At 39.6% G+C, this 144,179-nt stretch overlaps 1 protein-coding gene, 1 non-coding gene and 3 pseudogenes across 3 annotated transcripts; all 5 read left to right on the top strand.

The window, feature by feature from the left end:
• The first annotated feature begins 37,573 nt into the window (after positions 1–37,573).
• On the top strand, positions 37,574–38,883 carry LOC134361145 (nucleophosmin-like; annotated as a pseudogene).
• A 30,014-nt stretch (positions 38,884–68,897) lies between these two features.
• Positions 68,898–107,345, top strand: RESF1 (retroelement silencing factor 1). Of its 2 annotated transcripts, none has more exons than XM_063075179.1 (4): positions 68,898–68,950; positions 97,262–102,365; positions 103,879–103,962; positions 106,760–107,345. In XM_063075179.1, exons 2-4 carry the CDS (start codon positions 97,319–97,321, stop codon positions 106,918–106,920), a joined length of 5,292 nt encoding a protein of 1,763 aa, XP_062931249.1. In that variant the 5' UTR covers positions 68,898–68,950; positions 97,262–97,318; the 3' UTR covers positions 106,921–107,345. The 2 variants fall into 2 exon arrangements, with proteins under 2 accessions (XP_062931249.1, XP_062931250.1); XM_063075180.1 differs by lacking the exon at positions 68,898–68,950 and adding an exon at positions 70,182–70,272.
• Positions 107,346–108,019: 674 nt separating this feature from the next.
• LOC134361156 (large ribosomal subunit protein uL6-like) lies at positions 108,020–108,589 on the top strand (annotated as a pseudogene).
• Positions 108,590–111,563: 2,974 nt separating this feature from the next.
• Positions 111,564–112,403, top strand: LOC134391740 (S-formylglutathione hydrolase-like; annotated as a pseudogene).
• A 10,354-nt stretch (positions 112,404–122,757) lies between these two features.
• On the top strand, positions 122,758–122,832 carry TRNAI-AAU (transfer RNA isoleucine (anticodon AAU)). The gene has a single exon. It is a non-coding gene; the product is annotated as a tRNA-Ile (tRNA).
• Positions 122,833–144,179: the final 21,347 nt, after the last annotated feature.

Here is a 144,179-nt window from a genome sequence, read left to right as displayed (position 1 = left end):
CAAAAAAAATAAAGCTGGATGCATAACACTACCTGACTTTACACTATACTACAAAGCTATAATAACCAAAACAGTATGGTACTGGCATAAAAACAGACACACTGATCAATGGAATAGAATAGAGAATCCAGAAATCAACCCATACACTTACTGCCATCTGATCTTTGACAAAGGCACCAAGCCTATTCACTGGGGAAGGGACTGCCTCTTCAGCAAATGGTGCTGGGATAACTGGATATCCATATGCAGGAGAATGAAACTAGACCCATACCTCTCACCATATACTAAAATCAACTCAAAATGGATTAAGGATTTAAATATACACCCTGAAACAATAAAACTTCTTAAAGAAAACATAGGAGAAACACTTCAGGTAATAGGACTGGACACAGACTTCATGAATATGACCCCAAAAGCACGGGCAACCAAACGAAAAATAAACAAATGGGATTATATCAAACTAAAAAGCTTCTGCACAGCAAAAGAAACTATTAACAGAGTTAATAGACAACCAACAGAGTGGGAGAAAATATTTGCAAAATATACATCTGACAAAGGATTAATATCCAGAATATATAAGGAACTCAAAGAACTTTACAAGAAGAAAACAAGCAACCCAATTAAAAAATGGGCAAAAGAGCTAAGTAGGCATTTCTCTAAGGAAGATATACAAATGGCCAACAGACATATGAAAAAATGCTCAACATCACTCAGCATCCGGGAAATGCAAATCAAAACCACATTGAGATAACATCTAACTCCAGTTAGGATGGCTAAAATCCAAAAGACTCTGAACGAGAAATGCTGGCGAGGTTGCAGAGAAAAAGGAACTCTCATACATTGTTGGTGGGACTGCAAAATGGTGCAGCCTCTATGGAAAATGGTATGGAGGTTCCTCAAACAATTGCAGATAGATCTGCCATATGACCCAGCTATTCCAGTGCTGGGAATATACCCAGAGGAATGGAAATCATCAAGTCGAAGGTATAGCTGTTCCCCAATGTTCACTGCAGCACTCTTTACAATAGCCAAGAGTTGGAACCAGCCCAAATGTCCATCATCAGATGAGTGGATACGGAAAATGTGGTACATCTACAAAATGGAATACTACTCTGCTATAAAAACGAATGAAATACTGCCATTTGCAACAACATGGATGGACCTTGAGAGAATTATATTAAGAGAAACGAGTCAGGCACAGAAAGAGAAATACCACATGTTCTCACTTATTGGTGGGAGCTAAAAATTAATATATAAATTCACACACACACACACAAAAAAATAAAACGGGGGGGGAGAAGATATAACAACCACAATTACTTGAAGTTGATACGACAAGCAAACAGAGGGGACATTTGTGGGGGGGAGGGGAGAGGGAGGAGGGAGGGAGGTTTTGTTGATGGGCAACAATAATCAGCCACAATGTATATCGACAAAATAAAAATTTTTTAAAAATTAACTCAAAATTTATCAAATAGAAACAGAACAAAATGTATTAAACACCTAAATGTAAGAGCTAAAATTATAAAAATCTTAGAAAAAAAGGGGGTAAATTTTATGGCCTCAGATTTGGCAACAAATTCTTAGATTACATACCAAACATATGAGTAACAAAAGAAAACATAGATACATTGGGCTTCATTAAAATTAGGAACTTTTAGGCTGAGCCCGTGGAGCACTCGGGAGGGTGCGGCGCAGGGAGCGCGGTGACGCTCCCGCCGCGGGTTCAGATCCTATATGGGAATGGCCAGTGCACTCACTGGCTGAGTATCAGTCACGAAGAAGACAAAAAAAGAAAAAAAAAAATTAGGAACTTTTGTGCATCAAAGGACACTGTGAAGTAAGTGAAAAGACAACCCACAGAATGGGAGAAAACTTTCCAAATCACATATCTGATAAAAGACTTCTATCTAGAATATAAAGAACTCTTAGAACTCAATAAAAAAAAGATAACCCATTAAAAATGGGCAAAGGATCTGAATAAATATTTCTCCAAAGAAGATATAAAAAAAGACTAATAAGTACATGAAAATATGATGAATATCCTCAGTCATCAAAAAATCAAAACAACAATGAGATACCATTTCACATTCCATAGGATGCCCAAAATAAAAAAGACAGACAATAACATGTGTTGGCTAGGATGTGGATGAATTGGAGCACTCATACACACACACACACACACACACACACACACACACACACACACACACACACATCACTGCACATTTGATTATTAGTGAGAATGCAATATGACTATTGAGAGCAGAAGTCATTGGGTGTGGGCACAGGAGTCTACTTGTTGAAAGTGTTCAACTTGTTATGAGTGTCAGCCAGTATGTCTTACTAAAAGAACAGAGAACAGGGGCTGGCCCGTGGCTCACTCGGGAGAGTGCGGTGCTGATAACAACAAGGCCATGGGTTCGGATCCTATATAGGGATGGCCGGTTAGCTCACTGGCTGAGCGTGGTGCTGACAACACTAAGTCAAGGATTACCGGTCATCTTTTAAACAAACAGACAGACAGACAGACAGACAAAAAACAATAAAAGAACAGAGAACATTGGTTAATCTGGTGAATTGATTAAGAAGAGATCATTTAAGGAAGCTTCTACTGTACTCACTCTATTATAACATATATCATATTATATTTCAAGGATTTATTTACATGTCTGTCCCCTTTACTAGACTGAGATTCATGAAAGCCAATGATGTATTTTATTCTTTTTCGTATTTCAAGTGCCTGGAACATGCTTGGCAAGTAATAGGTAGTCAACTTATATGTGTTGAATGAATACACAAAGAATAAAGCCTTTATTCATTGTAGACTTGAATGTACCAAAAAGAGTCCTGGGAAAGGCATTGGGAGTTAGAGAGTACAAGGCAAGGCAGGACAGAAGACACATCTTGATGAAGCCACAAACTTAACCCAAATCATTGAGTTTCAGGACTCTTGACTGTTCAGATATAAACATACTGTGAGGCAAGTTCTACTAAGCACACACACAAAAATCAAAATGTCCCAGCACCTGAAACTGAAAAATATTATGGTGCAGAGATATAGAACAAACTCACAAAGTATAGGGCAGCTGGCTGGTTATCTCAGTTAGTTATAGCACATACTTACAACACCAAGGTCATAGGTTCAGACCCCCATACCAGCCAGCTGCCAAATAAATAAACAAACAAAATACAAGGATGGGAAGTGTAGCTCTAAAATTTAGGGTGGCCACAACCCAAGAGGACTAGAACACTCAACAATTTCACAAAATATTGGTAACTCAAACGTTCTCCAGAACGTCAGGGTATTCATCAGTCCCAAGTTCTAGGGATGAGAGGTGACATGTTTGAAAGATATTAAGTGTTTGGTTCCCTAATGAATTCTCTACTACACACTCTAGAATAGGACATTGTAATGTATGAAAAAAGTCACTATTACATGTGCTCTGTTCTCCTCAAACACATGAGCCACTGACTTTAACATTCAGAAAACTCAGCAGCCTTTTTCATTAAAACTTATCATTATATTTTTCATAGGTTATTATTTTCTAAAAATAAGCTTTAATGTGTTCATCTGAAACTAATCAATAAATACAATTGTCCATTTGTATCCACAGGTGTCGCGTCCACAGATTCAACCAATTGCAGATTGAAAATATTAAAAATTAAATAAAAATAAAAATAACTATAAAATTAAAAATAACACAAATTAAAATACATATAAAAACTACTTACATAGCATTTACATTGTATTAGGTATTACGAGTAATCTAGAGATGATTGAAAGCACACAGGAGAGGGGCTAGCCTGTTAGCTCACTTGGCTTGGTTAGAGTGTGGGAGGTGGTGTGAGGGGGGTCCTGAAACCAGTCCCCCAAGGACACCAAGAGATGACTGTATACGCTTGAAAAAATTTTTTTCTTGAACTTCTTTTGAAGTTTCTTCTTCTATGTTCAGATCAGAAAATTTTCTGTGGGGACATACTAGAACCCCTAGAGTTGATATGAAGATCATTTTAAACTGAAGAAAAAGCCTTTTTTGAAACTTTTCTTATCTAACTAAAAGGCAGAGGCTTCTGAGAGTAAAGCTGCCATAAATCCCCTGTCCAAGGGAGCTTCACTCCCAGGAGGAAGACTGACCTCATGCAAAGGGATGAGAAATTGCTTAAACAAACATTATCACAGTCATACCTTCATTTGTTTCTGTAAAAGCCCATTTATTCTTCTCATAGAAGTGCTTTCCCTCCCCCGCCCCTTTCCCCATTAAGTTTGTATATAAACCCCTGTCTCTAGCTGTTTAGGGAGACTCTTCATCTAACTGCTCTACACGCATATGAATGCGACTTGTTTTCTTTTCTCCTGTTAATCTATCATCAGTTAGTTTACAGGCCCCATTACTGGACATAAGTTGGTAGAGGAAAGGTTTTTACTCGCAACATCTCCAAAATTGGTTAAAGTCAGCCATTGTTTTTTTTTTTCCTTGCTTCATTTTAAAGGAGGGATCTATGGAGGGATCTTCAAAAAGTTCATGGAAAGATTAGTATTATCTTTCAATTCTATTTTTTCATGAACTTTTTGAAGTATCCTTGTATTTGGACTACATATCATAAGACAAAGATTATTGCTTATAAAAACACGACATGTCTGTTAGAAATTCATTAAACATCGGCTGATTTTCAATCTGTTCCAAAGTAAGGTCAAAGAGAAAGGGGAAAGGAGAAGGAAAGAGAGATAAGAAATGGATTATCAGAGTGAACTGTTGGGTAGGGAAGATGAGGGAAAGGAGGACTAAGCCTTCCTTATCTTGTAGAGGAACAGAAGCTTTGGCTCCTCAGGTCCCTTTGCAAGATCAGGCATCCTTCCCAATCCTGGGCCTTTATGACTGCCATGTGACCCAGTCTTCCTGACAGTTGTGTCTCAGGGACCTCACATGACTGTCCTTTACATTTTCTGTAACATCAAAGCAAGTAGCATGTCTGTAATTGTTTCCTAGCCTGCAAAGAAAAAGGTTGGACTGAGATTCCTTCCAGCTCCAAATTCCTTTGAATCTATGAACTAATACAGGTCACTTCAAACTGTTCCAGCTGTAACTTTTCTTCCCAAGTTACTAACATGTATTTCAACTTTTCACTGTCCAAAATCAATGTCCTTCTGGAGATGGCACTCAGAGGACTCTAATGGTTTTTGAACTCACAGTCCTTTCTACAGATCCTGACCCTCCAGGTCACTGGAGTTCTATAGAAATTAATAATAATATTGTTGGAAGAATTAATGTTGTGAAAATGTTCATACTACCCAAAGTGATCTACAGAGTCAACATAATCCCCATAAAAATTCCAATGACATTCTTCACAGAAATAGAAAAAAACAATCCTAACATTCATATGGAACAAGAAAAGACCCCAAATAGCCAAAGCAATCCTGAGCAAAAAAAATAAAGGCAAAAGCACTTTACTACCTGTCTTCAAATTATACTACAAAGCTATAGTAACCAAAACAGCATGATACTAGCATGAAAACAGATACATGGAACAGAATAGAAAACCCAGGGCTGAGCCCATGGCGCACTCAGGAGAGTGTGGCGCTGGGAGCGCAGCAACACTCCCGCCGCGGGTTCGGATCCTATATAGGAATGGCCGGTGCACTCACTGGCTGAGTGCCGGTCACGAAAAAGACAAAAAAAAAAAAAAAAAAGAATAGAAAACCCAGATATTAATCTAAGTACTTATGGCTGAATGATCTTCAACAAAGGCACCAAGGACATACACTGGGGAAAAGACTGCCTCTTCAGTAAATTGTGATGGGGAAAGTAAGTGGACATCCATATGTAAAAGAATGAAACTAGACCCTTACTCCTTGCCATATACCAAAGTCAACTGAAAATGAATTAAAGACTTAAATATAAGACCTGAAACTATAAAGCTCCTAGAAGAAAACACAGGGGAAACACTTCAGAGTATAGGATTAGGCAAAGACTTTATGAATCAGAACTCAAAAGCACAAGCAACAAGAGAAAAAATAAACTAATGAGATTATATCAAACTAAAAAGCTTCTGCACAGCAAAAGAAACAATCAACAGAGTGAAAGGACAACCTACAGAATGGGAAAAAATATTTGCAAACTATTCATACAACTAGGAATTAATATCTAGAATATACAAGGAACTCAAACAACTTAATAACAAAACAAAACAAATCAAATAATCCAATTAAAAAATGAGCAAAGGAGCTGAATAGACATTTCTCAAAAGAAAACATACAAATGGCCAACAGGTACATAAAAAAATGCTCAATGTCACTAATAATCAGGGAAAAACAAATCAAAACTACATTGAAGGGCCGGCCCGTGGCTCACTCCGGAGAATACGGTGCTGATAACACCAAGGCCACGGGTTCGGATCCCTATATAGGGATGGCTGGTTTGCTCGCTGGGGAGAGTGTGGTGCTGACAACACCAAGTCAAGGGTTAAGATCCCCTTACCGGTCATCTTTAAAAAAAAAAACAACTACATTGAGATATTATCTCACCCCAGTTAGACTAGAAATTATCAAAAAGACAGGATAACAAATTCTGGTGAGAATGCAAAGAAAGGGGAACACTTACTGTTGGTGGGAGTGTAAGTTAGTACAGCCATTATGGAAAACAGTATAGAGGTTTCTCAAATAAGTACAGGTAGAACTACCATATGATCCAGCAACCTCATGCAGAGAAAGGGGAACCCTTCTACACTGTTGGTGGGACTGTAAATTAGTACAGTAATCTTGGAGTACGGAGTTTCTCAAACAACTGCAGATAGAAATACCATATGATCCAGCAATCTTACTACTGGGTATATATACCCAAAGGGATGGAAATCTGCATGTTGAAGGGATACCTGAATTCCTATGTTTATTGCAGCTATATTTATAATAGCCAGGATATGGTTTCTTTCTCTTTTTTTTGGCAGCTGGCTGGTATGGGGATCCAAACCCTTGACCTTAGTGTTACAAGGCCATGCTCTAACAACTGAGCTAACTGGCCAGCTCTACAACAGCCAAGATATGGAACCAACCTAAATGTCTATCATCTGACAACTGGATAAGGAAAATGTGGTATATATACACAGTGGAATACTACTCAGCCATAAAAAAGAATGAAATTCTGCCACTTACAGCAGCATGGATGAGCTCAGAGAAAATTATGTTAAGTGACATAATCCAGGCACAGAAAGAGAAGTACCACATGTCCTCACTCATAAGTAGGAACTAAAAAATAAATAAATGAAAAAGGAAGGAAGGAAGGAAAAAAGGAAAGAAGGAAGAAAGGAAGTACAATCATAATAATACCTTGAACTTTCAGAGAGAACAGAACTGTGGTTACTAGAGGCAGGAAAGGGGGAGAGGAAGAGGAGACAGCAAGAAATGGGTTAATGGATACAAAACAGCTAGTTGGAAAAAATAAGTTCCATTGGTGTACAGTCAAGCTAGGCATCTATAATATTAATTTACTGCATATTATTAGATGACTACAAGAAAGGAGATGGAATGTTCTCAACACAAAGAAATTGAATTTTGTAATGATGAATATGCTAATCATCCTGACTTGATCTTCACACATTGTATATAGGTATTGATATTCACCTCTTGTACACCACAAATATGTATAATCAATTACATTTCAATTAAACACACACACACGCACACACATAAAAAATAATTATAATGTTAACAGTAGGTGATATTATCAATGTTTACAATGTGCCATTGTGCCAAGTGTCTTACAATCATTTTATTACTTAATCTTCACAATAATCCCATGAAAAGTGTGTGAAAAGAAAAACTGTAGACTGAATAAATTTAACAGAGTTTATTTGAGTGTAAAAGGATTTATGAATTGCACAGCACTAAAAACTGGATGAGCTTCAGAGAGCTCTGCTTTAGTAGCATTAGCTGTGGGCTTTTATAGGCTGATACCAGATAGCAGTTCCAGGTTCTTGGACAAACCATGAAGAAAAATCTTTCATGGGACTGAGAGGAGCCCACATCATGGAGAGCATCTGTACAATGAAAGGAAAGGAAAAGGGACAGACAGTCGAAACAGTAAAAAAATAGGGTTTTTTTGCAAAGTGAAAGTACATGCAGAAGGGTGTATGGACATCATCATAAGTGGGTTATGTGCCATGAAGTCTTAAGGGGAGTGTTTCTATGTTGTTCTGGGACAGGGGTATTTCTCTGTCTTAACTAAGGGGAGGAATATTCAGCCATGGAGGAGGATCTAGAATAACTAAGGCCTAATGGGCTGATACAAGGTTGCATCAGTAGCTTGTCATGCATCCTTGAGTTTCTAAAGTTTTTGGTCATGTGCAATGAGGTCAATTTTCCCTTAACTTTGCCCTTCTTGGTCTAGTTTGTACTTTTGTTCCTCCTAGTCTGTTGGCCTTGCAGTTTTTGTGGTTTTAAGTTTCTGTTCAAAGACTACAAATTTCCAGGTATAGCATGCTGTTTGGTAGGTTGGTTAAGCTGTTGTCAGCTCATTACGGGTTCATTAACTGCAAAACAAGTAGATGGCTAATGCTGGCCCAGTCTGAATATTCATGAGCAGCCTCCCTGGGGCATGTCCTATGTCTTTCCTGCCTCAACCTGATTGATTACAGGTAGGCTTTGCCTTATTTGAGTATAATTCCATGGAACATCCGCAGTTAAAGGTTATTTGGCGGTTTCTGATTTAAGTCTCTAGTTTCATTTTTATCATTTACCCTGGGCTTCAGTTTGCTTATATAGAAACCCAAAAAGCTGGAGCCGTCTCAACCTAATGACCTCTCAAAAAAATTTTTAACAGGCAATATTAATATCATTCTGTTTCACAGCTGAGGAAACTAACTTAGGCTAAGTAACTTGTTCAAGATCAAAGAGCTGCAAGAAGTGAATCTAGGATGCAAACCCAGCCACTCGACTACAAAGCTGCACTTATCCTTAGAGTATGCAGCACTCAAATCAAGTTGACTTTTTAAAGTGTTTTCTGTGTGTGTGTGTGTGTGTGTGTGTGTGTGTGTGTGTGTGTGTGTGTGTGTGTGTGTGTGTGTGTATCTGGCCATAAGGATTGTACCCTGGACCTTGGTGTTGTCAGCATCATGCTTTAACCTACTGAGCTAACTGGCCAGCCTTTTTTTTTTTTGGAACAAATTTTACATGAATACATTCCTGTAAAAGAGTACAATTTTACATAAGCATTTAGAGGAAAACCCCCACCTTTCTGCATGAGCGACGACTGTTAACAGTTCATTGTGTATCTTTCCAGATGCTTACATTGAGGGAAAAATGTATGCTTCAGTGGGAAACTAAGAATTGTCTAGATCACATCCTTGCTGGCTATCTGATTCTAAGAGAGCTATGTTACAGTTTTACAAGGTTGTTAGCAATGCAAAATGATTGATACACTGAAGCACTGATAATAAAATAATTCTTGTCTATAGACATGCAAATTATCTGTTCAAGTAGAGGACAACCCAACTGCCCCACCCCAAGCCAGTTTTGATTTCATTTGCACATTAATTTCAATATTCCTTTACTCCACAAACATTTGTTCTTCTTTGAACATTTTATTACATCTGCCTGGTTTTCTCTTTTAGTTAATGAGTTAAGTAAAATCTTTAGCATTTAACAGCATATATCTCTATGATCCAGCTATTATGGCTTTCTCACACCACTGCCCATTATTCCCCTCCAGCTATCAGACCAGACTGATTGTTTACAGTTTTGCTTGCTTTGCTTCTATGTTTTTCAGGTGGTTTCCTCTTAGGAACCCTAGTAGTCTGGACACACACAAAGGCAAGGTCATAGTCAGACAGGCATACTGATTTGGCTATTCGCCCAGGAGCAGCTGGTAGCAATAACAAAGTCTTGTTGTGTTTCAGCACTCAAATTTCTCTTCTGAGGTTGTGGTCTCTGAGAATATAGGGGAAAAAAACAAGCCAAAGTGCTTTTCATATTCTCTCACCCAACAACCAATACAGAGGACTTCTGTGACCACCTGATGCTGGAGCAGAGGGTCTGGGGAGGCCCAGTGGCTGGCCTCAACCCACCTCATCCTCTTACCAGGTTCTTGACTCCATCACTGGAAGGAATGCAAGGACAGAGTCACAGGAGAAAGTGAGAACAGGTGTAATGAATAAGAGATACAAATTTCATAGAGAGAGTGTAGCCTAGCTCCAGAGACTGAGCAGGGCCCACACCAAGGTTAACATAAAAGTAAGAAATACACTTTCAATTTAGTACAGAGTGCAGGCTGATTCAAGAAAATGAGCAGCCACTTGCTGAAAGTAAATCTGATACAAAAGAAAGCATACCCACCTCAGCCAGCGAAGTGTGGGTTGGCCCCAGGAAAATGAGCAAGAACCACAACAAGTTTAATACAAAATTAAGAAATACACATTTATAGATAATGAGCAGGCTGGCCCCAGGGTGAATTGAAGCCTGCTGAAGGCAAGTTTGACACAAAAAGAAAAAAACACACACTCCAGGCAAAGGGTGGTCTGGCTTCAGGAGAGTGAGCAACAGCTCCAATTTCTGCTGGGATTCCGCTTTTATAGTTTCACTATCTATACATATTCATGCTGTCCAGTGAATACTCAACTAAGGGGTGGTTCCCTGTTATGTAACATGTCCTGCACTTGCTCAGTTGGTCTCCTTTTAGGGCATGTTCATTGGTCAAATCCTATCTCATGCACCAGACGTATTCAAAATGTTCTGTACTCTTTAGCACTTCCAGTGGAAGGTCATTCAAAGGATAAACTCCACTTTGCTGAGCATGCTTGGCTGTTAGGGTTATAGAACCCCTCTCTACTGAGCATGCCCAGCCACTGGATTTGCATAAGTCAGACACCTGAGGTCTCAATTTCCCTGTGTTGCTGGATCTATTTCTAATCATTTAGTCTCTGGGACTGATGGATGAGGATGGGAGGGGTGCCAAGAACAAGAAAAGGTAGCCACAGAGATAGAAAATAATAATTTAAAAAATATATCCTAGACATGTTGATAGTGGGGAGACTGTACATATGTGGGAACAGGGGTTATATGGGAAATCTCTGTACTTTCTTCTCAACTTTGCTTTGAATCCAAAACTGTTCTAAAAAATAGTCTATTAGAATTTTTAATTTAAAAATATTTACATTTAAATAAAAAATTATTATATATATGTGCGCGCGCGCACGCACGCGCGCGCACACACACACACACACACACACACACACACACACACACACACACACACACATCCCAGAAAGGGGAGCAGGGTTGGAAGGATGAGAACCAGGCCTTTGAGTATCAAAGAAACCAGGAAGAGATAACATTTCAAGTAGGGAGTGATCAATAGTGTCAAAAGACACAAGAGGACAAATAAGGAAGAAATGAGAAAAAGCCATTAGACTTGTTGATTCGAATGTCATTGTGATATTCAAATGATGAATTTCAATGCCATAGTGAATGTGAAGACTGGACTACAGAGGGTCATGGGGCAAGTGGGTACAGAGAAAGAGAACAATATTTTATACTGCTCTCAAGATGTTTAACAAAGAAAAAAAAAGGAAATAAGCCAGCAACTGAAAGAGTAGGCCCCCAAACTAAATTCAAATGAACTGAAGGTTAGCAAAATATGCCACCCCCAAATATGTCACTTTGGCATATTATTTTGAGCTGAAAACAATTGAGAGGAAGCAGATACAAGAAAAGCTCTCTGCCTTCCCCCTATTTGCCTTAAAGCAGAGCATAAGTTTGTGACAGTGTACCCCCTTTCCTCTCTACCAGGAAGGACCAAAGTTAATCACCTGAGACAACTATAGACTCTTATCTGCCCAGATAAGGAGTTGACACCAGAGGAATCTATATTACGAACTTTACTAACTAGCCCTTATCTTTTATTAGTGCCCTGTATATTTACCTTCCCACAATTTACTGCCCTAGAAACTCAAAGTCTTTTTTCTTTGATTTGTCATTTCTCTAAAAATGGATTTTTTTTTTTTTTGGTTAAGATGCTAACCACTGCTTTGTTACTCATCACTGGGTACTCCCGTGCATATGTAGGAAGCACATGTTGATAAACTTCTGTTTGTTTTCCCTTATTAATCTGTCTCTCGTTAGTCTAATTTAAGTGCCCCAGCCAATAAAATCTAAGCTGAGTAGAGGGAAAAAGAATTTATTTTTCTCCTGTGCAGAATGCTCATTGTTCTTTACACCTAGTGTAGAACTTATAAGGACTCTCTTCTTAAAACCATGCTCCTTTAGGGTCCCAGGATAAATTAAGAAATCAGTCTGCTTCTCATAATCTTAACAAAACATGTTAGCATGCTGGCATCATGATAGCAGGAACTCAGTATCTCAATCCATATTTAGGGAACTTCTGTTTTGTAGGAAATCTGTTGTGATGGTCAAGTACATTATGAACAAGCTATCTCAGAATCCTTGGTCTAAAAAAATCTCACAGACAAATGAAGATACACAAATCACGTGGTTTAGTAAATAAATCTGAAACAAACATCAAGTAGCAAGGGAAAGAGATGAAGTAAGATGGACACAGTTAAATAGGGTACAAGCAGAATACGAGGACCATGTTGCCTGGATCCTGTGTTATGTGATTATGATAGACTAAGTGTCTGAGTACCCCCTGATTCATATGTTGAAATTTAATTCTCAATGTGAGCATATTAGGAGGTGGGACCTTTAGGAGGTGATTAGGTCATGAGGGTGGTGCACTCATAAATGAGATTAGTGCCTTTATACAGCAGACTTCAGAAAGGTCTTCCACCCCTTCTGCCATATGAGGACAGAGAGAAGATGACAATCCATGAGTCAGGAAGTTGGTCCTCACCAGATGTGGAATCTGCAGGTCTTAGATTCCCAGCTTCTTTAACTGTGAGAACTGAATTTCTATTGTGTATAAGCCAGCCAGTCTATGGTATTCAGCCTGCAGATACTAAGACAGTCGTGTTCCTATGTTCTGTCTCTCTTTCTGTGCTGCAGCAGGCTTCCACACTAATCGTGTGGTTTCAAAGCCCAGAGTTAAAGTTTGAACAAGGGGTTTCAATTAGATGAAATATACCTGAAGCCAATGACACTTTCCAGATTAGAGAGAACCCCTGTAACCTGCCAATTAGCTGAACAAACATGCTTCTCATCTGTAGAGAGTTAAAAATTTTGATTCTCATTTGATTTTTAGGCAGAGGACTCTTTAGCTAAAAAATTTATGGGACAAATGTCCAAAAGCCCACAGCCACTGGGGCAAAAAGCCTATCTAATCAATTCTAATCAAATATATGTTGATTCTCAGTTGATTTTTAGTATAGGGTTTTTAGGTAATGCATGTATGAGACAAAAGTCCTCGGCTGGGGGCAAAAGTTCACAGCTAGCAGGCAATGGCCCATCTAATCAATTCTAATCACTGTTCAGGGGTGGGATTCTGTACTTTGATTATTTAACATACTGATTGTTGTTCAAAGATGTTGACAGAATTGCTGTAGGGAAAAATGTAAAAAAATGTGTGCTAAGGGCAAGCTGTTTGTTGGTGGAAACTTTAGGGACAATTATACTTAGATTTAATCATAAGAATGTAAATTTTGCTTGAATCATTTAAGGAGAGGTTATATTTTGGATTAGATAATGATTGCAGTTCAATCAATTTAGCTTTTCACAAATTGTACTTTGGACTGTCACGTTGTTAATTTAAATGATGTTACTAGTTTTAGCTATACTTAGCCATAGATAACTTTTGTCACATTGCCTATGTCTTTTGTGTCCTTTTGAAATGATTGCATCAACTGATTTTTCTTGTGAAACTTCCTTGTCTTAATAATAAAAACAGAAGCTAACTTTGACTCGGGGCTGTACCCAGTTTCTTCTTCTAACAAAGGAGTTGCTGAGGTGCAGTCCCTTCGGCTTCTCAGTGTATTCATGTTGCTTTGAGTAATCTCTTTTGCGTCTCCATTTCACAGAGAGAAGTGTTAACTCATCTGCTTGTGGATGGCTTATCTGTGACCTCCTGAATATTGAACACTTCTGTGTCTCACTTGTATTCAGTGAGTATCTTGTTTCATGTATCACCTTATGCATGTTAGTGTTTATGAATACTTGTGGAGTATAAATATTATTCAGTGTCTCTTAGTCGTTCTGTCACTATTTATGTTTAGCATATGAACAACATGTCTCAGAGGCTGCTTATCTATTAATATACATCTTCTAGATTCAACATGTCTCACAAGCTACTTGCTTCTAAACTTAACTCGTTTTATTCTCATCTGCTTACTTCTCAAACTTTCTATAGCAGAATTGAATATTCTTGAACAATATGGAAAATACTTGTTACACTTTCAAAATGATTTTTTAGATGAATCTCTGCCCATTATTCTATGATCTCCTCCCAATTCCATCCCATCCTGCCTCTATTGCCATAACAGCCTACACTCAATAATAAATAACTTGATTCACTAACAAGAGCCAGAGGCGGGGTATCTGATTTTGGGTTTTGGTGAGTTTGGCTTTTTTATGCTATGCTATATCTGAAATGGCTGGTGTAGAGGTGGTGGGTGGCAATTGAGGTGTTCAAGGGAGCAGCCATTTTACCTCCCTGGGTGCTTCCTGTTTCTAATGCTAAAGATGGTCCTTCGTTTCTGTACATTGCATGTGTTTGTTGATCCTTGTAATTACATCTTGCCTAAAATATGCTTTTTCAATATAATTTTCCTCTTCTGGAGAAAATAATCACTGTCTTTAATGCTACCTCATCCTTCAGAGCTTGGGTCCTGGAGCAGCAGTCAAGGAAGCCTGAAACGGGACTTTCCTTTAAGGTGTTAGCTGCAACAGCTGTGGTAGATGATCCAGGAAGATGACCAGCATTAATTCCTTTCCTCCCTGTATGCACATACTGCTGCAGCAAATAAGAGGTGGAGTCTATTTCCTTCCCTTGAATCAGGCCTGGACTTATGACTTGCCTTGACTAATACAAGGTACTTCAAAAGTTCATGGAAAAATAGTATTAAAAGATAACACAAGGCCGAGCCTGTGGTGCATTCGGGAGAGTGCAGTGCTGGGAGAGTGGCGACGCTCCCACCGCAGGTTCGGATCCTATATAGGACTGGCCAGTGCACTCACTGGCTGAGTGCCGGTCACGAAAAAGACAAAAAAAAAAAAAAAAGATAACACAAATCCTTTCATGAACTTTTTGAAGTACTCTCATAAATAGAATGAGGTAGAAGTTGAAGGGACTCACAACCCACCAGAATGATACAATGATTACTTAACTAGAGACACTGAAAATACAGAATGTGAACCTGAAAAGAAACTGAGGCACTACTTAAACCAAAAAAGGGGGGGTTTATTTGAGCTAAATATGAGTAAGTGCAGCCGAAGACACACTCCAAGTTACACTGAGAAGTGCTTTGGAGAAACAAAGAAGGAGTTTGGGCTTATAAAGGAAAAAAGACCAACCAGAAGAGGAGGTGGCTACAAAAGTTGTCTGTCTAACATTACAATTGGTACTAGCATCTTTAAGTAGTCCTGGCCATAAGGCATTGGCTAAAACAGTTTGCAAAATGGTCCTCAGCTAGAAAATTTTCAGTTTGAGAGGAAGTACGTGAAATAACAATTAACAGATGGCCAACAGATGTGTTGGCTATTATTATTTCAGGAGGGTGTGACCTTTGTGACTGATTAGAAGAGTTTGAAAGTTCAGAGTGTCTTTGGATAAGATGTGCCTCAAGCTCAAGCTGAAATTGCCTCCCAACTCCATTTTAAATGTCTTGACCAGACTGAGGCCATTTTCTTTCATCAAGTAAAGGAAGAAAGAAGCTTTTGCTGAGCTTTCCTTATCTGACAAAAGGCACAGCCTTGGAGAATGAAGCTGCCATCAATCCCTGTTACCATCAATAGGCTCAGCTTGCACTCTCACACTAAACAAAAGTTTGTGCAAGGATTGGAAGCTTTATTCAGATAACCAGCGTCTGGGAGATGACCAGGCTAAAATCATCTCATCCTTTGATGCCTATTCTGGGATTTATAAAGGAGAAGAGGTGGGAAGGTGAGGTAAGGGTTTTGTCCTGCAGGCAAAGAGGGAGGCTGGTCACAGGATCAGCAGAAGGTCTGAGTCAGATGTCAGGGTCCCACGATGGACTGGGTGCTTTGGCGTCATGGAGTCTGCAGTTGGTGGACTGATCATCTTCAAGTCCTTGATGTTATCTGAGAGTTTGGAGTCCTTATCTCCTAGGGAGAGCTCAAGACAATAACCTCATCAAGCATCACTGCAACATAAAAATACGTGACTACCTCTAAGGTGGATGCAATTTTTCCTTTAACTAAAAAGGTGAGTTAATAATCAACTAGGATGCTTTGATTTTCTCTTGGAATTCCTTTGTTTGCAGTCCATTAGGAAGAGTAAGAGAAACAAGAAAACAGTTTCAATTCTTAATTTTAGATATCCAACATCTAAAGTAAATCAACATCAGAGGGTGTAATGGGAGATAAACAGAAATAAACTTTTGAGAAGAGTCCTCTTGGGGCATGATTTCATCCCCAGGCAGTTTCAGCCTTCTGGTCAGTTTCTCAATTCCTCTGCTAACCTCAAAGAATTGATGATTATCAGTTCCTAAGTTAATGGCTAACTGAAATTTTCTGCTTGGTCTTAGTTATCCCAAAGATGGCTATTCTCTGGCTAAGGTCTCTTTCATCCCCTCTAGGGAAGGATGCTGACCATTAACACCTGGATGGGAAATTGCATAAACTAAACATGATCACAAATTATCATACCTCCCTTTTGTTCCCCTAAAAGCCCATTTATTTTTCTTAAAAGCCCTATCTTCCCCCACTCATTTCCTCATTTAAGTTGGTATATAAACCCTTACTGTTAGGTGTTCAGTTATCCTCTTCTTTTGAATGCTTCCACATGCATATAAATGAAGCTTGTTTTTTCTTCCACCAGTTAATCTGTCCATTGTCAGTTAATTTGCAGGATCCCTTCCTACCACCATGTGAACCTAATTTAGTAAAGGAAAAGTTTTCCTCCCAATAAATTTAGGCTGTGCCAGTTCTGGTCCTAGCTTTCCAGGGGCCTGGAAGCTTTCAACTTTGTTTCAGGAAGCTAGATAGTGTGCTGTAAGGAAGCTCAGGCAAGACACCTGAATGAGAAGAAATCACATAGAGAGAGAAAAGCCACATGGAGGAATACTGAGGTACTATACATGTGAGTGTTGCCTTCTTGGACCTTCAAGCCCAGCCCAGGCCCTAGCTGAAGCCAGCCTGCTGAGTGACCATGACTGTCACCTCATGGACTAGAAGAACCATCCAGCCAAATCCTGCCTGAATCCATACCTACAGAATCATGAGTACTATGGTGTGGCTTATTATTGAGTAATAGATAAATGAAATAACTACAGTGATAATTTTAACATTGTTATAGGCGTTGGGAGAAATCACCCTCGGAGACCAATATGGAAAAAAAAAAACAACTTTATTGCCAACAGCTGGGACCGCACTAGCCCATTCAGAGTGCTGCCCGAGCCGTTTTTTACTTTTGGTTTTTAAAGCTGCAAGCATGGCAACTCGGTCGCCCGATCACTGTGCTAGGAGTTATTAGCCAATGCAAGCAAGCCAACAGTACATAAGATAATTTTGCAGCTAGCATGGCTCCTCCCAGCCCCTCCCGCATTTTCCCGCCTGAGTTTTTTACAAAATGGAGGGGTTTTCTTAAAATGGCGCCAGTCCCGTCAACAGCAGAAACATCATTTCAACATGATTCCCAGGCAAGCCTTGCTCCCCATAATTTGTAAGATTTTTGCAAAGAGCAATTATAGAGCTTTAAGTATACAATCCATCAAATGAGAGAAAAGGTCCTTGATGAGCTGCTGTGGAAAGCTACTGATTTATGTCATCTGTACCTTCCCATGAACTTATAAATTAACCAGCCCTCAAATGTAGCTCTCTGTATGACAATCCATCCCAGAGGGACCTCTGAACGTCCTCAATAGCTTTGTATCTTTCAAAATCATGTATACTTAAGAGTCTACACTTTAGGGTATAGAATGTGCCAAAGCACCGACACTCCAACAGTCCTTCCTATCTTGATGTGAAAGAACATTAATTATAAATTCTATAATTAATGATAATATCTGAAGGGCAGTTTACTATTTACACACATTATTTCATTCAAATCTCATCATATTTCTTTTTTTTTAATCTCATCATATTTCTGTGAGGCAGTTATTATGCTGCCCATTTTATATCTGAGATAATTGGGACTGAGAGAGGCTAAGAGAAACTCAGTAGGTCCCAAACTGGAATACATTCTTAACTCCTGTGTGCTTTTAGTCATACCACAAAAATTTTACAAATAAAAAAGTGCCAGCTGCACTGAAAGAAAAAAATTATTTTTAACATAATTTTTTTAAATTTAAGAATTTATACATGTGGAGAAAGAGTCAAACATGAAAACGTGTAAGACAAAAGAGTCAAATAGTCTCGGAAGATGGTGTTCCAGACTCCCAATGAGAAATCCTTACAGAAATTTTCTATTCTTACACAGTAATCATAATGAACACTGAACACTTACTATGTGTTAAGCACTGTTCTAAACCCTTTATATGCATTAATTCAGGGGTCAGCAAACTTTTTATGTAAAGGCCAGCTGTAAGTATTTTAGGCTTTGTGGACCATTTGTTCTCTATTGCAACTTACTCAACTCTTGGAATATGAAAGCAGTTATAGAGAATATATACAATATATAGATATATGCACAATAATAAGAGAGTATGCAAATGAATGGGTGTGACTATGTTCCAATAGAGCTTTATTTATAAAAATGGGCAATAGCCACATTTGGCCTATGGGCTGTAGTTTGCCAATTCCTACATTAATGCATAATAGTCAAAAAACCTTATGAGGATTATTATTCCCATTTTACAGATAAGGGAACAGGGACAGATGAGGAAACAGAAAGCTCAAGTGAATTGCCCAACAAGTCATTAAGCTGTGGAAGTAAGATGTAATCCCAGGCAGTCTGTCTCCAGAGCCTGAGCTTTAGCCACTATCTTTAAAAGCATGTACAGATGGATGTGTGAGCTTTTTAAAACTCATACTATACATACTGTTCTGAATCTTGCTTTTTTCACTTAACAATATCCTACCTATCTTTCCACATCAACACATATACATCTACCTCATTCCTTTAAACAGGTGTACAGTATTCCACTGTATGAATTACCAATTAATAAATATCTACATTGTTTCTATGCATTTGCCCTTTAAAACAATGCTTCACTGAGTATTCTCGCACTGAGGTATTTGCACACAGCTTGCTCACATAGCTAAGAATGTAGGGGAAATTACTGCAAGTCAAATTGCTAGATCAAAGGGTACGTCAGTTATGGTCCAGTTTAAAAAACAAAACAAAACAAACAAAAGTCACTCTGGGCCACTTTTAATAAAGGGAATTAAATAAGGTTAGCCAGTTTCAAAAGCTGTGGAAGAGAGCCTGAGAGGCAGATAGCCAACTCAGAGATCAACAACAGCAGTAACCCTAGGGGCTGGAGGGATAAATGAAGAGGTGGCACGACCAGGGGCTAGGAGCTGGGGACACTTGGTGAAAGCTGGAACTGTAGGGAAGTCTAAAAATCACCTCCACCCTCTTAGTTCTTAAGTGGGATCTTTGGCTATTTCTAGGAATCAAATTGACACAAGACAGATAAACAGGAGAAAAATATACAAGTTTTATTAATTTTACAGGTATATGGGGACCCTCACAAGAGAGTGAAGGCCTGAAGAAATGGCCAAATCAGAAAGCTTTCATATAGGGATACCTTGGAGATATTGTGGGTTTGGTTTCAGACCATTGCAATAAAGTGAATATCACAATAAAGCAAGTCACATAAACTTTTTGGTTTCCCAGTGCATATAAAATTTATGTTTACACTGTACTATAGTCTAAAACATGTGTAATAGCATTATGTCTAAAAAAAAGTATATACCTTAATTTAAAAAATATCTTATTGCTAAAAATTGCTAACGATCATCTGAGCCTTGACAAACTTTTGGCTGGTGAAGGGTCTTGTTGGTGGCTGCTGACTGATTAGGGTGGTGGTTGCTGAAAGTCGGGGTGGCTGTGGCAATTTCTGAAAATAAGACAACAGTGAAGTTTGCTGCATCAATTGACTCTTTCATGAAAGATTTCTCTGTAGCATGCAACACTGTTTGATAGCATCCTATTCCCAGTAGAACTCCTTTCAAAATTGGAGTCAGTTGTCTCAAACCCTGCCACTGCTTTATCACTAAGTTATGTAATATTCTAAATCCTTTGTTGTCATTTCAACAATGTTCACAGCATCTTTACCAGGAGTGAATCCCATCTAAAGAAACTGCTTTCTTTGCTCATCCATAAGAAGCAACTCCTCATTCATTGCAAGTTTTATCATGAGAGTGAAGCAATACAGTTACATCTTCAGGCTCCACTTCTAATTCTAGTTCTCTTGCTGTTTCTTGCAATTACTTTCGCCACTGAAGTCTTGAACCTCTCAAAGTCATCCATGAGGGTTGGAATCAACTTCTTTCTCTTAATGTTGTTATTTCGGCCTCCTCCCATGAATCATGAAGGTTCTTAATGGTATTTAGAGTGGTGAATCCTTTTCATAAGGTTTTCAATTTACTTTGCCCAGATCCATCAGAGGAATCACTATCTATGGCAGCAATTGTCTTATAAAATGTATTTCTTAAATAAGATTTGAAAGCCAAAATTACTGCTTGACCCATGAGCCACAGAATGGATGTTGTGTTAGCAGGTGTAAAGCTAGGGCTAGGGCTCACAGACCCCTCGAGGCCATTGTCCACACTGGGTCACAAACCCTCCACACGCAGGTCTACGAGCCAGGTAACAGGAAAAGGTCCTGGGAGCCCTGGGTGAAGACTTAATAGGCTTTATTCAGAGCTAGGAGCAGCCGCCCTAGTGGCTGCCTGGGGCATCCTCAGAAGCGCCTTGTATCCGAGCCGTTAGTCCGTTACACTCAAGTCCACAATCCAAAACACCTTCAGGGATGCAGAACCCAACCCCAAGACGTGAGGAGCAGTTGGATTCACCCCACCATCGGCAATTTCCATACAGAAGATGGTGGAGTGGGCGGAGCTGCACATGCGCAATCACATCAGACAGTAACAAGGGACACCTGGGTGCACCTGCACATTCACATCAGATGCTCAGCAAGATTCTGAACATCTGAGGGGCCCTGACCATTTTTTCTATATTTTCCCAATAGCAGCCGTGAAAACAACATCAATCTCCTTGTCCATCTCCATCAGAGCTCTCAGGTGATTAGATGCATTGTCAATGAGCAGTAATATTTTGAAAGGAATCTTTTCATCTGAGCAGTAGGTCTAAATGGTGGGCTAAAGTATTCGGTAAGCCATGCTGTAAACAGATGTTCTGTTATCCAGGCTTTATTGTTTCATTTGTGGAGCACAGGCAGAATATATTTAGCTTTTTTTTTTTTTTTTTTTGTGGCTGGCTGGTACAGGGATCCAAACTCCTGACCTTGGTGTTATCCACCCTGCATTATAGCCCCTAACAAAAGTATTAGCCTGTCCTTTGAAACTTTGAGGTCAGGTGTTGATTTCTCCTCTTTAGCTATGAAAGTCGTAGATGACAAAGAAAAAAGAAAAAGAAAAGAAAAGAAGAAAGTCCTAGATGGCATCTTTTTCCAATAGAAGACTGTTTCATCTACATTGAAAATCTGTTGCTACCAGCCAGCTGCCAGAAAAAAAAAAAAAAAAAAAGTTAAGATTAAAAAAAAAAAAAGAAAACCTGCTGTTCAGTGTAGCCACCCTTTATCAATGACATAAGCTAGATCTTCTGGATAACTTGCTGCAGCTTCTGCATCAGCACTTGCTGCTTCACCTTGACTTTTATGTTATGGAGACGGCTTCTTTCCTGAAACTTAATGAACCGACCTCTGCTAGCTTCAAACTTTTCTTCTGCAGCTTCCTCACTTCTTTCAGCCTTCTCAGAATAGAAGAGAGTTAGGGCCTTGCTCTGGATCAGGCTTTGGATTAAGGCAATGCTGTGGCTGGTTTGATCTTCTATCCAGACCACTCAAACTTTCTCCATCAGCAGTAGTCTGTTTTGCTTTCTATCACACCTGTGTTCACTGGAGCAGTACTTGTAATTTCCTTCAAGAACTTTTTCTTTGCATTCAAAACTTGGCTAATTGTTTGGCACAAGAGGCCTAGCTTTTGCCCTATCTCAGCTTTTGATATGCTCTCCTCACTAAGTTCAACATTTCTATCACTTGGGGCAGGGGAGCACCATGCTAATAACACCAAATCAACGGTTCAGATCTTCTTGCCAGGCAGCTGCCAAAAAAAACAAAACACACATTTCTAGCTTCTGATTTATTTATTTATTTATTTATTTATTTATTTATATTGAAACACGTTGTACGTATTTATAGGGTACAGTTGTATTTCAATACATGTACAAGATGTGTGATGATCAAATCAGGTTAACTAGTGTATTTATCATTGTAAGACAATGATTTCTTTGTGATGTGGACATATGTTCTCCTATCTTCTAGCCATTTGGTAATATGACATAAATTTTTGTTAATTATAGATGTCTACCTTGACTGTACACCCATAGAACTTATTTTTCCTATTTAGGTGTAATTCTGTGTCCATTAACCAAACTCCACTATTTCCCCTCCCCTTTCCTGCCTCTAGTAACCACAGTTCTACTCTCTCCTAAAAGTTCAATCTATTAGTATTAGTATTATTTACTTATTTATTTTTTTAAATGTTTTTTAGCTCCCACATATGAGTGTGAACATGCAGCATTTCTCTTTCTGTGCCTGGCTTATTTCGCTTGTAATTTTTTCCAAGCTCATCCGTGCTGCTGTGAATAACAGAACTTCATTCTTTTTTATGGCTGAGTAGTGATCCACGGTGTATATGTACCACATTTTCTTTACCCAATTGTCCATCAATGGACATTTAGAAGGCTGGCTGGTTAGCTCAGTTGGTTAGAGGGCAGTGTTGTGACACCAAGGTCAAGAGTTCAGATCCCCTTACTGGCCAGCCACCAAAAAAAAAACCCCAAAAAACAGACATTTAGGTTAGTTCCATATCTTGGCTATTGTACATAGAGCTGCAATAAACATGAGTGCAGGTATCCCTTCAACATGATGATTTCCATTCCTTTGGATATATACCCAGTAGGGGGATTGCTGGATCATATGGTAGTTCTATCTGTAGTTGTTTGAGAAATCTCTATATTGTTTTCCATAGTGGCTGTACTAATTTACGTCCCACCAACAGTGTAGAAGGGTTCCACTTCCTCCACATCCTTACCAGCATTTGTTATTGTCTGTCTTTTTAATGATGGCCAGCCTAACTGGGGTGAGATGATATCTCAATGTGGTTTTGATTTGCATTTCTTTTTTTTTTTTTTTTTTTTTTAAAGATGACCGGTAAGGGGATCTCAACCCTTGGCTTGGTGTTGTCAGCACCACGCTCAGCCAGTGAGCAAACCGGCCATCCCTATATAGGATCCGAACCCGTGGCCTTGGTGTTATCAGCACCGCACTCTACCGAGTGAGCCACGGGCCAGCACTTGATTTGCATTTCTCTGATGATTAGTGACACTGAGCATTTTTTTCATGTACCTGTTGGCCATTTGTATGTCTTCTTTTGAGAAATATCTATTCAGCTCTTTTGCCCATTTTTTAATTGTTTGTTTGTTTGTTTGTTTGTTTACTATTGAATTATTTGAGTTCCTTATATATTCTGGATATTAATCCCTTGTCAGATACATAGTTTGCAAACATTTTCTCCCATTCTACAGGTTGTCTTTGCTCTGTTGATAGTTTCCTTTGCTGTGCAGAAGCTTTTTAGTTTGATATAATCCCATTAGTTTATTTTTTCTTTTGTCCCCTATGCTTTTGAGGTCTTATTCATAAAGTCTTTTCCCAGTCCTATGTCCTGAAGTGTTTCCTCTGTGTTTTCTTTTAGAAGTTTTATAGTTTCAGGTCTTACATTTAAGTCTTTAATCCATTTTGAGTTGATTTTTGTGTATGGTGAGAGCTAGGGCTCTAGTTTCATTCCTCCACACTTGGATATCCAGTTTTCTCAGCACCAGTTATTGAAGAGGCTGTCCATTCCCCAATGTATGTTCTCAGCATCTTTGTCAAAGATCGGTTGTCTGTAGATACATGGATTAATTTCTGGGTTCTCTATTCTGTTCCATTGGTCCATGTGTCTGTTTTTTAGCCAGTACTATGCTGTTTGGTTATTATATTTAGCTTCTGATTTAAAGTGAGAGATGTGTGATCTTCTGTTCATGTGAACACTTAGGAGTCCATTGTAGGGTTATTGACTGGCATACTTTTAATACTGTTGTATCTCAGGCAGTAGGTAAGCCTAAGGAGAGGGAGAGAGATGGGGAATGGCTGGTTGGTGGAGCAGTCAGAACACTCACATTTGTCAGTGATCTGTCTTATATGGGTGCAGTTCATGGACCCCAAAACGACTACAATGGTATCATCAAAGATCACTGATTATAGATCATTATAACAGATATATTACTAATGAAAAAGTTTGAAATATTGTGAGAATTACCAAAATGTGACACAGAGAAACAAAGTGAGCACACAGTGTTGGAAAAATGGTGCCAATAGACTTGCTTGACACAGTGTCACCACAAACCTTCAATTTGTAAAAAAAAAAAAAAGCAATATCTGCAAAGCACATTAAAATGAGGTATGCCTGTACTTTTCTGACAAAGAATGATACATTTGTAAACAAATGACACAACAAAAAGATCTGGACAAGGGGCGGTAAATTCTAGGGAAGTCACTAGGAGATATCTGGGCTAGGGTAGGTGGTGTAACAGCAGTGGAGTATAAGTGTTACTTCAGTGAGTTTATTCGCACAGGTCCATTGCAGCAACAGTTCCTAGTCTCTAGTGCCCTGGTACAGGAAAGCATCTTTCTCAAAGGAATTCTTATATTTTGTTACATGTAGGAAAGGACAGGTCAGGTAGCTCTGTTTGCAATCATAGTTTCTCTTGTGCTTTCAGCTAGGAATAATCAATATACCAGTTTGGCATATTTGGGGATGGGTTCATGACATTTGTAGAACCATAGAGGGAAGGACTGTCTTGCTTGGTGGGGATGGGGTCATATATGAGACAGATGCAACCACTGCTGGGAATGCCCCCAGAAGCAGAAAGGAGACAGAAATATCCTGGCTCTCCCATTCAGTCTTTCAGTCTTCAGTCTCCTGCTAGTGCTGCCCATTGGCTGAATCTAACTGAAAGCCAGTGGGCAAAGGAGCCTGAAGGTTATAGTTTTCAGGGGTAGTTCCTACAGGACAGAAGAGCAGAAGGGTAGGGAATGGATGGGAGAGCAAACAGACAATGGCTGATGCAAGAGCTGTTGCATTTTACTTTCCAATAATAATGACAAACTGCCCAACAACAAAGCTACAAATATTTATAGTTCCAACAAGTGTGTCTATTTTCCAACAAATTCTCCAATACCATGGAGATTTATTCACCTGAATTAATAATATCATATACTGCTGTTTTCATTTGCATCAGGGGAATCCAAATCAAAACTACAATGAGATACTACTTCATGCACTCTATGGTGGCTATAATCAAAAAGATAAACAAGTGCGGTAAAGGTTTGCACAGATCAAAACTCTTGATACGTTGCTGTTGAGAATATGAAGTGGTGCATCTGCTTTGAATAGCAGTCTGGCAGTTCCACAAAAGGTTAAACGTAGTTACCATGTGACCCAACAATTCTATTCCTAGATATATGCCCAAAAGAAATGAAAACATATCTACACAAAAACTTCAACTCATGTGTTCAAAACAGCATTACTCATAATAGCCAAGAGGTGGAAAAAAAACCAGCACGTGTTCTTTGGCAAAGTTAAAACTTGCTGTCCATTTCCCCTTTATTCAAGTTGGTGAGGTTTTTGCCCAAGACATCCAATAGTTAATAATGTTGATCATCTTCTTACATGCATCTTGTATATCTTCTTTGGAGAATTGTCTATTCAGATCCTTTCTCTATTTTTAAATGGGCTATTTGTCTTTTTTTGTTAAGTTGTAAGCATTCTTTACAGATTCTGAATATCAGTCCCTGATCAGATATATGATTTGCAAATATTTTCTCATATTCTGTGGGTTGTCTTTTCAGTTTGCTGATAGTGTCCTTTGAAGAACAGCATTTTAAATTTTGATGAAGTCAAAATTTCTTTTGTTCCTCATTCTTTTAGTTCCTTACCTAAAAAACCACTGCCTATAAAGAGTCTTACTACATTTTTGATGGTTGACCACTGACAACATCCAAGTCCCATTACCCACCATTTCCCTTTTGCCCCACATCTGAGTAAGCCCCAAGAAATCTCGGATATTCTCTCTCTTGGCTCCAACAGGTTAAGTTCAAATCAGGCAAACCCAGGCTCATGGGTGGGAATCTTCACCCTAGCTCACTTCCTAATCACAAAAAAAACCCTCAAGCCATTCTGAAAATGTACGTGCCCTGCCCTCTCCAGAAAGCCACATTATGTGAATAATAAACCTTTTTATAACCTCAAAAAAATTAATTAATTAATTTTAAAAACTTTAAAAACCTGTCTAACCCAAGATCAGGAAGATTTACACCTAAGTTTACGTCTCAGAGTTTTAGCTCTTACATTTAATTCTTTGATCAATTTTTGGGTCAATTTTTGTGTATGGTATGAAGTAGGGATCCAAAATCATTCTTTTGCATGTGCATCCAATTGTCCCAGAACCATTTTTGGAAAACACTATTCTTGGGCCAGCCCGTGGCTCGCTTGGGAGAGCGTGGTGCTGACAAGTCAAGGGTTAAGATCCCCTTACCAGTCATCTTTTAAGAAAAAAAAAAAGAAAGAAAGAAAACACTATTCTTTCCACCATTGAATTGTCTTAGCACACTTGTCAAAAATCAATTGACCTCTATTTTTCTCAAACTCCTTTTAATATCTCTATTTAAATGTGTGATGTTTTCTACTGGATCTTGACTGATACAGTAATTGACACCAGAAATGGTCTCAAGAATTTTTCCCTCAAAATGAGATATGGGATTAGGTTGCTAATATATTTGAGGAGTAATGGGTAATCCCTTTGCTGGGAGAAAGTAGAATACTGATAATCTATAGATTGTAGTGGCACCATAATTACCCAAATTATCAATAGTAGCATGGGTGACATGAAGGTTGAAGGCAAAGCTTTAGGAGATCAAATCACTATGGCATTTAGTTGCTGTGGTGACAATAGCAATTACAAAGATTTGAGAGTCAGTTGGCTATTTCTGATGGCCCTAGGAAAGGTAAAGGACTAGTTATAGGCTTGGATGCTTGATTCAGAAGATGAGTGAAAAATTAGAAAACCTCCATAGCAGCTTTGAAGTTGCAGGACCAAATCAGATGAACTTCAGGTGCAGAGGCTAAATTGAATAGTTAAGTAGTTACGATAAAACTGACACTTGCTGGTTAGCTCAACTGGTTAGAGTGCTGTGCTATAAAACCAAGGTCAAGGGTTCAGATCCCCATACCAGCCAGATGCTAGAAAACCAAAACTTGGATCTTGAAAAAAACTGACACTCAACCCTGTCAGGATCTCTTTTGTAAAAATAAAGGCACTTGTGGGCAAGAAGTAGACCCTGAGACATGAAATGGGCTTGTTCTGGAAGACGTGAAGGAAGCTGAGAACTTTGAAACTCTGAATACCCACCCACCCCAACTCTTAAAACCTTTCTTCCTGACCAACAGCAGATCCTCCTTAGGTGTCTGAGGAATCCAGTCTTCCCTTGCATGAAATTATTTTAATAACTGTACCTCAGGTGGCAGCCTCCCAAGATTATGACAATTCTCCTTTGAACTACTTCTAACATCTTTCCTTTTTCCTAGCCCCCAAATGAGAGCAAGATCCAACATAAATGCCTTAGCCTGTTGGGGCTGCTGTAACAAAACACCAAAAAAATTGGGCAGCTTAAACAATGGACACATTTTCTCACAGTTCTAGGGGCTAGAAGTCCAAGGTCAAGGTAATAACAGGGTTGGTTCCTTCTGAGGGCTGTGAGGGAGAATCTGTCTCATGCCTTTTGCTTAAGTTCTGGTGGTTTGCTGGCAATATTTGGAGTTCCTTGGCTTGTAGAAGCATCACCTCAATGTCTGCTTTCAGCTTCACATGGGATTCTCCTTGAGTTATAAATACCCCCTTTTTATAAGGACTCCAGTCATATTGGATTAAAGCCCACCCCGATGACCTCACGTTGACTTGATTACCTCTATACAGACCCTATCTCTAACTAATGCTTCACTCTGAGGTACCAGGGGTCAGGATTTCAACATATGAAATTTTGGGAAGACATAATTCAACCTATCACAATAACCCAGATAGGGAAATGTGAGAAGGAGGGGATTCTTATACACAAAAAAAGTTGCAGGATCTCAGTAAATTGTATTGGCAGGAATCTGGGGAACAATATGGGATTGGATTCCAAACATGCTAGACCAATGATGATAAATGTAAGATTTGATTGGGCTACAGTTAGCAGTTGGGTGCACTTCCCTGGGAATCAGAATTTAATGTGTTCACTCAAGTGCCTGGAAGAAGCATGAATGTTCTACTAAGTTAGCTAATAGAATCCTGGGCCCAATTCATTGCTCATTAACTTGAGATGCCTGAACTCCATGGACATAGCGTAGAGGAAGGTGTCTAAAGGCTCAAGGAAACAAGGATACTGGCATGATCTATTATAATCAACCTGCTATTCCACTATGACCCACACTCTCCCATGGGAGAACCTGGAGACAATCCCTACAGCAAGACATTACAGAAAGAATTAGTAAGGGGATACTAGCATCCTTATGAAGCTCTTTGCCACCAGGAGATGATGATGAAGGATGCTGCCATGGAATTGAGTTCTCTGATCTCAAATTGAATAAAGGGATCTAGGAGTGATAGAGGCCAGTGGCAATCTTTAGGCCTCAAAGTCCAGATGTCTTAGTCAGTTTGGGCTGCTAAAAACAGAATACCATAGATTAAGTGGCATAAAAGAAAATTACTTCTCAAAGTTCTGGAGACTGGAATTCCAAGATTAGGATGCCATCATGGTTGGGTTCTTGGTAAAAGCCCACATCCTGGTTCACAGAAGGCTGTATCTTCACATGGCAGAGAAAGTGAGTCTAGTCTCTTTCTTCTTCTAAGGGCACTAATACCATCATGGAGGTGCACCTCGTGAATTCTTCTAAACCTAATTATATCCCAAAGTTCCCACCTCCTTATACCATCTCATTGGAGTTTAGGGTTTCAACTTATGCATTTCAGGAAGATACAATTTCCATAATATGAGGTGAGTACAATTACCAGATAACCCACAGGGATGAAGTAGTAATCAGAGTGTATGACCTGTAGGGGTATGTGACAATGTATAATTGTTCACAAGACCTTAGGAATTCAATATTTAGGCAATGATTCTAGATCTAGTGAGCAGAAACCTAATTTACACCACTGTAGTGGGGCTTAACTGGTCACAGCCTCTTATCCAGTTTCTAGAACTAAGTTAATTCACAGACTTGGAGCCCCAAAGGACACTGCAATGTGACCACAGGTGTTTTACGAATCTTCAGTAAAACTTTACCCAGAGAGAAGTAAGGTCATTTTTTAGTGTGACTATAAATGGGAGAAAGGTAAATAAATATCTTTGGGGGTTTAATTGATATTGGTTCTGAACTGAAGTTAATCCACAGACACACAAAATGAACAAAATAAAATAAGATAGAGCAAAATAAAACAAAAACAAATAAGTTAAAAAATCCACTGTAGTCCACCAGAATGGGAGTTTATGGAGGTCAGGTGATAGATGGAGTCTTGACCAAGTCAGTTTCACAGTGAGTCCAGTGGCATGATGGAGCCATTCAGTGCTGACTTCCCTAGTCTCAGTGGGTGGTGGGAAAAGTTATTTTCAGCAACTGTTCTTTGGGTTTTTTTGTTTTGTTTTTTTTAAAAAGATGACCGGTAAGGGGATCTTAACCCTTGACTTGGCGTTGTCAGCACCATGCGCTCCCTAAGGTTTGTGCTACCAACATAGATTTGAAAGATAAAAAAAATTGTGATGTTCGTGATGATGAAAAAGTTCTGGAAATGGACAGAGGTGATGGTGTATAACACAGTGAATTATTTAATGCCACTGATTTTACACTTAAAAATGGTAAATTTTGTGTTATGTGTATTTTACTCAATTAAAAAAAAAAAAAGTAAATGATTAATCATTACCAGCTCTCTCCTTTTTCTTTTTCTTTCTTTTTAAAAGATGACTGGTAAGGGGATCTTAACCCTTGACTTGGTGTTGTCAGCACCACGCTCTCCCAAGTGAGCTAACTGGCCATCCCTATCTATATAGGGATCCGACCCATGGCCTTGGTGTTATCAGCACCACACTCTCCCAAGTGAGCCACGGGCCAGCCCAGCTCTATTATTCTAACCTACATATATTATAAGTTTTACTTTTATTTTAAGGTAGAAACAGTATGTTTCTATCAAAGATTTCAGATCAAAAGATAATTTCATGTATTGCTGGCTGTCATTAAATTCAAGAAGTTGTTGGTAAACCAAGATCAAGAATTTGGATCCCCATACCAGCCAACTGCAAAATAAATAAAGAAAGAAAGAAAGAAGGAAGCACCAAAAAAGAAAAAACACACAAACTTTTATTTTTATTTTTATTTATTTTTGCCACTGGCCAGTATGGTGATCTGAACCCTTGGCCTTGCTGTTATCAGTACCATGCTAAACTTTTTAAAATGAATGATAAAGTGCACCCCATGATATGTATTCATTGTTTTCTTATTTTTTAATTTTTGTATGTATGAACATAAGTATACAATAAGATTTTAAAACGTGTATGTAAATAATTGTAGAAAATGAGATCTGTCATGAGGAAAATGCAAAGTTATGCAACAATAAGATTTTAAAACATATGTAAATAATTGTGGAAAGTGAGATCTGTCATGAGGAAAATGCAAAGTTATGCAACAAGAAGCAGCAACAAAAAGTGACTTTTGAGCAACATTGCAAATTATCTTAAGTAATTTAGAAACTTCACAATTTCCTGAGTTTTAATAGCATTGACAGGAAGCATTAAGAACAAGGATGTGGTTAAAAGGTGTCTGTTGGTTTGTCAGAAAAACATGTAACACCAAAACAGCTGGTATTAAAAAATAGGTAGCGGCTATAAGAATTTACCAGTTGTAATGGGTTGAATTATGTCCCCTCCAAACTCACTGAAGCTTGAATTGTGTTCCCCAGGTTTTATGTATTAGAAACTTGGCCTCTCCCGTGACTGTTAGGAGGGTGGCAAATCCTATTACGGTAAATTGGAAGACTGGACCTTGAAGAGGTGATTAGATTGTAGGATCATGCCATAGTGAATGGACTAAAAATAGTGGTCAGGGGTGTGGTTTGAGGGCTTTAAAAGAGAGAGCGGAGAGTCTGTCTTCCTGCTCTCTCTTCTCTCTCTGTTCCACCATTTTTGCAATGTGATACCCTGACATCACTGAAGTCACCACCTAAGAAAGCCTTCACCAGCTATGTTCCCTGGACTTTGGACTTCCAAGCAATAAATTTTGTTTTCTTTATAAAATACACAACTCCAGGTATTTCATTATGAACAACAAAAGCAGACTAATAGACCAGTCTTGTAATTCTTCACATTGTTGTTCTGTAGATGTCTTGAAAATGGTCCAAAAGGAAGATAATTCCAAATTTCTGAGGATTTTCAACAAGGGTTATGTGTGTTATATAAGGTAATAATGAAGAGTATTGTGTGAATGCATGACCCAGTGGCAACAAATTGCATTTTGGTCATGAACTACTGAAAAGGGGAATTCTTTGCTCAACAAACCTTATTACAGTGCTTCCATAGCATGGCCTCTGAGGTCACACAAACACTGACTTTGCTCTTAGTGCTAACACTCAGAGCTGTGTGACTTGGGAAAAGTTATTCACTTACTCAGTCCCTCAATTTTCTTGTTTGAAAAATGAGCGATAACAATAGTGTTGTGATGATTAAATAAGATAATGTACATAAGATTCTTAGTACTATTCCTGGAACAAGGTTAGCCTTCGAAAAATGCCATCTACTAGTACTATGTGCAATACACATTATAGTGGGTTGAAAATTACACAAATGGCATTGGCTGCAGTTTGAGCCTATGTCCCAATCACTTTAGGATTCAGGAATTTGTTGCATTTCAATTGGACTAGTGGTCAGGTGTAAGAAAAAGATAAGGATCTTCTGAAAACTTAGCTCATCTGGTTAGAGCATGGTGCTGGTAACACCAAGGTCCAGGGATAGGAAAGTTAGAAGGGAAGGAAAAAATGCACACTACTCAGAATATTCTACTGGCCTAAATCTCTGATTTTAATGCAATTAAATTTAAAAAAAATTTTTAAAAACCTTAAAATTTATTTGGAAATTTGAAAGTGCACCATTAAATAACTCATGAGATCAAGCAGAAATCATGATAGAAATTAAGAAATACTTAAACTGAGTGATTTAAAAATACCAAATATCAGAATTTATGCGATGCATCTAAAGCAGCACGTAGAGAAAATTTTTTAGTGGTTAATGTTTATATCAGGAAATAAGAAAGTCTGGAAATTAATAAGCTTAAGGAGTTAAAGAAAGAACAATTGAGTAAACAACAATAGAAGAAAGTAAATAGGGGCAGAAAATAACAAACTAGAAAGCGAAGACACTATAAAGAAGATTTACAGCACCAAAAGTTGGTTATTTAAAAAGACTAACAAAATAGCAAACTTCAGGTAAGAATAATGAAGGAAAAAAGAGGAAAGCCACACATAATTAATATTAAGATTTAAGAGGCAGGGGTATAATTGCAGATTCAAGAAATATTTAGACAATGATTAAATACAATTGTACAAATAATTTTATGCCAATAAACTTGAAAATTTAAATCAAAAGGTCAAATTTTTGGAAAAAATAGCTTACTAAAACTGACACAAGAAGAAATAAAAAGCCTAAATCATTCTATCACCAGTAAGGTAATTCAGTAATAAATTTAGGTAGTTAGGGGTTTTTTTTTGGTGGCTGGCCAGTTGGGGATCTGAACCCTGGACCTTGGTGTTATCAGCATCACACGCTAACCAAATGAGCTAACCAGCCAGAGCACAATACTAAATTAAAATATTCTCATGAGAAGAAAAGAGAGACAGAGAGAAAAACATATTCTCATGAGAAAAATATCAGACCCTTAAGATTTTACATGTGAGTTGTATTACACCTTTAAGGAAGAGATTACTACAATACAAAGTTAGGGCTTAATTCTGGACAGAAAGGTGGGGAGGCATATTAACTATGGATTTAAGTACATTGGCAATCATTTATTTCTTTAGCTGAATAGTGGGTGTTTCTGTGCTTGCTGAGCTGCTCTTTACATATTTTGCATGTCTTAAATATTGGGGAAAAAAAGGAACAGCCAAATCCAATCAAAATCAACAGGAGGTAATCTCAGAAAAGCATTATTGGAATGTTATTGTAACTAGAAAGCAGAGATCTAATGAATGGTCTTTCATTCTCTCTACAGAAGGAATGTTTTTAACAGTCTTTTTTTTTTTTTTTAAAGATGACCAGTAAGGGGATCTTAACCCTTGACTTGGTGTTGCCAGCACCATGCTTAGCCAGTGAGCAAACCTGCCATCCCTATATAGGATCTGAACCCATGGCCTTGGTGTTATCAGCACCACACTCTCCTGAGTGAGCCATGGGCCGGCCCTATTTTTAACAGTCTTGAGTTGATTTGTAGGGCATCTATAAAAGGGAGGCTGAAAAGCAAGAAATTCTCATTGAATCTGGAAGGTATTCAGGGGAGACAATTCTATACCTGTTTGACTTGATCAAGAACCAAGTAAGGTCCTTTCAGAGTAACATCTGGCATGCTCATTGTTAGTGATACTTATCACTATGAAGTAAAAAATATAAAAGTAGAAATCTCCATACGTACATAATGTGTACCATAGGGGCTAGGACTGTGTATGTTTTATTCACCTCTGCATTCTCAACACACAGCACCAAGACTGACACATAATGAGCACCAGTTATTTAATGAAAGAATGTATCGATTAATATCTTGAGTTTGATGTTCAATCAACTTTGGGTACCTCTAACATGTTAATTTCTAAACTAAGGACCAGATCTTAGTTAGAATGAATGATGCTGCCAAAATAGCATGAGAAGTCTGTGAACAAGCCAGCTTGCCTCCTGCAGGCAAAAGTTCACTCTTCTCTCTCTCTGCTTCTTTACTCCTTTCCTCTGCCCGCCCTCAAACCCAGTGCATTCTTTATTTTTCTGGCAGCTGGCCAGCATAGGGATTCAAACTCTTTATCTTGGTGTTAGCAGAACCATGCTCTAACCAACTGAGCTAACCAGCCAGCCCCAAGTGCATGCTTTAAACTACAACACTTTTGACTTGTAATTCAGAAACTACAAAGGAGGAGAAGTTTGAAAGAGAAAGCTGCTGTATCCATTTCCTAAACTATTCATTGTTTTAACTTTGTATATTGAAAAAGACTTCTGTGTGCAGTAGGCAAACCATTTTACTGCTTGGTCTTGCGACCTACTTAAATTTTCCTAAAACAGTTTTGGTTATTAGTGAATGAGCCCTTACAAAATTGTTGACTTTGTAGATGGAATGTCATGGGAAGCTACATGGCTCATGAAAAAAGCATTAGAGGAATTCTGGGTTAAGATGATGGATACAATATACCCATCTAATCTTGTTCCCTACCTAAAACTGTTACTGAACCCAAGTCTGGCTGCCTGCCCCAAACAAAAGAAATGACCCAAAAGTCAAATGTTGGTGAAAATAGAAGTCAGGTGACCAGAGGAGAGATGTTAGGCTAACCCATCTCTCTGGTAAACCTGAAGGTGGCCAGGCTAAAGCCAGCTCAAAGACTGAGGTTTACCGAGGGTTATTTAAAGAAGAAATTGAAGGAATGGAACGTGGAAAGTGAAAAGCAGAAGAGAGAGGCATGTGAACTGTGGGGGCTTCATGCAAGGAGTCAGGTACAAGGTCTCACCAAGGCTCCATCTGGTTTCTGTTTCCATCCTTTTAAAACTTTTTATTTATTTTATTTTTGTTTTGTTTTTTTGGCTCTGGCTGGTACAGGAATCTGAACCCTTGATCTTGTTGTTATAACACTGCACTCTCCCCGACTGAGCTAAGTGGCCAGTCTTCTGTTCTCATCCTTGATGTTATTTTAGGGTCCTGCAGGATTCTGATTTGCTTCAGGGTGGAATCAGCGTAACTTTATTGATGTCTTCTTTGGTTTCTCAGGGTCAGGATAGTTTGCGTCTCATGGCAAGTTTGCAGCTTCAGGCTAACTGGAAAACAACTTTACATTTATGTAAATAATGCCATCTTGGCCCATAACCAAGTTTCAAAATATCAGATAACCACAGGAAAAGAGGGAACTCAGAGAAATGCATGCTAAGAAAAAAAAAAAAAAAAAAACACTGTATCCTGGGAAAAAAATCAAATTTCAAAATGCAGTGGCTACTGAATGCATATCACTTTCACACCATTGTAAAGCTGAAAAATTGTGAGTTAAATCATCATAAATCAGGGACTGTCTGTACTAAAACTGCAATAGTGGGATTAAAAGAAAAAAGACATGAAAGCACAAAGATGGGGACGACAACAACAATAATAAATCCTTGAAAGCTGGAAAGCAGACAGATGATTGCAAACTAACTTAGAAGATCTGAGAAAGCTGAATTCTATGGCAACAGTGGAGAAAATTGAAAACAGATATGATTATTCTCGTATTGTAAAATCACCAACAGACCCAGATCCTCTCCCCAGCTCCATGTTGCTGGATGACGGTCTTCCCCTGACTCCAGCAGAAAGTAGAGTATGTGGAGGAGATAAAAATGAAAGTCTCTGAGGGGCCAGCCCATGGCTCACCTGGGAGAGTGTGGTGCTGATAAGACCAAGGCCACAGGTTCAGATCCTCTATAGGGATGGCCGGTTAGCTCACTGGGTGAGTGTGGTGCTGATAAGACCAAGGCCACAGGTTCAGATCCTCTATAGGGATGGCCGGTTAGCTCACTGGGAGAGTGTGGTGCTGATAAGACCAAGGCCACAGGTTCAGATCCTATATAGGGATGGCCGGTTAGCTCACTGGGTGAGTGTGGTGCTGACAACACCAAGTCAAGGGTTAAGATCCCTTTACTGGTCATCTTTAAAAAAAAAAAATGAAAGTCTCTGGACTGGGAAAGGAAGGCACACTGAAGGCTTTGATACCATACAAAATGGAGGTTTGCATAATCACTTGCATGCTGAGTGCTAAGGCTGCACCTCCTGCCCCACAGCCCTCATCAATTAGTTAGTCTTCAAACCAGGGCAGCCAGATCTTTATCTTCTGGGCAGGAGATAGGCACACCTTTCTCTGAGGAATCTGAACAGCCGAAGGGGAAAGTAGTGTAACTGACATTTGAGGTTACCCAAAAAGTAAATGGCCCTCCAGTAAACTCAAAAATACAAGAGCTCTCCATGTACTCAGTCCTTCACTCTTAATTAAGAGCAAGAAACCAAAGATTATCAGACCTCTGTCACACAAGATAAAGATCAAATAAGCAGGGCTGGCCCATGGCTCACTAGGGAGAGTGTGGTGCTGATAACACCAAGGCCACGAGTTCAGATCCCATATAGGGATGGCCGGTTTGCTCACTGGGAGAGCGTGATGCTGACAACACCAAGTCAAGGGTTAAGGTCCCCTTACTGGTCATCTAAAAAAAAAAAAAAATCAAATAAGCAGAAAAAGCACCTGGGAAAAGCAGAATATGTAGGTGAAAGAAAACTTTAAATTATTCGTGATCAGTCGAAGCTTCATATTAGAAAGCACCAAATAATTTTTTATGATTAAAACAAAGAATAAGCAAACAACAACAAAAACCAAACTTAGTTTATTAGAAATGTGCCAGGCAAGGGAGACAATGACTAAATGAAATCAGTCAGATGGACTCTAAGTAGCTTTAGCACTTGAGTTTAATAAAGTTTTGTTGGAGAGGAGTTAGCCAAAGGATGGTTTTAAGGCGAGTGTTAGCAAGAGTGGGGGAGGGGCAGGAAGGCAGGGTGGGGTTAGGGCAGGAAAGAGTTGGTCAGAATTTGCAGAGTTGAGTTTCTGGCTGCATCAGTAGGCTAGACAAAGCTTTGTGAAAAAGTCTGTGTTTTTATCTTTCCTGAACACCTGGGTTCAAGCTGAGCTGTTGCTGAAATCGTGTTTTGAAAATTGTGGTTTCTGTGCTGTTTTTCAAGTTGAGGTTTCTGTAGTTTCCATTTCTCCATGCTTAGAGAGATGAAAAAAGATATTACATCCTTAAGACAGGAACAGAATATTATTATTTTAAAAGAGGAGCCCTGGTGCAATTCCTTCCTGCACGGCTGTTCTGCAGAGCAGTAGCTTTTTCTCTCTGTCCACTTTCTTGGACACTGTGCCACTTAAGTGTGTGGCACTACCCCATGGAAGATTCGATGGACATGGACATGAGCCCCCTGAGAACCCAGAACTATATTTTCAGTTATGAACTGTAGAGCTAGGGCTGGGTCTGGTGCTCACAGACCCCTCAGCCTGTTCACAAACCCTTCACACGCAGGTCTATGAGCTAGGTAACTGGCAAAAAGGTCCTTGGAGCCTTGGATGAAGAAGGAATAATCTTTAGTCAGCACACACATGTCTGAGAGCTAAACAGTCCAAAGGAGAAACTCAGAAACTCAACTGCTACTGGCAAAGTCCAAAGAGGAAACTGAGCAGCTGTCAGCAGAGTAAACATGCTCTATTTTTAGATGCAAGCTCTGCCACCAGCTCTGCTTCACAAACTCAAGAACACACAATAGCAACAAACTAAAAAGATACATGGGTGCACATGCACACTAACTCCACCCACACACAACTTGTTTACAAAAAATGTGTGCTCAACCCCCAACCAGACCTGAGCCAAGGGATTCTGACTAAATTATCCTATTTTCCCCACATGAAATAAAGATGGACAAAGACTATCACTTTAAGGTGGATAATGATGAAAATGAGCACCAGTTGTCTTTAAGAACAGTTAGTTTAGGGGCTGGTGCAAATGATCAATTGCACAGTGTTGAAACAGAGGCAATGAATTATGGGGGCAGTCCAATGAAAGTAACACTGGCAACTTTGAAAATGTCTGTACAGCCTATGGTTTCCCTTGGGTGCTTTGAGATAACACCACCTGTGGTCTTACAGTGGAAGTGGGACTCAGCGTCTGTGCATATTAGTGAATAGCACTTAGTAGCTATGGAGGAAGATGCAGAATCAGAAGAGAAAGAGGAGGAGGACGTGAAACTCTTAAGTATGTCCAGAAAGTGATCTGCCCCTGGAAGTGGTAGCAAGCTTCCACAGAAAAAGGTCAAACTTGCTGCAAATGAGGATGATGAGGACAGTGATAATGATGATGATGATGATTTTGATGAGGAAACTGAATAAAAAGCTCCAGTGAAGAAATCTGTATGAGATACTCCAGCCAAAAATGCACAAAAATCAAACCAGAATGGAAGACTCAAAACCATCAACACCAAGATCAAAAGGTCAAGAATCCTTCAAAAAACAGGAAAAAATTCTTAAAACACCAAAGAGACCTAGTTCTGTAGAAGACATTAAAGCAAAAATGCAAGCAAGTATAGAAAAAGGTGGTTCTCTTCCCAAAGTGGACACCAAGTTCATCAATTATGTGAAGAATTGTTTCTGGATGACTGACCATGAGGCTTCTCAAGATCTCTGGCAGTGGAGGAAGTCTCTTTAAGAAAAGTGTTTAAACAGTCTGTTAAAATTTTCTGCCTTATTATTTCCATATCAGTTGATGTTTGACTGTCCTTTTTATAATGCAGAGTGAGTACTTTTCCTACTGTGTTTGTCCAGGTTCCATTGCCCAAATACCTGTTTAGTTTTTAAGATGGAACTCCACCCTTTGCTTGGTTTTAAGTATGCATGAAATGTTATAGGACATAGTGGTAGTGGTGGTCAGACATGGAGATGGTGGGGAGACAAAAATATACGTGTGAAAAAAACTCAGTATTTTAATAAAGTGGCGCTGTTTCTCTTTTTAAAAAAAGGAACATTCAGAGAACAATAAAAAGCTTTTAGAAATTAAAGACATGATAAACAGAAAATTTGATGAAGAATTGAAAGATAAAATTGAGGAAATCACATACAAAGTACAGTAAAAAGACAAGGAGAGGGCTGGCCCATGGCTCACTTGGGAGAGTATGATACTGATAACACCAAGGCCAAGGGTTTGGATCCCTATACAGGGATGGCCAGTTAGCTCACTTGGGAGAGCGTGGTGCTGACAACACCAAGTCAAGGGTGAAGATCCCCTTACCGGTCATTTAAAAAAAAAAAGGCAAGGAGATACAAAATAGGAGGAAAAATGATAAGAAAATCTATGAAGTCTGAAGTTCAGCAGCTGAATAATGGGATTGCCAGGAAGAAATAAACAGGAGAGGAAATCAACAATGAAATAATTCAAGAAAAATTTACAGAACTGAAGGACACAAATTTCCAAATTGAAAGAGCCTGTCATAACAGTAAAATCAGGACTGGCTCGTTAGCTCAGTTGGGTAGAGTGTGATGTTATAACACTAAGGTCAAGGGTTTGGATCCCTGTACCGAACAGGGCCAAAAAAAAAAAAAAAAGTTAAAATTGTCCTACTCCAGAGCATGTGATTGTGAAATAAAAACAAACAAACAAAAACAGCATATGATTGTGAAATTAAAACATCTAGGACAAAGAGGAGAGTTTTAGACTTTCAGAAAGTGTGAGGGTGGAGATGGGGTGAGAGACACAAAAAGGAGGAACAGGAATCAGAATTGCTTTGGATTTCTCAACAGTAACACAGGAAACTAGAACACAGTACAGCAATTCTTTCAAAATTTTGAAGGGAGCTGCCTGGTTAGCTCAGTTGGTTATGGTGTAGCCCTGATAACACCAAGGTCCAGGGTTTGATCCATTTACTGGCTAGCTGCCAAAAAAAAAAGAAAAGAAAAGAAAAATTCTGAAGGAAAATTTATTCCAATGAAGAACTCTGTTGCCAAATTATCAAACAAGTGTGGATGTATGTAAAGACTTGCAAAGAGCAAAAAACAAAAACAAAAAAAACAAAAAACTTTTCATATATCCTTCCTAAAGAAACCACTACTAGAGGATATGTACCATCAAAATGAGAAAACAAACTATGAAAGAGGAAGGTAAGAACATAGGAAACAGGAGGGAGGAAAAGGGAATGCCCATGATGATGGTGAAGGAAAATCACAGGATGAGAACCAGGTACCAAGTGTAGAAGACAATTAGTCCAGATCAAGAGAGATGTAACTCAAGAGAAGACATGTTGGAGATGTTATCCCTCCTTTTTTTTTGGTGGCTGGCAGTTATGAAGATCAGAACCCTTGACCTTGGTGTTATAGCACCATGCTCTGATCAACTGAGCTAACCAGCCAGCCCTCTACTGCCATTTTTAAGCTGAGATTAGAATCTTGTCTGGACTTGGCTTGTGTGTATTGCTTGCCCATTCTCTCTAGCTGCCTGGATCACCTGAGAATACTCATTTTATCTCACAGAATGGTTCTGCTTTGATCCACTCCTGAGACCTAGACGTAGGCCACAGTTACCTAGAAATAGAAAATACATGGGACTAAGGGCCGGCCCGTGGCTCACTCAGGAGAGTGAGGTGCTGATAACACCAAGGCCACAGGTTTGGATCCTATATAGGGATGGCCGGTTAGCTCACTGGCTGAGCGTGGTGCTGACAACACCAAGCCAAGGGTTGAGATCCCCTTACTGGTCATCTTTAAAAAAAAAAAAGAAAGAAAATACATGGGACTGGCCAGTTAGCTCAGTTGGTTAGAACACAGTGTTACAACATCAAGATCGAGTTTGGATCTCTGTACTGGCCAGCCACCAAAAAGTAAAAATAAATACAGGACATTCCATGTTCCTTGACCATATTCCTGGGCCTATACCACAACTTGTATTTTTCAGGACTCATGACCTTGTCCTCAGACTTCTCCAGATGAGGTTCTTATAAGCTCTCAGAAGACACTCAGTTCTGTCTCAGGAGTTTCCACCACACAGTTGTAATATTGCATTATTCTTTTCCAGATAGTTTTGTTCTTGCTACTCAGTGTTTCTCAACCAAAAAGTGCACTAATCTCTTTATAGTGTATGACAAATGATAAAAAAAAAATTGAATTGCAGAAAATTTGTGGTCTTGTTATTGTCAGAATAATTAAATGACCAAACGAGTCTTCCACAGTTAGATTACAGGGAATTCTGGGGACCAAGGAAGCAATTGCCAGTTACTTTATATCAGAATTCTCGTTAAAAGATTTTTTTCTCTTATACTGTTTAGAGATACATAAGCAAGTTGAAAATATAAGAAAGGCAAAGGAATGATTAACATGAAAATTAGGAGAGAAGGACCAGGACAGTTTCCTTCGGAAGGAAGGGAAGGAGTTGAGGCAAATTACTTTGGTAAACTCAGGACTTTCCTCCTTAATTTGTAATTGTTGTCTGTCTGCTTCCTACAAGACCAGCAAAAAGCATCATTGATCAAGCAAAGCTTAGTTTATTAGGCTTACTACAGTAAGGGATGACACCACTTCGACAGTCTAGTACTATCTCTAAGGTGGAAGTCAGGAGATAATATTTATAGGGTTTTAGGGCCAAGGTAGGGTGATATTATGGTGGGTCTTGCAAAGCAAGGAATTGAATGGGATCAGAGCAAGTGTAATCCATAATAGCTTTGGATTGTTTAGGAAAGCCAGATGAGTGAGGGTCTTTAGATGAGTATTGATGAGTAAACTTGAAAATAAGCTATTTTAGTTGGTTCATACTTTTATTTTCTATGAGCAAGTATTTCTTGCAGAGAGTTGCTAAGTTATTTTTGATTGATCCTACTATTGTTTAGCACAAAAAAAGGAAAGGGCACATCATTCCAGAATTAGTTAACACAAAGACAAGAATGTGTTAGTTCTAATTATCATAACTTTTTCTTTTTTTGGCAGCTAGCCAGTATGGGGTTCTGAACCTGTGACCTTGGTGCTATAAGACTGTACTCTAACCAACTGGGCTAACCAGCCAGCCCTCAGTTAGCATAACTAGTATCTGTTAAGATCCAAAGAAGATAGAGATTAAAGAATGTTGGTGGGCTGGCCAATTAGCTTGCTTGGTTAGAGTGTAAAAAAAAAAAAAAAGAATGTTGGGCCAGCCCGTGGCTCACTCAGGAGAGTGTGGTGTTGATAACACCAAGGCCATGGGTTCGGATCCCATATAGGGATGGCTGGTTCACTCACTGGCTGAGCGTGGTGCTGACAGCACCAGGCCAAGGGTTAAGATCCCCTTACTGGTCATCTTTCAAAAAAAAAAAAAAGTTGATATTTTTTGATTGACTTTATAATTCCCACTGGCACTATGAAAAGAGACTGTATCCAATCTCAAGTCTGACTCAAAATCAGAAACACTTAGGAATATTTTTCTAGATGTGTTCCTGCACACATCACCATATTTTCTACAATAGTGTCAATTCTAATTCAAGAAAGCCCCCTCCTTGATATTGTTAAATAAAATTATAGGAGACCATTGTTTTGTACTAAGCTCCTACACTAGGCCCCAATAGACCAGACTAAAAACCAAAATGGAGTCACTCCTGCTAAATTCCAGTCACCGTACTAAAACTAAGTTGTGGTCTGACCTTCCAAGAACTCACGAGAGAATGATAACAGCCAAGAGGCCAGTTTAAATCTTCAGTTGGCATGATAATAAAGTTCCCTCTGCTTTATTATTTATTTATTTCTTTTAAAAAAAAGATGACCAGTAAGGGGATCTTAACCCTTGACTTGGTGCTGTCAGCACCATGCTCACCCACTGAGCCACGGGCCGGCCCCAAGTTCCCTCTGCTTTAATCTCAACACAGAATAGATAGCCTGAAGTAACCTGAGGTTAACTAATCAGTTATTTTTCTGATGTTCTCCCTGCCCTACCTTACAAGGAAAGTAACTTTGAAATGACCAATCAGATTTTGTGCTTTGTTTCTGCTTTCTTCAGCCTTTTCTGTCTATAAAACCAACCTTCTCTGCTTGGCTTATTGAAACATTTACTCTATTTTATGGAATGAAATCTTGCCCAATTCTAGAACTGATATAAAGCCAATTGAGATATTTAACTAAAATTGTTGTAATTTTGTCCTTTGACAATCTTATTAGCCAATATACTGTCAACCTGAGGAAAGAAACTGAGGCACTGAGAAAATATCAGTTTATTTGAGCCAATATGAGGACTGCAGCCTGGGAAACACCAGCCAAGTTGCCTTGGGAATGTGCTCCAAAGTACAAACAAAGCTTCAGCATTTTTATAGTCATAAAAGGAACAGAAAAGGGAGAGAAGAGACAACCACTTAATTAGTACATAAGGCTTTACATCGGTCGTCTAGCATGACATGAGTTAGTGATTGATTATTGGTTACATCTTGCTCTTTAAACAGCTGTTAAATTTGTGAGTAAGGGTCACATTGTCTATTTCAACATTCATTAGGTTAATTTATAGCTCTATGAGGCAACATCTTGTCTGTACCCTAGGCTTAAAATAAACTGTTTAGCAATGTTGGGGGACATGACTACTGCCACCTACTGGACCTCCCAAGGCCTTAGGAATTTAGCTGCCCTTAGTTATTGATGCCAGATCAATTTTCAATTTATCAATAGAATGATAAACAGTTTGTCCATGGTCTTAAAGTGAGATCACAAAAATACAGGTGAGAAAAGAGAAAGCTTTATTGACTCCCAGCTGGAGGTTCAGTTGGAAGTTGAGATGGCTTGCCTTCCTCCCTCTTTCTGGTAGTTGACAGAAATTTTATGAGTTATAAGGTTCATAGTTTGGTCAGCAGATAAAGGAAGAAGAAAACAGAAATGTGATGCACAAAGTGAAGCAAATGTTCTATTTCCAGTTATCTGAGGTACATGGCTTAAGTGTTAGCCAGGTTCAAGTTTAGCAAAAACCTACAATTTAAGCTAGTCCTGGAGAATACATTCCTTGGTTTTCATTTTAACCGGAAAAGGAAATGCTTTAACCTAGGGCCTGCAACTTTTTTTTTAAACAGTTAATTTACTTTCTCTGTGCATTTGCAAAATACTTAGGACCAAAATAGAAAAGAAAAAAATCTCCTGTGAAAAAAATTACTTTAAGACAATGGGTGGGGGTGTCAAAGTAAAAAACTTCAGTCCATAAGGTAATTTAAGTGAGGCTTTTATTTAGGTTTGCAAACCAGGGAGACCACTTCTTAGCCTGAGAAGTAAGTTTACACCCCCAGCAGAAAAGGCCAGGTTTTATATTATAGGTTCAGGAAGGTCTAAGCAGTAAACAAATTCCAAACATTGTGTGAAGACAGAATAGATAACTGACTATGAAATATTAAATAAATGGTTTCTCAGGCCTTTTGCAATATTTATAGCTACTCTAATCTAGGCTATTTGATTTGTAAGTTATTCCCAGAGGTTTAATAGGTTGGCACATCCTGTCTTCCCAGGATTTCTCTAAATAATGTTATCTGTGCTTATCTACACAATAGTGTGTTTGTCAAGCAGTGCATTCTAATGAAGGGTCTACTTCTTAGGCTAGGAGAAAACAAGTCAGTTAAGTTAAAAAAATGGAGTCATTGCGGTTTTTCTCTTTTATTATCCTTTCCTGGCCTCTTTTCTTCCTCATCAGGGGGAGGACCAGAGAGGAATTAGTGCCTTAGTTATAAGGAGCTACAGCAACTCTGATTAGCCCAAGGAATTGAAAACTATTTGGAGGCAATAACAAGAGGAAGGAGAATCAGAATTTGCTGTGAGAGAAGACCTTGAAGTGGGCCATGAGGGGTCACTGGAGGGCTGGGAGTGGGTCTGGGTGGAAGGAAGGGCCCCTGCTGGTAGACATGGGCTGGGGGTTATGGGAGACCAGTGTATCCATGAGGTGGCATCAGTGGAGAAGTCCACACATAGTAGAAGCTTAGAACCTGGGTGACCCATGGGAGATGCAAATGGAGGCCCTGGCGTGAAGGGGAGGTATGACCACTGGAGGAGTCCAGGACAAGGCGTTCCAGGTGGTGGTTGGGGTGGTGGCTGCCCACCAGATGCAACTTTTCGTTATGTAAGGTCATAAGACTAGAGCTGGCTGGTTAACTCAGTTGGTTACAGTGCAGCCTTATAACACCAAGGTCACAGGTTCAGATACTCTACTGGCCAGCAGCCAAAAAAATAAAGAAATAACATAAAGATCATAAGAGAGTTTAATGTAAGTTAAAGAACAATAAGAATCCTAGAAAAGAATACATTTTGCAATTTGTTTTGGGAGTCCGTATATTCTTGGCATTTGGTAGTCTACCACAGACAATGAGGCTTCTGAATGCCCATTAGAACATGCAAACCCAAGTCCTGCCTTGTTTGTTGTGATTTAATACTAAAAAGAAGGGCCGGCCAGTGGCTCTCTTGGTAGAGTGCGGTGCTGATAACACCAAGGCCATGGGTTCGGATCCTATATAGGGATGGCCGGTTAGCTCACTGGCTGAGCGTGGTGCTGACAACACCAAGCCAGGGGTTGAGATCCCCTTACCGGTAATCTTTAAAAAAAAAAAAATACTAAAAAGAAAAATGTGGCAATTAATTTCCTGAGGTATAGTTTTTGATCTAACACTTAACTCAGAATTTTGAGACCTGCCTGATCGCTTACGACTGCAATCTGTGACTGAGAAAAATTAAAAATTGCTAAAAGAACATTTCTGATGAATTTTTCAGACCAGGAATGTTAATCCAGATCCAGAAAGGCTTTTATACTTTAAATAAATGCCCTCCTAGACAGAATTTTAACAGAGGAATTTATGAGCTAGTAAACTGTATGTTATCTAGTCCTTCAAAATGAAAATTGATCCCTTTAAGCCACTTAAAGTATCTACTGTATTTTTTTTTTTTTTTGTCGTTTTTGTGACCGGCCGCCCAGTGAGTGCACCGGCCATCCCTATATAGGATCCGAACCCGCGGCGGGAGCGCTGCTGCGCTCCCAGCGCCGCACTCTCCCAAGTGCACCACGGGGTCGGCCCAAGTATCTACTGTATTTCCTTTCTATTTTAAAGCCCTCAAAGCTTAAACGTATTTGAGGGTGGAACTCTTTTGGGTAGGGCTTGGTGAAGGAATAAGTGAAAGGCAAAAGCTAAATGATGAAACATTTGCCATCCTTGAGGTTATCTTCAATCAAAGGGCAGAATAGAAACAAAATTTGTAAAACACAGTTTATCCATACTGTTTTTGTCCATTTTGTGTTGCTATAACAGAAATGCCTGAGACTGGGTAATTTATAAGGAAAAGAGGTTTATTTGGCTTACGATTCTGGGACAGCTGCATCTGGCACAGTCCTCAGGCTGTTTCTACTCATAGTGGAAAGTAGCAGGCAGCCAGTGGGTACGAGCAAAGCACATGGTGAGAGGAAGCAAGAAGCAAGAGAGAGAGGAGGTGCCAGGGTCTTTTAAACAATCAGCTCTCATGGGAACTAATAGAGCGAGAACTCACTCATTACTCCCCACTCCCCCAGGGAGAGCATTAATCCATTCATGAGGGATCCACCCCCATGACTCAGTCAGTTTCCAACACTGCCACACTGGGGATCAAATTTCTGCACGAGTTTTGGAGGGGACAACACAAACAACAACAAACTCCATCATATACTTAGCATTTGTGCTATTCCCATATATGTTTCAAGTAGTTATTAACTTTGGGTGCTGTGCTGTTTTCAAGGTCAGGGCATAGAGAATAATTCTTCAAAGTCTTTTTGTTTCTTTCTTTTTAAAAAATTTTTTAAATTTAAAATTTCTTTTTAGTTTAGTTTTGTTTTCTTGACTCTTCAAAGTCTGACTTGAAAATCAAGGCAGAAAGTATGGGTGGCAGTTGTTTGGGTGACTTTCCTTCAAAACTTAGGGGCACAGCATTATTCCACAGTGCTTCAATTGAACATGGCCTCTAGAGTTACAAAGACCTTGGTTCTGATTAAGAAAATGGCATCAGTCTGGTCAAGACACCTAAAATGGAGTCAGGAAGCTCATTTCAGCTTAAGCTTCAGGAATGTCTCATCTGAAGACATCCTGAACTCTAGAACTCTTGTAATCACGTCCAAAGACACCCTGAACTTTTTTCTCTTTTTTTGAGATGGCTGGCCAGGTAGGGGATCCAAACCCTTAACCTTGTTGTTACAAGGTGGTACTCTAACCAAGTGAGCTAATTGACCAACCCAAAGACACCAGAACTTTTTTACTTTTCCAATCACAAGAGTCACAGCCTCCTGGAATAACAATGACCAACACATCTGCTAACCATCTGTTGACTGTTATTCCACATACCTTCTGTCAAACTGAAAAATTTCTAGCTGAGTACCATCACAGACTGGTATAGCCAATCCCTTATGCTAAGACTATTTAAAGATGCTAGCACCAAATGTAATGTTAGACAAACAACTTTTATAACCATCTTCTCTTCTGATTGGTCTTTTTTCCTTTATATGCCCAAACTCCTTCTTTGTTTCACCAGAGAACTTCCCAAGGTAACATGGAGCATGTCCCCAGGCTGCAGCACTCAAATTTGGCTCAAATAAACCCTTTGTTGTTTAAGCCATGCCTCCATTTCTTTCCAGGTCCAAAGTTCAAATCTCTGTTCTACTATTTAGTTTCTGCTTGGTCTTGGGACAATTACTTAACGGTCTGAACCTTAATTTTTCCATTCGACAAATGGAGATAATAATAGTGTATTAGTCCATTCCTATTGCTTATAACAGAATACCTGAAACTGAGTAATTGGTAAAGAAATAAAATTTATTTCTTACGTTTTAGAGGCTGGGAAGCCCAAAGTCCGTGAAAAACATCTGGTGAGGGCCCTCTTCTTAGTGAGAACTCTATGGGGTCCCATAGAGATGAGATGTCATGTGGCGAAAATGGGCTAAGCAAGGGAATAAACCTGCTCACTCAATCTCCTTATAAAGCCATCAGAACCACACCCATAACCAGCCATTAAACTATCAACCTATTACTCTATGAATGGATCATTCTATTCGCTAGGGCACAGTCCTTACAATCTAATCAACTCTTAAAGGGCCCCACCTTTCAAATACTATAATTGGATTCCCCACCCTGTTAACAATGTCACAATGGAGATTAATTTTCAACACGCAAGCTTCTGCGGGACACGTTTAATCCATAACAAATAGTATTTATGCGCAGTGTCACTGAGATAAAATGAGTTAAAGAGTGTAAAACACTTAATCCTGTGCTCCTAAATATTTGTTAGTGTTAGTTTCAATAGATCTCTAGCAGTATCCTTAAAAAGTTAAACTCTTTCAGATGGTATCCAAGGCTCCCCAAAATTTGACATCAAACTCATAGGTCCAGCTGTCTGCCCCCAGACAAAAACAAATAACCCAAATGTCAAATCTCGGTGAAAATGGAAGTCAGCTTTTATTCAGGGATACCAGTGACCAGAGGAGAGATGTTAGGCTAACCCACTTTTCTGGTAAACCTGAAGGAGAACGGGCAGGCTAAAGCCATCTACAAGACTCAGGTTTACTGAGGGGTTTTTAAACAGGGGGTTGAGGGAACGGAACGTGAGAAAATGAAAAGCAGGAGGGAGGGACATGTGAACAGTAAGGGCTTCATGCAAGGAGCCAGGGGCAAAGTCTCACCAAGACTCCGTCTGGTTTCTGCTCCCATCTTTGCTGTTATCTCAGGGTCTGTGTAGTACATGTGAGTCTGCCACTGCAGGCTGGGTGGAAAACAACTTTGCATTCATGTAAATAATGTCATCTCGCCCATAACCAAGGTTCAAAATATCAAATAACTATGGGAAACTCAGAGAAACGCATGCCAAGAAAAAAACCTGTGTCCTTTTAAAGTCTTTTAGATCCCATGTGGTTTTAGGTCCAACATGGCTTCAGTGCTGCTCACTCCAACAAGTCCACCTCTTGAGAATGAACCAGTGTTGTGTAGGCTATTGAGACTGCCATAAAAGACCGGAATGTCTATGGTTTAATTCACAGTTAGTTACACGGAGCTCAGAACGCTCAGTTCTATGTGTGGAGCACATTCTCTTCCAGCAGTACGCTATACAGGATGACAAATCAGAGAGACCCAGTCGCTAATTTACAAGGCAAAATGACTGTGACAGGAAGAATAAATACTGTACTAAGAGAACTTATAATGTGAACATTGTCTCCACAAGCTGACCTACCTACAAAGCCAAGCCACAATCAAAATAAAAAGGTAGCTAAATGATCAAGTATTTAGCGGTTATCAGGCTGAAACAGAGACTTGTTAAAGAGAACTGGATTCTTGAAGTCTGTGGTTTAAAGCCTCTTCTTACAGGGGCCGTCTGGTTAGCTCACTTGGAAGCACACAGTATTGGTAACACCAAGATCATTGGTAACACCAAGATCTGTGGTACCAGCCAGCCCTCAAGAAAAGGGCAGAAAAAAGCTTCTCACAGTGAGGGCACTAAGGAGAACTTGTAAACTTTATCTTTTGCAATGTTTTTCTGACTGCCCCACCACCTTCAGACTGACCTTTCGGTGGGTGGGTTAATCTGGTCCAGGGGATAATAAATTTTTTTCTGTACAGGGCCAGATAGTAAATATTTTTGGCTCTGTGGGCCATACAGTGTCTGTTGCAATTATTCTTTGCTGCCATTGTAGTACAAAAGCAGCCATAGACAATACATAAATGAATGAGCATGGCTTCATCCAAATATAACCATCTATAGACACTAAAGTTTGAATATCTTTTAGTTGTTGTTGCTGTCGTTTTATTTATTTATTTTTTGCAGCTGGCTGGTATCATGATTTTCATGGGCCATTAAATATTTTTCTTCTTTTCTTTTTCTTTTTTTTTTTTTTTACCATTTAAAAAGATAAAGCCAAAAAAAAAAAAAAAAGGTAAAAAGGTAAAGCCATTCTTAGCCTATAGGTCATACAAAAACAGGCTGCAGGCTGATGTAGTCAATAAAAAAAATAGGGTAAGAGGTGTGGCCTAGTATTGATAGAGTTAAAGGAGTAGTCAAAAGCATTTTCCTAAATCATACTTTAAGGGAAATTCCTGAGTGATCCCAGGGAAATGACAAATTAATCCCATTATAAGGTTTGGTAACCTCATTATAGAGTTTCTATATAAATCCAGGATGCCTAGTTTTTCTGCGGTCGTCTGGGCCAGATTGCTAAAGTTTTCACTGCTCTGGACCTCTCTCATTTTGGTCTGTCTCATCAGGGTTTCCACAGCAACCGACTCATTCTCCACACTTTGACTCCAGCATCCTTCAGGATACAACATTAATCGTCTTTCCTCTGTGTCAACACAGTGCTACTGTACTGCTATTCCTCAGGTAAGAGTTACTTCAAGTCAATATTGAATATCTGCTGGGAAAATAAAGAAGAATGAGACAGCAACCATCCCTGACCTTAAAGAATTTCCAGTCTCAGCAGAATTTTCTCCATGTAACAAGTAAGTGACTACAAATGAGCTTGTAAAGGAGTAGTAATTTGGTGGGGCTCTAATCTCCATTAGCCTCTCCAGAAAGTCACCTCAAATAAAATAGCCTTTGATATAGACAGTATTAAATGTTAATAGGAGCTTCTTTGGAAGATATCTTTATTGATAGACACTGTCCGGTGGTGGTTGTTGTGAATTTTAAATCTAAATTTTCTCATTTTTTTGTTTATATTTATTTATGTTATTTCCATTGCATTATGTGACCTCTCAAGAGAAAAATACAATTTGATGGTTAATTCAGTCGTTACTATTTCACATTAACCTAACTGTGAATCTGCTTTCAAACACTATATAGTTTGCCTTTTCTAGAATTTGGTATATGTGGAGTCATATAGTATAGTCATTTGTGTCCGGCTTCTTGTATTCAGCATAATACTTTTGAGATCTGTGCATGATGTGATGTGTATTGGTAGTTCCTTTTTATTGGCCAGTAATATTGCATTATGTGAATGTACCACAGTTTATCCATTCATCAGTTGGTTGTTTCTAGTTTGGGGACATTATGAATAATACTACAATGAACAGCTGCATACAGGTCTTCGTATGGACATGTTTTCATTTCTTTTGGGTGAATATCTAGGAGTTGAATTGCTGGATTGTGGGGAAAATAGGATAATTTAGTCAGGCTCCCTCAGCTCAGGTCAGCTTGGGGGTAGAGCAGCACATTTCTTGTAAACAAGTTGTGTGTAGGTGGAGTTACTGCACACGTGCACCAATGAATCTTTTTTGTTTTGTGGCTATTGTGTGTTCTTCAGTTTGTGAAGCAGAGCTGAGGGCAGAGCTCCAGTCCAAAAATAGAGCATGTGTACTCTGCTGGCAGCTGCTCAGTTTTTTTTTTTTTTACTTTGCAGTAGCAGTTCAGTTTCTTTTCTTTCTTTTTTTTTTTTTTGCAGTTGAGTTTCTGAGTTTCTCTTTGTACTGTCTAAGCTCATAGTGTTGTGTGTGCTGAATAAAGACTATTCCTTCTTCAACCAAGGCTCCAAGGACCTTTTTGCTGGTTACCTAGCTCATAAACCTGTGTGTGAAGGATTTGTGAATGGGCTCAAGGAGTCTGTGAGCTCCAGACCCTAGCCCTAGCTCTACATGGATCATGTGGTGTATTAATCTGTTTCTGTTGCTTATAACAGAATACCTGAAACTGGGTAATTTGTAAAGAAACAATATTTACTGCTTACAGTTTTGGAGTCTGGGAAGTCCAAAGTCCAGGGAACACATCTGGTGAGGGCCTATTGATGCTGACTGTATAGTGATGCAGGGTGTCACATGGTGAAATAGCTGAGCAAGAGAGAGCTAACATACTTATTGGCTCTTCTTATAAAGCCATCATAACCACACTCATGACCACCCACTAAACCATCAACTTATTACTCCATGAATGGATCAATCCATTCACTAGGACATGGTCCTCACAATCTAATCACCTCTTCAAGGCCCACCTCTCAATTACCATAATAGAATTTCCCACCCTTTTAACACTGTCACAGTGGGGATTAAGTTTCAATGTGCTTGCGGGGGTGGAAGGGGGGGACCGTTCAATCCACAACATGTGGTATGTGTATGTTTCATGTAATAAGAAACCATCAAACTATTTTCAAAGTATTTATACCATTTTGCATTCTCATCAACAATGTTTCAAGTGCTCCACATTCTCACCATCACTTAGTATTGTTATTTTTAATTTCAATCTTTGTAGTGGGTGTGAAGTGTATTTCACTGTGGTTTTAATTTGTATTTCCCAAATGACTAAATGATTTTAAGCATCATTTCATGTTTTTATTTGCCATTCACATAACTTTGGTTAAGTATTTGTTCACACTTCTCTCTTGTTTATTCTTGCTAGTTTTTGTGTATTCTTTTAAAATAACTGTTTTGTTCCTTCTATCTTGGATTTATTTTTCTGTTTTTCTACTCATTGTAGATGTTTAATTATTAATACTCATACAAATCTTTTAAGTTTATACATTTCTCTACATACTACTTAGCTGGATCCTACAGTTGTCATCTGTAATATTTTTATAATAATTTGGTTTGACCTATTATAATTTCCATTCAAAAAATTTTTTTTTCATGGCTGGCTGGTAAGGAGACCTGAACCCTTGACCTTGGCATTACCAGAACCACGCTCGCTTAAGTGAGCTAGCCAGCCAGCCCCCATTCTGAATTCTTTGTGTGTGTGTGTGTGTGTGTGTGTGTGTGTGTGTGTGTGTGTGTGTGTGTGTGTGTGTGTGTGTGTGTGTGTGTGTGTGTGTCTGGGCAGTATGGGGATCCAAACCCTTGACCTTAGTGTTACAGGACTGCACTCTAAATTCTTAATTTCCTAGCACAGGGAAGAGATTTTCTAATTATCTTTTTACTGTCTATTTATATCTTAATAGCATTATGTAGTCAGAGAATGTCATGATTTCAAGCCTATGAACTTTGTTGAGATTGGCTTTATGGCCAAATATATAACATATTCAGTTAATAAGGGTTTCATGCGTGCTTAAAGAGAGTGCTTTTTGCAGTTGTTAGTGCCATGTTCTATGTTGCCATTATAGCAAATTTTGTAGATCACATATATCAAATCGTCTATATTCTTGTTGAACATTTTCTGTCAATCATTAGAAAGTTATATTAAAATCCTTCATTCTGATTGATTATATACATTTGTGTGTTTCTTCGTGATTCTGTCAGTCCTTGCTGTAAACTTTTTTTCAGGCTATGTTTTTAGGGACATATAAAACAAACCCACACCTAGACGTAAAATAGTGAAATTGCATAACAGCGACAAAGAGATTACCATAAAATAGCAGGAGAGAAAATAGATCATCTACAAGGTAGCAGAGTTAGTGACAGCTGGCTTAGGAACAGTGTAACCCAAAAGACAGTTAATGTTATCTTCAAAGTACTGAGAAAAAGTAACTGACAACCTGAAATTCTACACCCAATGGAAGTATCTTTCAGAAATGAAGGTGAAATAAAATTGTTTTCAGATAAATAAAATTGCATCTCCCAGGACTGGTCTGTTAGCTCAGTTAGTTAGAGCATGTTGCTGATAACGCCAAGGTTCAGGGTTCAATCCCTGTACCAGCTAGCCACTAAAAAAAAATATTGAGTCTCCCACCAGCAAATCCTCACTATAGAAAAATCTAAAGTACATATACTTTAGCCAGAAGGAAAGTGATCTCAGATGGAAGCTACAAAAAGAAACAAAGGGGAAAAAAGATAGTAAATATTTGGATAAGTCTATAATATCAACTACAAAACAATGATAATGTGTATTAATATTTAAATTTAATTAAAAGAAAAAAACCCAAGATGATATTAAAATATATGACAGGTCCATATTCTGGAGGAGATAAAGAAATTGACTATTTGTAATTTAAGTAATCACATTGCAATTTATAGGGTAACCACCAAAAAAAAAAAGAGAGAGAGAGAGAGAGAGAAACTCCATAAAACAAAAGCAAGCAAACATAAAAAGCACCCAAACCCAAATAGAGTATATAATTTCCAAAGTAGCAGGAAAAAAAAAGAATAACTAATACAAAAGAAGGTAAAAAAAAAAAAAAAAAAAGAATAAGAAATAAAAGATAGCAGAAACTAGGATGGTAGATTCTTTTGTAACTAACTTTTCTAAAGGTAAATGAACTTCCTGCTTTAGTATTGTCTCAGTCAGTTTGGGCTGCTTTAATACAAATACCTTAGACCGGGTTAGCTCAACAACAGAAATGTATTTCTCATAGTTCTGCATGTCTGAGATGAGGGTGCTAGCAAGGTCGAGTGCTTGGTGAGGGCCCTCTTCCTGGCTTTGTAGATGGCCATTCTCTTGCCACATCCTCACATGGTGGAGAGCAGGGGGCTGGAGAGAAAGCTCTGTGTGTTTCTTATCATGCCGTGATTCCATCATGAGGACTCTACCCTCATGACCCAATTGTCTCCTAAAGGCCCCACCTCCTAATGCCATCACCTGGGGGATTAGGATTTCAACATGTGAACAAAGGTTCTGTCCATAGTAGTAAGACAAAGATAGATCGAATTTTAAAAATACATTCTATAGGCTGCTTGGAAAACTTTAGAAGTCTTAGACCTCTAAAGACTTAAGTCTTAGACCTAAGACTTAGTCTTAGTCTTTCAACCTTAGAAAGTTTGAAATTAAGTCCTTAGGAAAGAATAGAATAGAAAGTAAGTAGATGGAAAAAGTATGCCAGGCAAAAAGAAAACCAGCATAGCTACATTCAAATCAGAAAACAGTGAGACTGGCTGGTTAACTCAGTTGGTTAGAGCACAGCCTTATAACACAAAGGTCACAGGTTTGATCCCTGTACTGGCCATCTGCCAAAAAGGAAGGAAAGAAGGCCACCAGTGACAGAAGTGAGAGAGATAAGAACAGAAGACTGTTACTACTCACTCTTTTTACTTTAAATTTTGTCATTAAAACATGGTGGTATATCTTATTTTAACTCATATCTGATGACTAGCAAGGTTGGGTTTTTAAAGTGTTTATTAGACTTTTAAATTTCCTATGTGAATTGTCTGCTCTATTTATTCTTTTTACTGTCTTCCATTAGCACCGTAGTTAAAGAAAAATAAAATTGGAGGCCACCAATAACATATACCCCAAGGCCACCCACCTATAACCAGATAACCAGTTCTTGAATCATCTGATTTCCTTGAAATGCTAGGAACATAAACAAAACACAAAACCTAAGCTTTACATCTTCATCAGCACAATTCAGTGAAATTAAACTGATCAGCTATAGACAAATCAGCACAGGCAGCCCTACTTGCCCTACAGTCAATCACGAAAAAGGCCAAAGTATTTCCTCCGTTATGTTGTATACACTGTGCTGTGGCTGCTGTAGGGTGAGCTTCTTACCACTTGGTTTGAAGCCTTCAGGACCATCGTTTGTACTTTCTCTTATTGTATGTCAATAAGCTTTTAAATTTTTCCTAATTTGATTTGATTTTGTTTCTGAAACAGCACAAATTTGTTTATACGGCTTCTCCTTTTTCTTGCTTTCCTCCCTCATCCCCCTTCCTTGTCTTCTCTCTCCCCTTCTCTCTCTTTCTCTCCCTCCCTCTCTCTCTCTGCGGTGGGGGAGGGAATAAAATTAAAGCTACTGAGATAAAGATTTTTCTTTCTTTTTTTCTTTTCTTCTTTTTTTAAAGATGACCGGTAAGGGGATCTTAACCCTTGACTTGGTGTTGTCAGCATCACGCTCACCCAGTGAGTGAACCGGCCATCCCTATATGGGATCCGAACCCGTGGCCTTGGTGTTATCAGCACCGCACTCTCCCGAGTGAGCCACAGGCAGGCCCCAAAGAGATAAAGATTTTTCAAGGCTTTAAATTTAATTGTTTATTTCGATAAACCCTTACCAGCATTTGTCTTTTTGAAAAAAATTTAAAAGTACCTCAATGTTTTAATTTGTATTTCTATGATTTCTTGAAAGATTGAACATTTATCTTTTCTTTAGGCATGTGAATTTCTTCCTTTGTGAATTATTGTCTCTCATCCTTTGCACATTTATCTAATGACATCTTTGCTTGTTTCTCTCTGGCTTTGTCAAAGGAGGGGACTACCACTCAGTATCTGAAACTAAAAAGATGAATTTATGATTTACTTATAAAGAGAGAACTGTGCTCATCAGGCACAGTATCCTTGATGAGAACAAACTGCGGAGGTTTTGAGAAAGCACTTGTTTAGTGGCTGTATTGATCATAGAGTGGGTTTACATCAGCCTTGGAAATGTGGCTTATGTTAGCTACAGAGACTAGAGTGGGTTATTCAGGCAAGTCTTGCTGATTATCTGACTCTCAGTCATGGGCTGTCTCTGTCACTGGCTTTCAAAGGCATTTTCACAAAAGCAAGTTGCCATGGATTTCAGCAGCAACTATATCCAGTTCTACTCTTTACTTGTTACTATGGCTATAGAACTGTCAGTCTTTTCCTGAGAGCATAAGAACTTATTATTATTATTTTTTTTTTTTTTTTTGACGGCTGTCTGGATCAGAGATCCAAACACTTGACCTTGGTGTTATAACATTACAGGGACTTTTTAATACTCAGCTCTCTATATTAATTAAGGATATTAAGCTTTTGTTATGTTGTTTACATTTTTTGTCCTCTATTTGTCTTTTAATTTGGGGATTCTTTAAATAAAATCTATAGCTTGTCAAATCTTCTCACTTTGTTAGGGCTCAGAAAACGACACCCCAAAGTGAAGGCGTATCTCTCCGACTTTCTCCTGCCCTCCTGCCTCACCCCTTCTTCTCCCCCGAGGCTAGCCATAAAAACTAGAATCCATCTTCCCCAAGGCAGGTCACAGAAACCAGAACCTCTTTTCCCCAAAGCCAGCCATAAAGCCTAAAATGATTACTCTAACCTTTGCTACCTTTCTGAGTAACAGCTGGCCATAAAGAAATTAAGACCTTCAATCCAGGGAGGTCCTGCCTCCTGCCTGGGAGGAATGAACGCTACACGGACAGGCCAAGAAGAATCTGAACAGATAGGACTTGCTGGGTTTCCCCACCTAGTCTATGAGCATTACATCATACCTTTTTGTCCAATCACATTTCTACATGACTGTCTCTGCTTCACAGAACCTAAGCATAAAAATGGACAGTTTTCCCTGTATCTTTAGGTCTTTGTTCTGAAGGCTCCAGTGTCACATAAAACTATGATCAAATAAGTTGTTATGCTCTTCCCTTGCTAATCTTTCGTTATAGGGGTGTCAGCTGTGACCCTTATTATGGAGGAAAGGGATTGCTCCTTTCCATCCCTACACCTTCTTCATGCTTTCTATCTTTTCCATTTAAAATCTTGCACTCCTATGACGAGGAGCTTTCCACTCTGTATCATTGAATTTCATTTTCAGAGCAACCATACACTCTTTATATTGATTCGTAATAGCTTCGTGTCTATGTATCTTGCTTCCTCAAAGATTCCAAGCTCCATGAGATCAGGGTTTGCATCACTTTTTACTTCCCACGGCATGTATTATGGTGAGGTGTGTGAGGCTGCAGTGTGAAGCCTGGATTAGAACAGGAATAGTTAAGACTGAGAAAAAATAGACTAGTGTTGACCAGAGAAACTGAGGCCAAATATGTAAACAAAGAGTTTATTCTGAGCTAGAGTGTTTCAAACTGCAGCCTGGGCAGCATAGCCAAGATACCTCGGGAAGTGCACTGAAGGGGACCAGCAGAGTTGACATTTTTATAACCTCTGGAAAGGGTAGAACAAAGAAAAGGAGAGAGCATCCCCTTGATTAACATATCAGTGCTCCTATTGGTCAATACATACTTTATGGAAAAGGGATTGAGATTAGGTTACATTGTACATACATAAATTTTGGGATAAGAGTTACAAAAAGCAATTTCAGCATCCTTGAGTTAATTTATTACTTCTTCTGGTGCCAGCATGTATTGTTTTCTAAGTTGAAATGGCCTTCTGATAGTATTCTCAGGCTAGGGAGGCGTGATTTACCAAGGTCCCAAGCTTCCCAAGGTCTCAAAAATTTAGCTGACCTTGGTCAGAGCAGATGTTTACCACTGTCTAGTGGGGTAAGAGTTAGGAAGTGTTGATCTAAGCCAAGGACAAGTTGGATGTGGGAAAAGATTCAAGAAGAGTTCATTGAGGATCCAAACTTGATAGAACTGAACTTTTTTTTTTTTTTTTTTTTGTCTTTTTCATGACCGGCGCTCAGCCAGTGAGTGCACCGGCCATTCCTATATGGATCCGAACCCGCGGCGGGAGCGTCGCCGCGCTCCCAGCGCCGCACTCTCCCAAGTGTGCCACGGGCTCGGCCAGAACTGAACTTTTTGACAAAACTAATTCTCTTGGGCAACACAAATTTCTATCATAGTTTATTTAAATAATTCTGCTCTTATTTGGTATTAATTCAGTGGATTGGAAATAATGGCATCTTCTTGTGGGATTTTTATTAAAGAGAAAGGGTTGAAGCATAAAGACTGGTCATAAAAAAAGAGTCCCTAACAAGTGAACTTAATAAATCCCAAGGGAGGACTAGAATTCTGAGGACTCAGGTGGCAGCTTTATTTAAATGGCTACTTCTGAATTTAGTGACAAAAGTAGCCATAATTAGTGAGCCTACTCTAGGGTGGTCCCTAAAGATACATAAATCCCCAAGCCATATCGAGGACATCCTAAGGGTAATCAAAATCACAAGGTATTAGGGCCAGCCCATGGCTCACTCGGGAGAGCGAGGTGCTGATAACACCAAGGCCATGGGTTCTGATCCTATATAGGGATGGCTGGTTCGCTCACTGGCTGAGCATGGTGCTGACAACACCGAGCCAAGGGTTAAGGTCCCCTTACTGGTCATCTTTAAAAAAAAAAACAAATCACAAGGCATTTTCCTTTCCTCAAAAGATCTTCAAAAAATTTTGTGCATATCATATTAAGTTAAAAGGCAGCATAGCCTACATCTGGACTTCTTATTATGTGAGATAATAAATTTCCTCATGATGATGAAAGAGATCAAAGGAAGGAAGGAGGAAGGAAGGAAGGCAGGAGGAAGGAAGGAAGGATGGAGGGAAAGAAGAAAGGAGAAGAAAAAAGAAAAAAGCAAGTAGCATAGCAATGAAAAGTCATATTCAGTGACCTGACAAGTGTGAAGGAAGGAGGCATAGACTCTGGGTTTCCTTGAGGGTCTACTTGTATAATGTTGTAGTTTTGGGACACAAAGGTATTTAGAAGTGGCCCAGTTCAACCTCTTGATTTTTTAAAGAAAAAAAATCAAAGGCTCACAGAGGTTCAATTACTTGCTCAAGTTAGTTAGAACTAGAGTTAGAACCATAATTTAGTCTTCTGATTTATAGACTAATGGTATATACTTTACCATATGCCTCATCACACATGCCAGCTTCTGCCTCTTAGTCGCTTAGGTCAACAGCCAGCGAGTGAGAAAGCACAAACTCAGATGCTAAACAAAAATGATCGGCTACATCTTCATGATTCTGGATAAGATGATTTCTCTGGATGAATTCCTGAGGAGGTAATTAATATTTCCCAGGAGAACTAAAGTCAATTTCTCAACTCCTTATGCACATGATCAGGGTTTGCTGCACACTAAGAAGATAAATCACTTATGTCTGGCTCTGATAAATATATCCTTTGCTTCCTACAACTTGCAAAATAATAAATGGGTATAGCAAATAAAGTTTTTAAGGAAAGATGGATTTACTTTGGTTAGGCATGACTTTTCCTGCTTGGACATACTATTTATTTGCAGCAGTCAAAGATGAAAACTTGGGGGCTGGGCATTCAATCCAGTTGGTTAGAGTGGTTAGGTTAGAGCATGGTGTGATAACACCAAGGTCAAGGGTTTTGATTACCGCTCCCCCCCCCCCCCGCCCCCGCAACCTGCCAGCTGGCAAAAAAAAAAAAGAAAGAAAAGAAAAGAAAAACATGACAACTAGAAAGGAAGAAGGTTGATTTCATTCAGATCAGAGTACCTCACCAGGGCGACCTTTCATATGAAGGGGTAAAGAAGTTGGGATGATTTACAGTTGAGGTTGTTTTGCGAGTAGGGGAAGATAAATATAGAAACAAATCAGAGGATGGGGCAATGGTTGCACAATGCTGTAAATGTAGTTAATGCTAAATGGTACAATTAAAAATTGTTAAAATGGTAAATTTTTATATTATATATCTTACCACAACTAAATGAATAGGAAAGAAATCAAAAAAATAATAGAAAAATCTTTAGAAAAACTAGACTAGGAAGAAAAATTGTGACTTTATAAAAAGACGTAAAGGAACATCTAGATAGATGGAGAGACATACCAAGCTCTGGATTGGAGGACTCAATATAAAATTTTAAAAAGGATGAAAGTACCAAGGTCCACGGTTCAATTCCCTGCACAGCAGCCACCAAAAAAAGTTAAAAATTTAAAAATATTAAGAAATGAAAAAAGGAAAATTTCCTTCAAGTTATCTATGTATCTATGCAATACAAAGGAAGCCTCAATAGAATTTATACACACACACACATACAATAGATAGGTAGATAAATAGATAGATGGATAGATACAAACCATACACAGGCAAAAAAATTGATTCTATATTTGTCTGGAATGCATTATTCAATAAGTAGATACTGTGACAACTGAGTAGCCATCTAGAAAGTGACCTACAACTTACCTTACACCAAAACTAATTCCAGATTGATCAAAAATGCAAACTTTTTGTAAAATGGTAAAACCGTAATGAAAACAAGAAAAAGGTAGACCTCCCCTCCCCAAATGTGCTGAAGTCTTAAGCAGGCATTACATAAAACAGGAATTCCAAGTGACAAATAAACAAGGTGCTAACCCCTATAGCTGATCAAAGATGGGTCCTTGGAAAAGAGAATTGTTCCTACGGGTTGGTAGCGATTGTTTGGCCAAGAGGTGTAGGAGCTGATTGGTGGGGGCTAAGGTCATGTGCAAGAAGGGATGAGGAGGAACAGCTGGGGGGGTGATGGTGGAGGACAGAGACATGAGAAGGCCACTGAGGAAAATTCTCAGTCCTTCTTCAGTGTCTCTCACAGTATTCAGTATCAGCTGGGACATCGCCACTGAGAATGAACCCAACAGGGCTGTAGTACAGTCTTTAAAAACCAGTTCTCTTTAGAGGTAGAATTTATCCCCCTCGACCAATCTGAACAGAAGTTACAACAAAGAACGAATTGATTAAATCAGAGTAACCTTGAACTGAATGTCTCCTAAATTCAGTGCTCTTAGCACTTGAATTGGTATTTACTGCCTTCTGTACTTTCTATTCTTTGTTTTCCAAATTGGCCTTGAGTTTTGTTTTCCAGGTGGTAATTCAACTCACTGTCAAGATCTCTCTGACTGTGAGAGAATGACTGCTCCTTCATTCCTCCCTTTTCTTGTAACTATTAGCAAATCCTTGCTAAGGGTCTCCTTGTAAGGGGACTTGTTCATATCGAGCTGGGAGGACGAGGAGCTTTACTTCTTGTAACTTAAACTGGATCATTTTAACAAGTCTGGTAAAAAGGCAAGGCCCTAGAGTCAACAATAAAAACAAGATAATTAAGGGCCCCATAAGGCTAGAAGCTAGGGTTGTTAACCAAGGGGAGAAATTAAACCAAGATTCAAACCATCCTGAATTTTCTTGTTCTTGTTCTCTTTGTTTAATACATTCCCTTAGTCTTTTCATGGAGTCTTTAACGACTCCTGTATGATCCGTGTAGACTTAGCATTCTTCTTTAAGTGCTACACATAAACCTCCTTGTTGTAGGAACAATAGGTCAAGGCCTCGGCGGTTTTGAAGAACAATTTCTGACAGTGAGGATAAGGAGATTTGGAGGGCAACTATTGAATTTTCTATTTCTTTAACCATGGGGGTGGATAAGTGAGGATTTCAGTCCAGATCAAGATGTATGGGACTTGATCTGGGTGGCCATGCTTTCCAAAAATGACTCTCCTGACTGCTTGAGCTAGAGCCAAGTGGGTTGAGCCCTCAGAGGGCCATCCCACGTCGAAAGCAGGCCAGTCAATTTCACATACAGTACACAAGATTTCAGGGTCGACTGAAGCTCCGAAATCTGCCGCTTTTTCCTGAAAAATTTTAAAGTTAGTTAGAAAACATTGATGAACCGTTGGCTTCGAGGCTCCCTGTCCCATTGTTGACCTGTTGGATGAGGGAGGGCCAAACACTCAAGACAGAAGCAGTTACAATAAAGCACAGCCACAAACTGAAAACGAAGACGAAGACAGAGACAACAACCAAATTTGGCCACCAAGGGAGGCCACTTAATGGACCTCAGTGACGTCTCGCTGGGTCCGGGGGATCGGCGTATTCGACTGCATCCAGTCTGGCCAGCATCCCCGACAAGAGAAACGTCAACTTACCAAAATCGCCTGCAGGCACTGTAAGAAGGGCGAACTGGTCAGTGTCCCAGGAGTTCCACCAAAAATGGGGAACTGCACCTGGGGTAGAAATTTGGCTCTCCACGGGCCAGGGGGCGAACTCTGGGGCTGAGGAACATCTTCTCAGGAGGTCCCCTCGAGGTTCGGGTGTCCGAATTGAGAGAAAATCAATCTCTGTGGGGTAAAAAGGATCCCAGACGAGCCCCCAACTGTTATGGTCGTCTGGGAAAGAAACAGAATGTACCCCACTAGAGATGGATAAAAAGGAAAAATTTATTTACCGGCAGCCAGGGCCACACATACCAACTCAGGGAGTGCAGCCCCAGACAGTTTTTGCTTTTAGCTTTTATAATGGCTTAGCGAGGGTGGGTTCATTGTTCTATGGATTTAGCCAATGCAAGCAAGCCAGGAGTACATAAGCTCATTTTGCGGTTAGCCTTGCATCCCTCCCACTTGGGGACTTTTCGGTGGGATTTTCCAGAGCTAGTTCTTGTAAAGGTTTTCATTTCTGAGAAACAGAAACCTGATTCTAAAATGGCGGCTGCTACTTTAAGATGCAGTTGCTTATGACTGCTCCTTCAACTGTTCAAATAAACACAACAGGGGGCCGGCCCGTGGCTCACTCGGGAGAGTGCGGTGCTGGGAGCGCAGAGGCCGCAGGTTCGGATCCTATATAGGGATGGTCGGTGCGCTCACTGGCTGAGCTGGTGTGGGCGATACCAAGCCAAGGGTTGCGATCCCCAGCCAAGGGTTGCGATCCCCTTACTGGTCACAAAAATAAAAATAAAAAAATAAAATAAACACAGCAGTGAAATCACATTACATAGATGGAGAAGTTAAAACCTATTGACCATGACAAAAACAGAGTAACTTTCTGGGTGTTAATGAAAATTGTTACAGCTTTAAAGGAGAATTAATCTTGGGCTGGCCCCGTGGCTCACTCCGGAAAGTGCGGCACTGGGAGAGCTGAGGCCGCGGGTTCGGATCCTATATAGGGATGGCCGGTGCGCTCACTGGCTGAGCATGGTGTAGACAACACCGTGCCGAGGGTTGCGATCCCCTTACTGGTCAAAAAAAAAAAAAGAGAGAGTTAATCTGGCAATATCTTTAGCCCAGGAATCCCCCTCCTGGAATCCTTCCAGCACTTATAGATTATTCACAGTCACAAAAATTGGAAACAAAGTGAGTTTCAATAGGGTAATAGTAAATATTAGGTGATTATTAATAATGACTTAGAGCTATTACTATAACTTGGAGCGATAATGATGACTTGAATAAAGCAAGAATCAGAGAAGTGTGTACCATAGGCTACTGAATAAAATGGTCACTAAAATCTCTCAATATATATTTATTAATATATGGTTAAATGAGTATGGATAAAAGTACTGAGGTGTACGTGGGTTAGTGGAAGCAGTTGGTTTAGCCTTATGCCAGTATCACACTTCATTACATATAGTAAGTCTTGAAATCACAAGGCTGAAATCAAGGTGTCCTCTAATGCGTCTTCCTTTCTGAAGGCTCTGGAGAGGAGTACAATTCCAAGTTCATTCAGATTGTTGGCAAAATTTATTTCCTTCTCAAGTTTTCCATATGACCCCCTCCATATCCAAGCCAGCAACAGTGGGTGGGGTCCAGAGAAATGTGGCTCAGTCCCTCAGACCCCCACTCTGCCACATTTCTGTGACTTCCTCTTTTAAAGGCTCATATGATTACACCAGGCACACCCAGATAATCCAGGATAATCGCCCAGTGTTAAGGTCAACTGACTGGTAACCTTAGTTATAGCTACACAGTCCCTTTTGTATGTAAGTAACATAACCATGGAGTAACACCAGGAAGTTTAGGTCACAGGGTCCAAAATTGTGCCTACCACATTGTAGATACAATTCAGGAATACCATGAATTTGGATGGCAAAACAATTACCTCTTCATTTTTGCAAACATTTACTGAAATGTACCATTTTCTTGTATTCTGAATGTTGCCAACAAATACACAGCAATAATATCAGTATCAACAGTAGCACTGTCACCATAAAAATCATAGGTATTCTCATTCATGTCAGAGTTAATACGGTTAATCTTGAAATATATCATTTATGTTCACCACTTTCAAAATCACAGTTATTACATCTGCTACTAGATCTTATTTATTTATTTATTTATTTTGACAACTGGCCAGTATGGGGATCCAAACCCATGACCTTGGTGTTACAAGGCTGCCCTGTAACCAACTGAGGTAACTGGCCAACTTGATAACTTTCATATTGAATTAATTTCCTTTGTAATGTTACATATTTTATGCATTCAAAAACATTATTCTAAGAAGGTGTCTACAGGCTCTACTAAACTGCTAAAGAGGCTTATGGCACAAAAATAGAAAAGAATACCTGCCCTCAGGAGTTACCTTTGCTTGTGTGGTTCAAATTAGGTTACTGCTCACCAAGGTCAAGGATCTGGATTCCCTTACTAACCAGCTGCCAAAAGAAAAAAAAAATTAGGTTACTGCCAGAATTTCTACATTCTAATACACGTGAATGTAAAAGGAGTTTCTGGCTAAGCAATTCCCTTAAGCAGAAGTGCATACAGTATTTTTGCTCATAAGTCATTGTGAGAACTGAAACTTGGCAACCTTAGTTGCAAGGGAGGCTTGGGGAATGTAATGTAATCTCTAGTTACATTTGAAGTGACTACATACAAAGTGACTTTGTATCCAGCTGAATATCACTAACAAGAATGGGGAATGTTATAGGAGACAATCAAAAAAAGAAAAAGAGAACTGATGACCTCATTTATAACTTAAGTGAAAAATAGGCATCTTTTGTAAACCAACATAATTTCTTACTGTAGACATGCTAATGATGTCAACTCTTAAGGCTAAGTATTATGCTCTTGAAAGATTGAGATAGCATCTAAGAGAGGCTTTGCTTTTGAATGTTGGGAAACAGAGAGTGAGGACCTGTAATTTACAGTAGGGGACAGAATAGAGAGCAGTCTAATCTTTTGGGAGAATCTTTTCCCAGCTGACCAATTGGATAACAAGGTTCATTGTTGGGCACACTGGGTTGTAAATCTCTTAAAGAGAAGACAATGTACTGATAAAATCAATTTCAAGGGTTCAGATCCCTGCACTGGCCAGGCACCAAAAAAAGACAACGTAAAAACTCAGCTCTTGAGTAAACATATTTTCAGGTCCAAGAGACTGTGTTTCCCCTTTGCAAGTCTCTTTGCTGGTGACCCATCAGGGTGTTACCGAGCAAGGGTTCATGCCTGGCACACACAAAAGCCAATAGTTATGGCACTAATTTTTGAGAATAGGCTTTACTTTGTGAGGTCAACCAGAGAGGCAACAGGAGGCAAGGTGATGGAGTGCGGATGTGTTGTCGGATGTGTTGTCCCTTCCAAAACTCATGTGGAAATTTGATCCCCAATGTGGCAGTGTTGGAAACTGATTGAGTCATGGGGGTGGATCCCTTGTGAATGGATTAATGCTCTCCCTGGGGGAGGGGGGATTAATGAGTGAGTTCTCGCTTGATTAGTTCCCATGAGAGCTGTTTGTTTAAAAAGACCCTGGCACCTCCTCTCTCTCTCTCTCTCTTGCTTCCTCTCGCAGTGTGATCTGCTTGTACCCACCGGCTGCCTGCCACTTTCCGCCATGAGCAGAAGCAGCCTGAGGACTGTGCCAGATGCAGCTGTCCCAGAATCGTAAGCCAAATAAACCTCTGCTCTTTATAAGTTACCCAGTCTCAGGTATTTCTGTTACAGCAACACAAAAACAGACTAAAACATGAGGTGCTCTGATCAGGGGCTACACAGGTTTTAAGGGGTACGGGCAAGATTGATTGGCTAGCCTGAAGTCAGGCCATATGATGGAACAAAAGTGGATTGGCTAGCTCCAAGTTGGAGTATATATGATAATGAGGCAAACCTGATTGGCTAGCTCTGAATCAGCCATCCATAGTGATGAAACTTCTGGATTCTGGGTCTTCTTTGCTGAAGGACCTCTCACTTCCAGAAGTGTTTCAACTACTGGCTTTTGAGTTTGGCAGAGGGGAGATCTTCAGTTCCTGTGGCACTTGACATCATCTGGAGGGTAAGGTCCTTCTCTGTGTGCTCAGCTTACATCCCCCTGCAAGACAACTCATAAAACAACTTGAGATAGAGAAAATAAACCAGTTTCAACTGAATTTAGGTGGTTTCAAGGGCTACTATATTGAAGAATGTTACTTATACTTTAGGACTGGTGCGAAGACCAAACACTTTTGGAAAATTAGCCTTACCTAAAGAAGACAGGAGAAAGTCGGCAGAAGTACAGACAAGGATACATAGCAGAGAGATCAGCAATTTCATCCCAAATGGCATTGTAGCTTCCTGGGCATTAAACTTCGCTGGGCATTAAGACGTCCTGTGAGGAAAATGGAGACAGACTGGCCAGGCTCCCTCACCTCATATCCAGCTGAACATGGCTCAGCATGTCTGTTGTAAATATGTTATGTAACAGTGGCATAAATGTGCATGTGCACCCATGTATACTTCTTGGCTATCTGCCACTATTGTGTACCCTGGTATAAAAGACAATGGCTCTCATCCACTGGATGGCTGAGCTCGGGTCTGAATAAAGCATATCAACTTTGCCAATGGCTCACAGAATCTTTTTTGAACTACCTAGCTCACAACCTGCACAGGATGGGTGTGAAAGGTCTGTGACCCAGCCTGACACTTCCTTAGTCTGTGTAGGAGTGGGATCACAGCAGACTTTCTCACAGCAAAACTCCTCCTCCTTTGGGTTTGTTTTTGCATGCTGATCTGTGTGGTTAGGTGCTGGAAAACGCCTTATCTGAGCCAAGTGAACCACCCTATGTTCCAGGAGCTGCTGCAAGTGATGTATGTGTATTAACTCATGTAACTACCTCAAAAATTCTATGAAGTAAGTGTTACTGTTATCCCTAGTACACAGATAACAAAACTGAGCAGAGAGATTAAATGATTTTCCCCATAGGTGGTATGACCAGTGAGTAGCAGAGCCAAGGTCTGAACCTCAAAGGCAAAGGAATATCCTGCCCTTGCATATGGCAAAAACTAATCACCCCCACCCTTTCTCATTCCTTAACAGAGACAGGATTCCCTTGTTTACTTTCTCCTATAGAAACCCTACATCTATTTCCTTTCCTTTGAGTAGATTTCTCTGCATTAATGGATGTTCTCCCTACTGCAATAGCCTGGGAAAAAATCATCTCCTTATGCATCTCTTGGGTGCACTTTGTGTTTCACATGCTTTACAGAAAAAGTTGGCCAACCCCTACTTTGGATCATTGGTTCTGAGGCTAGCAGCAACAGCCCCTCTGGGGGAACTTGTTAGAAATGCTAATTTTGAGCCCCAACCCAGGCCTTCTGAATCGGCAATTTTTCAGGTAGTGAAATAGAGCTCCCTACACCCTCATAACATACGCTATCTGCTTCTGTAGAATTGCTTGCTTAACCTAAGTAACTCCATTTTACCCCCTGTCTGACCTGACACAATGGCCTAGTTCCTGGAATTTACCACACCACCTGCCTCACCCCATCCTGGATGACGCCCCTGGCTGTGACTGCTTTTGATTCAATAACAGAGAATCCTGAGCAATACCAACACCATCTGGGGAAGGCACTGCTCCATTCCCATTGTCAGACTACCCACCCCCTTCTGCGTGAGAAACCATTGACCTCATAGAAACAAAAAACGCTGATTGCATAGAAACAGGAGCCATACACAATGAACTATTACATAGGAACAGGAACCATACACAATGAAAATCTGTATGCTTGATTGCTCTAATGGCTCATTTTTGGCTTCTGTAACCTAGCTACCTGGCTTGCTTTGTGCACCTGGACAAATCCGTGTGTGGTTTTTGTCCTTAAAACCCCACAAGACCAAGGCCCAAGGCCGTTCTCCCTTGGTTGCTCCTTGGGAGACGGTCGCTGGCCAGCTGGACTGAATAAACTGCCCTTTGCCGCAGGAGTGGCGTGTGTCTTCTTGCGGGAGAGTGCCTCACAACAGTAGTGCTCTTTGATCCCTTTTTAACAAGCCCTCCAGGTGATTCTGATGCCAGGTAAAGGCAGAGGACCACTGCAGAAGTTTTCCCATCAGACACGTGAAAGGGCTTTGCAAGCCCAGGTGCGACTGGCGGGCCTGGCGGCGGCCGCGGCTCATCTGGAAGGCACTAGGACCGCCGCGGCGCGGGTCTTGCAGCCGCGGCCGGGAGCCCGAGGCGGGGCCCAGCTGTTCCGGGAGCCCGGGCCTCCCTTCTCGACCCGCCCCTGGAGGCGGACCCGACTTGACTTAAACTCTGGGGCCCGGGAGGTCGGCGGCGTCCTCCCCGCTAGCCGGGTTGTCCTCTGCCCCCGCCGGTAAGTGTGAGGCCGAGTACCCCGCCGCCCCTCGCTCGCCTTCCGGGCCGGGGTGGGCAGGGGCGGGCAGGGGCGGCGCGCGGCGGCGGAGCGCTTTTGTTCTGCGGCGAGCTCGGAGTCGCGGGCCGCGGGCGGCTCCGGGCCTCGGGCCCGCAGGCTCGCGCGCCCTGCCGTCCGGGCTCTGCCGGCTTGCGTTGCCGGGGCCGGCCCTGGCCCGCCGCGGACGCCGAGCCCTCGGCCCGGAGGGCGGCGCCTCGCTGGCTGGCTGCCTTCAGTCGCCGTACCGTTTGCGGTGGCCGCGGCGAGAACGCGTTTGGTTAATCTGCCAGGCGATTGGTGGGTTAGTCGGGTGGATGTGCGAGCTGCCTGTGTTTTTAATTCTTTCCTGTCGCTGGAGTGAAGAAAAAAAGTCTTTGTTTTGCTTTAACTATTTCCTGAGTGTTCCCCTCCTCCCCGCCCCCGTGAAGTCGGAGCCTCCTGGAACAGAACTGTTTTGTCGCATGTCCAAGTGGCCCGCGAACGCATCTGTGCAGGGGATGCTTTCTGTTCCTCTGCAGTAGTTAGTTCCTCGAGGTATTCCTAAATGCACAAATGCATGCCGATTTTAGGTGTTCTCGAGGGACACGGATTCCGTAAGCAGACATCCTTGGGGTCTTGAGTTTAGCAGCAAGCCTTCGGAGAATCGTATCCGTGAAACCCATTTACTTGCAGTGCTGTGAGCGCCTACCTTCAAAATAGAGAAGCAAGAGCTTGGAATGCCTTTTGATAGGCGGGCCGAGGAGCTTGTTTGGGGATTGTATTTTTCTGCTAAATGTGTTAGCTGTAAATCATGTTTACTTCTTATTCAGTGTTAACATGCACGTATGTTAAGGTTTTAGTTACTGTTTGTTTAAGTACAGATTCTGTTTTACTAAACCTGTAAAGAAAACTGCTATGATAAAGTATTTTTGTTTGGAATGATGGGACAATAGTGGACCTGGGGGAACGCACGTGAATTCTAACTAAAGTGAATGGTATTTTGAGTCCCCAGTCTAGTTTCTGTTACTTAGCACTCTTAATAAGAATTCGGTAAACTTAGTATGCTTTCAATGCAACCTTAAGGAAAACACTTTTGCAAAGCAATGTCATATCAAGTGAAACACATTAGCATGTGCTTCTTATTATTTATAAAATGTTTCTTGCTGTCTCTAGGACGAAAGTAGTAAACACTGGAAGAGGACTGACATGTCTGCAGAGATGAGAACATATACAGTAATTCAAGAGTAAAATTATACTTAAAGCTAAGTATGTCACCTTAAAGAAGACTTCCCTGATTTAAGCAGGTGATTATTTACACTCTGCTATGGAGTAATTTATTATGGAATAAAGTTATTAACTCAGCGAATCAGTGTGGTTAAAAATTGAACATAATGGATATGACTACAAAGCTTGAGAAGAAATAATGTGGTTGGTATAGTACTGATTATTCAATTGTTCATCTTAGCAAAATAAGGAAGGAGTTGTTATGGTGAGGTGACCATGGTTGAAGTCACCCATGCAGAAGTCTACTTATTCTCTACATGCTCTATTTCTTATTTGGTTCTTTTTATTATTATTTCTGGCACATGGGGTTAGGGATGGGGGGAATGTAGCACAGATCACCACTCTGTGAGAACTGTTCCTAAACAACCAAAGTGATCATCTCCAGGGCTTTCATCCTGTAGCCACAAAACTTGTGTTAGGAAGCATTCTCTTAATGATTAAAAACTATAGTCCCTGTAACCACACTGCTTTGGTTAGAATCTTGGCTCTACCAACTCACTCACTAGCAAACTTGGGAAAATTAACCTCTGCCTCAGTTTTCTTATCTGTAAAGTGGGGATAACCATAGTGCCCACCTCAAAGGATTGTTGTGATTAGTTACATGAGTTTTATACGTATACACACTTTGAACACCTCCTGGCACATGGAAAGTGCTCAGTAAATTTTAACTATTGTCACGTTAGAGAGGACATATTTTATGGTCTAAGACATTTAACATCATGCCTTATAGAAATTCAGTTTGTTCACTCAAGTGGTAAATAAATTCATGAGCTTTGTGTTGATTAAACCCATCACTGTAGATCCTGTAGGTTCTCTTTTTTGTAGATTCCCTCTGTTAAGAAGTACTGGTCATTACTGATCCACATCTGGTTTTACCTTCAGGCTTGTTTGGGGGGGAGGGGGGAACCCTCCATTAAATTCCATAGCAAGGCAAACTTATCTCAAAGCTTTGTTCTTCCAGGTTACCTCTGTGACTGTACAGAAAATCTCTCTTCCCTTCTAGATTATCAGTGTCTTGGACACAGTAGGAGCTCAGATATTTAGGGAGTTGATCTAACAGTGTTTAAAATGTGTTTATAAAGTGAATTTCAAGAATCTTTGTTCTGTCTAAGCAGTCTTTTCCCCCCTACCCCACCCCCATCGGAGGCATTCTCCACTATGTAAAACAGATAGGGAAAGCATTCAATTGGAGATAGTGGAAGCACAGGTTACCAGCCTTGGCTATAGAAATGCAAGTTAAAGTTTACTTCAGAAGAGACCTTGTAAAGAAGTAATCTTGTGGACCTTGAAGAATTCTAAATACTTTGTTGGCAGGCAGCTATGCAGTGCTTCTGTTCTTGAGAACCTAAGTGTGCTTGTAAATGAAGGGCAAAGTTGGAGGCTGGCCTATTGAGGTAAATGTCTCACGTGAGATTAGAATTATATATTTTCTGCTAAGTTATAACAGTTGCACAGATTGAATGACAATAACTTACATTCTTTTGAGATGTATGAAATTACAAGGCTTCATTTTGTAAATAAAGTCTTGTAATTAAAATTGCAAAGTGTGTTAAAATTGTATTGTCCAAATAAGTTGTAAGAAACAGAAAAAAACATAAACAGATGATTTTTTAAGCCCCAAAGGAGAATTTATTAGTTCACATAATTTTAAAGTTTATGTAGCAACACCTTTAGGTTTGGATGGACCCAACATCTGAATCTGAAAGGAAGTTTTAAACTTGGGACACTGTGTCTTTGATCTCTGCTGTTCTCTGCATTGGTTCTCAGACAGCCCTCCCTCCAGTGGGTGGCCCTGACATCTCCAGGTACATATCCAATCAGTTTCAAGTTGCACAGAGCATGCCTTTTGTCTGGTTGCTTTACAGCAAATTCTGTAACTAAATTTTGTTGACTCGTTGGGTCATGTGTCCACATCTGCTAATAACAGGAAAGTGCTGGGTTTTTTAACTAGTTTAGAGATAGAATTCAGATACCATGTTAACCTAAAAAAAATAAATAAATAAAAAATAAAAGTATCTCCAAATACGTTGAGTTTATTCGGGAATAGAAAAAAGGATTATAATCCAGAATGGACAACATGGCAAGCCACAAGTGCATTCAGTAGAAGGGCAAGGGAAAGCATTTATTGGCAGAAAGAGAGAGGTGCACGTAAACTTGGAAATGGTTCATTGGTTTTGGAGGTTCAAGGCCAGATTTGTCATCAGTTCATTGGTTGATATACCATTACTTGGCCAATTCTTTCGAGCATCATATCTGAGTTACTGCAATTCTAAAGCATGTCATGATAAACCTTGTGGCAGGAATATGTGCATACTTGCAAAGCAGGAGATGCCTGAAGGACGTGAAGGATTTCTGATGGTTTTTAGAAACAGTTCTTAACTCAGACAAGTAAGCGTGAGCCCTCCCCTCCTCCCACCACCTTCCTCCTTGCCTTTCCCTGACCTGTTTTGTCTGGGTCTGACAGAAAGTGATTTCATCAACTTTCACAAACTTTATTCACTTATTCACATCCAGTGTACAATTCGGTGGTTTTAGTATAGTCAGAGTTGTGCAACCATTACCACTAACAATTTATGAACATTTTCTTGACCCCAGGAAGAACTTCCGAACTCAGTAACTCCTTGTTCTTCCCCAACCCACCCATCTCTAGGCAATCATTAATCTAGTTTCTACTTCTATAAGTTTGCATATTCTGAACCTTTCATATATATAACTGAAATTGTACTATATGCTCTTCTGTGACTTTCAACCCAACATGATGTTTTCAGGGTTTATGTTGAAACATGTATGTATGTCACTACTTTCTATTTCCAAGTAATATTCCATTATATGGATATGTCACATTTTGTTTATTCTCCCATCAGTTAACAGACCTTTGAGTTGTTTCCACTTTTTGACTGCTATGAACAATGTTGCTGTGGTCATTCTTATGCAAGTATTTAATTCTTAGTTCTTTGGTAAATACCTAGGAATGGAATTTCTTCTTTATGGTAACTATGTTTATCCTTTTGATGTACTGTCAGACTGTTACCCGAAGTAGATGCACCATTTATACAGCAATGTATAAGAGTTCTAGTTTACCGACACTTATGTTTTTGATTATAGTCATTGTTAGGTGTTGGTAAATTATAATCGAAAAGTGGTATCATTGTGGATGTCATTTGAATTTCCCTGATGGTTAATGATGTTATCATCTTTTTATATGCATATCAGTCATTTGTCTATCTTCTGTGGAGAAGTATGTATTCAAAATCTTTGACTTTTAAAATAAAAAACAAAGATAAAAAATAAAAACAAACAAAAAACCTTGGACTTTAAATTTGAGTTGCCTTTGTATTGTGAAGTTGTAAGAGATTTGTTTGTTTGTTTTAAATATTCTGGGTTCTCCTTCCTTACCAGTGACCATAAATTTGAGCATTTATTTCTGGGTTCTATTCCTTAGATTAATGTCTGTCCTATGTCAGTACCAAACGGTCTTGTTTACTGTAGTTTTGGAGTAAGTTTTGAATTTGGGAAAGGTGAGTCCTCCAGCTTTTTAAAGATTGTTTTGGCTCTTCTCAGTCCACTGCATTGTCATACGTATGTTAGTATCAAATTCTCAATGTCTGCAAAAGAAGCCATATGAGATTTTTGGTAAGCGTTGCATTTGAATCTATAGATCATTTGGGGAGTATTGCCACTTTAGCGATATTCTCTTCCAGTCCATGAATGTGGGATTGTTTTCCATTTATTTAGGTCTTTAATTTATTTTAGCAATGTTTTGTATATTCAGAGTATAGATTTTTCACTTTTGTTAAATTTATCGTGAAGTATTTTTTTTTTAATGTTACTTTTTCTGGTGGCTGGCTAGTACAGAGATTGAACCCTGCACCTTGGTGTTAATAGTGTTATCAGCACCATGCTCTAACCAACTGAGCTAACCTGCCAGCGCTTTAATGTTATTTTAAATGCAATTGTTTTCTTAATTTTCTGGATTAAATATTGCATAGAAATATTAGCTGTTTTGTATATCGATCTTGTACTCTGCACTCTAGCCAAACCAGCTATTAGTTCTGTTAGTTTTTAATGGATTCTTTTTTTTTTTTTTTCTTCTTGGCAGCTGGCCTGTATGGGAAACCAAACCCTTGACCTTGGTGATACAAGTCCATGCATTTTAGTGGATTCTTTATGATTTTCTGTGTATAAAAATCATGTCATCTGCAAATATAGTTTTAGTTCATTTCCAGTCTGGATGTGTTATTTCATTTTTTTGCCTGCCATTGCTAGAATCTCTATTTACATCGTCGAATAGAGTGGACGTGCTTGTCTTGTTCCTGATGTCTTAGAGGGAAAACATTTCAGGCTTTCACCATAAAGTATGATGATAGCCGTGGTTTTTCTAGATGCGTTTTATCAAGTTAAGGAAATTCACTTATGTTGCTAGTTTTTTTTAATAATAAAAGTTGGTGGATTTTGTCATGCTTTTTCTATGTCAGTTGAGATGATCATTGTGGTTTTTGTCCTTTATTCTATTGATAGGTTATACTATGTTAATTTTTTGGATGTTGAACCAACCTTGCATTCCTGGGATAAATTCCACTTGGTCATGGCATATAAGTATTTTAATATGCTGTTGGATTTTATTTGCTAGTATTTTTGCATCTGTATTTATAAGAGATTGGTCTGTAGTTTCATTTGATTTCCTTTCATTTGATTTGGCATTAGGGTAATATTGGCTTCACAGAATTCAGTTGGGTAGTGTTCATTCATCTGTGTTTTGGAAGAGTTTGTGTAGAATTGGTTTTAAATTTAAATTTTTAGTATGACTCTCCAGTGAAGTCATCTGAGCCTAAGCATTTCCTTGTGGGTAGCTTTTTGGCTACTAATTCAATCTCTATAGGTGATTGTGATTTCCCATTTCTTCTTGAGTTAGTTTTGGTCATTGTGTCTTTGGGGTATTTGTCTATTTCATCTAATATATTGGCGTACAGGTTCATAGTATTTCCTTATGATCTTTTTTTAATGGTTGCAAGCTTTGTAGTTATGTGCCTATTTCCTTATTATTTGAATATTCTTTTTTATTGGTCAGTCCAGCTAAAGGTTTATCAATTTTGATATTTTTAAAGACCTAACTTGTGGTTTTGTCGCTTTTTTTCTATTTTTGTATTCTCACTATTAAAGTTTACAACAGCAAAGGATACAATATAGAACCAACAGGAAAAAGATATGTACAGGCAAAGTCCAAGGAGATCAAGCATGTTTCCAGGTTCTCCCTCCATGAGAGCTGCATCAACATGTTTTTTCTGCAGTTGCAGACTGTCGGGTCGGCCAGCGGCCGACCCGAACAGCCCTTGCCTCGCTATCAGTCTCTCCCTTGGTGTTCCTTCTGGTGGGCGGACGGATGGCCCAGATTCCTCTTTCCCTCAGGTCCCTGTTGGAAGGAGATGGGGAAGAGAGCTGTGAAGAGAGGTGAGCACAGCTGCCAGCCCCAACAGGCCCGTTAAAGGACACTCAGACGTGGCGGGGGTTCTGTCGAGCAGTTCTGTTTATTATCACACAAGCACTTGCTTTTAAAGGCAAATGGGGAAGGGAGGTTTTTACATCTTCCAGTCAGCTTAATGGTTACAAGAGCATGCATCCTGTCCCAATGTCTAGCTATTGCAATCACGCAGGGTTCGTGAGCGCGGAAGTGCATATTTGGCCAATAAGGGCTAAGGCAAGGTTCCCGCGGACACTCCCACCCTACTTCCTCCTGGCGCCATCTTTGGCTGCCACATTAATACGCCCTTGTGGGCCCATAATGGCGCCGCTTGTAATGTCACTTAGGGGGCGTTAGTTTTTTGTTTTTCTTTTTCCTGTCTAATCATTTTTTAAAAAATTTTTTTTCCTTAATTTTATTTTGTCGATATACAATGTGGTTGATTATTGTGGCCCTTTACTGAAACCCCCTCCCTCCTCCCTCTCCCCCCTGCCACCCAACAATGTCCTTTCTGTTTGCTTGTCGTATCAACTTCAAGGAATTGTAGTTATGTCTTCTTCTCCCCGCCCCCCCCCCCAGTTTTGTGTATGTGTGTGTGTGTGTGTGTGTGTGTGTGAATTTATTTATTTATTTTTAGCTCCCACCAATAAGTGAGAACATGTGGTATTTCTCTTTCTGTGCCTGACTTGTTTCACTTAACATAATTCTCTCAAGGTCCATCCATGTTGTTGCAAATGGCAGTATTTCATTTGTTTTTATAGCTGAGTAGTATTCCATTGTGTAGATGTACCACATTTTCTGTATCCACTCATCCGATGATGGACATTTGGGCTGGTTCCAACTCTTGGCTATTGTAAAGAGTGCTGCGATGAACATTGGGGAACAGGTATACCTTCAACTTGATGATTTTCATTCCTCTGGTTATATTCCCAGCACTGGGATAGCTGGGTCATATGGCAGATCTATCTGCAATTGTTTGAGGAACCTCCATACCATTTTCCATAGAGGCTGCACCATTTTGCAGTCCCACCAACAGTGTATGAGAGTTCCTTTTTCTCCGCAACCTCGCCAGCATTTATAGTTCAGAGTCTTTTGGGTTTTAGCTATCCTAACTGGGGTGAGATGGTATCTCAGTGTAGTTTTGATTTGCATTTCCCAGATGCTGAGTGATGTTGAGCATTTTTTCATATGTCTGTTGGCCATTTGTATATCTTTCTTAGAGAAATGCCTGCTTAGCTCTTTTGCCCATTTTTCAATTGGGTTGCTTGTTTTTTTCTTGTAAAGTTGTTTCAGTTCCTTGTATATTCTGGATATTAATCCTTTGTCAGATGTATATTTTGCAAATATTTTCTCCCACTCTGTTGGTTGTCTTTTAACTCTGTTAATTGTTTCTTTTGCTGTGCAGAAGCTCTTTAGTTTGATATAATCCCATTTGTTTATTTTTCCTTTGGTTTCCCATGCTTTTGGGGTCGTATTCATGAAGTCTGTGTCCAGTCCTATTTCCTGAAGTGTTTCTCCTGTGTTTTCTTTAAGAAGTTTTATTGTTTCAGGGTGTATATTTAATTCTTTAATCCATTTTGAGTTGAGTTTAGTGTATGGTGAAAGGTATGGGTCTAGTTTCATTCTCCTGCATATTGATATCCAGTTCTCCCAGCACCATTTGCTGAAGAGGCAGTCTCTTCCCCAGTGTATAGGCTTGGTGCCTTTGTCAAAGACCAGATGGCTGAACGTGTGTGGGTTGATTTCTGGATTCTCTATTCTATTCCATTGGTCAGTGTGTCTGTTTTTATGCCAGTACCATATTGTTTTGGTTATTATAGCTTTGTAGTATAGTTTAAAGTCAGGTAGTGTTATGCCTCCAGCTTTATTTTTTTTGCTCAGCGTTGCTTTGGCTATGCGTAGTCTTTTGTTATTCCATATAAATGTCTGGATAATTCTTTCCATTTCTGAGAAAAATGTCATTGGAATTTTGATGGGGATTGCATTGAATTTGTATATCACTTTGGGTAGTATGGACATTTTCACCATGTTGATTCTTCCAATCCAAGAGCATGGGATATCTTTCCATCTTCTTGTATCCTCTCTAATTTCTCTCAGCAGTGGTTTGTAGTTCTCATGATAGAGATTTTTCACATCCTTGGTTAACTCAATTCCTAAGTATTTTATTTTTTTGGTGGCTATTGTATATGGGCAGGCTTTCTTGATTTCTCTTTCTGCATGTTCACTATTGGAGAATAGAAATGCTACTGATTTTTGTGTGTTGATTTTGTATCCTGCTACTGTGCTGAAATCATTTATCACCTCCAAGAGTTTTTTTGTAGAGGCTTTCGGCTGTTCGATATATAGGATCATGTCATCTGCAAACAGGGACAGTTTGACTTCATCTTTTCCAATCTGGATGCCCTTTATTTCCTTCTCTTCTCTGATTGCTCTGGCTAGTACTTCCAACTCTTCTCTGATTGCTCTGGCTAGTACTTACAATCACTCCTATGTTGAATAGGAGTGGTGAGAGTGGGCATCCTTGTCTAGTTCCTGTTCTTAAAGGAAAAGCTTTCAGCTTTTCCCCATTCAGGATGATATTGGCAGTGGGTTTATCATATATGGCTTTGATTATGTTGAGATACTTTCCCTCTATACCTAACTTATAGAGGGTCTTTGTCATGAATGAGTGTTGAATTTTATCAAATGCTTTTTCAGCATCTATAGAGATGATCATATGGTCCTTGTGTTTGATTTTATTAATATGGTGTATCACATTTATTGATTTGCATATGTTGAACCAACCTTGCATCCCTGAGATGAATCCCACTTGATCGTGGTGAATAATTTTATGTATGTGTTGCTGTATTCTGTTTGCTAGTATTTTAGTGAGGATTTTTGCATCTATATTCATCAAGGATATCGGCCTGTAGTTTTCTTTTTTGGTTATATCTTTACCTGGTTTTGGTATCAGGATGATGTTTTCTTCATAGAAAGAGTTTGGAAGATTTGTGTCTGTGTCAATCTTTTGGAATAGTTTGTAAAGAATCGGTGTCAATTCCTCTTTGAATGTTTGGTAAAATTCTGCTGTGAATCCATCTGGTCCTGGGCTTTTCTTTGTTGGGAGCCTTCTGATAACAGCTTCAATCTCCTTTATTGTTATTGGTCTGTTCAGATTTTCTACATCTTCATGGCTCAGTTTTGGGAGCTTGTGTGTGTCCAGAAATTTATCCATTTCCTTCAGATTTTCAAACTTCTTGGCGTATAGTTGTTTATAGTAGTCTCGAATGATTCCTTGTATTTCAGATGAATCAGTTGTAATATCACCTTTTTCATTTCTAATTTTTGTTATTTGAATCTTCTCTCTTCTTTTTTTTGTTAGCCATGGTAATGGTTTGTCATTTTTATTTATCTTTTCAAAAAACCAGCTTTTTGATTCATTGATGATTTGTATTGTTTTTTGGGTTTCAATTCATTCAGTTCTGCTCTGATCTTAATGATTTCTTTCTATCTGCTAACTTTAGGTTTGGATTGTTCTTGTTTTTCTAGATCTTTAAGGTGAAGTGTTAGGTTGTTTACTTTCCATCTTTCCTTTCTTCTGAGGTGAGCATTTAATGCAATAAATTTCCCCCTTAACACTGCTTTTGCCGTATCCCACAGGTTTTGGTATGATGTATCATTATTTTCATTAGTTTCAATAAATTTTTTGATTTCCTGCTTGATTTCTTCTTGGACCCATATGTCATTAAGTAGAATGCTGTTTAATTTCCATGTGTTTGTATAGTTTCCAGAATTTCGTTATTGATTTCTAGTTTTAATCCATTGTGGTCTGAGAAAATATATGGGACAATTCCAATTTTTTTGAATTTATTGAGACTTGATTTGTGACCTAATATGTGATTTATCCTGGAGAATGATCCATGTGCTGATGAGAATAATGAATATTCTGAGGTCATTGGATGGAATGTTCTGTAGATATCTGCCATGTCCAATTGGTCTAGAGTATTGTTTAGATCTTGTGTTTCTCTGCTGATTCTTTGCCTAGATGATCTGTCCAATATTGACAGTGGGGTGTTCAGGTCCCCTGCTATTATGGTATTAGTGTCTATTTCCTTCTTTAGGTCTAATAGAGTTTGTTTCCTTCTTTAGGTCTATAGAGTTTGTTTTGTCTAATAGAGTTTGTTTTATAAATCTGGCTGTTCCAACATTGGGTGCGTACATATTTATGATTGTTATGTCTTCTTGATGGATCAGTCCTTTTATCATTATGTAGTGTCCCTTGTCTCTTTTTATGGTTTTTAGTTTAAAGTCTACTTTGTCCTATATAAGAATAGCTACTCCAGCTCGTTTTTCTTTTCTGTTTGCATGGTAAATCTTTTTCCATCCTTTCACTCTTAGTCTATGTGAGTCTTTATGGGTGAGGTGGGTCTCTTGAAGGCAGCATATAGTTGGGTCCTCCTTTTTAATCCAGTCAGCCAGTCTGTGTCTTTTCATTGGGGAATTTAAGTGTTTTACATTAAGAATTTTTATTGAAAAGAAGGTGGTGTTAGTTTTTAAGGCCTGACAGCAGACTGCAGGGACACATGGTCTAAGGAAGTATTTATACACATTAGAAATTGTTCAGGACCCCAAAGAACATTTATTTGGTAGGTGATGGAAATAAAATTATTTAATTTAGGGTTTTTTCTTTTTTTTCCCCCTCTTTTTGCAGCTGGCCTGCATGGGGATCTGATTCATTGACCTTGGGGTAACTGTAACCAACTGAGCTAACTGGCCAGCCCCAAATTCTTTCATTTAAAAGTGACAGTAAATTCTTACATGTTATAAATTATTTTCCCAAAACAAGGAAAAACTATATAAAAATACTGGCAGCTGTTGTATATTTTTGCAAATCTCTTTAGAATGTCTGGTTTAATAGAATATAGTTGGATTCTTACCTGCTTCTGCATTGAATTTTTTTGCCACATGTTGTTTTAGTTGAAGTACTTGAAGGTTGTTTATTGAATGACTGAAATTTATCTCAGGCTGGCCACTGCTTCATTATGGCCTTAGAGACTTACTGCCATAAATTCTGATCAGTTTTTACATTTTCCTTCCACATGTCCATGTCATTGGCAAAGTATTGGAGCATGGTATTGGCTAGTCACACAACTGAATAATTCCCATTCCTTCTCACCCAGAAAAACTTGCATAGCTCCCTTATGCTTATGGGGAAGTAAGATCTTAGACCCAGGGACGTCAAGGTTGAGGGGCTGGAGGAGGGTGGGGGGAAGACCATGGATGGAGTTTGGATGTGTTGTCCCCTCCAAAACTCATGTGGAAATTTGATCCCCAATGTGGCAGTGTTGGAAACTGTTTGAGTCATGGGGGTGGATCCCTCGTGAATGGATTAATGAGGGATCCTGGGGGCGGCAGCCTGAGTGAGTTCTTGCTCTATTAGTTCCCGTGAGAGCTGGTTGTTTAAAAAGACCCTGGCACCTCCCCTCTCTCTCTTCTCTCTCTTGATTCCTTTCTCTTGATTTCTCTTGCCATGTGATCTGCTTGTACCCACCGGCTGCCTGCCACTTTCCGCCATGAGTAGAAGCAGCCTGAGGCCAGTTTCAGGTATTTCTGTTATAGCAACATAAATGGACTAATACAACCATTAATCTAATTTATCCCATTCTGCAGCCACCACCATTGATGTAGCTGTTGGCCAACAGAAGATCTTAGAATCTAAGGACTGTTTAAAACTCCGAGCAACTGCTGACTTTGGAGTGGATGTCCTTGGGTAAAGATCTGAATGCCTTACCTGATTAGTCCTGCTTTCCCATAGTCTTCTGATTAAAGAAAAGCAGAACTCTCATGTTTGTTTTCTAGACTACAGCTATGACTCTGAATTTAACAGTTTGCTGGGGTTTTAATCCCCTACCTGACACTGCTGACAAGAAGGTAGATTCTGTCCTACAGGTCTGTTCTGGTATCCTGAGGTCCCCTTGCATTGTTAAATCATTAATCCCTACCTTCAGTTTTGTAGTATTTGGATTTTACTCCCATGCTGACAGAAGTCCTCTGTTGAAGTTCTTGTAACCCTCTTAACCAGAGTAGACAGTGGAATGTGGGCTAAGGTGACTGGGGTAAGTAACAGGGAGTAATTTTATTAGATTTCTCTTCAGAGGATTTCAACCTGTTTTGTAGGAATTGTTCAGTTCCACTCGGAGTTTTGTCCACCTTAAGAGGCACAAAATTGGCTCATTCCTGTCATAAGAAGTGATACTTGTACTCCTACTACAGCTTGGACTCCAGCAGAATATTGCATCTGATATGGCTTATACTTGCCTGCTGTGCACTAAATGATCATGTATATGAGGGTTCTTCAAAAAGTTTAGAGGGGGTGTTCATGCAAAAATAGTTAAAAGATAATATGAATCTTTCTGTGAACTTTTTGAAGACCTCTTGTACTTGGTGGCAGTTGTCAGGGCTTTCCAGATATTTAAGACCCACCACCCCTCTCTAGTGGATCATGTTTCCTTGAGGAGGATACCTAGAGAGCTCCAAAATGAGTTACTAGGCGGAATTCTTTTTTTCTTTGTTTAAAAGATGACCAGTAAGGGGATCTTAACCCTTGACTTGGTGGTGTCAGCACCACGCTCTCCAAAGTGAGCTAAGCAGCCATCCCCATATAGGGATCCAAACCCGTGGCCTTGGTATTATCAGCACTGCACTCTCCCAAGTGAGCCACGAGCCGGCCCTACTAGGTGGAATTCTAAGGAAGGATAACTGGCTTCCTCGTCATGTGTCCTCTGATCTTCAATTCCCATTTTAGGGAATAATACAACTAGAAAAGATGTCCTGAAATTTATCTCTGACTGCTCTGCAGGCACAACAAACTATTGTAAACATTCTAGCCTGAATGATGACAGTCACATGGCTCAAAACTTCCTGCTGGCCAGTTGAGATATGGGGTTGTTATGGCCAACGTCCGACGGGTAAAAGAAATTTGCCCACAAGAACCAGGTAAAAGGAAAAGAATTTATTTCTGGCAGCCAGTGCTACGCAGGCCAATCGCGGTGCACAGCCCCGAATTGAAACCTCTCGCAGCTTTTATTTTTAGCTAGGCGGGAATTTTTCATGCCTGACACAATCTAGCCAATGCAAGCAAGCCAGCGGTACATAAGCTAATTTGCAGTTAGCCATGCAGCCCTTCCTCATTCCCGGACTTTCCGCGGGAATTTCTCAATCTTTCCACGTAAGTCAGCTAATCTTTCCACATAAATCAGCGAGTCTTTCCACATAAGTAAGCTTATTTCTGAGAAATGGAACTCATGTTGTAACATGGCGGCACGATCTAAAATGGCGTTGATCATGTTACCCTATTTGTTCACACGATTTCTCTAGGCAGCGTTTTACAGAAGCAAAAAGAGCATGGGTTAAGGTGGTCTCTATCAGGGTATATACTGTATACCATACTCTTGCCAACACCTCATGCTGCACCTGTATTAATCAGTCAGGAAGAGTAGAACAATCTATTTCCCACTCTCCTGAGGAGAAAGCAGTGTGATTCTCACTGGTGGGCCTTGATGGTATCTGAGACCTGTTTGGTTGGCTTGGCTTCATATGGGGAGGCTGGTTGTGGCCCATCTTCCACAACAGGCTTGATCATCCTTCTTAGAGTGACACTCACTTTTTGCCAGTGTTGCCTAAGGCAAAATGCAATTAATTAGGGTATCCAATTGAGTGGCGAGTGCTTCTGGATAGAATTTGGGGCTAGATACAGTAAAGATGGATAAGTAGAGCTGCAGCTGAACAGCTTTACTGTGGTGCCCTAACAACTCGCTCTTCTCATAGACCACACAAGCAAAGCTTAATCCTCATCACAGTCTGATCCATGCTTTGGCAGGACACCGTGCAGGTCCTCCAGGAACAAAGGGAGATGAGCAGCCTTGTGAGAAACAGCCACAAATTTGTTTCTTATCTGCCTCCCTAATTTTATTTGATCCAGGACTTTACCACCTCCCTTTCCCTTGAGGTATAGCTACAGTTTCAAGTTGGTTTCTCAGCAGCCTGTGGTCTCATCTGCCATGTGGAACTAGGGATACTGATATTGCTTTTACTGTATAAGTTAGTAATAAAATATATGAATCCATTTAGTCTCCTTGTCATCTTGCTTGCTGACTGTATCTGTGAAAGTGTAGAGAATTGTTTTGACCCTGCTAGCCATTGTGCTACTGCTGAGGGAGGACTCCTTGACTTCATCAGTTTGTTGTGACAATTAAATGAGATAATGTATTTGAAGCGTTCAGGACAGTCCTTGACATATGGTAGGTTCTCAGATGTTAGCTGTTACTACAGTAACAGACGCTCCTTGACTTACAATGGAATCAAGTCCTGATAAATGTATCATAAGCTGAAAATACTGTAAGTCAAAAATGGGTGTTTTGTAGACATGACAAGATGTGAAAACACAAAACACAGTATCCAAAAAACACTGGCCACACCACAGTACACTGTAGAGTGTTGGTTGATTGTCTTCAACATCCCATGGCTGACTGGGAGCTGAGCCTCACTGCCGCTGCTCAGCATCACAAGGGGGTATCCTATCACATGTCTCTAACCCAGGAAAAGATCAAAATTCAAAGTACGGTTGCTGCTGAATGCAAACCACTTTCATGCCACCTTAAAGTTGAAAAAATCATTTGGTTGAAAAATCATAAGTTGGGAGCTGAACTAGAGTTATATTATGTACAATTTAGAACAATTAATTCTGGAAAGCCTGTATCAAGGACTGATAGCCTGATCTCTTCTGTGACCAAGGATACAGAAAGCCAGAACTAGTATAGGTTGAATAAATTGTATTTTTGGAATTCCTGAAAAATGGCTTTACACTGAATTACTGGTGTTTGTGGTTTTGTTGATTTTACAGAATTATCTATAGTTTATTCTGCTTATGTTGCAAATCAGTTTTCCAATGAAAAATTATTCAGTTTAATCACATCAGTAGACACTCTCCAAATAAACTTTGCTTTGTGGAACATTAGAGATGGAACTTAAAAAGCTGTAAGGAAAAGTTCCAATTTAAAATATCAGAACAGATTTATGGTTTTTTTCAGTTATGAGAATTGTATTTTATGTATTTCTTAAGAAGCTCTATATTTTTGAGGCACTGAAATGCTTACAGATGAAATTGTGTGATGTCTGGTTGGCATAGATAGAAGGGAGGCAGTCAGGATATTTTCTTATCCAGAAGTAGAAATTTCTCTTTAACTTGGTGTTCAGAAATTTCAGATAGTGTTCATTCAGCAAACACATTGAGACTTGCTAGACAATTTCTAGATGTGCATGTATCAGGTTGCCCTGAGACAGTCTTTTTTATGCCTGTCATCTTGGCTATTAATAATAGCACTTTTATTCACACCAATACTGACCCAGTTATCTTTGCTAAATTAATTGTCATCCTCATGTATGAAACAGTTCTTGCTGTGGCTTAGATTGTACTTTCATATTCTATTTCTTGCTATTTCATCTGGCCTATTGCAGGCTTGGCCATGGTATACCACACTATAATAGGTCTGTTTTTTGTAGTTCTTTGTATTTGTGTGTATGTGTGCTTGTGCCTGTGTGTTTAACATAGATTTAATATTGATTATTCCTCATAGGTTTGATTTTAGGTTATTTTTTGCCAGGCTTTGTGAGATTTTAGAGAAATTCTAATGTGAAAATCCACATCCATAGTTATATTTAAACTTTCTTGCAGCCATTCACTTCCACTTTTTTCCTGCTTCACAAATTAATTTTGCAATTCACAACTTGCTATTCACAACTCCCTATACTTTGGATTTTTAGTGACTGGCTTTCTTCCAAGTTTCTTTTGCAGGAAGTAATAGCAATAATGTAGAGAAAAATATAACTTTAACATACGCAATTTGCTTCTGTACTAATGCTTGCTAAAAACGAGAAAACATAACTAATGCCATTTTAAGTAAGGCAGCTTCTAAGGGGTTATGTAGAGGCCAAGCATAGTCAGGGCGGGCCCAGGCATGCTAGATTCCAGGAAGGGAGTAACCACCACCCGGTTCCAGGAACCAGTTCCTTATCTAGAGGTCTGGCCTGACCACAAGGAAAATAAATGATTGGGAAATACACTGTTCCTTATCGGTATGCAAGCCCACTAAAGACCACCAGTAAATCTAAAGGTCACTTCAGATAACCCGTAAGCAGTATACAACTCATCCTGTTGCAAAAGTCTGTCTAAAAAATAGTATAAAAAGTGCCTGTGTTAAGGGCTTGGGGCCGCTTCTGTTTGAAGACTGAGCGACCCCAGCATGCTGGAATAAACTCCTCTTGCTTGCAACGGTCTCTGTCTCGTGGTTTTTGTGAGGTGAGCCATCCCGATGTGTGGGATTTGTGCACAGTGCACGAGTCTTGCAATAATACTATATAAGATTTAAATCCAAGAACTGTCAAACCTAAAGATAGACTTTGCCTATTTCCAGGATGTAAGTTTTTTAATAAAAACTTAAAAGACAATAAAAATTAGACTTAGATTTGGTTCTCTTCCCATCAACTCTACCAGAAACAACTGATTACCACAGTACTTAAGTAAAAAGAGTTTTCAGTCATATTTTCATTACACAAGGGAAGCCTCTACAGATTCTCTGTAGAATAGGAGTATGTGAATTTATGACTCTGAATCCCCCACTTTGGGCTGTCGCACTTTGTCAGCATCAGCACACAGGGCTGCTTGCCTCCCAGTGAGGACCTACACATCTGATCAGCATCTACAATGTTAGAATTGCCTATTTTTTTTTTTTTTTTTTTTTTTAGAATTGCCTATTTTAGTAACTGTAAAACCTATCACCTGTCAACTCTAAAAGGAGAATTGAACAGGTCAGAGGCAAATAAAAGGTTTATTCAGGAACAGGAGTTGCAATCCAGGTAGCAGTCAGACTTTATTTTTTTTATTTTTATTTTTATTTATTTATTATTATTTTTGTTTTTTTAAAGATGATCAGTAAGGGGATCTCAACACTTGGCTTGGTGTTGTCAGCACCATGCTCAGCCAGTGAGCGAACCGGCCATCCCTATATGGGATCTGAACCCGTGGCCTTGGTGTTATCAGCACCACACTCTCCCAAGTGAGCCATGGGCTGGCGCAGTCAGACTTTACCACTCAGGATGGGCAAGAGGGTTTATATTTATAAGAAATTATTCAGATTACATAGATTTTTTTTTGCCAGATTATTTCATCGGTTGATTAAAGAAGTCTTTAATCATTGATAGAATGGTTCATTTGTATCAGCTGGCAAGGAAAAGCTATATATAGAGTATCCTTAAAAATTAGATTGGTTTCCTTGCATTGTATATATTGTTGAGAGTACAGATATTTGTGAAGGAACTTGGTTCTCATTCCTTTGTGGGTCTCAAAGTTGATCAGCAGTTCAACATGGGAGTCAGTAGCCTGAGATGGAGTCACTGATGTCAAGCCTGGAACACTGCTAAGCTCAGAGACCAGATGGGAGGGATAGAACCAAACCATGTGCTAACTATCTAGGCTCAAAGCTTAGGGTTTGCCAGTCACAAGAAGGGTGTTCCTAGGGAAATTCCCCACAATAGAGTATAAGAATCCCATGCTTTGATGGCTTGATGGTACCTGCTTCCATTACAGGGCTGCTTGCTGACCCTTTTACAACTTGACAAGAATACACAGACTGTTGGATCAAATCTACAGAAACTGCTAAAGAGAGACAGCATTATACCTATATGACAACTGATGGACAAATAGTCACCCATCTACAAGTTAAGGCACTCTGTTCTTTTTAACCTTCACTGGAAAGGAATGTGGGTGTGTATTATGTGTTCAAGATTTCTATTTCTTTGTTGATTTTCTGCCTGTTTGTTCTATTCCTTATTGAAAGTAGGGAATGGAAGTTGATTCTTATTGTCTATTTCTTCCTTGTTTGTGTTTTTGCTGCTTATATTTTGGTGCTCTGTTAGATACATATATGTTTATAATTGTTATCTTGATGGACTGATGCTTTTATCATAAAATACTTCTCTTTAGTAACATTTTTTGTGTTAGTCTATTTTATCTGTTATTAGTACGGCTGTTCCACCTTTCTTGTGGCTGCTGTTTGTATATCTTCTTCCATCCTTTTACTTTCAGTCTATTTGTATCTTTGGATCTGAGATGTGTCTACTGGAGATAGCATACAGTTGGATAGTTTTGTTAAAATCCAGTCTGTTCTCTATCTTTTGGATTGTTGTGATATTATGAAATATATCTCTGGTGATCTTCCCTGTTTCCTGGCGTACAACTCCTAAAATCCATGGAATCTCCAAAGTGATAAATGTCTTTTTGTATGCTAATGGTGACTGACGGCTCGCAGACCCTAGGTAGCTTCAGGATGGGGGCTGGTCACCAGAAAGACTAAGATTAGAGATTTGGGACTTTTACCCCACTTGCCAACGACCATGGAGGGGAGAGGGGCTGAAGTTTAAATTTGTCACCGTAGGGCCAATGATATATAATCAATCATGCCTATGTCATAAAGCCTCTATAACGATGGGGTTCAGATAACAGACAACATGGAGGTTCTTGGAGAGTGGCATGCCGAAAAGGGGCATGCAGGCTTCATGCCCTTTCCCACATAACCTTGCCCTACGCATCTCTTCATCTGTGTCCTTTGTAACACCCTTTATAGTAAACCAGTAAATGTGTTTCCCTGAGTTGTGTAATCCGCTCTAGAAAATTAGATGAACCAAGGAGGGGGCCATGGGAACCCTAATTTATAGCCAGTGGTTCAGAACACAGGTAAAATAACCTGGGACCTGAGATTGGCATCAGAAGTGGGGGACAGTCTTGTGGGACTGAGCCCTCCAGGCAGAAAGTGTCAGAAACTGATTTTGAGGACACCCAGCTGGAGTTTGTTGCAGAATTGATTGCTTGCTTGATTGTTAGGGGAAAACCCTTACTCATCTGGTGCCAGAAGTGAGTTTTGAGAATATAGTGGGAGAAACTTAGTTATTCGAATATGCTCAGAATAGTTTCTTCAGTTCACATTTAATGTTATTTTTTATGTAGTTGGGTTTACATTTGCGGTTTTACCTTTTGCTTTCTGTCTCTGTTACACTTGTGATTGTAATTAAGCTTTTATGATTCTAATTTATGTCTTTAGTAGAACTTTAAAGTTTACATATTAAAGTAGTTAATACTTATTAAAGAACATAAAATTTACATATTAGGTTTTATGTAAGGCATCTTTAACTGTTTAGAAAAATATTTATTGGTTTTAAGATTAACCTTAATCATTAACAGTACTATCTCAAAAGTATAATTAGTGTATTTTCCATGCAAAAAGCCTCTCAGCATACATCCCATATAGTCGAAATGCTGCCATCCTTCTGCTGGCTTAGATCTAGGTCTCTGTAGATCAAAATGGGTAGACCTCAAAAAGCTAAATGGAAATAGAAAATTGCAGAATTTACTTCACCAAACAAATATTTAACCATCGGGCAGGTGCTGGGAATACACAGTTGAACAAAAACAAAGTCCTAACCCTTTTGGAGCTGACATTCTAGTATAGGTATAATACACTATTGTAAACGAAAAGTACAAATGATACATGATTCAGTTCTAGATATATGTGGAAGTGAAAGTACTTTAAACCATACTGCAAGAATACACATTGAATTTATTATATTGCCTGGGAGGTGAGAAAGAATGAGAATAGATGTTACAGGAAATTTAATCTTACATAATATATATATATATATATATATATATATATATATATATATATTTTAAATCTTACATAATATTTTGTTTCTGCCTTATAACACCAAGGTCACGGGTTTCTGGGTGGTGGCTACATAACTGTCCTGTCATATTTTTGTACCTTATGATGACCAGGATGAGGGGCAATTCAAGCACCAAATATAGATCCCCTCTTAAGTAATTTGCTGAAGTGTCATAGAAGAGTTGAGACTATCACTGGTGCTAGTGATAGTGCCAGTGGAGAGGTGCTGGTAGAGAGGTGGAAAATGTAGTGCCTGGACAGGTTATTTATGGTTCTTGTTGAATACTGGCAGTCCTAGAGTCTGTGTGCACATATGTGCCTGTGTATGTGTGAATGATCTAATCTAGCAGAGACTGGTTGTTATCAGGAATAAAGGAGAGAGGAATGGGATTTTATTTTTTATTTTTCAACTTGGTATTTATTTTTGTGGGATACAGTGTGTTTCAGTACATACATGTACTGCACAATGGTTCACATAAGGTACATAGCATAGTTTTGTACCTGTTAGTCCACCAGGGAGTGGGATTTTAAGTGCAGAGATGTGATAAGAGGCAGGTGAGCTGTCACTCACTGTAAATGAAAATTGCATTTAGAAGGATGCATGTTTTATAGATTTTGTGGTGACAGATGGTGCTGTTTTTTCCCCGTAAGAAAAATAAGCTGAGTAGGGGCAGTGTTGAGTTTGTGTGTGTTCATGAAGTAGAATTAGTCTGCCCACTTGTGTGATCTTTCTCCAGAAAACTTCAGTTGCTGCTATGCAGAGAAAGAGAATTATTTTGGAGGCACAGGGATCAAACCCTGGACCTTGGTGTTATCAGCACCACGCTCTAACCAACCAGCCAGCCCCAGAGGAGGAGATTAAGTCCTGCCACAGTTGGGTTTTGTCAGGTGACTGCTGCGGCTGCCACTGGTGTGGGGTGATGGGAGTGGGGCAGAGATTGCAGGGCAAAAGTTTATTTTTTCAGGGAGAAGTTATAATGATGGACTGTGGAAATCCTTTTTATGATAATCTCCGTTACAATATATTCGCAAAAGTTCTAAGAATAGATTTTATCCGAAAGTATAGATTCTGCAGTCTACAGATTTGTGGTCCTTATCTTTCACAGTCTGTAATTGTGCAGCTATCAGGTGTTTTTTAGAAAACTTTTAACTCCCTCCCTCTAATTTAGGTAGTTCAGGGGTGCTTTTTTAGGTTTCAGTTTTCTTCCATGTCAGCAAAGAGGGAGAGAGAAAGAAATAACACCAAATTACACATACAAATTATTTCTCTTCCTACCCATAGACTCTTAGTTTGCTAAGGCAGTGTTTGAGTAGGAAAAAACTGCTCTTCTGCCACTTCACCTCTGGTCAACAAAATGTGTATGCATTTCTCCTCATCACAACCAATCAATTCACCACATACCAGCCGTGTGGCGTACAATTCAGTTAAATTCTGATACTATCTGTAAGGAAAGTAAAACCAGTGTAAAATTAAAAAAAAAAAAAAGGTAGGCTCTCTTGCCTCATGTCTGTTACAATTGGGCAAGATTCAGCACATTCATTAGAAACAAGTTAAAATAAAGTAGTGTAATTGCACATGTGTGCCCATTTACTGATTCAGCACGTTTGTTGTAATTATGTTATGCGTTTGCCTTGTGGCCACTATTTGTGTATAGAGAATACAAAAGTAACTGCTCTGAACTGCTGGCTGGCAGAGCCTGAGCTTGCCTTGGAAGAAGAGACCGTGTCTGTGAAGCACACATCTAAAGAATAAAGTATGTCTACCTTGTATAAAGCTGCCAGAATCTTCTTTCAGTTACCTGACTTACAACCTGCATAGGAAGGGGCAGAAGGATCTGAGATCCAGCCCGATTCTATCTACTTGGGTGATCCCACAGGTTGAGGGCTCAGTCCCACAAGACTGTACCTTCACTTCAGATGCCAGTCACAAGTTTCAGGTTGTGACCTGTGCTTCTGATAAATTGGGCATTCCCACTACCCTCTCCTCAGGTTCAATTAATTTCCCTCTCCTCAGGTTTGATTAATTTGCTAGAGCAGCTCACAGAACTCAGAGAAACATTATTTACGTTTACCCATTTATTATAGAAAATGTTAGATGAACAGCCAGATGGAAGAGACACACAGGCAATACGTATATGGGAAAGGGTGTGGAGCTTCTGTGCTCTCTCCAGATGCTCCACCCTCCAGGTACCTCCACATGTTGAGCAGTCTGGAAGCTCTCCAAACCCTGCCCTTCGGGGTTTTTATGGAGTCTTCATTATGTAGCCGTTACCCCACTGGCCATTGGTGAGTAAGTTAACTTTCAGCCCCCTTCCTCTTCCCCAGATCAGGGAAAGTATGGGGAACAGAACCCTTGACCTTGGTATTACAAGGCTGCACTCTAGGGCCGGCCGTGGCTCACTTGGGAGAGTGCGGTGCTGATAACACCAAGGCCACAGGTAGGGATCCTATATAGGGATGGCCGGTTAGCTCACTGTGTGAGCGTGGTGCTGACAACACCAAGCCAACGGTTAAGATCCCCTTACCGGTCATCTTTTTGAAACAAAAAAAAAAGAAAGAAAAAAAAAACAAGGCTACACTCTAACCAGCAGAGCTAACCGGCCAGCCCTGGAAGTTCCAACCTTCTAAGCACATAGTTGGTTTCCCTGGCACTCAGACTTCATCCTGAGACAAACTGTCCAGGAGCTCAATAGGGGCCTCATTAGAACAGAAGATGCTCCTATCACCCAGGAAGTTCCAAGAGATTTAGGTGCTCTGTATCAGGAATCAAGGTCAAAGACCAAATATTAGAGTCAGAGATTCTCCTAGCACCCCTAAAAAGGGTTTAAAAGCTCTGTGTCTGGAACCAGGGGCAGAGACCAAATATATAGTTCTTATTGGTACCATGAGTGTTAGCATATGGTTGATTTTTTAAAACTGATAGACTATTTTTTTAGAGCAGCTATAAGGTTTACAGAAAATTAAGCACAAAGCACAGTGTTCCCGTGTTCTCCTATCTCTGAGGCTTTGTTTCCCCTGTTAATAGCATCTTGTATTAGTGTAGTACACTTGCTACAATTAATGAACTGATTGTTGTGTTATTGACTAAAGTTCATAGCTTACATTAGGGTTTACTCTGTTGTACTCTGGCTTTAGGTTTTGATAAATGCATAGTATCCACTATAGCAAGAGGGTTTTTTTTAAATAAAAACTTTACGAAAGCAAAGCATACCTAAGAAAGGGCACAACGGTAAGTGTATATAGCTCAATGGGTTATTATGTAGGGAACCCACTTTTGTGTAAGCACCACCCAGGTCAAAATCTTTCATGCCACTTCCTACCAACCGCTGTTCCCTCCCACTTCATCAAAAGTGACCCCTGTAGTCCATAAAATTATATAGTTCGTAGGTGATTGGTTTTGCCTGTATTTGAATCTCTATATAAATGTAATCATGCATTATTTTTGTCTAGCTTTTTTCGCTTAGTGGTTTGTTGATTCATGTATGTTGTTACATGTAGCTGAGTTCATTTTCAATACTGCCGCGTTTCATTATATGAATATATTTCTATTTTGTTAACTTAGGTTGTTTTCAGTTTTCATTAACTGCACATTATGTTACCGGCAATGTTATTAATCATGCATTCTGTTTGATATATACCTAAGAGTGAGAATTTTTAGGTCTCAGGGCATGCATTTATTAACCTTTAGTAGGTAATGCCAAACAGCTTTCCAAAGTGGTTACACCAGTTTACAGACCAATTTACACTCCTGTCATAATTGTATGAGAGTTTGACTTGCTCTACTTTCTTACTAACATTTAGTAGTCAGTTTTAAAGATTTTAGTCAGTCTGCTGGGAGTGTAATATTATCTTATTGTGATTTTTATTTCCATTTCTTTGATATGAATAAGATTTAGCACTTTGCAAAAATTTTGTCATTTGCATAGTCTTTTTTTAGGAAGTGTCTATTTAAAGATCATGCTTATTTTTTATTGGGTTGTATGTCTGTATTTATTTTTTTTTTTTAGGTAATTTATATAGCCTGGATAGGAGCTCTTGATTGTATGTATTACAAGTATATTTTCCCAGTCAGTGACATTCTTTTTTACTCCTTTAATGGTTTTTTCTGATAAACAGATATCATTAATTTTGATGCAGTCTACCTTATGAATTTTGTGCCGTTTCACAAATCCTCCCCTATTGGGAGGGTCTGAAGATATTCTCTTCTGCTATTTTCTAGAAACTTTGTTTTAACTTTTACATTTTACAAATTACAATCTACTTGGGATTGATTTGTGTGTGTGTGTCTCTCTAGGTGTGTAATAGGATAGGGCTTATTTTATTTCTTGGCATATGGATATCCAGTTGACCCAGCATCATTTATTTAAAAGATTTTTTTCCTACCTTCGTCATAAATCAAATGGCCACATATATGAGAGTGTATGTCTTTGCTATCCTTGCCATTTTTGCATTTCCATGTAAATTTTAGAATCAGCTGGTGAATTTCTACCAAAAAACCTGTCAGGATTTTTACTGGAATTGCATTGACTCTGTAGATAAATTTTGAGATAATTGGCATCTTTAGTATTGCCTTCAAATATTTGGACATGGTATATCCTTACACTTAGGTCTTAATTTTAATCAGAAATTTTGCACATCTTTCATTTTCTAAGTATTTGATTTTTTATGGTATTGAAAATGGTATTTTGGGGGCCGGCCTGTGGCTCACTCGGGAGAGTGTGGTGCTGATAACACCAAGGCCACGGGTTTGGATCCCATATAGGGATGGCCAGTTAGCTCACTGGGTGAGCGTGGTGCTGACAACACCAAGTCAAAGGTTAAGATCCCCTTACCGGTCATCTTTAAAAAAAAAAAAAAGAAAATGGTATTTTTTTCTGTTATATTGATCTTGTTTTTAGGGATTTTAATAAATTATAACTTAGTAGAACAAAAAGATCTATAGATAGTTTTGGATTTTTTGTATAACACCTGATACTCAGTTTTATGTTTTCCTCTCCAATTTTATACTTTCTAATCTTTCCTTTTCTTATACCAGCTAGGATCTTCAGTACAGTGGTGAATAGAAGGGACGATACTGGTATATTTTATCTTATTGTCACAGTCTAAATTTTGTAGCTACCATTTATCAAAATTAAGGAAGTTTCTTTATTCTTTGATACAATTGTTCTTTTAATACATGGGGTGTTGGATTTTATCAAAAATTCTTATCTTGGGCCGAGCCCGTGGCGCACTCGGTAGAGTGCTGCGCTGGGAGCACGGCGACGCTCCCGCTGCGGGTTCGGATCCTATATAGGACTGACCGGTGCACTCACTGGCTGAGTGCCGGTCACGGAAAAAAAAAAAAAAAAAAATTCTTATCTTGCATCTGCTGAAATGATCATGATGTTTAATCTTCCTTTTCAGGTTTTTGGTATCAAAGGTGTGACAGCCAGAGTAAATGAGCTGTGAAGTGTTCCCTTTTTTATCCTTTAGAGGAGGTTATAATGGATTATTTCATCCTTAAATGATTCGTAGAATACTCCAGAAAAGCCTGTATAGGCATGGAATTTTCTTTCTGAAAAGGTTTAATTAAATGTGGTGCTCCTTTTCTTATGTCAGTCCTGGTTTGGTGTTTTTCCCCAAGGAATTTCTCCATCTGACCTAAATTTCAAATGTATTCGTACAAAGATATTCAAAATACTTACTTAACCATTTTAATGTCTAGGGCTCTTTTCCCAACATTGTGGATTTTTCCATAATCAGTGTTGTCAGAGGCTTACTGATTTTTATTCTTCTTTTTAAAGATCCAACTTGTGACTTGTTGAATCTGTATTTTTGTTCATTATTTATTTCACTTAATTTCCTTCCTTTTTGGGGGCTTACTTGTTATTTTTGTGCTAAATGTGGAGATTATTTTCAGGTCATCTATTTAGTGCTGGAAAGTATCCAGGTGCACTGCTTATTTCTCAATTATTTGGCAATTTTATAGCAATTTTTTCTATAATTTCTAGATTAATTCCACTGAATTTTAATCTGAATTATTTTAATCTTTTGAAATTTGAGATTTGCTTATGGCCCAGCCATATGGTCAATATTGGTGAAAATTCCATGTGTACTTGTATAGAATGTATATTCTGCAGTTGTTGGGAACACACTTGTATGTTTAAGTCAAGTTTTTGTTTAATTTCAGTTCTTTTAATCTGTTTTCCCTCCTACCATTTTACTGAAAAGGGCTTTTAAAATCTCCTGCTGTCGTGTGGATTGTCCATTTTTAGACATGTCAGTATACTGTTGGTGAAGTGTAAATTATTTCAACCTATTTAGAAGACAGTTTGTCACTGTTTATCAAAATAATTTTAATGCCTTTTGACATATTGATTTCACTTCTATGAACTTCCAGAAATATTTAGCACAAATATAAGAGCATATATGTAAGGATGTTTAGTGTAGGATAGTTTATAAGAGCAAAACTTAGGTAAACCAGATATTAAATGGTGTTCTGCAAAAACGCTTCTTCTACACTTGTGCAATTCTGCTAACACCAGATGTGTAGGATTTTTCCCCCCTACTGACCCATTCTACAGTTCTCTTCAGACACCGAACTGGGTGTCCACTAATTCAATTCAGAGTCTATTTACCTGGAGCTAGCATCAGATTCCACAAGTTAAAGGGCTCAGCCCCACAAGACTGCCCCTACTTCATGCCAGTTGCAACCGGATGGCTATAAATTGGGGGTTCTGTGAGCCCCTCCTTTGGTTTGATAATTAGCTAGAATGGCTCATGGAACTCAGGGAAACACTTTATGTATATCTGTGGGTTTACGATAAAGGCTACAACGCAAGAACTGCCAGATGGAAGATATACATAGGACAAGGTACTGGGGTGGGAGGTGTGTTTTGTGAAGTTTCCTTGCCCTCTCTCAGCACACCACCCTCCCAGCACCAACCCAGAAGCTCATCAAATCTCATTGTTCAAGAGTTTTTATAAACCTTGATTTCTAGTCACCCTTCCCCTGTTTCTGAAGGTCAGTGGGTGGGGCTAAAAGTTCCATCCCCCTTATAGCTTGGTCTTTCAGGTGGCCAGCCCCATCTTGAGGCTATCTAGGGGCTGTACTTTAATTCACCTCAATACCATAGACTAAGGTGTGAGGAAAAGGGGCTTATTATGAATAACAAAAGGTACTCCTATCACTGGGAAAATTCCAAGGGTATTAAGAGCTTTGTGCCAGAAATAAGGGATAAAAACTAAATATATTTCTTAGTATACTGTAGGTGGTATACCCATAAAGTTGAATGCTATGCAAGCAATGAGGTAGATGTGTATATGTATAATGAAAAGTCTAGATATAATAAAAACAGGCAAATTGTAGACAGTGTGTTTGGTAGAATTCCATTTGTTTTAAAAGATGTTTTATTTACGAATTAGTGTTTGTTTATGCCTAGAAGTTATCTGAGAAGTTAAGGTTATCATTGCATACCGCTGAGGAGTTAGCTTTTTTTTTTTCTGACAGTGAGTTTGGATTACTAGAATAAAGAGCTTGTTAAAATAAATAAAAGCAGAAAGTGATTGCCACTTAAATGTAACAAAAAGAATGTTGCCGTATTGTGTAGAATGAATGCCTGTTAAACACTCCAGAAACTGTATTGGTATTTGCCTTATTTATTGTTGCATCCTGCATTGCTAGTTCCCTTCCCAAATTAGAGGTGAGGCTTGTCTCATCTGAAGTTTCAGTAATTATGACATAGTCAGCTACTAATTTTCTTAGAAATTCTATCCAGGCAAAACAGCATTTTAATAAAAGATCTTTATTTCTTACAGATTCCTGACATTCAAAACAACTGACTTTTAATACATTGCTATTATATCAAATCAACAATGAATTGGAATGCAAAACCAGAGAGTACTACATTATCACCACAGTATCCTACAAGCCAATCATCTTTTTTGCATTTGTCTTTAATGAACCAACTTACCACAACATCTCAAAATTCTTTCAGCTATCCTGGAAGTAACCAAGAAGCATGCATGTATCCCGGTAATTCAAATCCAGTTTCACAGCCACTGCAGAATGTAAAAAATTATAAAACTCCTCCACAAATCCCTGTTTCTGATATGCATAATGGGACATTTGTGGCCTCACAGACTTCTGTAGAAAGAATAACGTATGCAAATGTTAAAGGACCCAAACAACTAAACCACAATTTGCAAATGTCTTCAGGAGTTACACAAAGTATGTGGTTGAACCCACCAATGAGGAATTCTATGCTTTCTCATACAGAGACAACAGTATCTCATCAGACTGACTTTGGAACTAATATATCCAATGCACATGGACTACAGAGTCAGCTTGTAACATCAGATACCTATTCTATGCAAGTACAAATGATCCCTTCTAATTCTCTAAGAGTTCCCATAACCTATCAAGGAAATCAGGGACTTAATCAGTCTCTATCAGAGCAACAGGTTGACTGGGCACAACACTATACATCGAATGGACTGACTCATCCAAATTACAGACCACTTCCAAAGCCATACTGTTATACAGAACAAAGCTTTTTGCAAGATCCTACTATTCAGAAACAAAATCTTATGCCATCTACATCATCACAGGTTAAAAATAGTCAGCTTCCAAATTCTTCACTGAGTTTACAGCCAAAGCAGTTTGCAGCTGTACCGTCACATCAATATGCTACTCAAACTGACAAAAGACTTCCGCCACCACTGCCTCCTCTTCCTCCTCCTTATGACTGTAGGTATAGAAGACATCCTTTGCAGAGCACTCAGCATGTTACAAAACATTTGTCTATGGAAGTTCCTCAGAGTCAAGAAATGCACTCATCTGAGATAAGGAAAGACTTTTGTAGAGGCTTTCAACAGCAGTGGCAAAACCCTAATGAAAATGTCAGCACAATTGGAAATTTCTGTAACTTGAAGGTAAATACCAGTTTCAGTCAGCCTTTAAATGAACCAGTTAGATCTTCTGTGGATGGTGTTCAGGCTCTTGCTCAAAATAATCTAGAGAAAAGAATGGATTTTTGCAGTCCAACTTCAAATCAAGAACTGGACACAAGTGTCACAAAGGAAAAGTTAGTAAGGGATTTTAAAACATTAATAGAAATGAAAAAGAAGTTTTCAGAGCTTGCAAGGAAAATTAAAATTAATAAAGAACTTTTAATGGCAGCAGGTTGTAGTAAAATAATGAATACCTCTTACAGTGAACCAGCTCAGAATTCTGATTTGTCTCTGAAACAAACTGCCAAAATCGTGTCTGGACCACAGGTACCCCCAGTAACTCCAGAGGGTCAGCCACCAACAGTAATGAAATTTGCAGAAGAAACAAATAAAACACACTCTATGTTGAATTCCAGCATTCAGGAAATCAATTGCAGAAAATTCAACCAAGTCAATCCTGTTTTACTTAATTCAGTTTTTTCAGAAAAGTTGCCAGTGCCTGATCAGTTTAATGATTTGAAAGTTCTGACTTCTTTAAAGACATCAGTTGTTGAAGATATCCAGGCAACATTGGATAAAACCCAGCTTTCATCAGAAAATTTTGTCCATGTTGAACAAAATCTGCCAGCAATTTGTGAAACAATTTCTATTCCCCAGTCTGCGTCAATTGAGGAATGTGTTTCAAAATTTTTAAATAAAAATCTACTTCGCAGTTTGCTTACACAGACAGACAAAACTCAGAAGAATTTATTAAAAGATGCTAGTCAAACTATTCAGGATTCTAAACCAAACAGTTGTGAAATGAATCCAAATACCCAAATCACTGGTAACCAATTGAAATTGAAAACTGTGGAAACTCCAAGTTCTTCTAATGCAAATACCAAGATTTCAGACAACTCTTCTTGCCTTGAGCATAAATCCTCAGTGAAAGAAATGTCTGCTAAAAGTGACAGTCTCTGTTCCACGGAATTGCTAGCAACATGTCTTTCACTGTGGAAAAAGCAACCTTCGGAAACTACAGAAGAAAAACAGTGTAATGAATCGCGAACAAATGGAATGGCAGTTGGAATTTCAAAGCCCGTGGAAGTCTGTGTTAAAAGTCCTTGTTCAGTTGTGGGAAATTCTCAGAATAAAATGGTTAGCCCTTCACAAAAACCAACTTTGTCAATGGTAGTGCAGAGTTGTGAGTCTTCAGGTGTTAATATAACAAAGGGAACAGAACTTCAGGTTGCTGTAGTGTCGCCCTTGGTTCTTTCAGATGTCAAAACGTTGTCTGTCAAAGGAGTAACACCTGAAGCTTTACATGAAACAGTGTATCCAATTATTAAAGAAGGCAGTGTTTGTAGCTTACAAAATCAGTTGGCAGAAGATACAACTGCTGCTTTGAAAGTTGATGATAATGGGTCAGTAGCAAGTACTACAACATCAAAGGTTTTCCCACTAATTCAGAAGGAAAAGCAGAATGCATCAGCCAATGGTAATTCAGAAGGCACACCTCTTACCAGTAAAGGGCAGCATAACGTATCAGAACCAGATAAGTACTTTCCTGTGAGTGATCAGGCCACCTCTCAGTCTAGGGATAGTATTATTATGAGTGATGGTATGTTACAGATCGACAATATTTGTTCTCTTGTTGAAGGCGATACATCTTATAATTCCCAAATAGCAAAGATCTTCAACTCTCTGCCTTTGAAAAAGGTGGAGCCACAGATAATTTGTCTACCCAATCAGCAAGTAATTAGTAGTAGACAACAAACAGAACAATTAGATAACATTACTGAAAATAAAGACTTTGGTTTGGAAAAAGATAAATTTGTACAGTGCACAGATGTTTCACATAAAATAATGGATGAATCAAAGACACAGCAGCCTCCAGAATCGTCGTCTTTTAAATATATTGAAACAAATAGAGGAATTCTAAAGGAGAGCAATTTGGAGCACACCACTGAAAAAGAAAGCACTGCTAATGATACATGTTGTTCATCAGCTGCTATTCAGCAGGATATTTACCCTCAGGAAACTGATGCGTGTGGCAATTACACTGCCCAAGATCCTACAAGTAATGAGATTCAAAATGATAAGACATCCGTCTTTTACCTACATGACCAGCTGTTGGAACTCTTAGAAGAGTTTCCCTATGGTATTGAAGCTGTGAACATGCGTGAAGGTGCTGTGGGCCAACAGATGGCAGCCCAAATCTCAGCAGATGAAACTGGTGATAAAAGCGGTGGTGACTCCAAAGAGTCAACAGACCAAATACAAATCACAATATTAAGCTCAGAGCAAATGAAAGAATTGTTTCCTGAACAGGACAATCAGTCCTGTGATGTAGACAAATTGGCAGGACCTCAGAAAGAAAATTCTGTCACAGAATTAGAGAACCAGTGTGACCCACAAGCGCCTCCAGAAGGAGAAGGTTGTAATTCTGTAGTACTGAACTCAGAGAAAGATGATGTTGTTTATTGCTGTGCATTGGGTTGGCTCACTAAGGTTTATGAAAGTGTACCCCAGTGTCAATGTAATTCCATCAAGAAATCTACTTCAGAGGAAGAGAAGGGGAAAGATCAGTGTTATCCTTTGGAGACTAATAGCTGTACACAAAGCGAAAGGGCCTCTGACAGAGGTGTCCCTATTGTTGAATGTGACAGTCTTCCAAATAATCCAAAGACTCCTCTGACTCTTCCAGATGGGAAAAATCATTTTCATGAAATTCAGGACAATATAAAAGATACACCCAAAACAAAGGATGATAGCTCACTAAGGATGGAACAAGAATTAACTGATCAGTTTTCTTCTAAATGTGATAAAAAACTAGATTCTTTGCAAGGCCATAAAGGAAAAAAACTGAAATTTCATGAGGTAACCTTTCACCCCAGTAATAAAACTGCAGGATTTTATAAACAAGCTCCTCAAGAAAGCTTGCAGAAGAGACACATAGCACAAAACTCACGTCCACTAAAAGCAAAGACGGTTTTTCTGACGAATAAAGATTCGTGTAAGAAGAATGGTTCTTTGGTACAGTCAGTATCACCTGAAAAAAAATTGAAATTCAAAGCGGATGGCTCCAAACAAAAACATTTGGAAAAAAGGAAGTTAGACCAAGGGAGCATACTAGATATGGAGATAAAGAAGAAATATGAGAAACAAGAGCAGAATAAAAATGCAGATGGTACGCTTAAATTTTGTAATTCTTTGTCAAACCCAAGTGAAAGAACCAGAGTTAGAGAAAAGACACTGTCAAATACTAAGTCCTTGGACTTGAAGGAGAGTTCATCTAAATTTAATAGAACTCTAACTGTGAAGGAGTACTTACAAAGGCAGAAGCATAAAGAAGCGATGGGTAATAAAGAATTTAAGAAAATCCGTGTGAAAAAGGTACCATGTGATTCTGAATATAAGAGGTCCAGCAAACTTTCTGTGCAACCAGGGAATTGTGGGAAATCAAATGAGAGACACAGTAGTAGTATACAGACCTCTAAGGAATCATTAAACAATTTCACAAGCCATGGTAAAAACTTCAAAATCCATCATTCTGAGGAATCTAGAACATATATTTCAAGGAATATTCAAGGAAAAGTTGGTGGAAGGCAGCCTGACAAAATGTGTATTGATAAAAGCAAATTAGGCAAAAAATTAACCAGTATGAATAATGAAGTTGAATTCAGCCAAGTGCCTTCCCAAGCAAAGGATCAAAAGAAATCCTATCTGAACAGAGTTGCATTTAAATGCACTGAACGTGAAAGCATTTGTCTCACCAAATTAGAAAATTCATCCAGGAGGCTTAATGAAGATAAAGAAAAGAGACAGGAACGTAAATCTAAGATCGTTTTACCTGTGAAAGATACCACTGAAGAACCAAGCATGCTGGAGTTTAAATTATGTCCAGATGCCCTGTTGAAGAACACAAACTCTGCTGAAGAACTGAAGGACCTAAAGCCTCATCCTAGGAAGGAACGAGCCCCTGTGCAAGGTCCAGTATGATTTTCTTGATCATGTCCACGACATCGTAAAGAGCTGTAGGTCGAGATGTGGGTTAAACCCTCATGCTATCCAGGAGGCTGGGAAAGACTTTAATGTGTTACACCATTACCTAGTATTTGTTTTTCCTCAGTAAATCAATATTTCATTGGGCAATACTTGTTTTCCATTTATTGCCATCTTATTGTAAATTGTAGTAAGTAATGACAAGAGCTGTATAAAATCTTAAGGTTTACCAAATACAAATACTTTATTTAGTACCAAGAACACTGTATTGTGAAAAACACTCCACATTCCCTGTGGTAAGTTAGAAAAGTGTCAAGAACAGTTGTGCATTGCTTAAAGATGGGAGTACTTTCTGAGAAATGTGTGATTCATTTTTGTGCGAACGTCAGAGTATACTCACACAGACTAGATGGACTAGGCCACTGCACACCTAGGCTGTGTGGTGTAGCTATTATAATCTTATCGGACCACCATCATATATGTGGTTCGTTGATGACCAAAACATTATTATGTGGTGCATGACTGTATGTTATGCTTAGAGCTTGGTTTTGTTAATTATTCTTTGGACTTGTCATTTTAAAGCCCTATGAGTTTAAAATTTTGTTCTAAATATTAGGGAATATGTAGGGATTAGGAGTGAAATATTTTTGTTCATATGTCATCTTTGTCATCTTTGAGACAGTTAATGACCAAGTTATTACTAAAGTTAAAGTGGTAACGTGTCTGCCCTATTCACATAATGGAAGGACTGTGGAAGCAGTATTGTCCTATGTTAAATTATGTCTCTAAAGCCAGAATGACAACCATGAGGATTAGGTAGCGTAATGGCAGACTTCTCAATGTAGTGCTGGGAGGAAGGAGAAAATAGATAACTAATTGTTTTTGGTAGTAAGGGAAAATTTAGGGGTTGTGGATGTTATATATAGAACATTGTGCTGAGACACTCACTCAGATTGGAAAACTAAATGAAGTATTTGAATGGAAATTGTCCTTGCTCTGCTTTTCCAGCTATATCTGTTTGGTATGTAAAGATATAGCATAAAAACAGTACATTTTCTTGGAAAGTGATAGGGATATATGATTAAATACAGCACAAAATTCATTTTGCAAAAACTTGGTGATTTCAGTAGGAACTTTACTTAGAATCTGAGACATGGGTGTAACAGTAGCATTAGAAGTAAGTGGGGGCAATGTGAGTGACTTTCTATGTTATGTGCCCTTAAATACCTAGAGATGTGTTGGTGTTCAGCCCAAGTTGGGGACACATAATTACGTAGTGAGGATAAACTTTAAAAGCAACTCATTTTTTTTCAATAATGAGATATTCAAGCACTTCAAAAAGAGAAATCATTTTTCTAGACCCTTTTTTAGGGTTATGTTATATATGGACATGTCCGGTGCCTTCCAAAGTCTATTTTAGGCCTATATTATTTTCCTTTGTTATAGGACTAAAAGAGATGAATACCAATATCTAGAGATCTGAAAATGAGTATTTATAGTTTCAGGAATTAAGAGTACAAAAGAAGACTGGTTAAAATGGACAAAAGCAAAGAAAAGGATGCGTGAAGCCAGCCAAGAAATAGGTAAGGTCATCATCTATTTAAATTATTTTGCTTACCTGCCAATCTTTTATGTAAATTGAATTACAATAGGATACTATTATAAAGTATGATTTTATCCACATTCTTCAGTCATTTGACGTTTGTGTTTATTAATGGTAGGAGGACATTCTCTGTTATGCTGTGGACTGGCAAGCTGTGATCTATTTCCCTTGAACAAGAAAATAATCCTTATCACAGGGAGTTATATAAGGGGTTCACATATTTTTTCCTTTGTAGGACTAGATAGTAAATATCTTAGGTTTTCCAGGTCATAAGGTCTTTGTCCTGACTACTCAACTCTGACATTGTATCCAAAAAAATGGTCGTAGATAATATGCTGATGACTAGGTGTTGGCTGTGTTATAATTAAACTTAATTTACCAAAATATGCAGCAGGCTGGACTTTGCCTGGACACCTTAGTTTGCCAACCCCTCAGTTAGATGATTCGAGTGTTAATTTGTTTAATCCTTAAAACAAGGTAGGCAAGGACATTCCTATTTACAGAGGAGAGGTTATATCAATTGACTTAATGTTACGTTGCTAGTAACTGAATAGGACTTGAACCCAGTCTTCTCTCTTCAGAGATTATTATGTGTGGTATTTGAGGTATAGTCGGCCCTCCATATTCACAGGTTTCATATCCATGATTCAACCAACTGAGGATTGAAATATTCAGAAAAAAAAATTTAAAGAACAGTGAAACAATAAAAAAATACAAATTTTTGAAATACAGTATAACAACTATTTGTGTAGCATTTACATTGTATTGGGTATTATAAGTAATTTGGAGATGATTTAAAGTATGATTTAAAGGATGTACATGTAGAAAAAGGCTAAGTTTAATCAAAGAAAGAAGAAATACACTCTTAATCAGAACAGGAAAATGACCTAAAAAGGGGAAAATAAGAAGAGCACTGAGAGTAGAAATAATTTCTCTCAGGTTGGAATACAGACAGCCAGAAATGAGAAAGATTGAAATGGGTGTGGAGATTGGGCTAAGAACGACCCTTGGAAACAGGAGAGAGAAACATCTCAAAGACAAAGTGAGAGGTATATATTTGGAATCCAAAGCTGAAAATATTCAAAAGACAACTATATATAGATGGATCAAAGAGGCTCATAGATAAGCAGGAGCTAAGTGACAGTCATAAAGAGAGCCACAAGCTGGATGAACAATACACAGTGAGCATGGGACAGAAATACTCAAAATCATGATGAAAAAGAAACAGCGACAAGGGCATAAATACAGTAAGGTCTGAAGCAGGGTGAGGCAAGCCCAGAAACAAGCCCTGCAGCCTTGTCAGAGTTCAGAGTATGGTGAGACTCAAATAGATGAAAACTGATTTCTTACCAGAGAAGCAGCTCAGATGGTGCCACCTGGGCATTCAGAGGCCTATTGGGGGCAAGTGGAAGGGGCTGTGAAGAACATATCTCTGGGAAAGAGTGAAACATACACCTTTACCTGAGATGAGGAGGCCAGAGAACAGTGGACCAGCCATAAAGTGAGAAAAACAAATGTCATGAGCTCCCAAACAGCTATAAAGAAACATTTAAGACAAATATAAATCTAAATTTGGTGGCATAGGTTGAAGTGTACATGTAGGAAGTGGTGAAATCATCAGTTTAGGAAAGGGAAAGATATGAAGAGGATATGACAGAATCCCAGGGGAAGCAACTTAGAGACCCACCTTGGGCATCAGCATTATCAGTCCTGAAAGAAAGCAAACAAGGAAGTAGAAGAATTTGAAACAGATATGAAGAATTAAGAGGACAGAATGCTTGATTTACCTAGGCAGCAAGAGGCAAAACAAGACTGCGATATCCAGAAAGAGATAGCTAGAGCAAGCATGAAAAGTACAGACGGTCCCTGGCTTACGACGGTTCCACTTAATGACAGTGGTGCAAAAGTGATCTGCTTTCGGTAGCTACCATACTTGGAGTATCCACACAATCTATTTTTCACTTTCAATACAGTATTCAATAAATTACATGAGATATTCAACACTTAGTTATTAAACAGACTTTGTGTTAGATGATTTTGCCCAAATGTAGGCTCATGTAAGTGTTCTGGGCATGTTTCAGGTAAGCTGGGCTAAGCTATGAGGTTCGGTAGGTCAGGTGTATTAAATGCATTTTTTGACTTACAATATTTTTAACTTCCACTGGGTTTATTGAGATGTAGCCCCATTGTAAGTTGAGCATCTGTACAGGTATTCTGATTAGGGGAAGGAGGCTCCTGAGGTTAAGAGGCACACCTAAAAACACACAGAAGTAGGGAAAGCGAGGCCCGTCAAAAGAAAGGATAAGTGAGGCTATGCCATGCTGAAATGGTCTAAAGAAACAGAAAAGTAAAGACATGTTTTAAAACATCGAATGCTCAGCAAGACCAGAATATTACAACTCCTTTTCATTCACTGTTTGGGACTGGCTCATACTTGTGTTCTTTGTATTGCTAGTTTATAGGTAGGTCATGTTCATATTAAAGTTTGAAAATGATAGGAGGTTTTATTGAGCAAGGGTGAAGGTAGAAGAGAACAGCTCTGGGCAGTGAAGATGGGGGTGAGAGTAGAAAACAGCCACCAAAGAAAAGGTGAGATGTCATATGCATATAATTTATAATTCTGTAGGTAAAGAGCTGTAGTTTGTCAAACTTTCACTTAACTTCTTGCCCTAATTATTTATCCAACAGATAAATACATATTTTCTCTCAGTTTTGATTGATTATATATTGGTCATACCTAACATTAAGAGCAATAAGTAAAATTTTTGTTTCCTTAGATAACAGTGGCAGTTCAAGACTCTGCAAGAGAAGCTTCAGTGCAGATGGATTTGAGGCATTACAAAACCAAGTAAAAGATTCAAAAGCAATGTTTCAAACCTACAAACAGATGTACCTGGAGAAGAGAAGCAGAAGCCTTGGTAGCAGTCCTGTAAAGTAATTAGAAGCGGTGGTTCTGTAATTGCCACCTCGAAATTTCTGTTTTCTTTTCAGAATATTTTGCTGGAAATACTCAGAATTGCTGCAGTAAAGATTCCTTGGTCGGAGTTTGGTTACCACTTAGATTATGTATTTCATTGAAATTGCTTAATTAAAATGGCCTAGAAACTTTGTGGGTGTAAGAAGACATAATAAGATGGTGTTTGTCAGGGAGACCATAAGGTATTTGAATTTCTACTTTGTTGAACCAAGTTTACCATTATTTTAAAAGGAATGCTTCTAACGAATCTAAATTTGAAATGCTAACTATCCATCCTGAGGGAGAATGGTTTCTCAATTAAGGATTTGTGTATTTAACTTGGACTCTATATTTTTGTTTCTAAGCTACATTAGCAAATCTTATTTTTCAGAAATGTCCACTGTCAGTGTCAAAGTATATTCTTAAGTATTTTATACCTAATTGCAAACTTTTTTTAGAAGTTTTGTTTTATACTTGTTAAACCAACACAATTTTTCAGTAATGTTTTGACATTACTTTTCGTACTTGAAATAAACATTTATTTTTTAAAAAACTACATTTGAAATCTTCATGGTTCGACTTCTTTTTGGTTTCCTATCCTCACAACAGGGCACACTTTGAAAAGGCATTTTAAAAGTGGAAATGTCAGTTATGACGTTAGAGTAGGCATTTTCAGATTACATTCAGATGAGAGGACAAAAATTGCACTAGGTTGCAGGAGATTGCAGAAGGCAGGCTGTAGCCATTTAAATGTTCCTGGATTTTAGGGCCAGCTCATGACTCACTTGGGAGCATGTGGTGCTGATAAAACCAAGGCCACACGTTTGGATCCCTGTATAGGGATGGCCGGTTCGCTCACTTGGGAGAGCGTGGTGCTGACAACACCAAGTCAAGGGTTAAGATCCCCTTACCGTCATCTTAAAAAAAAAAAAAAAGTGTTCCTGGTTTTTACTTTATGACTACTAGAAAAGTGTTGTTATTTTAATAAAACCTTAATGCTATAAATATTATGTAATTAATTTTCATTTAAAAGCTACATTTAAAGTGCTAAGTAGCTCTCTTTGCCTTATCTACTGTGAGAATGAAGACCATTCCTAGCAGTCAGACTGTCCACATTCCAGAAAATGTCAATATCACTCTGAAGGGACACACACTTATTATAGTGAAGGTCCCCAGAGGAACGCTGTGGAAGGATTTCATTCTCATCAATGCAGAGCTCAGTCTCCTTGGAAAGAAAAAGAAGAGGCTCCGGGTTGACAAACAAGGGGAAATAGAAGGGCACTGGCTACTGTTCATGCTGTCAGTAGTCACGTACAGAACGTGATCGAGGGCATTTCGCTGGGCTTCCCTTACAAGATGAGGTCTGTGTGTGCTCACTTCCCCGTCAACGTTGTTATTCAGGAGAATGGGTCTCTTGTTGAAATCCGAAACTTCATGGGTGAAAAATACATCCTCAGGGTTTGAATGAAGCCAGGTGTTGCTTGCTATTAAGCCCAGAAAGATGAGTTAATCCCTGAAGAAAGCACTGAACTTATTTCTAATTCAGCTGCTTTGATCCAGCAAGCCACAGCAGTTAAAAACAAGGATTTCAGAAAACTTTTGGATGGTATCTGTCTCTGAAAAAGGAACAGTTCGGCAGGCTGACAAATGACATCTAAGAGTTGTCCAGCTACAGAAACAAGCTACAGGATGATTCCCAAGACATGCTTGTGAATTCTAATGATGGAATAAAAGACCTTTATTGATTTGGGGGCGGGGGGGTGGAAGGGTTAAGCAGACTGATGGATTTTAATAGAACAATGCAGAAAATTACTTGTGGTTTCAGCCTCCATCTTGCAAGCAACCTTTAGGAAACAACTGCTTGTCAGCTTTTGGTGCAGTATCAAAAAATATGTATGGTTATTTGAAAAAGCTATTGGAACACACTTGTCCACTTAAAAAGCTATTTGTGTATGTGAAACCAGATTTTCTTCACATCAACCAAAACACCACAACAATAGACAACACAAGCAGATGAGAGAATTCAGTTGTCTGGAAGTCAAACAGATTATCAAAAATGTTAAAATAGTGCCCTTCTAAATTTTGTTTTGGTAAGTACTTTTCATAAAAATGTTATGTAACCGTGTAATGGGCTTATTATTTTAAAATATCTTCAGAATTTGCTTCAAGTTCTCATGAAATTTATATTGATAAATATCCCTTGGTATTCCTGTTTTAAAGATTGTACCAAAACAAACTTTTACAGTGGTTACAGTGGTGTTTCAGGAAGAAGCACAACTAGGTGGATGCGTTCAGTCTTCCATCATTGCTGGAAACTTATTAACCTTCAAATATATATTTTTTTAAATTTGTTATTTGTCAAGAGAAACTATTCCTTAGCCTACCTATTCATGTTTCATATTTCAGGAACAAAGGCCAGTGATAATCTTCTGTGAAACCGAATCCAAAGAAATTCTTTACATTCCAAAATCACTTTGCACTCTGAAAAAAACCAGCCTTCCTCATGTCCTCAGAATCTTTCATGGAATCATAATCTGTACAAATCTGCATATACCTCCTTTCTTGGTTCAGCCACAGCAAACTTAGAGCAGTAGTCCCCAGGCATACAACAAATGATCCAACCATTTGTAGACTCCCAGCCAGAAGGCCACACATCTGAGGTTTCATCAAAACACTGGAAGCCACGGTAGTTATCCCTAAATTCCAGTGTCTTTTCTGGCTGATGGAGAAATGAATGGCGCTGCAGCTGTGCACAGTCACAGAGGAGCACACGGAGAGCCAAATACTTTTCTTAAATTGCATAAAGCAAAGAACAGTACAGAAAGAAAGCAATAATAAATTTCCTCTAAGAATAATTCGAGGAAAATAGAATGAAAAATCATTGTGAATAGTGTCATCGATTTCCATATTTTACATGCTTTTTTTTTTCTGGGATTAAATTTGCAAATATTTATTACATATGTATAACGATGAAGCTTTGTGGAAAGCACAGTGATAGTACAGAGGCCTCCAAGATGAGTAAAACAAGTTCTTCCTCAGGAGCCTCAAGTGTAGAAGATGAGAAAAAGCACGTGTACAAATGTCAGTTGATATTAGAGGCACAAAATGCTGTGGGAATTCGTATTAGGGATATGAAAAACGATGAATTACATTAGAAATTTTCTTACTGACTTAATACTTTATATTACTACAAGCCAGGTTAGTGCCTTCTCTTGCTTGTGTATGTCTAGATGAAAGAACTCAAGACTAACTACTGGTCTGACCAAGTAATTTTCATTTGAGCTTCTCTTCAAGGGTAAATTTAGTGCTTCTAAGCACACATAATCTTGCTTTATTACCATCTACATTTCTAAAGAAAGACATTCAAGGTTGATTTTCTTCCGACTCTAGATATTTAATGGTAGAAATTGGAGAAGTATTCAAAGCTCCTATATGTTATGTTTAGACAACAGGACAGAGATTACAGAGTGTGACTCAGGATTGTACCTAAACTACGTACTTACACGAAGACCATCACATCAAAATAGCCATGAGGCCATCAGTACCCAGAAGGCCTCAGAGTGAAGGAAACATGGGACTGAACAGATTTTTTTACTTCAAGATTGGGAAAGTGCCCTAATAAGGGAGTGAATTTGCCTATAGGAAAATGTTACTAGGGAAGATTAAGAATGACACAAGATGATATGTATTTGACAGCCCCGTAATCAGGAAATATCCTATAAACATAGGTTGACTAAAAAGTTATCAAGTAGAGCTTAACGGTCCAATATGGTAGCCATTAGCCACATGTGGACTGTTGAGCACTTGAAATGCAATCTGGTCCAAATTCAGATGTGCTCTGAGTGTGAAATATGTTGGATAGTTTCAATGTATGCTGTGGAGAGAGCCAATAAAACTTGGTAAATCAGATACAGGAGAAGAGAAGGAGGAATCTTGTTTCTGGATTGTTTCACTGAGTGGATGGACATAGGCTTTATTGACGTGATGACTGAAGGAGGAATGTTCTATTCTGGACACATTACGTTTGAGATGTTTATGTGACACCCAAGTGGAATTGTCAGGTAAGGAGTCTTGATTCAACTAGGAAGGAGGATTACTTGGCAGAGTCAATGTGATTGAGAATAGGAGCCAAAAGACCTCATGGATTGTCTCAAACTTGTGCTTTTTCCTATAAATAGTATGATCAGAAAGACAAGATGTGTAATAAAATAAATTATGAAAAGAAATTTACACATAAATTCTAAATTTTAATATTCCTAAAATCAACATCTTAAAATATGTAGGCTCTTTCAGTTTGTGAAGGAAGAATATACTCATACTGACAGCATTCTACTACTATAGGTCATTTCCTGAAGGTACAAAAGAGTTTGGGTTTTTTGTTTGTTTGTTTGTTTTTTTGAGACATTTGCCTGAAGATATATTTTTACTTTTAGTCAAAGAAAAAAAAATGCAATTAAAAACATTTTTTAAATTTTCTGTCACGGCAATAAAAAGCCTGACAGATTCTTCCTTTACTACAATACTCGTTATGGATAAAATGGTCATCTTTTAAAAATCTTTTTTGGCCCTGCAGCCACTGCTAGAGGGTTATCTGCACCATGGTGCAGATAAATAAAAAAGTCGCAATGGACAAGAGAAGAATGGCATTGAAACATTTCCAGCAACAAGTGCTTTGGGGGATTTTAGAAAGTTTGAACATGACAGTGTGGAACTGAACTGCAGAATGAAATTTGCCCTCTACTTACCACCACAGGCAGAAACTGGAAAGTGCCCTGCAGTATATACTACTGGCTGTCTGGTCTAACTTGCAGAGAACAAAATTCCGTGTCAGAATCTGGTTATCATCAAGCTGCCTCAGAGCTTGGCCTCCTTGTCATTGCTCCAGATACCCGCCCTCGTGGCTGGAATATTAAAGAAGAAGATGAGAGATGGGACTTTGTCATTGGTGCTGGGTTTTGTATGGATGCCTCTGAAGAACCTTGGAAAACTTAACTACAGAATGTACTCTTATGTAATGGTGGAGCTTCCCCAACTCACATGCCAATTTTCCAGTGGACCCTCAAAGGATGTCTATTTTTGTCCACTTCATGGGAGGCTATGGAGCTCTGATTTGTGCTTTGGGATATCCTGGAAAATACAAGTCTGTGTCAGCATTTGAACCAATTTGCCAACCCAGTGCTTTGTCACTGGGGCAAAAAAGACTTCAGTGGAAATTCAGGAACAGATAAAGTACATGGAAGGTTTATGCTGCCACCCATCTTGTGAAGTCCTGAACCTGATTGATTAAGAAAAAGATGATCAGTTCCTTTCAGATGGACAGTTACTCCCTAACTTCATAGTTGCTTGTACAGAAAAAAATCCCCATTGTTTTTAGATTACAAGAGGGTTGTGATCATAGCTACTACTTCATTTCAATGTTTATTACTAATCACATCAGACATCATGCAAAATACTTGAGTGCATGAAAAACTTCAGATAAAAGAATCTCTTCAGGATTATAAAAGTTGTAATAAACAGAATTGCTGAGAAAAAAGATCAAAACATTGGATTTTATAATGCCAAAAGGGCTTTAGTCTGTTGAATTACCTTCTGAATATAAATATATTAAACCTAAAAAGTGAAAAATCGTTTTAAAATTTAATTTTTTGTGTAAAAATATAAGGGTTGAATGCAAAAAATATATAAAAATATATAGCTAGAGAACTCTTGCTCGCATCCTAATCTACACCCTCTTTTTTACCACCACCCCACATACACACACCCTACAGATAATCGTTTTCTTTAGTTGACTGTTCATGCTTCCTGCTTTTTTCCCAAACATACTACTGTGTATGTAAATTCCCTTATTTCTTACACAATTCTATTTACACTCCTTGGAACTTTGCTTTTTTCACTTACCAGTATGTTCTAGGAAGTACTCTATATCAAATCAAAAAGATCTTTCTTATTTTTGTTTATATAGCTTCATTATAGGTCCCATACTTTATCCAGTCTCCCATGGATAGGCATTTAGGTTGCTTCCAATATTTTCATTTCCATAATGGCTTCATGAATAAATTTGTGCATTTCTTTTTTTCATATTTATGGATGTATACCTTCAAGGGAAATTTCTAGAAAATTGCTGGTCAAAAGATAAATGCCCATGTCGTTATGTTAGATATCACTACACTTCCTACCAGCAATGTGTGAGTGCCAGTTTTTCTAGGCTATAGGGTTTTTAAGCTGCATGAATAGTGAGAAACAGCCTCTTTCCTGATGCGTTCAGGAGTTGGGGTATATTTACAGTATGAAGTGACAGAATTCTGGCTCCAGTCCTAAATTGCCAGCTCAGTGTTCATAGTATGGAGAGAACCATCACCGCCTGCCTTGCCTGTATGATTCGGGAGTCCCAGTCTTATGGCTGACCAGGATTGACCACCTTCAACATGTGGCCATGGCTGGTTTCCATGGAGCTTTGCAGGGTGCCAACTCCTTTTCCTGGAGGCCAGCAAGGAAGGCAACAGTCTTGGACAAGTTAACCCACTCCTCTTACTGGTTGAGTCAACCCAGTATGGATTCAATAGAGGAATGGAGTCATGGTCCTATACTCAGGCCACCGTCTTCTCAAATAGAGCATTATTTTCTTTTTTTTTTAAAAGATGACCAGTAAAGGGATCTTAACCCTTGACTTGGTGTTGTCAGCACCACACTCTCCCAAGTGAGCTAACCAGCCATCCCTATATAGGGATCTGAACCCTTGGCCTTGGTGTTATCAGCACCACACTCTCCCAAGTGAGCCATGGGCTGGCCCAGAGCATTATTTTCATAGCTGATATTTCAGGGTAAATTTTAATGAAACGTCTGAAGTTTAATTCATTATCTTTAAAATTTTTCCTAACTTTTGCTTTGTGTGAGTGGGTTTGTCTGAGATAAGAGATTTTTTTAAAAAACAATCTAGACTTGAGAGGAATTGAAAGAGTTGGAAGGGTCAGGGAAGAAAATTTAGCATTTCCTTTTCTAATTCCTCTCAGTTGTCTCTGTCCTGTTTTCTAATTTCTAGTCTCTGTATCCCCAAGTTGAGAATAAAAGCACACCTAAGAATTAATGTAATCCTCAAACAACTTTTAATTTGGTCCAAAACACTAAAATCAGCGATTGCAATCTATTTCTTACAAAGAAATATTTCAATTATATGATAGATATCAACACTTGCCATTTCTCCATGATTAAAAGTGCTGGACTAATTGGCCAGAATATATCTGCTAAAGTAATCCGGCACAGTATTCAGACTATCCTTCAGCTTCGACCTATATTTGGTTTAGCACTTACAATTTCCAGTGACCTTGTGGTTTTCTTTCTGTCCTAACTTCTCTTCTTCTGTTAGCATGGCCTTAACTCCCCTTACTGCCTCCTTTTTCTTCATTTGTGACAATGCCACATTTCAACTTCATATATTTGGAAAATACTATTGTTAGGCAGTCAGTCATGAGCAGGCTGGGGAATGGAAAACTGACTTCGCCCATAACTCTGTCCAAACCCACCCCTTTGCAGACAACATAATGGAAAAAGAACCCACAATCTGACCACAGGGGCTCACCAGGAGCTTTCCAGGTGGAGAGATATGCACAGAAAGGATATTTTGAGATGTTAAGTAACCTCACAACATGTTGATGCTTATTATCTTTAAATACATATGCAATCCATAAATACATATTATTATAACAAACTGAATTATGGGTAAGAACATGTGCATTAGAAAAGAGATTATATAACCCCAAATGTCAAAGGTGTCGATCAAGCTTACAAATGCATATGCAAATTTAGTGGAATAAAACATATGAACTTGCATGTAAGGGCCATTTACTGCTCAAGGGAATGGCCCACTTCTCTCTTGCAGTGTTTCTTCCTATATTTCCTGTACTCATTAAAGCTTTGCTATCGCTATTGGTTTGCGTTTCTGATTCTTCATTGGTCCAAAAAAGAACCGAGCCAAATGGGACCTTCATCCCCAGTAACACTGTCATCATGTGCTTCTAGTTTTTGCAGAATGAAGCTCATTGTTAGGTCCCTGTATTAGTTGTTTGTCATCATGTAAGGCTAAAAAAAAGAAACATTTCAGAGTTCCTATGGGTCAGAAATGTGGATGTGGCTTAATTGGGTGCCTCCTCTTTAAGATCTCACAAGGATGCAGTCAAGGTGTTGGCCTCAGGAGTATGGTCTCATCTGAAGGCTTGATTGGGGCAGGATCTTCATCCAATCTCCCTCGTGATTGTTGGCAGGATTCAGGTCTCACAGGCTGTTAGACTGAGGACCTCAGTTCCCTGCTGCCATTGGCCAGGGGCCTCTTTCAATTCCTTGTCATGCTGGCCTCTTCATAAGGCAGACCACAACACAGTAGCAGCCTTGCCTCAAAGGAGTAAAACACCTGTGTGAGAAAAAGCAGGCAAGACAAAAGTCACCCTCTTTTTGTAACTTAATTTCAGAAGTAACATCTATCATTTCTGCTATGTTCTATTTGTGAGAAGTGAGTCACAAAGCTCCAGCTCACACTCAAGGTGAGGGGGTCATCCAAGGACATAAATAACTGGGAAAGGTAGGGATAACTAGGGACCATCCTAGAGGCTCCCTACACAGTCCTTTCCTAACTTCACCCTATATTCCATCTTTGTATGGAAACAGAAGGCCTGAATGGAAGTGTGACCTTTCTATTGGACTGAAGTAGCCCAGTGCTTATCCTAGAGAAGCCTGGAAGTCTGGCCCCTTGGCTAAGATAAGGATGAAATGTGAAATGTACCAGCTAGCCACTTATGACGTGCTGTTTAAAAGTTCCGGGAGTCATCCCGTGCTAACTTGTCTACATCATATGTTGAAATATATTCAAAGATGTACTTGGTTTAACCAGTACCTAGCCTAGATGTAGCTAAGGATATGGAGTATAAAAGACCCACTCAGTAAACTTGTGACTTGGCCTCCTTGCGACCACAGAAACTTGCACCTATGTTGGTTGCTCACACTTCAAACTATGTCCAGTGTGACAGAGAAAGGGCCCTGTGCTCAGGAGACTCAGATCGTTCTCTGCCTGCCCGGGCGTGTTTTCTCCGGCTGTACTGTATCGTTTACTTTTTGGGGCGTGGGCGGTGGGAGGATGGTGGCTGGCCCGTGTATCCTTTACTTTTATTAAAACCTTATCTCAGTATATCCTGTGGAGTCGCATGAGCCCTTCCAGTGATCCAGTCCTGTGTGACTGCTGCGATTCCTACTAGACCCGCTCTGTGTGCACTTCAGATATGGGCATTGTATATAAATTCCAACAGCATCAAGTAGCTTTGGAAACTCTTCCAGCATCAAATAATCCCACAGGGCTACCAAGAACGTCATCAAATGCCTGTCCAGGGGAGGGGGTAAAAAAACCCCTTCCCTTAAAATCAGTTTTCTCATTAGGGGAAGACCTGTCTTTCTGCCCTGTCTCCATGCCCCTCTGCCCCATCGTTTCTTTGTATGGCAGGAGCTTGATTTTTTACACTTCCATAGGAGTGCTTATCACATTATATCATCATATTACAATGAATCTCAATTTCTAGACAAGTTAGCAGGTCCTTGAGAGCTGGCACCCCATATACTTGTATTCACAGTACCAATTTTCTAGCCCAGTTCTGTCCAGTAGAAATGAAATTTGAGCCATTTACATAATCATAAATTTTCTAGCTCTCAAAAAGAGTAAAAAGAAATAGGTAAAATTATACCAGCCAGCCGCAAAAAATAAAAACAGATGAAATTAATTTTAATAATACATTTTATCTAACCCAAGACAAGGGAAAACTTCCTCTTCACCCCCGAAGTTTCATTACTGATAAATTTAGATTAACATGAAGAAAAGGCATAACAGATTTTATTATTTTAAGGTGCTGGAAGGGGATAATGCACAGGGGAATCACAAGAGAGTAATTTTCCAGTTTCCCAGTGGGGTTCAGAAGCCTATATAACAATTTTCATAGGGAAAGGGGAGATGGGGAGTGTACGACTGAATTATTTTTAGGGGGGCTCAATGGGCCTGGAGAATACACAATGGCTTGAGACAAAGTCTATTTGGTCTACAGAGCAGACAATGGCTGGTAAATGATTCTCTTCAAAATACTGAATGGAGGGGCCGGCCCGTGGCTCACTTGGGAGAGTGCGGTGCTGATAACACCAAGGCCACAGGTTCGGATCTCTATATATGGATGGCCGGTTGGCTCACTTGGGAGAGCGTGGTGCTGACAACACCAAGTCAAGGGTTAAGATCCCCTTATCGGTCATCTTTAAAAAAAAAAAAAAATTCTGAATGGGAGGAAATAGAAGATAATGATCTGTGACAAAAGTTAGTCCAGGTGTGATGACAGACTCCAGTCTTCCCTCCTGTGATATGAGTTAGGTAAAGAAAACTCAGGGAAAGGACCAGAGGTAATTAATTGTCTTCTTTGGCGGGTCTGGACTTTTAGAAGATAAGAGAACCAGCTGAAACTGTTCATCTTGTGCTTTAGAGAGTGGCGGAGGATTCAGAGACAGGAGGGGCGTGGAGGGATAGGTCAGAGAAACCTTGCGGCTGCTTCTTTATTCTAGCATGTCAAAGCACCATATTTTGGAGTAACAGCTTCTGAGCCCCAATAATACTTAAAATATACTGTCAACATGTAATTAATATTAAAAATTATCAATGAGATATTTTACATTCCTTTTTCTTTTTTTGATACTGAGGCTTTGAATTCTGGAGTGTATTTTACATTTTACATGCTAATTTGGATTAGCATTTCAAATACTCAGTAGCTACATGTGGCTAGTGGCTACTAGATTGGACAGCACAAGCTAGCACATAAAACGCTCAAGGATCTGGAGGATACAAGCAGTACTCATTTTTTGAGCATTTGCCAAGTGCTATGCCAATTTATTGCTTGATCCTTGGCATATAGTATCTCATTAGATAAACAGAATCTTCACACGCAGGAATCATTATCCCTGGTGTAAAAAAGAAAACCATTTGTTTTCTTCATCATTGTATACCCGATTCTTGGCTTTTTTAAAAATTAATATTTCTTTTATGAATAAATGAATGACGAGAAATGAACGTTTGGGCTTTAAAAGGTTAAATAACTTGTCCAAGTGAGTGATAGAGCCAGGATTCAAAACCAGCTCTCTGACTGACTCGGGCTAGACTGTATTGTGCTCACCTCCTCTATGAACAATGGAAGAAGTGACAGGTTAATTAATAATTAGCCCATTAATGAGGACATTAAACCCTAACAAAGATAGGAGAATTCATCATTAATCACTATGTGAAGCAGTTATTGAATAACTACATATATGTCAGAAAATGTTTAAAAGTGATTGGCATTATTAGGAAAATACACATTGAGGCACTTGTGATATCATGGTATGTGACCATAAAAAATAAATTCTTATTGCAGTCAACCAGAGTATATCCACCAGGAACAAATGAGAATAACTCTTTTAAATAGCTTTTAAGTTATGTATATTGCAATACTCCATAGCCCTTTTATGAGCAAATTCTTGCATGTAATTAAATGTGAAGAACAGGCAGAAAGTGCTGTACTTGTTCATTCACCTATAAAGCAGCTACAAACTGGCACAGGGTAGACAGGCAAAAACCAACATTAAGCGACTAGCAGAACATGGATAGGGAATGTCCTATCTGGTTTGGCAGGCCTTTACAAACCTTGTCCATTTGGCTATTTAGGGGAAAATCACTGGGCTGTTCCCACTCTGAGTTTCTATAGCATCACTGTTCAGCAGTTCTATATGCGCATTATCTAACACTGTAGCTTCTAGCCACATGTGACTATTGAGGAACTGAATTTTTAATTTCATTTAATTTTAATTAATTTAAACTTAAATAACTACCTGTGGCTATTTGGCTATATGTACCTTATAGGATGGGTGGAATATTTCCACAAAGATATCTCTCAGTCATTGGGATCCTTACAGGTTTGTGCCCAGATTGGAGAGTTATTTTATCATTAAGACACTGGTAAAGCCTATCTGAGGCCCTATCTGGATTTCCCTGTGGGCTGACTCAGCACCTGGCTGTCATCTACCCTCCTGATCATAATTCTTTCAACCTGTAAGACATGGACCTATAACAATTAGTAACTTTGAACTTAGACATCTGCCTTAAAGCATTCTTTCTGTTACAATAGAGAGTGAAATTTGTCATCTTGATATCCCACAGAACATCGGTCCACTTCTTTGATTATATTATGCTCGTTGGACCTGACAAGCAGAAAATAATAAGTATCCCATAAGACTTTAAAAAATGCCAAAGGATGGGAAATAAACCTTGTAAAGATTCAAGGACCAACCACATCAGTGAGGTCTCTAGGGTTTGATTACAGCCAGGTGCATATTGCGGCACCAGCACGAAGAAAAAGGCACAATGTTTGATAGGCCTCTGTGAAGTTTGGAGGCAACATACACCACATACGGAATGCTGCTCTAAGCAATTTATCAAGTAACTCACGTGACTCCAATTATATGTGAGGCCTCATGCAAGAGAAGGCTTGAGGTGGCAGCTTGCACCACCACACAGCAGGCCCAGGTGGTGGTGCAAGCTGCCCTGGCCCTCAGGCCTAATGGCCGAGCAGGCTGAATGGTATGGGGAGTTTTTAAGCTCTACAAAGCCTCTTGCAAACCTCTTTTAGGAGAATCCTAGCAAAATCCCCATAACCATGCCCTCTTCTGCTAAGTATTCTTCATTTGAAAAGCAGCTTCTAGATTGCTACTGGGCCCTGTTCTTAGGACAGACATGGTGCAACCTGAACTGTCCATTATGAATGGAATGTTATCTGAGTCACAAAACTATAAAATTGAACTGGTGTAGCAGCATTTCATTGTTAAATGAAAATAGTATATACAGGACTAGCCCAAGCAGGTCTAGAAAGCATAATTAAAACATACAAGTAAGTAGCTAGCTCAGTGTTCCATGATACTTGTTCCTTCTGTTTCACTGGCTTTCCCTTAACCCACACATGTGATTTCATGGAGAGTTAACAGAAGAAGAGAAGGTACGGCCCTGGTTTATGAACTGATTTGCACAGCATGCTGACTCCAGCCAGCAGTATTATATGGTCCCACTTAGAGATGATCTTAAAAGACAGTGATAAAGCCAACCTTGTTTTAGCCTGCTGCCAGAAGCAGATGAGAATAATTTTTCTAAATAGCTTTTGAGTTGCCTATACATCAATACCCCACAGGCTTTATAAGAGCAAATTCTTGGGTGTGATCAAATGAGAAGAAGAGGCATAGAGTATTGGTTCATTCACCTTTGTAGCAGCTATGAACTGGCATAGTGCAGACAGGCAAAAACCAGCATTGTATAACTACCAGAACATATGTAGAGAAAGCCCTCTGGCATCTGCTGCAGACTAGGCTCTCAATAATCAAATGGACAAGATGTCCAGTCCTATGAGTGTCAGCCAGCCTCTTTCCCCATCCACCCTGGTGCTTAATAGGCCCATTTACACAGCAGCCTGGCAACAGAGAAGGAGACTGCATGGACTTCCCCTCACTGGGGCTTATGTCGTTTTTGCCTTGGCTGGGTACCCACGGACCAAGCGTCAAGGCTATGCTGAGCCCCTGATAGATCACACCATTCTCCAGGGAACTAATGAGCCACTTCCTGGCAAATTGATACATTGGACCCTTCCCATTATGGAAGGAGCAGCAATTTGTCCTCTTGGGAATAGTGAAACTGAGTGGGTACCCTATTCAGATGAAGCCCCCTCAAATGTTTTGATAAAAGTGAGCTGTGTGGCCTTGATCCCCCAAAAGTTAATAGTCATTTAGGATCTAGGAACTGGGCTGTTCAATTGAGGAGTTAAGATTTACAACTAGCAATTGAGAAAAGGAGTACAAAGAAAGCAGCTGGGCAAAATGGGATGCTACCTAAGCAATAAGGAAAGCCATAAATCAGAATCACTAAGTTCCCAGGCTCAAATACATTATCTTAACATGTACCCTTGAGATGTTTTTACAGGAAAGAGACCAAAATTTTCTCAGCCCTTGGAATGTGCTGACCAGAGGTGGACTGCTAGGACCCCAGACTGGAGCTGGAGAAATGATGAACAGAGACCGAGAGCTGCCTCTTCGTTCCCAGAGATTCTGCTTCTTTGTCTTTGGAGATTCGGCCAGTCGGAAACATTCTCAGGCTACTCACACATCCCAACTCCACCCCACAACTTTCTCCTTTAAAAATCCTTGCCTGCAAGCTTTCTGAGAGCTCAGGTCTTTTCCTCAGCATTACCTGCCCGACCTCCATTCCTTGGCTTTGTCATTAAAGCTTAATTTCCCTCGCCTGGCCTCAGTGTTTTGGCTTTAGCTGTGTGTTGAGTGAGCTGACCCAAGTTTGGTTCCATTACAATAGAAACACATTTCAGATATGAATTTGCCTTTCCTGCCTAAAATACTTCTGCCAACACTAAACAGAGGCCTTATTTATTGCCATGATATTCCGTACAAATCATCTCAGACCAAGAACTTGTTTACAGTGAAGGACATACGGAATGGAATTACACTCACAGAACTTACTAGCATTAACACTAGCCCCAACAATCCAGACGAAATACCTGACAGAATGGTAGAATGGGCTTCTAAAAGCTTCGTGACTATAAAGCCAAATAGATAAGCCCAAGAACCATTTTTTTAATTGATATATAATTCATATCTATAAAGTACACAATTTAGTGAATTTTTTAGTATATTCACAAAGTTGTATGTCTGTCACCACTATCTAATTCCAGAACATTTTCACTACCTCCAAAAGAAACCCCAGATCCATGAGCAGTTCACTCTATTCACCCTCCCACAGCCCCAGCCCCTGGCAATCACTAATCTACTTTCCATCTCTACGGATATACATATTCTGGGCTTGAGTATGAGTGAAAGGATATAATACGTGGCCTTCTGTAGCTGGCTCCTTTCACTTTGCATAATGTTTTCAAGGTTCATCCATGTTACTGCATGTATCAATACTTCATTCCTTTTTATGCTGAATAATATTCCATTGTATAGACTTTTAAAGATAGGAATCCACTTAAGGAAAATTTCTTCCCATTCCATAATCATTGGGCTCACTGGGTTTAGAAGTTCTAGTGCCCAGTGAAAGAATGTTTCCACTAGCGAGCCCTAACAGAGTTGTGTTAATTTGGAAGCTGGTTGTCCCCCCTCCACTCTGGGGTTCCTCATGCCCCTGAACAAGCAGGGGGAAAGGGGTCAGTATACTGGCTGTGTGATTGATCCTGATTACCGAGGGGAAATTGGGTTGCTGCTAGCTAATGCGGGAAGGAGATCAGTCTCTGCAACTCATAGAAATGGGGTCGAGGGAACCCCCCATTTCCATGATTTAAGAAATTCAAAGGGGCCAAGCCCGTGGCGCACTCGGGAGAGTACAGAGCTGGGAGCGCAGCGACGCTCCCGCCGCGGGTTCGGATCCTGTATAGGAATGGCTGGTGCACTCACTGGCTGAGTACCGGTCACGAAAAAGACAAAAAAAAAAAAAAAAGAAATTCAAAGAATTTGAATGATTTAAGAGATTGAGAAATGTATAGGTGATTGTATTGCCAAGACTTTGTGATTGATGAGATGTAGGGATGGAGGATGAAAAAGGACTCCTGACTTATTGGTTCTTTCTTTAAGTCTTTCATTTCCTTTTTGGTTTTCTGTCTATTGTTGTATTAGTTAATAGGAGAGGAGTGAAAAAGTAATCAACAATAATAGAGAAATAGTCAAATTCTCCTCTGAATTTGGTCCCTTTTTTTCATGTAACAGTCTGTTTTAAAACTCTATTATTAGGGCTGGTTAGCTCAGTTGGTTAGAGCATGGTGTTAATAACACCAAGATCAAGGGTTTGGATCCCCTTACTGGCCAGCCAACAAAAACAACTCTGTTATTAGCTGCATATATATCTAGGATTGTTACATCTTCTGATGGATTGATCCTTTTATCATCATGAAATATGTCTCTATCTCTGCTAGTAGTCCTTGTCCTGAAGCCTACTTATCTGATATACATAGTCACTCCAGCTTTCCTATGACTGGTGTTTGCACGCTATAGATTTTTTTTTATGCTTTTACTTTTAACATATTTGAGCCTTCATGTTTAAAGACATAGCATATGAACAACACAAAACAGCATACATATATTTAATAGCAATATTTTTCTTTAAGTATTAACAATATTAATCCTTTGGCTTGCTTGCTGCAATTATTTTTCCGAATGACATTTCATTAATTCCTTGCTTTCGTGAATTTAAAAAAGAGAATTTTTGAAAGGAAGGTGGAAATTGAGATTACTAACCTTAATTCTTTGTGCCAGGAAATTCTGGCACATAAGATAAGACTGTTTATCTCACAATATGGTTACCAATCAGTGTATCTGAGCAGATCATCTGCAGGAACAACTTTTCTTCTAAGATAACAGCTTGCTCACCTGAACAAAGTGCTTGCCTATCTGACAGCAGATTGCTTATCAAAACTTACTACAAAATCCTTATTTTGCTGTTATAAACTTGGCCCAGTTCCAACCAGTTCCCTGCCTTAAAGGACCTTTTTCAAGAAGGGTCCCCCAAACCCTTAATCCTAGACCCCCAAATCCATAATCCTTCCCTAATCCGTGGATTTTTGACTTGGTGTTGTCAGCACCACGCTCTCCCAAGTGAGCCATGGGCCAGCCCTTAATAAACTCAATTTCGATTGAGTAGATTTCTCTGGTGGTCTTATGGGAAGTTAGCAAAATTTTAAAAGCAAATTAATGGGTCATTTTTTCACAATTTTTAGGCAAATAAAATTATCTGTCAAACAGAATCAACATTGTAATCTTTTATATCTTATTTTCATTTTTTCCTACTGATCACTTGTCTAAGTCAGAATAAAATGCAGTACTTGTTTGGCATTTCCAGTCAACCAAAATAATAAAAATGTGTTTGTTAACATTCTTAAGGACGAGTTTTTATTTTGCCGTGTAATTATTAGTATACTCTCAATATAAAAAAGTAAATATGGTTGGTTAGAGCACAGTGTTGTAACATCAAGATCAAGGGTTCAGATCCTCATACCAGTCAACCACCAATAAAACAAAAAAATAAAATAATGTAAATATGGTGAATCAAAATTAGGACTTGCACCTTTTATTTTTTATTTTTATTTTTTTCTTTATTAGGACTTGTATCTTTCAAATGGAGAAGCTGGGTAATTACTTTTACCCCTGCCTTTGCATCTACAATTTACCTAGTTTCTTTAACTTAACATGGTAATCCATGGAAAGTAGAATATGGTTGGGTTTGTGACACTTTGATTCTTCGTGTAGCGATTCAGAGTGATGTCTTTAGAGTACAAATATGATTGTCAGCCCTCCACATAAGATCTTTAATGGTTTTCATTGCTCTGAAGGTGATTTCAACATCCTTAATGCTGTTAAAAGGCACCAGACCCTCTGTCCTGCCTGGGTGTCAGCTTTCATGTCTCTCTCAGTGTTTCCTAATGCTGAAGTCTTCCCTCTCTTCCCAAATTTCTCTGACATTCAAGGCCTTCACAGTTGCCATTCTGTTTCCAGGAATATTTTTCCCTCTTCCCACCTCCTATACTCTTTTCCACTCCTTTAATCCTCATCCTTTTGATTTCAGCTTAAATAGCACTTCCTGGGACATGTCTCCAAGTTTCCCAGGCTAGTTACGTCTCCCTCCGACGCTTCCTTTGCACACTGCCTTTCCTTTTCCTTCGTGGCACCTATTGGCATAATTTCTTGGCTGTCTTTCCCACTGGGCTCTGAGTTCTTTGAGCCACTTTGTTGACAGCACAGCAGTGCGCCTGCGTCTCAAGAGGCACTCCACAGATACCTGTGGAGCAGACGAATGCATTCCTAAAACTCACTTTTAATCCAGTGCTGTTCTTCAGAATCATTCTCTCAATGTAGGAAAGTGTGTTAAATAAAATGACTTATTCCTTTTCCATGCTAGGGTCCTGATGATATAGGTAAGTTTTAATACAAACTTTTAGAAGGCTCAGCCACACCTGCATTTAGGTAGAATGACTTCAAGGAGCTCCATTTTTCTGGACCTCTTATACAAGATCAAGTTCCAAAAGCCCCTTTGGGCAAAGAGATTCCTTGGGTTGCTTCTTGTTTTTTTTGGCTTCTCCCTTTTGATGACCTGTTCTCCTAACCGTCAAACAAGCTGCATGCTTGTTTGTGATAAGAGAGTCCTGGTACTTAATCAGTTAGCACCTTCAGGAGGTGTGTCATTTATCAGTCTCATCCTGCTGGTGCCAAGACTCCCTCGAGCAGGCATAAGCCGGCCAGGATTTAAGCTTCTGCAACATCTAGAGGTATAAATTCTCTTCCTTCAGTTTCTTCACCTATTAAAAAAAAAAATAGAGTTTTACCTCATAATTTTTTTTTTTTTTTTTTGAGGCTGGCCAGTGTAACTTCACAATATTTAAAGTTTGTTTTATCCCCTAATTCTGAGGGGATTGGGCCTGTAGAAGAATATTTGGAAAGTTAAAAAGAAATTAAAAAATCACCCAAAATCCCACCAGCTAGAGGTAACAATGATTAACACCTGGCTATATTTCAAATAGCTTGTGTCTAGGGCCCCTTGCAGAGCCCTAAGTTCCTGATTTTGGATTCAATAGATACTTGTATAAGTTTACTTCACTCCAGATACACTGGCTTTTTTGAAGTTCCTCAAGTGTTCTAAGCACACTGTACCCCAGGGCCTTTGCACCTACTATTCTCTCTGTCTGGAACAATATCTGCCTAGATAGCTACATGGGGCACTCTCTCCCTTCATAAAGGCACTCAAATGTCACTTTTCTGAGATGCCTTCCTTGGCCATATTATCCAAACTAACTCTCACCCTTAGGGCTGATTTATTTTTTCTCACAGTGTCTATCAAAGTCTTCCATTATATAGTATGTTTATTAGTTTATTGTTTCTCTCCTACTAGAATTTAAGTTTATCTTCTCTGCCCCCCTCCCTTTTTTTCTTTTTGGTGGCTGACTGATAAGGGGATCCAAACCTTTGACCGTGGTGTTATCAGCACCACACTCTAAGCTTTAACCATGTGAGCTAACTAGCTAGCCCTAGAATTTAAAACTATGAGAACAGGAACTTTGCTTTGTTTCCCAGTGCCTATTTTTATTTATTTCACAAAAACATAAGGCACTGCCTTAAATGCTTTACAAATAGGAACTAATTTTTGTCCTCATCATAACCCTCTGAGATAGGTACTACTACTATTATCCCTTTACAGATGACAAAACTGAGGCACAGTTTTGAGGTAAAATACATTGTCCAAGGTCACATAGCTAGTAAATGGCAGAGCTGGGATTTGAACTCAGGAAGACTGCTTCCAGAATCCATACTTTTGACTATGATTCTGTGCTGTATAGAATAGTGCCTGGCACACAGGAGGTGCTCAATAAATGCTAGTTGGATTAAAAAGTGTTTTCATGTGATCTTTCTTTGACCAAGTTCTAGCTAGCATTTGATTTCAAGGCAGGCACTGCATCTTTGAATTCTATATATTGGTGCCTAACAAAATGTCCAATCATTGTCTTCTTTTCAAGGTAGGAAAGTCAGGATGAAATCATGACTATCCGACTTTAGATCCTAGTGTAGTCTTTGATTCCTGCCAAGGCCTGGGATCACTGACCATTGGGGACTGGGGGTGGGTGTCATCTTTCCAGTGCATGAATCAGATTTGAAAAATTTGAAAAAAAAAGTTTAGATCTTTTTCTAGGTCTACATCAAACTAAAAATCCTCTGTACAACAAAGGAAACAATAAATACAATGAAAAGGCAACCTATAGAAGGAGAGAAAAATTTGCAAACCATATACAAGGGTTCTTCAAAAAGTTCATGAAAAATTAGAATTAAAACATAATATGAATCTTTCCATGAACTTTTTGAAGTACCCTTTTATCTGATAAGTGGTTAATATCCCAAATATATGAGTATAAGAAACTCATACAGCTCAATAGCAAAACAACAAATAACCCAATTAAAAAATGGCAAAGGACCTGAAGACACATATTTCCAAAGAAAACATGCTAATGGCCAACAGGTGTATGAAACGTGCTCAACATCACTAATCATCAGGGAAACGCAAATCAAAACTACAAAGAGATATCACTTCATACCAGTTAGGATGGCTATTATTAAAAAGACAAGAGATAACAAGTGTTGGCCAGGGTGTGGAGAAAAGGGAGCCCTTATATGCTGTTGGTGGGAATGTAAATTGGTACAGACATATGGAAAAAAATACGGAGGTTCTTCAAAAAATTAAAAATAATACTACCATATGATCTAGCTATTCCACTACTGGATATATATCCAAAGGAAAGAAAATCAGTATGTTGAAGTGATATCTGCACTCCCATGTTCATTGCAGCATTATTCACAAAACCAAGATATGGAAACAACCTAAGAATTTGTCAGCTGATGAATGAATAAACAAAACATGGTATATCTATAAAATGGAGTATTATTCAGCCATAAAAAAGAAGGAAATCCTGACATCTGTGACAACATGGATAAACCTGGAGGACATTATGCTAAGTGAAATAAACCAGACAGAAAAACAAATACCGTGTGATCTCACATATGTGGAATCTAAAAAAGAATCTTAGAAGAAGAGAGTAAAATGGCGGTTGCCAGGGATTGGGGGTGGGGGAATAGGGGAGATGTTGGTCAAAGGGTTATAAAATGAATAAGTTCTGGGGATCTAAGGTATAGTTTGGGAACTACAGTTAATAATATTGCATTGTATACTTGAAATTTGCTGAAAGAGTGGGACCCACCACTTTTTTTTTTTTTTTAAAGATGAACAGTAAAGGGATCTTAACCCTTGACTTGGTGTTGTCAGCACCATGCTCTCCCAAGTGAACTAACCAACCATCCCTATATAGGGATCCAAACCCATGGCCTTGGTGTTATCAGCACCACACTCTCCCAAGTGAGCCATGGGCCAGCCCTGGACCCACCACTTTGGAAGATACAAGCCAGAAGCTTTGGTGGCATCCATGTGGTGTTAAGTCTGCAGGCTCACAGAATGCAGGAGCTGTGGAGGCATAGAAGCCCCCACCCAAATTTCAAAGGATGTATATGGAAAAGTGCGGGGGCCCAGGAAGAGATTTGTTGCAAGAGCAGAGTCACCTCAGAGAGCCTCCATTACAGCAATGCCAAGTGTAAATGTGGGGTCAGAGATGCAGCAGAGAAACCCCACTGGGGCCGTGCCTAGTAGAGCTGTGGGAGCAGGACTGCCACCAAGACCCCAAAACTGTAGAGATTCCAGTGTGCAACACCAGCCTGGGAGAGCTACAGCATGGGCTGAGCCCAGGACAGCCACAGGGGCAGGGCTGCCCAAGGCCTTGGAGGCCCAAGCCCATGCACCAGCGTGCAGGAGAGCGCCCAACAGGCTGTTGCTCAGCCTCATTGTGTTATTCCCTGCATGGCCATGGGACTCTGTAGAAAGTCCCAAGAAGAAGGCCCTGACCAGATGTGCCCTTTGGCCCTTGGACTTCTCAGCCTCCCAAACTGTAAGAAATAAATTTCATTTCTTTATACATTACCCAGTATCAGGTATTCTGTTATAAGCAACAAAAATGGACTCATTCAAAAGTGATCTTAAGTGTTCTCAACACATACACACGTGCATGCACACGCACACGCACACGCACACGCACACACACGTAACCATGTGAGGCGGTGGATGTGCCCGTTGATGGCAGTGATCATTTCACACTGTATACATATATCAGATCATGATGTTGACAGCTTAAACTTGCACAGTTTTTATTTGTCAATTATACCTTAATAAAGTTGAGGAAAATGTTTTTCTCCAGAAGGTAAATAAATTTAAGATGAAAACAAATACAACTGTATGTTAGAACAAAATGCAAATCTACACAAAAATTTAAGAAAAAACTGGAGCATGTAAAAAAATATTTTGCCTTTGGTGCACCCCGTTAATAACACCCCCTCTGGTCAACAGGTAAGCGCATCCACTCTCCTAGAAGAAGGGCTCTAAGGAGAAGCTACTTCACCAGGAAAACGGGAAGACAGAGCATCTGTAGGGGCTGGGCAAGGAGGAAGGAGGAAGCAAGAGCAAACAACCCGAGCCACAGAAAGCCGTGAGCTTTGGCTGTCGCAGATCCACAGTTCCATAGTATCAGTCTTAGCATGTTCTCAGTTCCACAAAATAAGCAATAGAGACGAAAATGTAAACACTCACCCGAATGTTTGCACCTTTTTAGGTGATTTCCTTCTTCTACAAAATGAAAGACATTTGGATATTTGTATTTCCTATCCTTTTTCCTATTCCCTCTTTCAATTTTCTGTTTAAGTCAGTGGGACGCTCTGACTGGAGAGGAGTGTTCACTTTATAGCTTGATTTTATTTACGCGGGGCCAAGGACAATTCCATCAATGGTTAAAGAAGCAGAAAATAGAAAAAAATTCTAAATGACTTCTTGTCCTTGAGCCTGACATGAAGACTGGCAGTGGAACAGAATTCAGGACTAAGGAGGCTCAAGTGGGTGGAGTGAATAATAAGTGAATTCAAACTAATAAATGCTAAAGCAAACAATATTTTTAAAATTTAGGCAGAAGATTACCTGTTCTCTATGTCTCTGTAATGTTTCAGGGAGACACTAAGACTCTTCTTGATTTAATTGCATGAAACAGAAGACCGTTGAAAGATACTTTCTCATGTGACTTCATGCTTTTTTCTTATACTTGCCTTTATTTTCTGAAACACTGCATTATATAATATGATTCTCACAACTAGCATATAATTCTCTCTTGTAGATGAAAACACTAAGACCAAGAAGGGTTGTATAATTTGCTCCAAGACACATGGATGGTAAGTGGTGGAGTCAGACTATGAGCCCAGGCAACCAGACTGACACTGTCCCCCACTGCTACGTTGTATACTTCTGAGACCTGATTAACTTTCTGCCCACTCTTCAGCAGTTGTGCACTGATGACAGCAACTGAAAAAAGGGTAAGAAGGTTCTAATTCTATCTGCTCCCATCCTAAGAAGTCTCCTGGAAAAGTTTCTTTTCTTTTTTTTCTTCTTCTTCTTCTTTTTTTTTTTTTTTATGTGTGTGTTCATTGGGATGGTTTCTTTTCATTTGAGTATGGCTTTTGATAAAATTTTTGCCCCTCTGGTGAGGCAGTTTGCTCTTGATGCTAAAAATCTCTTATTGTAGGGGAGGGAAAAACAAACTTTTCCTCTGTGCTCCTAGGTTCTCTGACTGGGGCCCTGCAAATTAGACTGACAAAAAACAGATTCACATGTATATGTGCAGCATGCATTCACACAGGAGAAACTCAGTGGTAACTCAAAGGAGTGGTTTATACAGCATTTTAATAAAAGGACAATAAATTTGTAAAGAAGTGACAAGACAAAGGTAAAGGTAAAGGTTTTAGGCTTCCAAAGACAGCAAACTGTGGGAAGGTAAATGTATGCAAGAAACTAATAGAAGATAAGGGTTGTTTTAGTAAGGTTTGTTATGTAGATTCTTCTCCCTGAACTGATAAGAATCTAGTTTCCTCTGGTGGTTAAGAGTCTAAGCCTGTTTTTAGTCAAATGGGGGTAGGGCAGGAGCTTTCTTTTCTTTTTTCTTTTGGCTTGTGCTGTTTTTCAACCATCTTTAGCTCAGAATAATTCTTATTTGGGGGTGGCATATTCTGATCCCCTACAACATAATTCCACAGAAGAAAAGAAAAGAGAAATTGTCAGAACCATTTCTTCTGGAAGGTATTATAAACTGCAAAAAAACAAACCAAAAACAAAAACAAGAAAAACTACCACAAAATTCTTTAATTTTGTTATGGGTACTCAGAATACAATGTTTTATCAGGGATTACTTTCAGGAGCAAACCAAGAAATAACTTGGAGCTGTGATAAAAATGATAAGGAAAAAATGTCTCTCCTCAAAAAAAAAAAAAAGGTTGAGAATCAAAAGGCCATCTTAGAGAGGGCTGGGCCTTGATGAGTTGAAAATAACAAGAGGAACAAGCCACATGTCCATCAGCCAGTGAATAAATAAACAAAATATGACATAACCATACAATGGAATATTCTTCAGTAATAAAAAGAAATGAAGTACTGACACAGCCTGGGTGAACCTTGAAAACACTATAAGTAAAAAAAGCAGTCACAAAGTATGACATATTGTCTGATTCCATTTATATGAAGTGTCCAGAATAGGGAAACTTAGACACAGAAAGTAGATTGGTGACTTCCTAGGGCTTGGGGGGAAGGAGAGTGGGTGGAAGGATTGGGGGGTGACAGCTGAAAAGCACATGGTTTCCTTCAAGGATGATGAAAATGTTCTAAAATTGACTGTGATAATAGATGCCCAACTCTGTGAAAATACTAAAAATCATTGAGCTGTATACTTTAAATTAGTGAATTGGATAATATGTGAATTATACCTCCATAAAGCTGTTTTAAAAAGCTTATTCAGGGCCCGTCCGTGGCTCACTTGGGAGAGTGTGGTGCTGACAACACCAAGTCAAGGGTTAAGATCCCCTTACCGGTCATCTTCAAAAAAAATAAATAAATAAAATTTTAAAAATAAGAAAAAAAAAGCTTATTCATAATTTAGATAATTGTTAGTAAGAAAGGACATGACACTTGTTAGTGTCAACTATCAAGAAGCATGGTTTACAGTGTCATTTACTGAAGTCCTTTTCATCATGTAAGTCAGCCAGTGTTCTGGCTTTGTCGTAAGAGTTTACATATCCATCTTCTCATTTATTCAACTAAAAAAATATTGGACATTTTCTCCACACACATCACTGTGTTAGGAGCAGAGGGTACAACAGAGACAATGTCTCTGATCTCAGAGAAGTTAAAACTAGGCAGGAGAGACAGGTACTGTTTTCTAAAATTTAAATCACACTGTATTTTTAAAACACATTTTAACAAGAAAAAAATAATGAATTCGATTGTATTGTTTTACATTTAAAACTCTTCTTTAAAGTCTTTTAATTTTTGAAAATGTGTTTAATGCTAAGGTCCCAATGTAGATAGTTTCTCAGATATTTAAATGCAAAATATCTTTAAAGAATGTAATAAAACATGTTTTTAAGTGTATTAAAGTACGGCTTTAATAAATTAGCACCCAGGGGGAAAAAGGCTTAGTTGCTGAACAAGATGACGTTTATTTATAGGAAACAGCACTATAGAAAAGTAGACAACACTTTTCAGAAATTGTCTGTGAATATATTTTTTCTTTGTAATTTGTAAAAAATACAGAAAGGTACAGAGAATAATATTACAAACACCTGTTTGAGAAGTAGAATTAAAAACAAAATCTTCTCCCAACCCAGTAAACCTCTCTGCAAAGATAGTAGAAAGAGAAAACAATTTCATTATTGAATAAACATTAATCTGGAATGTAATAGGCATCACAGGCGGTCCACTAAGAGATTGCAAAACCAAAAGAAATCTTTCCCTTTTATATAGCTAGGCAGACGCAACCCATTACATACATGTTCTTAAGGTACATAATAACTAAAAGAAAGTGAGCCAAAATACTGGGTACTGATCAAGCTTTATTAAAGGAAAAGAATCTGCCGGGCTGCACTCAAAATGGACAGCAGCAGCCGTCATTGGGGTGGCAGAGATTCTATGGGCTGTAGGGCACCAAGGGCTGGCTGAAGCAGTCAAGGAGGGCATTGTGAGGGAGGGGCATTGCACCCATGTGGAAGCAAAGGGCTTCTATTTCACAGAAGTCATGAGGCTTCTCATAAAGGGAAGGGGTAGGGGTTGGTGGCCACTTTGCGTGCTTGGCCTTGCCTAAAATGACTCTGGTTATATTCAAGATCTGTCATTCCTGCCTTTTAAGTATAGGGAGAAGGGAAAGGGGGCAAAGGTCTCATTCTTCTGAAGCTACTTCCTGCTGGAGATGGGTGAAGATATGAAAAAATAAAATAAAATAAAACAATTAGGAGGCGGGGTATTGGTTCCGTGTGGGAGGCTGTATTCTTCTGAGGAAGGGTCGACGGTTCTCAGGGGCTAATAATATCCTCCTCCCAGCAACAATTCAGTGACCTTTTCGTTGGTGGAAGCCTGCATACATTCCTGTGAGAAAGTAGAAAAACACCCAAAGAGGCAGGGACCAAGAAGAAGAACAAGTCCCATCATGATCAGGGGTCCAACATGCTTTGTCCTGAAGTCCTAGGTGAGCAGTTTGGGTGAAGCAGAAATGTTTTTGTCAGGGGGCACTGGACTCCAGCAGAATCCCCTTTGGAAAGAGCTGTCCAGTAGTTTTTACCTCCATAAGAACACGATGTGGCAGTTGTCTTGTCATTGCATGTTGTGGGAACATATGTCAGGCAGGTGAATGTGTCTTGTAGGGCTCCCCCAAAGATTCTGGGTGGCTGACCCAGGAGGTTGGAAAGTGTCCTTCCACCCACCAAGACCTTGGTTACACATTGTGAACAGGGTGTGGCATATGTCTCTGTTAGGAAAAGAAGCAAGAGGAAGAGAAGAGGCAAGCGTTCAGGGCTGAGAGGTTGAGAGGGTGCATAGTAGGAAAATGGAGCAGAGGGTAACCTCGTTGGGGCTGTAATCGCAGATGGCGCCCTGCCAGGCTAATTCAGTTACCCACTCAAGGATGTCTTCAACACTGTAGGTGGCGGGTCAGGACACGTCTTGGAGCAACTCCTGTGTGAAGGACATGAAGCGGGCCTGCAGGAGTGAGAGGATAATCACCGGGGGAAAGATCATCCTTCTGGGATTGGGGGAAGAGTGGAGGTCCTGGAGACTTTCAATTTTGGGGGTCCTAAAAGGGACAAAGTGTAAGGAGGTGTTGGGTTGGGGGTTGAGCAGAGGGACCCTTCTGTCTTGGTGTTAACAGATTCTTTGGGTAAAGTCTCAGGTTCTAGTTTTACCAACGATAAGTGATACCAAGGTGTTGGGCATCTCCAGCGGCCGCACGGGACCCCAACAGGTTTTTCCTTTCCCTAGAGGGTTGGGGCCAAAGGGATTGCCCTTTTCTCCCCCCCAGTATGTGGGGCGAAAGAGATTCCAAGAGATGGGTGAGCATGCCGCTGCTCTCCCAGATAGGGAACAAACTCACACACGCAGCGGGGGTTCTGTCAGGCAGTTCCGTTTATTGTAACACAGAAGATAATATTTATATGCTTAGCAGGCAGGGATTTCCAAGCTTAGGCCAATCCTTGAAAAGGTCAAATGTGCACGTGCCTTGCCTCTCTATGCTTAGCCCTCCCCCTTAACTTCCCTTGGGCACCACCTTTTATCCGTTTAGGCCATCTGTTGTTTTTGCTTCGAAAAAGGGCGTGGTCCCATACCAAGGGGCCTTTCCTAGTACATTTACTGACATGGAGGTGGTGAGAAATACTGTATAAGGCCCTTCCCAACATGGCGAGAGGGGCTTTGGGATTTGGGTTTTAATATACACTTGCTGTCCCAGGCTCAGTTTAAAGTCTTGAGGGGGTGGTGGGGAAAGGATGAGGTAATAGAAGGTTGGCCTTTTCCCAAAGAAGATCCCAAATGAGCAAAAGAGTAGGGAGATACTGGCCTAAAGGCGATGAGCTGGGAGGGAGAGGTGTGAGGGTGAAGGCTCTACCACACATAAGTTCAAGGGGCCTGAGGCCAGTGGGTTTGCGAGGGGCAGCTCGCAAGCAAGTGAGTGCTAGAGGGAGAAGTTGGGTCCAAGGGAGGTGAAGTTCCATGGACAGTTTGGTGAGGTGTGTTTTTATGAGGTGATTGGCTTTTTCTACTTTGCCTGATGACTGAGGCCGATATGGTATATGTAAGTTCCATTTGATATGTAAGGCCTGTGCTGTGAGTTGTGTAATCTGGGAAATGAATGCCAGGCCATTATCAGACTGGAGGCAGGTAAGCAAGCCAAAACAAGGGGTGATTTCTGAGGTGAGAGCATGCATTACTGCTGTAGCATCCTCTGAAATGCAGGGAAAGGCCTCAACCCAACCTGAAAAGGGATCTACTAAGGTTAGAAGATAGTGTGTCCTTTTTTGGGGAGTCATGTGAGTAAAGTCAATTTGCCAGTCCTGGCCAAGAGTGTATCCTCTGGCTTGTTGGGTGGGAAAGGAGTGAACTTGGAGACCACCATGATTGGAGCAATGAGTACACAAAGGACAATTTTGAGTGATTTGTTTAAGTAACTTGGCCATGTGGGGAGAGTAATATAAGGGCTGAAGAAGGCATAGTAGGGGTTCATAGGCTATATGAACTGAATTATGGAAATCTAAAAGGATTTGCTCAGCTTGTGTGGTAGGGAGGACATAGTGACCAGAGAGAATATACCAACTGTCCTTCCTCTGTGCTCCCAACTGTTGGAGGTGTTGTATTTCTTGAGGTGTGTATTGGGGTAAAGGTGTAGGGGCCATGAGAAGGACCTGAGCAGGAGAGGAAGAGTGGGAGCCCGGTGATTGAGCAGCCTGCTTTGCAGTTAGATCCACCAGTTTGTTTCCCTGGGCTGTGGGGTTATTAGAGGTTTGGTGTCCTCTGCAGTGTATAACCCCAGTCTCCTTTGGGAGTTGTGCAGCCTCAAGAAGAATCTTGATAAGATGTCTGTTTTTTATGGGCCCTCCCTGAGTGGTCATGTATCCTCTCTCTTTCCATATGGCTGAGCAGGAGTGTAGGATGCAGTAAGCATACTTAGAGTCAGTGTATATATTGACTCGTTTGTTACTTGCTAGAGTGAGAGCATGGGTGAGGGCAATGAGTTCTGCCTGTTGAAAAGTGGTGTTAGTGGGGAGGGAGGCAGCCTCAATAGCTTGTGTTAGATTTACTATGGCATAACCTGCCTGGGAGGTGGGCGTGGAGGTGGCACTCCCATCTACAAACAATGTATGTTGGGGCCGCATAATGGGATGTGGGGAGATGTGTGGAAAGGGATTGAGAAAGAGGTCTAAAGCTTCCATGCAATTATGTTCTAAGGGTCATGATTGTTTTGGGATGAGAGTGGCCAGATTTAAGGGAGGGCAAAGTTTAAAGGAGAACTGGGAATTTTCAATGAAGGTAAGATGGATAAGTTGTAGGCAGGAAGGGGAAAGAATTGACATGGCCTTAACAGCTGAGAAGGTCTTGAAGATGATGGGGGGAACAAATGACTGTTTGTTGTCTAAAGGTTAGTTTAGAGCTTTCTTGTGCTAAAAGGGCAGCTGCCACCAAGGCCCGTAAACAGGGAGCCCATCCTTGAGCTGTAGTGTCCAATTGTTTGGAAAGGTATGCAACAGGGAAGAAGATATCTCCTGCCTCTTGTCTCAAAACCCCAACCACCAATCCTTGGGTTTTGGTGACGTATAAGATAAAAGGATGAGATAGGTTTGGGAGGGATAGAGCTGGGGCTGCAGGGAAAGCATCTTGTAATCTCTGGAAGGGAGAATGAATGGGCTTTGTGGGATTTAAAGGAATGGGAGTATCCCCTTTGGCTGCCTCATAAAGTGGTTTGCTAGCACACCAAAGTTAGGAGTCCATAGGTGAAGATACCCTGCAAGCCCCAAGAAAGAAAGGATTTCACCCTTTGTGGTAGGAGTAGGGAGTTCAGAAATTAAACTCTTGCAATCCACCATTATTTCTCTGTTGTTGGGGGTGAGGTGGACTCCCAAATAGCTGACTGAAGGAGAAGAAATTTGGGCCTTGCTGGTGGACACTTGATATCCCCTGGAGGCCAGGAAATGAAGGAGAGCAACAGTGTAGGCCTGTGAATCCTCACAGGAGGGGCTACAAAGGAGGAGGTCATCCATGTATTGTATTAAAGTGCTAGACGTTGGAGGAAGTTCAGATAAGTCTTGAGCTAAGGCCTGGCTGAAGAAGTGGGGGCTATCCCAAAACCCCTGAGGTAGTACTGTGCAGGTGAGTTGTGGGGAATGATGCATATCAGGATCAGTCCAAGTGAAGGTGAACAGGTTTTGGCAGAAGGGGTAAGGGGATAGAAAAAAAGTCATCCTTGATGTCAAGTACAGAGAAGAAACAGGTTGTTGTTGGGATTGTGGATTGAAGAGTATAGGGTTTAGAAGCGATTGGCATTATGGGTAATATGGCTGCATGAATGGACCTCAGGTCTTGAACTAAATGGTATGAGCCATTAGGCTTTATAACTGGAAGGACGGGTGTATTAAAAGGTGAGTGGGTAGGCCATAAGAGATGAGAAGAAAGGAGTTTGTGTATGATGGGTTTTAAGCCTATTAGGTGTTTGTTAGTGGTGGGGTATTGTGGGACATTAGGGAACAAGGATAGGGGAAGGGGGCATAGCAATGGAGGGAGAAGAAGTGTCCCATACTATGGGATTAACCTTGTCTGAGGGGAAGGGGAAGGTGGAAGCCTCAGGGGCCATATCTGGGGCAGCCTGTAGCAGGAGTATTGTAGCTGGAGTTAAAGTGTTTAGGGTAAGGGTAGCTTTGAATTTGGAAGGGATGTCCTGTCCCAGTAAGGGGTCTGGGCATTGAGGCATTATTAGAAATTTGTGTGTGAATTGGGTGTGATGTAGGGTACAGGAAAGGGGTTGAGTGATCCGTGGGTGGTGTTCTGATCCCATGACCCCTGCTGTTGTAATAGAGACAGGGTTGTTGGTCCTACATATCCAGGAAGGGTAGAGTAAGTGGTCCCTGTATCGATGACAAAAGAGATCAGCTTACCTGCTACAAGGAGAGTTACCCTGGGCTCATGTGTGGTGATCTCCATGGGGGCCTTGGGCCCTGGGAATTGTCGGTCCTCCTCTTGGAAATCCAAGAAGTTCTGGTAAGGATGGCTGTGAAGCCAAAGGCCATGGGTTGGGGACTGGGCCACTCCCTCTCTGATGAGTGGAATGGTCAATCCCCCAGTGACCTGGCTGTTTGCAGTGAGGACAGGGCCTGGAAGGAAGCCTGGGGTTAGAATAGGCCCATGCCCAGTGGTCTGGATGACCACATTTGAAGCAGTTATCAGGTGGCTTGCTTGTGGGGGCAACCACTTAGGGGTATGTGAGCCTTGGATGGTATTAGCCAGGAGCTGGTATTTGGCCTGATTTCTTTTGTATCAATCCTTCTCTTCCTCCTCCTCCCTATTGTTAAAAACCTTGAAAGCGGCATTGAGGAGGTCTCTTTGGGTTGTATTTGGACCATCCTCAAGTTTTTTAGATTTTTTCAAATGTCAGGGGCTGATTGGGTAATAAAATGAGAGTGTAAGAGGGCCATGCCTGTAGGGGAGTTTGGGTCTATACATGTGTATTTATGTAAAGCCTTAGAGAGGCAGGTTAGGACCTCGCTGGGATTTTCGGTGGATCTCTGTCGGATTTCTCTAAGCTTACCATAATTGACTGACTTGTGAGTAGCCTTCTGGAGGCTGTGAAGTAGGTGTGTGATCATATTATTCCAGAGATCTCAGTCCCTGTGGCTGGCCTGGTAGTCCCAATTCTGGTCCATGTGAAGGATGGCAACAGCTCCCACAGGCCACCTATTATTTTGGGCATGTACCTCATCTGTCTGTTGTTGGGTCATTATCAGACCTGCTCCCTGTGCTTGGGGGACAGAGTAGTAGTGAGAATCATAAAAATATCATGCCAGGTGAGATCATAAGACTGGGTGAGATATCTGAGTTCCTTAAGATATGTGTCCAGGTTGGACTGGAAAGATCCCAGTCATTTTTTGATTTGGGAGAGATTGGAAGAGAAAAGGGGATATGGACCTAGTCAATTCCCTCTGTCCCAGCCACTTCATGGATGGGATATAAAGGAGCCAGAGCTGAGGTAGGGTCATCACCTGATGAAGGGGAAAAAGGAGAGGGGTTGGGTGGCTGAGGACGAAGAGAGGGAAAAGGTGAAGGGGCTGGTAGAGGATCTGGAGTGTAAGGAGGTGGTTGGGGAGCAGAGTGGTCTGGTGGACCAAAAGATTGATCCAAGTCCTAAAGGGGATGTCGGGCATGAGCTCGGCGAATTTGAGACATAGGACAGTTTTGACAGAGAGAAGGATACAATTGGAGATAGAAGAAGGCTTGAACATAATTAATCTTTCTGGCTTTGTCACTTCAGTGACAAAAGATGTCTAGGTCTCTGAGAGTATCCAAATCTAAAGTGCCATTTTCTGGCCACTGGGATCCATTGTCTAGTTTGTATTTAGGCCAAACCTGATTGCGGTAGAAAACGAGGCATTCAGGTTTTAAGGTCTGCCTGGAGGCTGAGAGATTGTAGACAGCCCAGAGGCATAGAACGTGGAGGTCTGGATTGTGAGGATCCCATTTAGAGGGTGAGAAAGGAGGTGATCAGTCCCAGTAGAAGAAGGGTGACACCAAGGAGCGTCCTCATTGGTGTGCACCTTCTTTTTGAGAGAGAAGCCACTGACTGGCAAGAGGAGCATCCTCCAATAGCTGGGGGGCATGAGAGGGGTTCCCTCGGCCAGGCACCTGGTCTTCAGGAAGTAGACAGTAGTCATAGAAAGTAGTCAGGGGAACTCATAGAAGTAGGAGAGACCCCCTGACTCACCCTGAGTTGAGACCAATGGTGTATGCATTGGTCTGAAATGGCAATAGGAGAGAGTCCCAGGGGTACCTGGTTAGGCAGGTCTGGAAGGGCAGCCAGGGGCCAATCAACCCAAGAGAGGGGATTGTCTGAAGGTCCCAGCCATGACCCTTCCCAGGTTTCAGCATCAAAATGAAAGAAAGTGAGCCAAAATACCGGGAACCGATCAAGCTTTATTAAAGGAAAAATCTGCTGGGCTGCACTCAAAATGGAGAGTAGCAACCGTCATTGGGGTGGGAGAGCTTATATGGGCTGTAGGGTGCCAAGGGCTGGCTGAAGCAGCCAAGGAGGGCATTGTGAGGGAGGGGCATTGCACCCATGCGGAAGCAAAAGGGTTTCTATTTCACAGAAGTCATGAGGTTCTTATAAAGGAAAGGGAGGAGGGGTTGGTGGCCGTTTTGTGCTTGGCCTTGCCTAAAATGCTGCTGGTTGTGTTCAAGATCTATCAGTAACTAGTCCTCAAGTAAGAGGACTTGTCAGCACTATTTGTCACACATAGTTCATCCTAAATTTACCTGGTGTTTGAAGGTGACCATCTGTGTTAACTGGTTTTATACAGAGTCAAAATAAACTTCTCCTATCTTTATGAGAGGAGATTCCTGTATTTGGAGCAACACACGCCTCTTCATCAGGCTTTCCTCTCCCACAGGAACTGGGAGATAGAGGCACTGTCATCCTTCATGTTCATGTTTCAGTGAGATCTCAGGTCTCTGAGAAAGACATTCCTGGGTTATAAAACTGTCCAGTGGCTTTTTAAAAAAAATTCCATCTCGAAGGGGCAGAGAAAGAATTTACGATGACAAGTTTTCTAAAGAAAATGCTTTAAGAGAAGGGAGAGGATAGTCTCTTCCCTTATTTTTAACAGTGAGAATTAAGCTTCTTACTTTAAATTTGTATTGCCCTGACACACCCACATACCTATCACCCAGAATTACCAAACATAAACATTCAGTTACGTTTGCTTAAAGTTGTTTTGGTAAAGACTGGCTTTTGTTTTGTTTTTCTTTTTTTGGTGGCTGGCCAGTCCAGGGATCTGAACCCTTGATCTCAGTGTTACAGGTGGTGCTGTCTAACCAATTGAGCTAATCTGCCAACCCCTTAAAGTTTTTTTAATAAAAAAAATTCTGAAGTCAAAATTCCTTTTGTGTCTTCTCCAACCTCAGTCTCTCTTACTCTCTCCTTCGAAGCCACCACTGTCCTAAAGTTGATTGTGGTTCTTCCAGTTGTGGTGGTGGTCGTTGTGATTTGTTTACTTTTACAATTTTGGAATTAGAAAATATCTCTCTTTTGTTATAAAAATTACAAGTGGTACATAACTTCCCTTTTGCCCAGCCTAGATTGGAAAGGGAACCATAGATGAAATGCCTTGCAAAGAGGAAGAAATCTCCCTGGATCTAACAGGACTGTGCTTTGTATGTATGTTGTGTCAAAGCTCTAGGCCTGAACAGAAAAGGAAGCTTGACTCTCCTCAGTGACCCAAAGAAATACAGCGATCAAGGTGCAGCAAAGTCCTAAGTTGCTAAAAACTCATCATGCTCTGAGGACCGGGCCTTGGTGCACCTCTCTGCTGGTTGCTGTGATGTCTTTCCTGCTCTCTTTCCACAAGCCTCTGTCCTTCAGATGCTGAAGTCCCTACCCCTGGGCATGGGATGCAGATGCAGTGGCAATAAATAGCAACAGAAAGAATAAGAGCAACAGGTTTTGGTGACTTGTCAATTAACAGGAGAGTGTTACTTCCATGTAAGGATATAACGACATGGCTCCCCAGGTTAGGAAGATGCAAGAGATCAAGACCAGAAAAACGGTGGGTGCTTCAACATCTACCTCCTATGGTGTCACCATGTTCAATGGAAATATGTGCTCTCTGCTTCCCTGACTTGTTTATCCTTTAACGTGACAGTTGTTCCAGTACAGTCCAGGGACCGTGGGAATCCCCAAGATCCTTTCAGGGGTTCCATAGGTCAAAACTATTTTCATAATAATACTGAGTTGTTGTTTGCTTGTTTTGCTTTTATTCTCTTATGAATATAAAATGAAGTTTTCCAGACTCCATAGGCTAGGGTATCATACCAGGTTGAACCTATAACAGATATTATGTCTTCTAGTTGGCTAGGTGACAAAGAGATTTGCAAAAGTATAAAACAGTGCCTCTTTATTCACTGACAATTTGGGGGAGAGGGTTAGGAAAGTGTAGTTTTTTAAAAAATAAAAATGTGTTAGTTGTGTTTATTGTTGCTATTTTAAAAAAAATAGTTTTAAGTTCTTAGCTTTAATTTGCAATACAGTAAATGTAGAAAAATATAAACTATAAATAAAAATTCATTGGAGTCCTCAAGAATTTTTAAGAGTATAAATTATGGACTGAGCACAAAATGTTTCAGAAGTACGGCTAAAGAAACGTTTGCTTTTTTGTTTCACTAATGGTACCACACTGCCCCATCTACCATGTTTTTTTGTTGCTGTTTTTTGTTTGTTTGGGGATCTGAACCCTGGACCTTGGTGTCCCCATCTACCATAAATGACACATTTCCTGCTGAGTCTTCTTCCATTCCATATGAAGAGATTAGGTTCTTCTATCACATTGTCCTACTACTGATTCTGTCTTCAACCATTTGCTTCGTAATCTCCTCCCTCTGGTTCTGTGTTAATTCAAAAGCCTTAAATGATTGCATACACTGATACAACTTATTTATTATTAGAAAATGTTTGTTAACGAACCAGATACCTATTGTTCTTGAAATTGTAAATAGCATTACGAATTTTTCCTCTTTATTTTTCCCAGACGTATTTATCAGTGAAAACCCACTGGGGGGGAGAAGTGGGGCGGTGGGGAGAATGACAATTTGGTCTCCTCTTCTTCCTGCAGTTGTTAGTTGTTTAAATAAAGGTGATTTGGTTTATTCCTAATTTTAACATTGTATTCTTCTGGGTTCCCGCAGATGCAGACCCTAAGGAAAGTACTTGAAAGCTGTAATTTACATGGGAGGTGATCTCAGGAAACACCGGTAGGTGGATGGCAAAGTGAGAGAAGGATGGAAGGGAAGGTGGTTAAGAAAAGGGTGAGATTTCAAGCCAGCTACTACTGTGAGCAACTGTTGCTTAATCCTGCCAGGGAACTCTGGAAATCAGTGTAGAAAGCATGCCTCAGAGTTATCCCACGAGGTAGGGGAGAGAGCTGGGATATTTATACACCAACCTCCTTTGGTCACTGGTTATGAACTGCTGGGGGAGTGTTTAAATTTAGGCTGTCAGAGAATACCTTGACAGTTGGAAATCAGCCAGGCACACTACAGTGTCAGGAGTATGGATGGGGGCACCGACGGTGGCAGCTACAACACAATGCGAAGCTTTTCATCATAAACTCTATTGTTTTGTATGTTTTGTAAAATCAGATAATTGGTATCAACTTATATTATAGGAAAAGGTAAGAGTTGAAGAGAGAGACCATTTAGAAGGCTTGAGGTGGTCCAGGTGGCAGATTAGGTTTGATCATGTGGAAATAAACAAAGGCCACCCAAATGTGAACAAAGGCTATTTGTTCTGAGTTTGCTATAGCAAACGAGTCAGCCACCATCACTTATATTTGGTAAAGACTCAGAGTTGGAGGAGTGGGAAAACTTCACAGTGGAAAGAAAGGGAAGGTTTCAGGTATGCCCTGACTGGAGGCCGCTGGCCTGCGGAAGCTGGATGTGGCTAACTAGAGGTGGAGCGTCCTATGTGATTGGTTAGGGTGCATATCTGGCTTTCTCTAGTGGGTCCTAGTTGGAAGCCAGGACAAAATTAGAAAAGCTGGAAGTTATTGACCAAGTCCTGGGCATTAGAGCATACTTGAAACCTTCTCTTTTTTCCATTCCAAAACTTTCCCACTCCCTTGCCTGCCTTTGAGTCTCTGCCAAAACACAAGTGACGGTGGCTGACTCCCTTGCTATAGCAAGCTCTGGATAAAAAGCCTTTACCTGTCCTCATTTGGTTGGTCTTTATGTATTTCCATAGATCAAACTATTTTTACTTTCATCCCCTTGCTCTTATCATATAGTTTCTTTGTGCCAGCCATATTAAATGTCTCACTTGCCCTCAAATAAACACACCAGCCAGTTTAGATGAGCTGCCTGTGGATACTCATGCTGTATGTCTCCTCTATCTAGAAAACCCTTTTTCTTCTTCTCCAGCTGATGGAACAAATCCTACTCATTTTACAACAAAGCCCAGCTCAAACATCACCTCATCTGTGAAGCATTTCCTAACCCTTCCAGAGAGAATTAATTGGGCCCGACCTCTCAGATCCGATTACACTTTATTCATGCAGTTAGCATAACCTGGCAACCCTATCATAGTTTTTCAGGCAGCGTCTGCATCCCCTGAGGAAATGTGAACTCCTTTAGGACAGGGTGCCTTAGTTTATCTCTTTATTCCACTCTGGACTCTTAGAAAATGCTCAGTAAATGTTTGTGAAATAAAGTTGCATTAAATCCTTACTCCCAAGCCTTATTTTTGTTATATTCTATATAGCTGAAGATGAAGGGGAGGATTGATTGTTGTCTAATTAATTATACTGGCTAAACAGTTATTTTGAGCCTCAAAATATGTTTTATTTAGTCTTGAATCTATCTCATTTGAAAGCTTACACAAGTTCAATAAATCTGGCATTGCCATCTGCCTCTGTTTCCAGGTCGTTTTTAATTTTAAAAGGATACTTGTACTGGGCTGGCCGATTAGCTC

Source organism: Cynocephalus volans, chromosome 12 (assembly GCF_027409185.1).
Source record: "Cynocephalus volans isolate mCynVol1 chromosome 12, mCynVol1.pri, whole genome shotgun sequence".
NCBI lineage: Eukaryota > Metazoa > Chordata > Mammalia > Dermoptera > Cynocephalidae > Cynocephalus > Cynocephalus volans.
Note: the sequence above shows the minus strand (reverse complement) of the source record. Positions and strands in the feature narration are given on the sequence as shown.

Coding starts and splice junctions, on each gene's coding strand:
- RESF1 (XM_063075179.1), top strand. CDS start 97,319: ATGAATTGGAATGCAAAACCAGAGAGTACTACATTATCACCACAGTAT. Junction 102,366..103,878: donor GGAACGAGCCCCTGTGCAAG/GTCCAGTATGAT, acceptor GAGTATTTATAG/TTTCAGGAATTAAGAGTACA. Junction 103,963..106,759: donor TGAAGCCAGCCAAGAAATAG/GTAAGGTCATCA, acceptor TTGTTTCCTTAG/ATAACAGTGGCAGTTCAAGA.